Source organism: Esox lucius, chromosome 19 (genome assembly GCF_011004845.1).
Source record: "Esox lucius isolate fEsoLuc1 chromosome 19, fEsoLuc1.pri, whole genome shotgun sequence".
Lineage (NCBI taxonomy): Eukaryota > Metazoa > Chordata > Actinopteri > Esociformes > Esocidae > Esox > Esox lucius.
Window position 1 is genome coordinate 16,121,932 of NC_047587.1, and position 139,539 is coordinate 16,261,470.

Below are 139,539 nucleotides of genomic sequence, written 5' to 3' on the forward strand. Positions count from 1 at the left end.
GAAAAGTACTTGTTCCTCTGAAACTGAAATCTTTTATTCATTTGCATTACTTGTAACGCGTTACTACCCACCCCTGGTTGCATGCACTTAAAAATAAGGGAGCCTAGGATTTGCCTAGGTGTGGTGTTGCCTTTTATAAGGGGACCCATAATTGGCGGTCACATAGACTTTTCTTCAGAGACTGCACTCTCCTACATTGCTTTATACACTACCTAACCCACAACATGCTACTTGTTGTGAGTTAGGTATTCTCAAAATATGTTTGTTTTGTGGATTCAGAGTTCCACCAATGCCAACACACACACACAAGTTTGTATGGCTATCCTCCTGGGGAACAGAAAATAGAAATTGCATGCTCCCTTGCCCTAATCTTAAACCTAAACCTAACCTCAATAAAGTAACATTTATGCCTAAACTTTACCTAATTGTAATGCCTACACTTAACTCAAAACGGGACATACTCATTGGGACACACACACATACACACACAGAACAATCACAGGGGGCTCAATGCCTCACTCTGTCCAGCAAATGATTCAAAATAGTTTTCTATGCAGAAACCATTATACAGTCTTTGCTTTCAGATAGCAATTATGCAAACCTACAGCCAGATGTGTATTGACCCCAGAGGGTAACACAGGCCAAAATCAGGTGCATTTGCACTGGAGAGCTCATTTAGGCCTGACAAGTATTGACACCGTTTTTGTTTAGTCATGTTTTTACACTGGATAGGGCTGTATGTGCCAGGAAACAAAAGTACATTGTAAACACAGAAGGAAAAAGCATTTTCTGGCTCGAACACAAAATATGCAATTTATTGGTTTGGCATTTTTACATTTATATAAATTTCCAGGTGTTGGTTATAATGCAGCATTTCATATTTGAGATAAGTTAGAATCTGTATTTTAGACAATTTCACTAATGTCTGTTTTCCTTGCTACCCATTAGGAGAGCTAACAGAACCAGAAACCACGTTTTAATAATCAAGGGAATTTCTAGGTGCCACTCAGTCAAACAGGGCCAGATTTACTGTCACAGGAGGAATGCAGTATTGTCAGTGCCTAATAATAAATACGAGAATAGGAAATTTACAAATACAAAGGTCTATAACATCAGCATCAGTTTGCATTGTCCAGGTGAATGGATGGAAACTTAATGTGACATTGTTCCTTTTATTAGGACCATGAGATTCTTGAAATAGAGTAGTGACTTTATATACAAACAATGTGTTAGAATAGCTCTGACGCATCGCCACAGATTAAATTGGATATATCCTAGTATGGTAACATTTGGCCAGTGCTCTGCTACATTAACTCTCCAGTAACAGTAAACCTCCTCCATCACAAAGCCTAATCAGTTATAATCATAACATAGTAGATGTTATGAACAGCTAAAAGAGTTGTCATATCTATGGTTTATATGTTCTGCATCACATGTATACATGTCAGTGGCACATATATGCAGCTACCCTTCACCATAGATAACTTTGACATGAGCAAACTTAACTTAACTAAAATATACAATGAACTCAAGACAACTGCTTCCTGGCTGACAATGCTTCAGGCTTCCCGATGGGTTTCCCTCTCTCTTCCATTTCTCCCTTTGCCTCCATCCATCCCTCTATGTCAGGCCAGGGCCATGCGCTGCGGCCACTCCAGGTTGGCTCGGAACTTGTCCAGGAAACGTGATGCCAGCTCGTCATCCACTAGGCGCCCATCACTGGAGAGAGTGACGGTCATAAGCTGCTGTGTGCACAAGGCACCGGTCTCCTTGGTCAGATGCAGCACAGCCCTTGAGGTGCCCACTGCCAAGATACACGCCTGGGGAGGGTTGATCACTGCACTGAACCCAGTGATGCCAAACATGCCCAGGTTAGAAATACTGTTAGAGAGAAAGACAGGGAAGAAGAGGTTTTACATTTCATACTAGTGACCCTGTTATTCATTCATTCATTCATTCAAGACAACATACAGTACAATGAAAAGGTATGTCTACTTTAAATTAGACTAAAAAGAGATTTTAAAAATAGACAAAAAGGTGATTGTCTATGTTCTGATTTTCTCTAAATGTGAACAAATACCATAAACGTTTTACACTTATTTAATTAAGAAGGTTTTGCCACCCAATACCATAAGAAAAGGTGACCTCCCCATCACACTCAAAACCAGCAACTATACAATTCCTGTAGCTGTTTATCAGTCTCTTAGATTACTGTTAAATTATTCTGGACCATTCTCCCCTGCTACTTGTCCTCTCCAATAACACTTCCAGCTGCATTTGGTCTCCAATACAGGGACAGATGAGGACCGGCTCTATTAACATGAAGGACAAGCCAGCAGTGGGCAATTTGATTTGAATTGAACATCTGAAAACGTTCAATGACAAAAACCTCTATTTCTATTTAGAGTGAGTATTCTAGTGAGTATTTAGGAAAAACACTTTTCACTTAATACTCACAGCATAAAGAGATGGAATAAAAGAGAATAAATACAACACAAGATACAAGAGGAGTGAGAAAGACAGACAGAAAGAGAGAGAGAAATCTCTGTGGTGAGCAATAACCACCACAGGCAATTTGCTGTATGGTTTAATGACAGGCAGACCGGGGGATGGGGGTAGTGGATGAATACACTTTTCTCAGGAGAGAAATATTTTGCCCTCAGTTACTTAACAGTGGTGAGTGTATACTTTTTTCATTTTCAAAACCGAAACACCATTCATGTCTAAATTACCCTATTCATTCTAATGGTTAAAGCAGCCCACCCCACCCCCGCCTCCACTGGGGTAGAAGGCCACATAATGAATGGCACATAATGAATGGGCCACAATCTCAAATGCCTGTATGTGATAAGGTAGAGTAGGCATGTAATATGGGCTGGCTATGAAGCAGGGCAGTGTTATGACTACTAGTAGAACACTTATGACTGCTATATTTATCACACTGAGCAATACAGGAAATTACCAGCTCAGCACATGGTGCAGACGTCATAATAGTAAACTCAGCTGTGTTACAGATACAGCTGCTCAGCACCTTGCTGCCCCACATGGTCGTTTATAGTAAGAACCAGAGTAAAAATCCAGTTTACTTTCTAACTATCCAAGAAAAAAATATCACGTCATAGCATACACTGCAATATACAATGCATATCAACTACCTTGCTATTATGAAAGGTGTCAAGGATAGACAATACATGTAGAAGGTGTGGTGTTTACCTGAAAGAGCCTCCTTGGTACTCATGTGGAAGTAGCTTCCCATCCCGAGCCTTTTGGGCCAGTGCCTGGAGAGAGGAGATCAGCAGTAGGTGATCAATTGGAGATGTAGGTTTATTTTTGTGCTTTCGTTAGTTGGGAAAATTTGTTAAAAACTAATTCTGAAACATTCTGAAAAGAAAGGAAGATCAGGAAAACAGAGGTTTTGCGAGGTAAAACTCTTCTTTGGAAACTGCATGTGAGACACTTGGGTAACATATTTTTAATCCCCCCCCCCCCCTCCACTTTTTTCAAATTATATATAAAACCTAAAAACATACAACAACATTGCTGCAAAATACCAGGGGAGGCCAAAAATAAATAAAAGATTTGCCTGTTTGCTACACCCTATGTGTAAGACTTCAATGGATGGCAAACTAAAGGTAATTCATAAATAATTCCATTAGAGGAACCCTCCGAAGTGGCAGTGGTGCTGCTACTCCTTCCACTACTGCTGCTCCACACACATCCAGTATCTTCAAATCTTACTGGTCACCTAGTAGGACAAAACATTTTACTATTACTTACATTTATTTAAATATAATTATAAAACATTTATAGCTGGCTGCTGATGTGTGTGTTTTATGGGTTATTGACTCCTCATCCAGTGTATTTCAGGTGGAAAATTATCCCTACATTCCACACCTGCTCCATAAAAGGCTCCACAAACACAACACTTATACAAAAGCATAAAAACAAATGTGCAACACAACCTCTATGATAATTGCTTAATGTCCTATTTTATATGGAACAATATGACAGGCTGGCACAAGCTAGGACATAATGTGCAGCAGACGTTCCATAACACATCCTACAATCACATGTCATGCTCATTCAAATGGAAATATGTAGTGGACACAATGCCGAAACACTGCTTTTATCCAATGCATTATGTCAAAAGACTCAATAGAAAAGCAATCAGATATTTTTGGGTGGCATGGTATGGCCGTTTTAGATCACATGCTGTATGTAATTAGCTGCAGAGAACTCAAACCAGCCTTCTGACTCTGGGTGTCAAGACAGAAAGGAAAATGTGTTTGTGCGTGTTATACATCTGTAGCTAAGAGAACAATCATTAAATGTTTATTTTGTTGACCCTTCCTATAACTGAGGTTCTTATTTAAGTTATTGTCTACTGAGGATGTCACAACACCATCATTCTGAAATTCTATATGAAAGTAAAGGTGAAAGTATAAAATTCCACCGCAAAAAAAGTATAATGAATGTACCCATATTTTCCTGGGTCAGTCTTAAACATCTTGGGCTGCAAAATAATTAATGTGCACCGAAGACCAGCTCAAATGCACAGCTCAATATGCTTAAGTGAGCAGATTAGCCTTCAAATTTGAACAGAAAAGTTTCCCTGACAATTTAAGGGTCCATAACAGTTGACAGAGCAAGCCATTTCCCAAACTAGAGTCAAATTCAAGGAGGGAAATGGAAAGCACTCTGTAAATGCTTAATAGCGGACATCACAAAATGTCCATGTGTAACTCCGGTACTCTGAAGGAAGCGTCAATGCAATCAATGGGACTTCTTCATGAGGGATAAGCTACAGACCGAAAGGCATTCCTCCACAGAATGACAGAGACAAACATCCACTAATGTGCATGCCAAAAATCATGTGCTTACTGTGTACGCCATTGTTCATTTTAACATCAACACTACATGATCATAACTCTACATATTAGGTTGTGTATTTGTTGAATTTCTGCAAACTTTGTCATTTCACGCGATGACAAAACAAGGAATAAACTTTAAAGTGCATAAGCAACCAGGGTTGTTGAATTCATGTTAGTGGGAAGGTAGCCTTTCGTGAATGCTCAAATGCTTTGACAATCAGCTAATAACGATAATGGAGCTGGAAGGGAGCAAGAAAAAGTAGCAAGTAAGCTAGTTAACTATTATATTACTCCTTGAGTCTAACCGAGACGGTTTGTCTCAAAGCATATGCATGCACCTAGCAGTTAGCTGTGCGGATGGCATGCTTACTGTAGTTAGCCGTGGAGGCTTGAAAATAAGCACTTTGTGGGAGGCAACTCATCTGTAGGGTTAGCAAAATGTGGCCCAAAAGAGGCCCACTGTGCAATGTTAACTTTTGGGGGTCAACTGGTTTTCCTTGGGCAATTGACCCACAGGTAAAGCATCTCCACCCGCACCAATTCTCTTGACAACTAGCGCGGGTTGTTGAGGTGCTACACATGCCATGATGACTTTTTCCATCATTCTTGCAGAAGTATGACATGCTGTAACATGCAATTAGGCAGCCTTAAGAAAGTGACTGGCCAAACCAAACTCAGCTAAGGTAACCACAGACTTTAACTTGCAGTCCCATTGCTCTATCTGCCTTAGACGACGAGAAGGGATTATATAACCTTATTTTGTACAAATAATTAGGTCAGCAGCTAACTGTTGTCTTTCTCCAACAGCATGTTACTTAGCTGGCTCAACACCAAAACAGTGGCATGCTACCAGCAGTTGTCCCCCCCTACCTTGGCGTTGGCAGATATTTCTTGCACCCCCTTGTCAGCAGCATTTGTGATGATGGGGGTGATGAGGCCCTTCTCTGTCGCTACAGCAATAGAGATGCTGATGGAGTCTAGCGTCTGGGGCCCCTCCTCCGACCAGGTCACATTGACCTCTGGTAGCTCCTAAAAGGCAAATGTGAGGTCAGATTAGATCAATGATGGAAGAGGAAAAGATAGCAGATTAGATCTGGACACAGGAGTGAAACGTGTGTGACCCGCAAGAACCATAAGAGTTCTGTTCCTGTGTCAACCTCTACATCCACAGCCTTTACGAGAGAAGCCATACGTATTTCGATATACCTTGTCCTATCCCCATGACTATACAGTATAAGCGATAGGATAGAAAGACATTTATTTCATTAAGCAACTGTGTTGAAAAATAATGTAGCTCAGTGTTTTAATAATTTTTTTAAACAACCAGACCAAAGGCACTGAATGCAAGAGGATAACAACATACAGAGAAAGTGTTAGATGTGGTGTGCTGGTCCCAACAGTGTCTCACCCCACCAAGGAAAGGCATGCTGCCCACTCAGGTTCACTTTGGAGAACATACACCGGGAGAGACCGGGAATGTTCCAGACCAGGAAAAGAACATACCGGGGAGCACAGAGAGGTTCTGGAACATTTCCAAGACAGCAGGGAGGGCCAGCCCCACCCCTCCACACCTGCCACTCATGACTGATCAAGCTGACAATAAGAGCGGAAGAAAAGCTGCCCAAAGGTAAGAAGACACATTAATAAACTAATGGGCTGCGTGTGTTTCTGCCCTTCATAGGCTACAACGATGAGTCATAAAAACGCCGGAATATCCCAAGGGCAAGATATAGTAAGCCAGAAAGGCTGCCAGGGAGACTCAGTTTGTTTCTCTTTTCTGTACGTTGTTCCTGCTCGTAATAAAACGCCCTTGAGAACTGCACCCACTACCTGTCTTGGTGTTCTTGCTTTGACCTACACTACACAACTTTAAGATATTTAGTAATCTGCTACGGTCAGCAACAAACTGTAGGCAGCAACAAACTGTAACAACTGATGACATAAGGAAGTACAGGATTTTGAGATATCTAGCGATGAGCAGGAAATAATTTGAGTAGTAGATGTTAAGGATTGAGGTAAGGTAGAGGGGGCATTTAACTAAATAATTTGGTGAGTCTGCAGTCTGCAATCATGAATGTAGTGAGGGCCAGTTAAACCCCCTGATAAGTGTTGTGGTGGTCACAAAGCTCTTGGCAATGTAGTGAATTACATCTAATTTATTCAGGAACCATTTACTGGGTGAAGGATGCCTCGCTGCAGATCTGTAACTATTCTGGATTTAGTTTTTTAGTTTCACCCACTTTGTCTACCAAATTAGCGACATTCAATTTGTAAGTAAGGCCCTGATTCACTGCAGCAATTGGACAGTGGACTGTACGGCTCAGATAAAGTATGGATCGTCTGAAGCATGTGATGCCGATCTGGTTCATATCATCAGAAGTTTGTTCTCATATTTGATAGCTGAGATGATGAATTTTCATTTTTGCTTAAAAATTAAGTATGTTCCAGAACTTTTTAGGATCAGAACCATTGATGTTTGAAGACTGCAGTGGTGACATATTAGTGATAATGATACATAGTTGCTTTATCCCAAGACTTTGGCTTTGAATAAGGTGGGAGCCTGTAGAATTTGGGAAATATTTAAAGCAACTAATTGGAGGAGTACACATTTTGGTGGGTTGAGCACATCCCAGTTCAGGTTGCTTAGCAACCTGCTAAGCAAAGATATGGAACAACAAGTTAATTTAGGGCAGTCAGAGCATAGTCTTGAGCATTAGATTTCTAAAAGCAACAGCGCAAACTGTCTAGGCAGAGATTGTGATAAAATCCTATATATAATAGAGTCACCAGTCTTCCATTATAGGACTTGTCCTGAAAAAAATACAATTTTTTTTACGAAAAATCTTTTACGAAACACCTGGCCTTAAACTACAAGGAGCAAACAACAGTAGTGTTGAATTTCATTAATGAGAGCCTCTGTGTCTGTTTTTCTAAGCAAGGATTCAGAGCACTTTGGAAGCTATTGCTGTCAGCTCATTATGTGTAGGGAGATATATTGGACATTCAAAGGCAATAATCCTATATTTCAGCGATTGCATTGCAAAACTGACAGCATAGTGAATACTTACTCGGAGTGTAGCAGCAGCAGCCTTGATGATGAAATCATTGACAGACACCTTGATCTCAGCTGGAAAGAATTGAGACAGTTGTCAAACTCTCAAGATCTACAATTCTTGTTATGCTAAATATCCCAAAACATTAAGAATAACAACGGCAGATTACATGGTTGTGTTCACTTGGAGGGCGAATAATGTGCACTGTGAGGTAGAATCTGATTACAGTAATTATGTTCATTCAGGACAAAGATGGGCCTTCTAGTGGTAGTATTTGTAAAACTTTCGAGGATGCTATGTTATTTTTCTTTCTGCACAAGGCAGAAAAGACTTGGCAAGAGGAAGCTTGATGGCAGAGAAAAGGTCAAGTTCAATATGAATAAATCAACAACCCCAGCACCACCTAGAACATTATACAGCAACCCACATGCTCTCAAATACAAAGAAATTGAAAATAATTGTCCATTTTAAGTAACATCAAATTGATCAGAAATACAGTGTAGACATTGTAAAAGTTGGAAATGAATACTGTAGCCAGAAACGGCTGATTTCTAATTGAATATCTACATAAGCATACAGAGGCCCATTATCAGCAACCCTCAGTCCTATGTTCCAATGGCACATTGTGTTTGCTAATCCAAACTTATCATTTTAAAATGCTAATTGGTCACTAGAAAACCCTTTTGCATTTTCATTCTACTGAAAACTGCTAATTTACAAAGCAATAAAAAACTGTCCTTCTTTGGAATTGTTGAGTATCTGAAACATCAGCAATTGTGGGTTCCATTAAAGGCTCAAAATGGCCAGAAGCAAATAACTTTCTTCTGAAACTTGTCAGTGTACCGTTGATATGAGAAAGGAAGGCTATTCCATGCAAGCTATTACCAAGAAACTGAAAATCTCGTACAATACTGTGTATTACTCCCTTCACAGAACAGCACAAACTGTCTCTAACCACAATAGAGAGAAGAGCGGGAGGCCCTGGTGCACAACTGAGCAAGAAGACAAACACATTACTGTTTAGTTTGATGCCTCACAGGACCTCAACTGGCAGCTTCATTAAATAGAACCCGCAAAACACCAGTCTCAACATCAGTGGCGACTCCAGAATGCTAACCTTCTAGGATGAGTTGCTAGGAAAAAGCCATATCTCAGACTGGACAATAAAAAGAAAAGATTCAAATGGACAAAAGAAGCCCCCATCAAGCCAATCCAACTTGTGGGAGGTGCTTCAGTAAGCATGGGTTGAAATCTCTTCTGATACCTCAACAAATTGACAACAAGAATGCCAAAGGACTGCAAGGCTGACTCTTTGACAACAGCAAAGTTTGAAGGTCAAAATCATTATTTCAATTAAAAGTCATTCTTTCTAACCTTGTCAACTCTCCTATCCATGATTTCTAACCGTGACTATATTTCCTATTCAAACTAATTTAATGTATTTCTTCAAGGAAAACAAGGAAATTGAGCCCAAGCTTTTGTACAGTAGTGTATGACCAGTTCATATGACTCTTAGAATAACAGTTAAAAATTAAATTAATGTTTGCCCCCTTGAACTTCTTTGACATTGTGTATGGTCTATCCAGACTCTACGATTTCCTGTCCTCTGTGTATCCCCACCCCCCTTCTCTTCTCTGCATTGCTCCCTCTCTCATCTCTACATGATCTGCCCATGGTGTAGTGGGCAGGGCCTGGTATGGTGTTGATGCTGTTTAAGAGGGCCCTGTTAGCGCCAGACCGTTCTGAATGCTTTAAGCGGGATGACTAACGAGCTGACCGTGAAATCGCTGTTCTCCTGAACAATGAGAGCCAGGGAAAACAACCGGACAGAGAGAATCCCTCAACACACACACAACCCTGCTGCTAATAGGAATGGAATGGCCACTCAATGTCTATTTCCTTTGCAGCACTGACACACAGTGCTGAATAGCTTTATCAAAAGAGCAAAATAATAGGTTCATTATTTTATCCCTGGAAATGTAATGCAGAAAATGGGGTCAACATATTTTTGAAAAGGATATAAACAAAGTTGTTTTAACTGTCAGGTTTATATTTAATGAGGAGATGCTGCATTGTGTTAATCTCTTAAAAAGGGATAATGTTTTTCCTGGAACATGTAAACCAAGAAGGGAAATCTCTGGGACCTGGTGCAACACATTCAGATCGCCAGCGGGCTTTGGACCAAATAATTAAATAAACAAGCTTAGGTGGATATTCTATCTCTCCCAGTCTCTTCTTACATAGAGTACCTGCACCACCTCTACGGAAAATAGTCATTTGAAAAGTAGCATGCCCAACAAGCTCATTTGATTAGTGGAAGGATGAGATAAACAAGGAAGGCACTGAGAGCAGTACTGTCAGGAGCACCCATGCCATACATAATGCCAGACTTGCCTAATAACATTGTAATATAACAGAAACCACTCGGGCTCCCTCTTTGTCATCTCTTTCCATATCTCCCCCCAATGTCAGACTTCCAACCACCTTTCTTTAAAAAAATAATAAAATAAAATAAAAATAAAAAATAAAAAGAGATATCATCACCAATGTACAGATTCCATGCATTAATTTGAGGTTTTGTGTACGTATTGATTTATCCATTTAGAACACATTTCATACATAGTTCCAGAACTCCATAGGTATCAGGAAAGTTTGAAAGTTGTTTCTGATTAGTCAGGTGTCCCCTCACATAATGCTGTTGGTGTTGGTCAACATGACGACCCAAGAGGTGCCAACATGACACAAGAAAGACAAGCTGAGCATTGAAATCAACATTGTCCCAATCATAGCCAAAAGCATATGCTTGCAAAACACAATAACATTTGGAACATCACTAAAAATAAGGACCTTTCTGATAAGCTCAGTAATTGCAAAAACACATCAAAAACACTCTCTGGAGGGTAAGCGTAAGTGTCAGAATCCTTCACAAGCAGAACGACAGAGGATATATTGCAAGGGGCAAACCACTTGAGCGAGGCAGTTTGCAAAAAAAATTGCAGCATTCCATTGTTCGGAAAAAGGTATCCTGGATAAATATTAAACACGTACTACAGACATGGCAAGAGGAAAGTGTGGAGTAAAAAGGAACGGCCAAAGATCTACAGCAAGGGACTCTACAGCGAGTGCATGAGCGTGCCTCATGGAAACACAACTATCATTACACTTGGTGCCATTCGAATTATGTTTGTCCCGCACCCCTGGACACCTGTTGACATGCTTCATACGTTCAGTACATGTGCTACACAAAAACATCTCCCTGATACTCCTATTGTCATTATAACACATTGGATTTTACTTCATATAGAGTAGGCTTCTGTTTCTTTGGCAGGAATAAAACCATACTAATCAATCATATTGATGTCATTTTGGCAGTAAATGGGGGAAAAAGTAATAAAAAAATCTTTATCTGATTACTCTCCAAATACTCTCCCAGTATATTTCCTTTTTCTCTAACGCACCTATTGATGAGCTAGTCCAGTAGTGCGATCAGCTGCTATGATTTGCTATTACATAACACAATTGAGATGGGATTTACTATTTTTCCTCAGGCAATTACAACCTGCGCAACACCAAAGCCTACACAGCTGACCTGTGCTCCTTGTTCTATCCTTCCAGTCGAAATCCAGAGACACATAGAACTTAGTCTAGTCATGTGTTATGTATGACAAGTTACTAATTTTGTCATGAGTTATACAGGGCCTGTTGCTCATGGGGGAATTTGCCAGAATGAGAGAGACACTCTTATGGTGCCAGGGACAAAGCTTGCATCTGTATGTGACCCTACTGTGCTAAAGAATGGATAACAGGGTTGATGTACATCATTGGTTCATGTACTTGATGACAGTGGTTATAGACAGTGTGTTGCATTTCTTGAAGTACTTGATGACACTGTTAATAGACACTTAAATAACATGAAGTACATGATGCCACTGGTTATAATTCATTACTATAAACGCTGATAAAACTAAACTGGAACTACAAATGTTAGGTCCCAAACTTACTAAAAATGATTAACCCTCACAGAGAAGAAATGTTTAACTGACAAAAAGAAAGCTACCGGCCTGGTCGGGCAAGAGATTGACGAAATACACTTGCCTTGCTGTCCATTGTTAGTACTGTAATGACGTGGGTGTAACGTAACTGAAACATAGTAAGGACTGTGTGATAATTGTCATGCTATTAGGACAGTAACCTTGGGACAATTCTTGTATTCAACTTGGCATGAATGGACTAATCTAAAAGTAGCTCTGGAAATAGCCAAGAACCTCATGATAATATTATGATACTTGGGTACCAACTCGATATGCATGGTAATCCTCACGACTCTGTTTGGTTTTTGATTACATACAGTGATTTCATTGCTAACCATGTCTGCTTCAGAGAGACAAGAGAGCGCCATCAGACAACGTATTTGACCAGTCATGAATGTAAAAGTGCGGTAAGGTTTTTGCATTTTGCTCTGCTCTCACCTTTGGCCATCTCTTTACGGAGTTGAATGACAGCCCCTAGGTTACAGTCAACGGAGGCATATGCATGGGGGATGGTTGTCTTGGACTGTGTCAGTCTCTGGGCAATGACACGCCGCACATTAGAGGCCGGAATCTCTGAAAAGGTGCCCTGGGAGGGGAGAGGAGAGAAAAACAGGCATTCTTTTATTTCTGGCTGCATCAACACAGGCAGCATCATTCAGATATTCTTACCACTGATTGGCATTTCAATCAAAACATCACACTTTTCAAATCAGACTACTCAATAGAAAGATCAGCCGTTGTAAACAGTGGCTTTATGGCGCATTCCACACTTAGAGGCTATTTAGATTTAGAAGTACAATTGTTGTTAAAACACTTTCATTATAGTAACATTAAAATAATATGTAAACAATTTTCAATTCACAATAGCAACAAGAAACGTGAGACAATGAACATTTTCACTTGTATACATTTTAATATATATATAGATAGATTTTTTCTCGAATGCATGTCTCAAAATAAAACATATCTAGTGAAAAAACATTTGACTTAATCTGATCTTGTTGTGTTGCTTTTGCCATGCTCATTCAAAAGAGATCAATTGGTATGGATTTTGTGGAACCAAAAATAGGATGTGATGGTGATGGTGTGTTGTGTCATTTATTGCCACCACTCGTTGTAATGGTCTTGGAAATGCAATACTAATTAAACTGATTCACATGCAAGGCACTATAATTGGTAAATGTTGGTACACATAATAGCGATTACAGCTAAATGACCATATTTCAATACATATTTTCTCTGCACATTCTGTTGTAACCGGTTCAACAGCAATGGTACATTTATTATGAAATAGTCATAAAAAATAAGCATCCTTTTTGTCCAAGGTTTGGAGAGGAGAAATATATTCACCTATCAACCTAGAGTGTAAAATATTAAAACAAATGTAAGCAGTATTCGATTGCGGTTTGAAGCCTGACAGTGTGGATAACAATTCTCTTATCCCCACTGTCAGAAGGAGGCTGATCACTCACTGATGTGACAAAAAAGTATAAACATGCCAACTCTAAGCAGACTGACCAAAACATGGCTTTTATAGCCACATCTGTTACAAACGACTAGCCACATCTGTTACAAACGACTAGCATAATGGGGACTACATATTCTATATGGTGCAGTAAAATGTTAGAATATAGTCAAGTATCGGAAGACTTCCAATAATTTACTGATAATCTCAATGAAACTTTAGTGGTGGGAATAGGCTCATAGAGGGAGTTAAACCAGGCAAGGCAGAAAGAGAGTGAGAAAGTGTGAGTATGCGCGTATACAATGGTGCATTGGATTTTGCAGCAAAGACATCCTTTAGAAGCCCAGAGTAGACTAGACTAACCTTGAGGTGGTCCCTGTTTCTGTCATGCTCCTTACACACCTGTGAGCCATGAGGACTTAAGAACAGTCGTTCCTAACTGCTGTTAGGGTTAGCGCGGTTTGCACGCTGTGTACTCACCGGTGCTCCTGGTTTGCCAGGTATGGACTGAGGAGGATACATGGGCCTGCTGCCTGGGGGAAGTGGGGCAGCTGTTGCCATAGGCCTCTGTGCAGGGGCTGATTGAACTGGAGCCATCTTTGAATCAGGGAACTTTTTCAGGAGATTAAGGGCATCTCTGTAGAGAAAATGATGGCAGAACATTCAAGAAAAAAAAAACTACAAAAATTCCCACAAAGCAAGTACAATTTCAACAAGCCCAAACTAATAAAGGCTATGCACACAGTATGTGGGAGGGTGGATCTGAGACCTGAGATTTGAAGCAGTTTGAAAAGACTTACTGGTGAGCCAATCCTCTGACATCCTGCCAGTTCCAACATGCATACGCACAAAGTAACTCAAAACGCAAATAAAATATGCAGTGATTCTGCTCTCACACACCTGTTGGCAGTATGAGAGCACATACAAAAACACCCGTGTGTAGGTAGAAAGGCACTAGGCAGCCATTTACGGACTGAGGAAAGCATAAATAATGTACTTTCTATCTCAGCATAAACATCAAACTCAGGCCTTTCCTGAGTGACTGGACCTATTGATATAGAAGGTTCAAGACTTGGGGAGGGGGGTAATTCCCCTCACCCAACCTAAAAACTCCCACCAAAATTGGGCACGCAGCTGAAGAGTGTAAACATTAGGAAAGGATAAGCAATGTGCTTTTAAAAACTAGGTTACGTATTCTGAATCAGAATGACTTTCACTGCCACGTAAGTTCCACAACAAACTAGGAATTTGTTCTGGTCCGTTAGTGCAGTAATTTTGTATAGAAGAAATAAAAACAACTAAGAATGGTGGACTGAGCATAAAAACAGTACGCTATGAATTAATAAATTAATAAAAAATATACAAAAAAATATGTATATGTGGGGAGGGGTTCTAGATTTGTCCAGCTGAGGGTTGTGTGTGTAAGTGGAGAGTGGGCTATAGTCAGTTTGGCTCCGAGGGCATGTTCATGAGGCCTATTGCTGTAGGAAAGAATATGTTCTTGTGGCGAGAGATTTTGGTCCTGATGGACCTCAACCTTCTGCCAGAGGGGAGAGTTCTGATTAGTCCATTTCCAGGGTGAGAGGGATCAGCCCCAACCTTTGCCGCTCGCCTCCGCGTCCTGGCCGTGTGTAGGTCTAGTTGAGATGGCAGATTGCAGCACAACCACCCTCTCTGCAGAGTGCATGACGCGCTGCAGCCTGTCCTTGTCTTTGGTAGACAAGGACAGGCTGTGATGGAGGAGGTCAGGATGGACTCAATAATGGCAGTGTAGAGATGCACCATCATAGTCTTTGGCATGTTTAACTTTTTCAATTGCTGCAGGAAGTACATCCTCTGCTGTGCTTTCTTCGTGAAGTGATGTTCAGCTCCCACTTGAGCTCCCGGTGCCCAGAAAGCGAAAGGACTCAGAGTTGACTGGGGAGCCACCCAGGGCAATGGGGGGGCAGCTGGGTTTCTCCTGAAGTCCACATTCATCTCCACTGTCTTTAGGGCTTTGAGCTTGAAGTTGTTCTGACTGCACCATGACACCAGATGGTCAATCTCCCACCTGTGGGTGGACTCGCCTCCATCAGAAATAAGTCATATGAGGGTGGTGTCATCCGCAAACTTCAGTAGCTTGACAGAGTGGTGACTGGAGATTCAGCTGTTGGTGTACAGGGAGAAGAGTAGGGGGGACAGGACACAGCCTTGGGAGGAGCGGAAGCTGATTGTCAGGGTGCTTGCCCAGTCTCAAATGCTGTCTCCTGTTGGACAGGAAGGCGGAGAGACACCCGCATGTGGAGTCATGCACTCCCAGTTGGGATAGCTTGTCTTGGAGCAAAGCGGATATTATGGTGTTGAATGCGGATATGAAGTCCACAAACAGGATTATTGCATAGGTCTCTGGGGAGTCCAGAGGCTGGAGGATGAAGTGAAGAGCCATGTTGACCACATCAGCCACAGACCTGTTGGCTCTGTAGGCAAACTGCAGTGGGTCAAGTAGGGGGTGGGTGATGGTCTTGAGGTGGGACAGCACTCGTTAAGTCCTGTGATCCATGGCTTCTTAGGGACTGGGATGATGATGGAAGACTTGAAACAGGCTGCAGCCTGTCTCAGGTGAGGTTTTGAATACAGCAGAAAGCTGTTGTAGTGGCAGAGGTGGGGTGGATTGGGATGGGTGACTGTGAATGGGCCCGATGATGGGGGGGTTGGTGTTCATGGCTGGACACAACAGGAGAATGTATGCTGTCAGGACTGCCCATTTGTCTTTCAAATCTGTAGCAGAACTCATTCAGGTCGTTGGCAAGTTGCAGGTCATTCATGGAATAAAGGGATTTAGGTTTGTAGTTGGTAATCTGTTGGAGGCTCTCTAAACAGAAGCAGAGTCGTTGGTCGAGAACTGTTATTTTAGTTTCTCATTGAAAGATGACAGGTGCTTGTCTTCTTTCAATGCCTTACCAAACCTGTATTTAGCCTCTCTGTACCTGTGGCTAGTCTAGTACGCGCTACACACAAACATTTATATGCACACATACAAATCAATCCTCTCAACCTTTTCAGAAAAGAGCATAGGCTTAGAAAGAAGCTTTTCAATGGAAATTCTCCAGTCAGACAGGCAGTCCAGAAAAAAATATCTGTATATCTGTGTGAATAACGGCTGTCCACGGAAGTCCAGAATCATACCTACCTGACAAGTCAAAATTTAAAACATAATATTTATTTAAATAAAACCTCCCTCAAATGGGCCTACTACAAAATGTGAAAATCTTACATGCTATAAAAATAAGAGCAAATGGTTGTACAGAAATTATTAAAAACAAACCGGAAAATTAAAAAATATTTATTTGTGCTTAATTAAAATAAATGAACAGCAGCTGTTATAGTCCCGGGACTGCCAGGAAAGGCCTAGACATAATAGCCCATTCAATCAACATTGAACATTACAGTGATTATAGTCTTAACATACTTGAACATTGAGAAATAAATATAGCCTTTCCAAGGAAACAAAACAAATATAGGCTATTGCACAATTTATGCCAAGCACATCTTATTGCTTTCACATCTCCCCACTCTTTCTTCTGCGTCACTGAGCTACAAGCCTACCTCCCCACAAAACCATGCTGGTTACCAGACAGGCACATTTACACCCAGGGATTTTGCATTTGTCAACAACTTCCATTTTGGCAGTGATTCTCTACATTTGATTTAGTATCAAAAAATGACAAATTCCCAGGCCTACTGAATGAAGAAAAGTAACTTGATGTTTGCAAAGTTTGCATTAAACATTTTTTGCATCACTTACTGTGGTAATGAAATGCTTCCATACAAAAGATCTCTAAGGCTTTTAGTCTAAGGTAGGTCAGAAAAGGTACAGCTACATTAGCAGGTAGACAAAATCTTTGGCTCCAACTGCGCTCAGGCTTAGGTAGTGTGCAACCATAAAATGCAGATAAATGAATGGGAACTTTGGCATTAGGCTAGGTCTCATTAAAATACATTAGAATTCAGAAAATGTGTTATGAAATTTGATTTGCATTAGTGTCCCAACATTGGTGTATATAACCACATGCAATTTCAGTAGCAATTTCATTTTGGATGATAGGGTATCTGGATTGTCTTACACAACCATGTGATTACACATAGAAGAGCTTTGCAATGGAGTACTCAACCGAGACAGGCGGAAATTAAGCAGGTGTTGCGTATCCAAGCTATTGCTCCACCAAAAATATCCCGACTAAACTATGACTAGCTGACTGAGCGGGGTGAGCCCTAGTTTGAATGATGTCATTGAAGACGTTTGGCATTAACAAGAGAGGGATTTGTGGAGTCAGGTCACTCATTAACACTACCACCAAGCTGCTCACATATTTCTCATTCAAGTCAATGGGCCATTACAGCTTTATATGAAAAAAATACACATATGACCAAAAATTATTCCTTGTAAGATTACATAAATCTCCTGTCTATTTGTAATGATGCCATGTAAACTACAAACCATTTAAAGTAGAAATCTGTAATACAATTAAACAAAAACTAATTGACTCTATTAACCTAGTTATATGGGAATATAAAATCCAGCAACATCACACTAATATCTATAGGTTGGAACCAGATCAGCCAATTTTACTGTGGAATTCTTTAGTTATTGATCCTGAAAAGTAACCCGCAAAGCATTCAATTCATCCTTATGGAACGACCCCTGATCTCTGTGTAAAATATGAAAGCTTGGGAGTTGAGACTATTGCTTAGAATATGTCACCTGGAAACTAGTCTTGAAGGAGTTGCTGAAGTATCTTGCCTGTATCTTTATCTAAGGCCAAGATATGGCCAGAGAGAGCGTGAGAGAAAGATGTAACTGAAGTCATAATATTTGACAGCTGAATGTTAGGTAACGTTATCCAAACAGAGGTGATTTTGTTTTTCTACACATTATTCAAACCTTCACCAAAATCTTAACCCATGTCCAGTTCCATCTGTCAATAGATCTGTCTTCCTGACCAACAGGACACTACACAAAGATGGTTATGCACATTTCAGACACTATTGCATTATCTATTATTTGCACCACCCATTGTATGTAAATGCACATTTTGGAAATTAACAAATAAACAATTGCAGAGTGGAGTAAACGGCAGGAAAGCTGTACAGGCCATTCAATCCAGGTGAGGCACAGCTGAACCTGAATATTCGGAGACCCTGATGTGTGGCCCACTCCTCTCTGCTCACCTGTACTGCTGATGTGTGCATCTGAATTTCCATGACTGCTCCTAGCCCATCAACGAGAAAAAAGCAAGCCTGAACACTGAACAAGGAGGAGGTGGTTTAGATTCAACAGCACCACTACCACCTTTATGTTTCTATAAAGGGACGTGCATATGGATATTTTCACATTTTAACTTATAATTCCACAATTTATGTATGATTTATTCAATTGATGGCGTGACATACAGATTTTCAATTTATTCCCAATGCAATATAAAGTGTATTTTGAATGCAACAAAGAGCATGACACTTGACCCAGGTCATGAATCCATAGCCTAGATCTCAAAGTGTGTGACAATGATATCACTAACTTATAGGCTACTGTGCGTTTTGCTAACTGGCACACTGGCCGACCCATCCTCCCTCAAAACATGGCTTCAGATTTTCACACAAACCATTTAAACTCCAACAGACAAAGCAAAACCGCCTCTGAAAGCATGCAATGGGGTGAATAGAATATTTAAAAAAGCATGCACAAAAGCATGTACACAGCAGACACACACAACTCCCCTGACTGTTTCTCTGTCTTTCAGAGTGAAACCCAGACTTTACACTATCACCTGGGACACAGGGAGAGTCAAGAAAACTCCCTACTCACAAAGAAGGGATCGAAGTCTCTCAATGTAAAACACTAGAACTACCACGATGGGTCTATTATTATAAGGGCATTCTGTGTTGAGGAATAGCAAGGTGTGATATGTAATGGTGCTCTAACAGTACCAGAGACATAAGGCAATAGTTAGCATTGATAAACAAAACATTCCCATAAAAATACTATCTGTACACAGCAGTAAAGATGCATTTCAGGACTTTTGTGAATAAAACATTTTAATGTGCTGTTAAAATGAGTGTAATCAATGAGCAGAATCACTATTATAACTCAGTTAGTCATGAACCCTAAGCCCACCTTTTTGTTCTTGAGTCACTCCAATGTTGCTTTGGCCAAGCTTGTAGGATGGATGCAAGGCCATTCCACCTTTTTTTGCTCCTTAAATTCTCCCTTTAACAAGATGCCCAGACCCTGCTGATGAAAAGCATCCCCACAGCACAAAGCTGCCACCACCATACAATACTGGAAGGATGGTTTGTCTTAAGGCATGGGCTTCGAGTTGTTTTGCCAGCAATTTTCTTTTTGATCCCATCTGACCGGAATCCACTCTCATGCCTTCTAGCCAGATGTGAATTCAGATGTTATGATTTAAGTAAAGCCTTGTTTATTGCCACCCTCCCATAAACGCCAGTTCTATGCAGAGCTCTTGATATGGTTAACTGGTGCTCCATTACTCCAATCCCAGCCAATAAACTCTGTTGGTCCTTGAAAGTGACTGTTGGCTTCTATCATTCTCATTTTTACAGCCGTATTCTAAAATGAATTAACATTACATTTTCTTTCTTCCTCAAACCACATAACACCCGATGTTGACCAAAAATCTGAAGACATTTACAGATTCCGCAATTACAGCAGTCATCTTGGGTATGACACTAAAAACTGGGTACGCCTGTATTTGGGGAGTTGCTCTCATCCCACTCGGGTTAGATGGGAAACATTGCTGTACAACCATTTGTAGATCCTCAGCATGGGCTTTGGCTGGAACACTCAAGGACATTAACAGACTAGTTGCAAAACTACTCCAGCATTGTATTGGCTGTTCACGTCGGGTCATTGTCATGCTGAACGATTAGTCTTCACCCATTCGGAGGTCCTGTGCACTCTGGATCTGGAATCTTCAAGGACTCCTCTGTATTTTGCGCCATCTATCCTTCCCTCAACCCAGAACAGTCCATGCCTCTGTGAAGTACCCCAAAATCATGATGCTTCCACCTCCATGATTCACGGTAGGGATGAGATTAGCGATGTGAAAACAAATATGTATGCTGTGTAATGTTTGCTAAAGAATAAAAAAAGTATTTCTAGCAACAAGGTGCTGTATTGCTGCTCAAAATTCCATAAACTGTCAAATTATCACTTAAAACAGAGATCGCTAGCTACACACAGTTAGCTAAGCATACTTAAAATTACTGCAGTCCAAAAACTGCACACCCATAACTTCATCTGACAGACAAAATTGTGAATTTCTGCCTAAAATCACACCCAAACTAAAAAGCTTAGGAACTATTTGAAGTGAAAAAGAATGTGTTGACAAACACCAGCTTTTGTAAGTTGAGTCGCAGGGGTCCCAGTAACTTATCCAAGAGGTCTAAAATGTATGCTTGTAATGTCACAAAAAGCTCACTTCTTCAAAGAAACATACAAGAAACTAAATCTGTCAAGAGAGCTATCATAGAAATAATACTAATTAGTAGCAGTAGTGATGACCAATGTGATTTTGGCTCTAAGAACATTATCACTGCCCATATTTATGCATGTTTCTTACACAGAAGTGTAAAGTGCCACCCTGGAACATGTATATTGGCTGAAAAGCTTATTTCATTGGCCACAAAGCTGAGAAGGTTTCAAAATACATTATCTAAATGATTTAAGATAGAAAACTTACATCTGGTGGTTAGCAATTTTTTTGTGCATGAAAATTATGGCATGACTAGCGGGACTTTCATCACGACGAAACACCCAAACGGTATCAGATTCTTTTGGGGCTAGGTTCAGGCCAAACTTCGGATTAATTGGACACCCCATTTGTAGCTTTTGATCAAACACAGACTTGTGTGCAACTACTTATGTGTAACATTTCTTCTTTGGTGAAAACGAAAAGCAACATGAAAATGAAAAGATGTCTACCTGTAAATCAATCTGTTCACGACAGCACTAATGGTGGGCTTTTAATCAGTAGACTATCAACTAAAACCGTATACTAAGTTAGTCGAGTTAGGTTCTTTCTGTTCTCTGTCATAAAAGATCTGTTCTCTGATCTCTGTTCGCCACGATCTCAGAACCAGGCACTGGCCTTGGCTATATCTTACGCACTGCACGTCACACCAGAGATTACCACACTAGATATTAAATATGGCAAACTATGCATAATCTATGAAGTTGCAAACTAGCTACTTAGTAAGCTCTCTCTGTCAAGCACCACTAGTCTAGGACACATACACTAAAGTGCTTGCTTGGTTACAGGTCTGCATCACAGGAAGGATATAGTATGATAATGGGAAGGAATTCCAAACCATACATTGCATAACAATAGCATTCGAACTCTCTTAGAAGGCAGAACAGTTTAGATTAAAAAAATTCCACCTTGGGAACCACCGGTAGCACTTGACAGGTTAGCTCAGTTCTACGCTAAGTAAGACTGGTATTGGCCCAAGGCAGGCCTAAGGATCAGGAACTACCGCCCAGAATGGACCACCCTATACTATAGAGTCCCTTCCCTTAGAAATAACAAGTGTTTTTAAAAAGCTTTCAGAAGAAAATGTGCGCCCAATCAGTGGCACTGGTTCAAGCAAGCTGAAGCATGCAAGACACACATTTTGAGTATTCTTCACAGTCATAGTAAAACAGCATGACAAGAGGTGCAAGTCTTGAACTCGATCCTGGCTTTGGCCAAATGCTTTACGTTTTATATCCATGTATATTAGGAAAGTGACCAGAACCAGAACAGAGGTCTACATTTTATTCTTTGATGATATGTTCCCATCCAAAATTTTAAAAGTGAAACATCCCAAAAATCATAATGTCCAAAACACCAGAACTAACGTAGCTTGTTACCTCATACACACCTTTATTTCATGACAGACATATGGTAGCATTTATATTAACGCAACCTGTTCACAAGAGATGATATAACTAGGAAAGCGCTCTCAGTTGGATTCCTATTTTACTGGGCTTTCATCAGGTGTAATACTAGAAAGTCTTCCGTAGGAGTTGCTAGAGTGCAACTTTCCCTTGTGTGTTGTGTAGAGGGTGACTGAAAGGGAGTGAATATACTGTAATCCATCACATTGGCACAAGGTACATAACATAATGTCACATATCATAGCTAATACCAAGGGTATGCATGGAGAGGAATGAGGTTTCTTTAAATGGTAAATATATAACTAAAGGGGGCCACATAATTTCCCGGTGATTCTACCATAAGTGATTTCCAGAACTGGCAGTATTGGCTCATTATCCATTGACAATTGTACAGGAACACAGACATGCACAAACACATGTGGCTAACAAAATGTTACACTGAAACATACATAGACTTAATCACACACATCTCTGAAATAATATGGCCTGTGTTTCTATGGCCACCACAGGGCCCTGGAGGCTGAGTTGTCATGGAGACAGCTTTGTCTTAATGAGATTCCCCAGCAGGGTGTGAGGTGGGCAACGAGAACATTCCATCAGACCCTGTGTGACAGCATCTGGCCCACATAGAAGAGCATGTGGTAGAGCAGACTGAAACTCACGGTTTCACTCAGTCACATTGTCACTTACCTACTGTATGCCTTATTCTCCATCCCATTCTCTTCATAAAAGATGCATCCTGTATCTACATCTATTTGAAATCACCACTTTTTGACATCAACAAATTTCATTTAAATTAAAACTTCCATAAAAAAAATTAATCGTATAAGAACTTAAAACTTTACCCATTGGATCAGAATGTCAAAATATTAAGAGATAAAAGGTGCTCAAATTTGACCAATTTTGCAAACACCACCAGACATTTCTAGAAAAAACAACAAGACCCCTAGATACTTAAACTCCTCCACTTGAGGCAGGCACTCTCCACCAACCTGAAGTGGGCAAGTCACCCTTTTCCGACTGAGGACCATGGCCTCGGATTTGGAGGTACTGATTTTCATCCCCACCGCTTCACACTCGGCCGCAAACCGTCCCAGTGCATGCTGAAGGTCCTGGTTAGAAGGGGCCAACACGACAACATCATCTGCAAAGAGCAGAGACGAAATTGTGTGGTCCCCAAACCTGACACCCTCCGGCCCCTGGCTGCACCTAGAAATTCTGTCCATAAAAATTACGAACAGAACCGGTGACAAAGGGCAGCCCTGCCGGAGTCCAACATGCAGTAATGCAGTCGATGTATCGGTCTGTCGTGGTGAAGAAAGAGCTGAGCCGCAAGGCGAAGCTCTCGATTTACCAGTCAATCTACGTTCCTACTCTCACCTATGGTCATGAGCTTTGGGTCATGACCGAAAGGACAAGATCCCGGATACAGGCGGCCGAAATGAGCTTTCTGCGCAGGGTGGCTGGGCGATCCCTTAGAGATAGGGTGAGAAGCTCGGTCACCCGGGAGGAGCTCAGAGTAGAGCCGCTGCTCCTCCACATCGAGAGGGGTCAGCTGAGGTGGCTTGGGCATCTGTTTCGGATGCCTCCGGAACGCCTTCCTGGGAAGGTGTTCCGGTCCCGTCCCACCGGGAGGAGACCCCGGGGAAGACCTAGGACACGCTGGAGGGACTATGTCTCCCGGCTGGCCTGGGAACGCCTCAGTGTCCCCCCGGAAGAGCTAGAGGAAGTGTCTGGGGAGAGGGAAGTCTGGGCATCCCTGCTTAGACTGCTGCCCCCGCGACCCGGCCCCGGATAAGCGGAAGAAGATGGATGGATGGATGGAAATTAAAAACAGGATTGTCAAACTAGATAAAATGTGTATTTCTTTTTAACAAATATTTGTTTTCAGAAAAATGCATGTTTCCATATTTGTAAATTGTACACTGAACAACAATATAAATGGGGCACTTAGAGTTAATCCCTCGTTTCATGAGTTGAAAATGTAAGTATCTGCACGCAATTCCTGAAAGCTGAAAATGGCTACGTTCTTCCATGGACTGTACACTTACCAGACATGTCACCCATTAAGCGGCTTTCAAATGCTCTGTATGACAGTGAGTTCCAGTACAAGCTAAAGTCCTGCAAGCCATTTAGAGGGTTTAAAGCAGAAAAAAAACTCAATGCTGGAACATCTCAGCATTGTTAGACATTACATCCCTTTTCATGTAAAAACAGCCATAACGATCAAGTTTTTTCATGATCCATTCTGGCAGCGTGACTCTTGTGAAGGCAGCAAAATGGCAGAACAAATAATGGACAGAACAAAACTAAAAGTGACTTTCAGAATCTCGTAAGGGCTTCTGACTGAGGCTAGAACAGGAGGGGCTGCAGCAGCCTATGTGAAAGCTATGGACACTTTCACTTCAGTTCAGTTTCAAACATTCACCAAAGCGAGAGCAAAGCCCTAAAACATTAGTTAGCTAATCAAAGTCAGCTCCAATATCAAATATTTATAAATTCCTTTTTAAAATTATAGGCCTACCTACAGCTTTCCAAAAGTATGAACTACATTATAAGATAACTCGATGCAGAATGAATGAAGGGGAAGACAATAAAGATGGAAGAGATCATGCATTTCAAATTAACATGACAGGTTGGAGGATTAAATGACACGATCATGCTTCAATGCGGTGTAAATTACAGATAAATAATTAAATTGTCAGAGAAAATATTTTCAACAGAAGAAATATCGATGCCTATTTAATGGCAAGCAAGCAATGATCTCACTGAATTCAACGGTTTGCTACTCCACCTTGTGCCCCACGGCGCATCTTAGTTCTGCTAACGCGTCAAAGACTTGGTGAAATGAGATGTAGACAACTTGTAAATAAATCAATTAGCAAAACAAGAATATCAGTCATGCTGTCCTTGAGCTTGAGTGTTAACCCTAATTGTTCAGACTAGAGCCATTCCTAAAAGACTAGACGTAAATAAATTATGTTGGACCACCATAGTAAAAACACTTACTATCCCTGGACATTCCTTGAAAAGCACCTCTAACCCAGAACACCTAACCTGGTCATTATCATCCCTGGCCATAGTTAGATTACACCAAACAGTCCTCTGTACACATTCTCCTAGTTTATAATATGTACACCACCCCGTTACCAACCACTCACGTGTTGTGTAACGTGATTAGAAAAGGGGAATCATACAAATCCTATTAATCCCATTTCTATCTGCAGCATTTGAAACATTTCACAGTCCTGAGGTTGGGTGTGTACTACTCACTCCTTGGTTATAATGCCCCTGTGTCCAGTGGGTGTAGCAAGCTGGGGGTCCAGACCGTGTGTGTCCAAGATGTGTCTGGCTGCCGGGCTCAACCGCAACCTGGGACATACACAACACACATAAATACAAGGGCATCCATAAGGTCAGAGAAGATTAGCACAAGCTCTGTCATGAGACCTTTCTTATTGCATGTTACGTATAGTGCCTTCAATAATTGTCTCTGTCTCCTTATGAAAGATGAGCAAAAACAGGCCATGGGGAAAAAAACATTGTTGCTGTTTACTTACTTGATTTTACACTCTTCATGAGAAAAATAAAAACCTTAATTGAAGTACAATAATTCAAAGCAAATAAATCTTCATCTGAAAAAATCTTTAAAAGTTGTCAATGACTGGCAAGTATTTATCACTTTGCACACTCTTTTCCTTGCCAAGATGACAGCAAGGAGAATTCTCCTATACTGTTTGATTTGGTGGGAGGTTGCTCTAAAAAGTGAGTCCATCATTTACTAACAAGGTTCCCAGGGCCTTTGGAAGCAAAGAGCCCATATATCACATATCCACTAGAACATTTTACAGTGGGGATTAGTTTGTTTTCTCCATGACAATCTCTGTTTTTACACAAATCTACCTCTTTACGCAAATCAAAATAACATTTAGCCAAATCCAGGCCCTGATGTTTGTCTTGATTAAGATTTTTTCTGGAAAGAAATACAAATAGCATGTTGGCAGTGGAGGTGGCATCTAATTGTAGCTTTGGAAACTTAGCGACCCTAAGGTTAACCAAACATATACTATTCTTAAAGGGATAGTTTGTCCAAAATTCATATTTCTCTCGGAGATCACTTACCAAGAAATATTCCAGAAGGCACAGACATTTTTTTCAAACAATCCATTATTCAGCTGTGTCCCAGTCTATAACTAGCGTTATAAGCACTGTCCAATTTCATGAATGGAAACGGTTCTGCTATTGCAAAGTTGCACTGCAAGCGGAAAACTACTCCAAAACACTTCAAACTACGTATGTGAAGATAGGTTGCTACACCGAGCTGGCCCATTTGTCGGTGGACATCAGAATACTATTTGTAATTGTGGAAAATGCCGTGGCCATAAAAAAGGTACAATGGACATGGGAGAGGAGACTTCAGGTTTCACTCATTGCCATTTCTGTAAGGTCTGTTCACAGTTCCATCTCTCAATCACATCACCAGGACAACATATAGCCTCCAGATTCCAAGATCCTCCAGATCTCAGTAACAACAAACGAAGCACTCCTCCCAGCTCCCAATCACCGAAATACTAAGCCAGTTCAAGAGTTTGTGATAGAAGGTTTTGAGTGACGAACAGAAGGGTTAAAATTAAGAGACCACTGCAAATTGAACGCTTCTGTTCTTGATTCAAATCCTTCCTTTTCGACTTTTTTGGAAAGGAAAGAAAAAGGTGCAGTGGTCTCTTAATGCTGTAAATGCATTTTCCTTTCTCGCTCAAGCAAATAAAGTTTGACTGTCCGATGTGAATATCAAAGATGAAACAGGTAACTTGCTTTCTAGCTAGCGAATACTAACTTTTGGAACTGTAACTGTTTACTGTGATGTATACACTGATCAAACGCGTGGATTGATACAATTGTGAACAAAACGAACTGGTAAACACAGGAAGTACCAGTTTATTTGAAATGAGAATTATATTGCGGAAACTCAAACTTTACTTTGAGGAACACAACAGCGTCGTGTTCTTTGAGGTAAACAACACCACGTCTCAGTTTGCAGTGTTTTAGAGTAGTTTTCCACTTGCAATGCAGTTTTGCGATAGCGATACGTATGGTTTCCATTCATTAATTTGTACAATGCTAATAACTAATCACTGACTATTTTTAAAATGACTATGCGTCAAAAGAACCAACTAGTGGTAAGAGGACTGTCACCGCAATGATTTTGGACAACCTATCCCTTTAAACTGTGATCCATTAAAATGCCCCTTGAATCATTTTAATGGATCCTCCTGCTTTGGGTCAAAAGCAAGTATTTCATAGCACCAGTTGATTTAAACACTGAATTATTGCCCTTATAACAGAGATGCATTTTCTCAGGCGTGCAGCTATTCTCACTTCATTTGTGTGTTCTCTGACCTTGTCCTTGATGAACAAGGGAGTTTGGCATGTGTGTCACCTCATATTCAAAGACCATTGAAACATTAAGTCATAGATGATCACTTAAAGAAGAGTTCACTGAAATTATAAAATGGTACATTGATGTCCTGACCCTGTAAACTGTCTACGGAAAAAGTACGACAAACCCATACCAGGAATTATTTCATAATGCTAGCATTTTAGAATTTACAGTACAAATCCTATCAAAGTCCAGAGACTTATTTTAGCATTTTCTGCATATCCAAAAGTATAAAACTATCATACTGTATAGGTACCAAGATTACATGGCACTTGTGAAACAAATCCAATTTAAATAATGGTACCAATAAGCCTTTTTCACACATCATGTTCAAGTCATCTGGAAAATAACTTTGGTTGAGTCTTTTGGATGATTTGGGAAAGTTGCACAAAATATGCAAATATATGGATAGGCTATGTGCCATAACGTTTGAAATTTGGAATTATTTGGAAACAACCAGAAAATTAAACCAAAGAATGTAATTCAGTCACACCTTGCCCATATACTCCTGACAGGATTTAGGAGACTGATCTGACATTAATTTATTTGCGTGAACTCTTTCTTAACAAGTTCCTAATGGCTCAAATAACCCCGAAAACAAATACAAGGGAATATACTTCTATTACATTATATCTATAAGGATTTTAGGGGTGCCATTTATTGTGACATGGGTGTGAGAATTTTTTATAAATCATTGATTGTTTTTTCCTTGAACAAGTGTTCCTCAAATACATATTTCTGTAATATATAGCATGATCAAGCTGACAATCAACAAATACATCTTCTCAATAGCTTTTTTTTGATCATCTATACCAAGAGGGCCAATCATTCGACGGCAGATATACAGTGCCCTGCAAAAGTATTCATACACCTGACAAATTCTCAAAATGTACTGAATGAGAAATGGTACAACCCAAAAGGGTCTTTGACTCTAGTTACCCTCATGGTTTCTTTCTACGGAGACTTTCTTCCTTACTTTTTCACTTGCATGCACCAACCATGAGGTTCATGCCAAGGTTGCTGTCCAGCACTGACAACAGTTTGTATTTGTGTAGAGAACTATACAAGAAGAGAAGACGAGAAAGGTGATACTCACAGTCCTGTGGAGGCTGCTCTGGGGGATGGGGGTGTGGGAGCAGCAGGGGCTGCGGGAAGGGAAGGTGCTACAGGAGACTGAGGAGCCGGTGTGCCTGCAGCTGCCACTTGGGGTGGGATCTCCACAGTCTTCCAGTCCTCCCCTTCCTCCACCATGAGGGCGATAAGAGTACCCAGACGGACGGCACGACTGCCCTCTTCCATCTGTGATAGAAAATAAGACATGATCACTTTTTAGTATTTATAATGACACACCGTAGAAGCCTGAGGAGAGGTGGAAAATTATGGGGGGGCGCAAAAGCAATAGTTTATTTTTCAAAATACTTTGAAATATATAAAGTGCTTAAGGGTGAAGGGAGAATAAGAGAGAAGGCAATGATATACAGCAACAGGGATAAGATTTAGCTAGGACTTTCAAATGATGAGCACCTCTTGACACATCAATAATTGCCACAGGCCGACCTTTCAAACCGCCATGTATCTTTCCCAACCGCCTCCTCACTTCACTTAATTTCCTGTTGTCACTGTTCTGACAGAAACACACAAACAAAGCTAAGGACTTCCACCCCCCTAGACCTCTCTATTTCACTTTACCTCCACCTCCCACTAATAGCATCAAAAAGGCACAGCATGGAGCCAACCCTTTCATTGGCAGCGACAATACATCTATTTCCAAAAGGGATTCATTCACGTCACGTCTGGTCAACAGAAAGTAAGGCAAAAATATAAAACCAAAACTGTTGCATAAAGGAAGAGCTTTATCTTTTAATCATTTACATTGGATTTCATTTAGGAAATTCATTCCTGCATATTAGTGTCCCTCGCGGCGTCCTGTGGAGGGTGCTTGGGGAATATGGGGTCCTGGGTCCTTTGCTAAGGGCTGTCAGGTCCCTATACGACCGAAGCAGGAGCTTGGTTCGCATTGCCGGCAGTAAGTCAGACTTGTTCCCAGTGCATGTTGGACTCCGGCAGGGCTGCCCTTTGTCACCGGTTCTGTTCATAATTTTTATGGACAGAATTTCTAGGCGCAGCCAGGGGCCGGAGGGTGTCAGGTTTGGGGACCACACAATTTCGTCTTTGCTCTTTGCGGATGATGTTGTCGTGTTCAAACCCTTCAAACCAGGACCTTCAGCATGCGCTGGGACGGTTTGCAGCCGAGTGTGAAGCGGTGGGGATGAGAATCAGTACCTCCAAATCCGAGGCCATGGTCCTCAGTCGGAAAAGGCTGGCTTGCCCACTTCAGGTTGGTGGAGAGTGCTTGCCTCAAGTGGAGGAGTTTAAGTATCTAGGGATCTTGTTCACGAGTGAGGGAAGGATGGAACGGGAGATTGACAGACGGATCGGTGCAGCTTCTGCAGTAATGCGGTTGATGTATCGGTCTGTCGTGGTGAAGAAAGAGCTGAGCCTCAAGGCGAAGCTCTCGATTTACCGGTCAATCTACGTTCCTACTCTCACCTATGGTCATGAGCTTTGGGTCATGAAAGGACAAGATCCCGGGTACAGGCGGCCGAAAAGAGCTTTCTCCGCAGGGTGGCTGGGCGATCCCTTAGAGATAGGGTGAGAAGCTTGGTTACCCGGGAGGAGCTTGGAGTAGAGCCGCTGCTCCTCCACATCGAGAGGGGTCAGCTGAGGTGGCTTGGGCATCTGTTTCGGATGCCTCCGGAACGCCTTCCTGGGAAGGTGTTCCGGTCCCGTCCCACCGGGAGGAGACCCCGGGGAAGACCTAGGACACGCTGGAGGGACTATGTCTCCCGGCTGGCCTGGGAACGCCTCGGTGTCCCCCCGGAAGAGCTGGAGGAAGTGGAAGTGGGGAGAGGGAAGTCTGGGCATCTCTGCTTAGACTGCTGCCCCCGCGACCCGGCCCCGGATGAAGCGGAAGAAGATGAATGAATGAATGAATTCCTGCATAATATCTCAACACAAACCACATTCACCCAAATGTCCACTAGACAATAGAGGTGCTCAATGACAAAATAAAAACAACCAAAAGTGATTTAAATTAGGTTACGTCGCAGGTTTTCTTATTTGGATAAACCTATGCTGTGACTTTTAAACCTGTGTGCAGATTATAAACTGTTTACAGTAGATTCCGCAGGCACAAAGACAACAATTCTCAATTTGATTAGTAACCAGACATTCCAAAGTAGCATTGATTAGATATTAACTGGGAGCTGGCAGTGTCTTATTTAATATTGTTTATTAATGTTTGCAGTGGATCATGTAAAAATTGTATTTACATTCAGAAGTGCTATGGTGAGCTACTCATAAATAATCTGTGAGCTACTGGTAACATGCAAAAGCTTTCTGTGTACATGTTGTACCATGTAGAGATGTTAAAAGCCTGCTCTTCATAGATATCCAAAGACTTATGATACCGCTTTGATAAAGATATTTAGACTACAAACACTGAAGACTACGATTGAGAAACATATACCACTATTTACACTGACAGAGAGAAAAGTTTAAATTTTTAGGACTGCAGCCATGTTTTAACATTTTGATAATTATAACTGTTATTAGTACAAATCCAGTAAATCGGACGATTATTAGGAAGATTTTTTTAAACATAAGCTACTGAATGAACAAATAACATTTTCAATGGAATGTCTTAATATACTGCATCAATTGTCTAAGTTGCACTACCGGCAAAAAACATTTTAAACAACTGTGTTTATGATATGAGAGTGGAACCAATTCTAACTATCAGATAGAGTCCATAGAGACTATAGACATGCCTTTGTTGACTGGAAACGTGTTTGTGCCCTGGCCTAATGAGATTGTAATGAAGCAATTCATAAAGCAAGTTGAATTATCCTATACTTTACAGTTTTTATACTAATTGACACAATCAATAGAAATTCCACAATCCTCAATGTCCAATGTCTACAGACTTCACTGTCTATTCCTTAAGTTTTATGCCAAAGATAGCAAAGGTGTCAGCTTTATCTACAGAGTACAGGCATTCATCGCAAAAACAGTGTGGCCCAGCAATCAGAGCTGCCGACAGTCAAAAACGACTGCGTCACCAGATGAGCTGGTAAATGCGTCACAGCTCAGTTGCGCATTCTGTTCTATCAAGTCATAGACTTAATCATAATAAAAAACACAGCTAAAATAAACAGTGTTGCTGTCAAATATATTCATTGCGTCATCATTATCACGACTACGTAGCTATGTAGCGGACAACTTGACACACATACATCTAGGGTGACAAATTGAAGAAACCTGAATAAATGAGTGGAGGAACATAGCGAATGCAGATGCATCCAGACTGGTGCACTGAATGATACAATTAAGTAGTTAAAATCCTGTAATGGATTTTGGAATGTAGGAAAATGCTGAGCAATCCCAGTTTACCTCAATTTTGGATCAATATGCCAAGAGGAATCTACAGAGACTTATAAAGTTCATTACTGGGTCTCTTCCATGACGACAGTACCACCATACACAGGGCACAAATGGTCACTGCATGGTGCGAGGAGTGTGAAAATGATGTGAACCATATGCTATGGCCTTTGCAGTCACCAGGTCTCAGCCCAAAACTGACCCTACGGTGTCCATATTAACAGACTTTACAACTCGGTTTGAGTCTCAAATTATGGTCCATGCTGCTTATTTGGTAAGGCAATGCCCATATTGTTCAGATTTATTTTAGTATTCAAAAAGCCTTATTCACATATTAAGTGTCAAAGAAGAGTTGATGACGACAGCTAGAAGTGTTTATTCTATAAATATGAGCACACAGTCATGGAACAATGGAACATGCTTATTATGGACAAAATATGAATTTGGTCTTTGCGCAGCTGTATCAACAACTGCATCAACTTAGATATTTGTTTTAATATTGTCTTGAAATACAGAAACAATGTTTCAATGCATGCAGTGAGATTTCAAAAATGGATTACATCCACATACACAAACAAAGCAAGGACATACACTAGCAGATTGCTGCCAGGGTTGGAGTTAGAAACTCGTTTTGGCCGAGTACTTGGCACACCCCTAAACACTACTAATCCCATAATACATTGCGCAACTCAACAAGCCAAATTGTAGGTTAGTCAGAGGCAGGGACTACGTCAACTGGATGAAAGCATATCAGGTTGACTTTGCATGTGACTAGGGCATTATGGAGAAAGAAATTCCAGATATGTTCCCTCCCCACTATTAGGTGCACCATAAACACTAATTATACAATCAGGTATTTACAGATATACACAGCTCTCTCCGAAGCTGCTGGAAGCTGTCTGCCATTCATAGTCTACATACACACATTTACCTGGTGATCTAAATGGGGATAAGGAAGTTCACTGCCCTTTAAAAAAATGATTTTTGGTAATCCTAATGCTTAGCCTTACCCTAAATCCCAAACCCTTACTATCCCAAACCCTTAAATAAAACCTAACCATTACCCAAAAGCCTAACAAGAACTAGCAAAATGTCCTCAGTAAGCCTGGTAAGCAAGTTTTCTACATTTGAAGCCTTCTGGTTCTAACTAAAAGAAAAATATTTTCCGTAGGCCCCTTGCCAACGTCACTTTTCAAGGCTATGCAACCAAATACCAAACTAGGGATGTCAACGGTTAATCGATTAACCATCATTTTAAGAAATCGGTTGATAAATCCGATCAGTGAATCTCAGTAATAATACAATTTAAAATGCAGAAGTGGAGTATTTAATTGACAGGTTGAGGGATTGTTGTTTAATCATAACTGAACCATAGAGGGCCCAACATTAGAACAGAGTGCCTTCTTCTGACTGTAAATTAAGCCAGCAGTGTTTCCGCATACTAAGCCAAAAAGTTCATCAACAACGCAGTACCACGTGAAGAACAAACATTCACAACCCATGGCTGATGATCAACCCACCATCCTAAGCGTTGGCAAGGAGACGATCAATCAGTAGGTGGGCAAAATAAAAAGGAAATGCCCCCAATCAACACGGTGGACGGCAAAGGATTTAGAAAGCGGTCCTTAAACTGCGTGCCATCGAACGCTGGTGTGTCTTGGGAGCTGGCAATGTGTGCCTTGGAGTTAGTAGTCTTATTGATGTTGATTTACATAGCTAGAATCAATCATATGTGAAGGTGTGCATTGGAACAAAAAATTTTGAGAACCGCTGAGCTGGACTACCTAGCTCAAGAGCCCTCTTTTTCACTAACCTGAGCTTGTATTTGAGTTTTCTCCTGAGCTTTATCCTAGTTGTTGAGTAGCTATATCCTACTCAACAACTAGAGCTAAATGAACAAGAACCAAGAAGACAAACTATTTGGGAAGTACTCCATTTCAAACAACACCCCCCATACCATTTAGAATGAAACTAATATCTTCCTGATTTTGTATGGTGCAAATACTTTTTCACCACACTGTATGAGGTTAACAAACCCACATTACCACCACCATGACATTCCCACAATTAACGGTAATTGCTGTGTGCCGTTTTGACTTTGCTGTCCTAGAAAAAGTAAGCATGCTGCTGCTGTTCACATTACAGGGGGATTCCAGGCCCATTAGCCTGCTACAGTGTAACTATCCCAGGAGGCAGGAGGGCATCTGCTCCCAGACCATTAAACCAATGGCACTAGCTCTACTGAACCTGCCCAGCCACAGCATCGGCACCATAAATAGACCTGACAGAGCCACAGATGGTATATTTTACCAGAAGATAATACATAGCTGGGGCTTTTTTTTTTTAAACTTGATGAAACTTTCTTTTAATGATAATTACAACAAGTTGAGTATGCTCAGGTGCTAGTTAAAAATGTACATTAGGAAAGGTGTTTCCAAAGCTATTAGAGTAGGTTGGAATAACCAAATAGAAAATAATAATTTCAGCACTTGTGGCAGCAAAAAATGTAAAAAGAAATTGTTAAAAGGAGAATTCACTGTGTTTTTTACATCTCCATATGAAGTTATGACTAAATGGAGGTTTTTCAGACAATTTATGCACCACACCAGTATTTCTGAAAATGTATGCCGGAAAGTTGAACCAATGACATCATTGGTTGATTGCAGTCAGAATTTAAAAAAATATTGTCAAGATTTGTAGCAATTATTGTAGCCTTCGTGTTTCACCAATTGCTCACACGAGTGGCAGGCAGATATGGTTGTCCTCATTAAATACAGACATTGTACTTGTCTCAACAATGTTCCTAGTGACGAAGACAGACAGGGTGACTCATTTTCTCTGGTTTTGTGAAGACTATAGCCTCACGGGAGCCCTGTCCCAACCCTGAAATGCAGACAGCCCGTTTCTACCAGTGAAATGCAGAAAGGCTCATATTTCTATTGGGTTAAAAAAAAATCAAAAGTTAGATGGCACATACTGTTAAAACCATATTAACAAACACACAGCTCCGGAGAAAGTTAAAAGACCACTGCACCTTTTTATTTCCTTTCCAAAAAAGTCAAAAAGGAAGGTTTTGAGTGAGGAACAGAAGGGTTCAAATTAAGAGACCACTGCAAATTGAACGCTTCTGTTCCTCACTCAAAACTTTCCTTTTAAACCGTTTTGAAACGGAAAGAAAAGGGTCTCTTAAATGGTCTCTTAATTTTTTCTGGAGCTGTATAGGTAAATAGAGCAGCGTTGAAATTTCCATTTAAGAGACATTGTACTGATGAAAGTGTGCAGTTGGCAGGAAGAAAGCAGAAACCGATCAGTAACATTATGGTAACTCCTTTTTCAACCCACACATACAGTGGATATCAAGAGTCGACACACCATTATAGAAAATGCTGTTTTTTAGTACATAAAGGCAAATATCAAAACAGTTTTTCACCTTTAAAGAGCCTGTAAACTTGACTGAATTAAAACCAAATGTTTGCCTCTGATGATATATATACTGGAAAGATAGAAAACAGGAAAGAAAAGTCACAGTAGCACAGCTTGCATGCTTGCCACGGCACTTTACAAACGTACTCCTGGGTTTTTTGGGAAACTGAACAACGTTACATTGCTATGGATGTATACCAGACGTGACAATGGCAGTGTTGGTAAAATATATGACTGCTGAAATGTCTGGCATGATGCACAAGATAATTTGCACTGGGAGGAAAATTAAATGAGAAACATATTTTCATTGGTGTGCAATCCTTCTGCATATACCTGTGCATGTTTTGACCGTCCACATATTTTCTACAGGATTGGCGACTGGGCCATTTCCGACAATCTTAACTTTTGTAAGACAATGCTTATTTCATTTGGTGGTCTGAATAATCTGTCTTGATTTCAACCTTTACATCAATAAACCTGCATATCCAATAAGGGTGTGTATCAAGGTTTTTGATAACCAGTGGTGAGATGGATGTACGTAAAATGTCTCTCTATACCCCCACCATTCATCCACTATCAATAAATGTGAGGGTGATCTCCACAAATGTCATTCCATTCTCAGACAAATTAACATTTCATTGGTTTACATTAATAACAGTGGTTTTGGCATGTGTGTGTTTATTGATGCACCATGGTCATATTTTAAGTGAGGTCATTAGAATAGATTAAATTGAGGGGTAACGGTTCTGTATCAGCGCTGGTGCATAATATGCATCCTCTTTCTAAGAAACACCCCCCTCTACTGGCAAAGATGAAAACTGTTACACTATAAACCCAAATATGTTAGAATAGGTCAAGAACAAAAAAAATAAGGCAAACAATAAAAGTCATACGTTTGCCAAACTTATAGGTTTAGGGCCAGTTAAACCATATTTTCTTAGCATACTACTTAAATTAGTGAGAAAACAAATATTTGTAGTTGACTAAACTCAATCTCCTTTCCCATCACTAAATGGAGTGAAGTAAAAACAAGGAAAGAGTTTTGACTATCCAGATTTTAGTACTATTAACTTAAAATAGAGTAACAGACTCACAAAGCCACACCTTCAACATAATTTCCCAGCAAGCATTGCCCAGTAAGTATTGAACACTGGAGTTACCACCCATGACCATGTTAATAACAGAGATATGGTTACTGCACTCATTCAATTTAAATCCTTTGGCCTTTATGCGAGTTCCTAGACAAATGTTATAAATGTTACAATTCCTATCCCAAAAAGGTCTTATGAAGTTTGTCTGTGCATAGTACAGTGCCAGAAAGTCATGGCAGCAAATTTCTACCACACACGTCCCAGATTTCAGGTTTGAGGATGTGGAAGATTAGATTAAGTAAGTAACTCATTACTGTTTGTATAAATTTTGTGCCAAATGTGATCTCAAATTTGTGTTTCACATTTTACTAGTGCAATTGATTAATTCTATGTGTCCTAGGATATACTCATGTAAGCATGACCAAACCAACTACACAACTGGTCACATTCTGTGAGAGGATGCATCTTGATGACATACCAGTCTATCAAACGGTGGTCATGCTTGGCAGAGACAACTCTGGAAGGCAGAGATGGTCAAGTTAAAGGAAAACATTAGCTATTCCCAGAAGAGCAAAACTGATAAGAAGTTGTTTGTGCACTACTATTAGAGACCACAGCCTAATATATTTATTTTGATACTGCAACAGATGTTTTGTGTGTGCAGTAAACAATAATGTGTAATAAATGTGTTCTATTATACTTACTGAACAGTAAGTATAATAGAATGTGCTGGGTTACTGGAGGAGTACAGAGTAAGCCAGATGCATTCTGTTTAAACAAACTCTTATCTATTTCTTAGTGCCTGGAGGTATTGTTTGGGTTAGGCACAACCTGGGGAGTGGAACAGAGACAGCCTAAAGCTGCAATAATTCATTGAGAGGAAGGGAGTGCACAAGTAAGATTGAGGTTATCCAGGTAGCTTGCATAAAAGCAGGGTTGCTTAGCTACATGGTACAGAGAGGAGGTGATTTAGACTAGTCAAATAGGCCCTGAGTCAGTGGAGAAGACTCAGAGGGAGGAAACTCAGAGTTTGTTCATGTTTCCAGGATTTTGATTGGAAACACGAACAAACAAACAAACAAAAACAAGCAACCATTCAGTCAAGACTAAATTATGCTTGTTTATGTCAATTTGAATAGTTTGATCATGTGACCGTTGCTCCCATTTAAGAAGAAGGTGATTGATTAGGACATGCAATGAAAATTTGGAATTGTATTGACCACATTTGACTCAATATATGCCTCTGGGGTCAACAAGCTAGAGACGTATGGAGCCTATATGCATCCATGAAAGAATGCATATGACTTGCATCATTTACTGTCAAATATACCCCTCATTAAAACAGATGCAGTATCAAATATTGATTTGAAGTGAATGGTTAACAGCTACACACGTTTTAAACAATAGAAACAGAAAATACAATGATACAACACAAAGGAAAAGGCCTAATTGACTACAGGCCTTTAGAAAAGGGCTGGTTGAGGATTCACATCTCAAGACGTTTGACATTATATTGACACACATATACACACACACACACACACACACACATCCACTCACTTAAAGGATTATTAGGAACACCATACTAATACTGTGTTTGACCCCCTTTCGCCTTCAGAACTGCCTTAATTCTACGTGGCATTCAACAAGGTGCTGAAAGTATTCTTTAGAAATGTTGGCCCATATTGATAGGATAGCATCTTGCAGTTGATGGAGATTTGTGGGATGCACATCCAGGGCACGAAGCTCCCGTTCCACCACATCCCAAAGATGCTCTATTGGGTTGAGATCTGGTGACTGTGACGGCCATTTCAGTACAGTGAACTCATTGTCATGTTCAAGAAACCAATTTGAAATGATTCAAGACATTGTGCATTATCCTGCTGGAAGTAGCCATCAGAGGATGGGTACATGGTGGTCATAAAGGGATGGACATAGTCAGAAACAATGCTCAGGTAGGCCGTGGCATTTAAACGATGCCCAATTGGCACTAAGGGGCCTAAAGTGTGCCAAGAAAACATCCCCCACACCATTACACCACCACCACCAGCCTGCACAGTGGTAACAAGGCATGGTGGATCCATGTTCTCATTCTGTTTACGCCAAATTCTGACTCTACCATCTGAATGTCTCAACAGAAATCGAGACTCATCAGACCAGGCAACATTCTTCCAGTCTTCAACTGTCCAATTGTGGTGAGCTCGTGCAAATTGTAGCCTCTTTTTCCTCTTTTATCAGCTTGAATCAGTCGGCCCATTCTCCTCTGACCTCTAGCATCAACAAGGCATTTTCGCCCACAGGACTGCCGCATACTGGATATTTTCCCTTTTCACACCATTCTTTGTAAACCCTAGAAATGGTTGTGCGTGAAAACCCCAGTAACTGAGCAGATTGTGAAATACTCAGACCGGCCCGTCTGGCACCAACAACCATGCCATGCTCAAAATTGCTTAAATCACCTTTCTTTCCCATTCTGACATTCAGTTTGGAGTTCAGGAGATTGTCTTGACCAGGACCACACCCCTAAATGCATTGAAGCAACTGCCATGTGATTGGTTGATTAGATAATTGCATTAATGAGAAATTTAACAGGTGTTCCTAATAATCCTTTAGGTGAGTGTATACATACAGTGGGGCAAAAACGTATTTAGTCAGCCACCAATTGTGCAAGTCCTTCCACTTAAAAAGATGAGAGGGGCCTGTAATTTTCATCATAGGTACACTTCAACTATGAGAGACAAAATTAGAAAAAAAATCCAGAAGATCACATCGTAGGATATTTTATGAATTAATTGGTAAATTCCTCGGTAAAATAAGTATTTGGTCACCTACAACAAGCTAGATTTCTGGCTCTCACAGACCTGTAACAACTTCTTTAAGTGGCTCCTCTGTCCTCCACTCGTTAGCTGTATTAATGGCACCTGTTTGAAAGACACCTGTCCACAACCTCAAACAGTCATACTCCAAACTCCACTATGGCCAAGACCAAAGAGCTGTCAAAGGACACCAGAAACAAAATTGTAGAACTGCACCAGGCAGGGAAGACTGAATCTGCAATAGGTAAGCAGCTTGGTGTGAAGAAATTAACTGTGGGAGCAATTATAAGAAAATGGAAGACATACAAGACCACTGATAATCTCCCTCGATCCGGGGCTCCACGCAAGATCTCACCCCGTGGGGTCAAACTGATCACAAGAACGGTGAGCAAAAATCCCAGAACCACACGGGGGGACCTAGTGAATGACCTGCAGAGAGCTGGGACCAAAGTAACAAAGGCTACCATCAGTAACACACTACGCCGCCAGGGACCCAAATCCTGCAGTGCCAGACATGTCCCTCTGCTTAAGCCAGTACATGTCCAGGCCCGTCTGAGGTTTGCTAGAGAGCATTTGAATGGTCCAGAAGAGGACTAGGCTTTTCTGCTAAGGGACCAGGACGACTGATCCGTGTAAAGGTAAGAATGAATGGGGCCATGTATCGTGAGATTGAGTGAAAACCTCCTTCCATCAGCAAGGGAATTGAAGATGAAATGTGGCTGGGTCTTTCAGCATGACAATGATCCCAAACACACCGCCCAGGCAAAGAAGGAGTGGCTTCGTAAGAAGCATTTCAAGGTCCTGGAGTGGCCTAGTCAGTCACCAGATCTCAACCCCACAGAAAATCTTTGGAGGGAGTTGAAAGTCTGTGTTGCCCAGCGACAGCCCCAAAACATCACTGCTCTAGAGGAGGTCTGCATGGAAGAATGGGCCAAAATACCAGCAACAGTGTGTGAAAACCTTGTGAAGACTTACAGAAAACGTTTGACCTCTGTCATTGCCAACAAAGGATATATAACAAAGTATTGAGATTAACTTTTGTTATTGACCAAATACTTATTTTCCACCATAATGTACCAATAAATTCATAAAAAATCCTACAATGTGATTTTCGGGATTTCTTTCTCATTTTGTCTCTCATAGTTGAAGTGATGAAAATTACAGGCCTCTCTCATCTTTTTAAGTGAGAGAACTTGCACAATTGGTGGCTGACTAAATACTTTTTTGCCCCACTGTACACACACACACACACACACACACACACACACAACCACACACACACACACACACACACACACACACACACACAAAATAAGTTCCATAGAAACCATGTGTCATCTTGATCATGACCTCCTGTAAACAAATGGCTAATATCATCAGTCAGTTGTCCCAACCTTGTTCTTTTAACCTCTTGTTTAAGGCTTGCATAACTGAAACTTGTTTAAGGAAGTCCAAGCAATTCCGCTTCTCCAAATCGAGGTGAGTAAGATTAATTTGAAAGTGGTATGTAGGATTCTGACTGATGGAGCTGTTACCAGTCAGGATACCAGTTGATAGCTCCTTTGCGGTTCCTCTTCGTGAAAAGTCGCTACATGAACCAGCTTTGGAGTGTTGAGTAACTAAAGAATGTAGTTCTTGTGAAAGGCCTGGAATTGGCAACATTCAAAGGAGGTGTAAAAATTACTAAGACTAGGAAACAGGGATATTTGGCACGGTGAAACGTTAAAATATTATGATGTTTTTTTACATATGCAGGTTTTTACCCTCATGTGTTATTTTTGTTCTCCTCTGCCTGTCCAGGACTAGCTGACATTTTATTGGCTTTAAGTGCATCCAGCCTATAGTTTCTGCTTGGCTATTTTACTAAGCCCCCAAACACACATTCTCCATAATGCTGCCAGCATACAGAGTAGGGATGGGACGACAGACGATAGTACTAATCCCCATATAAAATACTCCATAATACTCCAAAATACTCAATAAGAAATTCCATAATCGGGATAAACGTAAATCATGATATTCCTCACAGGAGACTTGAAGAAGCTTTGCCAGTCACAAAGTTTCCCTGACTGCATTTTTTACATTTATTTAGATTTTTTTCAGTGGAGCGCAAATCTCAGCAGGTTTAACTGCAAATTGTAGAAAATATGAATAGGATATAAAGGATATAAACACCTCTTGATTTTTTTACACATTCCTGTTGAAAGTGATAAGGGAAATCAAATAAAACATAATTTGCACAGGCCAAAATAACATTGTCTATCTGCATAAGCTGCACAATACATGATGTGCACACAGGTCTTTAAATTAATGCCGTCCTGGGGACGATAAAAAAACATGTCTGAGACAGTTCAACACAGACTTTGGGATGATTGCAGGGAGAAATACAAAATCCATGTACTAGTGGTTCCATACAAACATGTTTAAACAAGGCTGATTAAATCATCATATTTAGCTTAAAAGTTCAGTAACTATGAATAACTAATTCACAAGACAAGCATTGCAATGCGTTCATTGGGAAGATGGCGGTGCATCGAGAGAATTCTCAAATGCACACTTGATGTGAGCAGTTTTTATAATGTGACAGATGGATAAATTGACTACAGATAATTGCAAAAAAATTAAGAGGGAATATGCAGTTACAGGATTGTGGCTTACTGCCTTGGGACAGTCCAATACATGTTTTGTAAACAAAATAAGAAAGAAATGCAGGTTTCACACGTTAGGGCTATGATCAGGTAACTACATATTTTGCTGGCTGATGTCATTGTTAGTTGCTATAGGATCTAAGTGTGGGTGAAGCAGATGAAGTGAAGTCTGGGGAGCACACATGCCTTTTAGTACTAGGCTATATTGTGGTGTTATGTTGTTTTACCGGGCAGCTAGTGGTGGAATAGAATATCTCAACATCATCTCCATGGAATGTTGTTTAAGTTAGAGTACAAATAATAAATTACATAAATTAATAAATAAACACATTCGGTTCATGTAATGTCAACTGTTTGTGTTCAACTAATTAAAAAGTGCTGCAAATGACCTAAACCCATGTTGGTATTTCAAAATGTAAAAAAAAAATCAAGGATTCAAATTTTGGGATGTTCCGTTTAGGATGGTTTAAATTGCACTTCGGGACAGTGAGGAAAAAATATTGTTGCGAGACACTGTGTGTGTAAGACCTGTTGCATCACCTGCAAGCTTGTATTTAAATATGATAAGTAGATTATATTGGTTTCCTGAATAGTTTATAATGCGTTATTAGGGTTCTGGGAGAACTCACCAACGAACCTAGAGAAGAAGACAGAGTTTTGACCTCATCAACGGAAACCTGGGAACTTCACCTGAATAGTGCAACCCTAGTTGCAAGGCACTGTAGCTAAGACACATTTTAGTGTAGCTAATTTTTGTGTAGCTAAGACAAATTAATCACACAAAAAAATAACTAAACTCCAAAATAACAAACTGGAGTATAGCATGCTGAGAAAATGTTCATTCTAAAGTAAAAGTCATTAGCAAGATTTCACTAACTTTCAGTTAGACTTACTAGGAACATTTGAGTAAAAACGCCTTTTAGGGTTTACAGCGTCAGAGGCCCCAGCAAGACCATACAGTCAAACTGCACATACTACTATAGATTAATTGATGCAGTGAGAAAGGACCACTCTTCCTCTGTAGCATCCCCACTAGAGAAAATTCCTGGGTCTGAGGTTGAGTGTTCTCAGATGGAATGGGCTGATGATCCAAATGTAGTCTAATGTAGCCGTACCTCCCAAACATTGTTTTCTCTGTCATTGAAAAGTAGTCTTTGTGCCTAGATCCTCAACGTCATTCAGTTTTCAATGGAATAACTGCTATCTAATTGACTAAATATGCGTCTCCCTCTTTCTGCCAGCTCTCCTAAGCCCCTACCCCTCCTGGGCCATTGCCATGGAAACTACCTCATCCCCATGGCAGCTGAGACATGGATCCAAAGGAGGGAGGGGGGAGAAAACAATAAAAGAAAATACAAAATGGAAGAGAGAGAAAATTTGCAATACAGGAATAAATCAATGACAAAAGACAGTGAGTGAGAGAAATATTAATAAATAAATAAAAATATTGTGCCTTCGGGTTAATGAAAACTGAATCCACTACATCCTATTGGAGTGTCCAGAGCAACACTTGTTTATGCACATACAGCTAAGTAATTCCAATGTGTATGTGGTAGAGTAGACCAGCGTCATATCTGCTCTTTATTTAGGATGAACTCAAAGACCCCACCTGAACCGCAGCACTAGAACATTACAGACATGCTAAACTGAGCGGAGCTATGCAGCCCGTTTTACATGGGTAACTGCCACTAAAACACTGTTGTGAATTAAGTGACATTTACTGATCGGATGACTAACTGGATGGGACCATGGCATCAGCTGTGGGACAGGCCAGTGTGTCAGTATGTGTATTACTATTCTTGTAGGGACCAGATGTCCTCACAAGTACACAGTGACTTATGTGAAATCATGACTATTGCAGACATTTTGTCAATCATCACTTTTATAAAGAGCTTGTATATGCTTGGGGTTGAAGTTAAAGTTAGCGTTAGCGTTAACTAAGCGTTTATTGTTGAAAAAAAAATAGCTAACTTAATCAGCAAAGTAAAATGTCACATGGTTTTGAATATTTTACAGATATCCATATCCATGATATATTTTACATTTAAGTTATTTAGTAGACACTAATAAAAAAACACTAATATTTAGTAGACTCTCTAAAAATGAATGGTTGAGTTGATTTCAAGCATAGGGCAATTCATCTTTCAAATATGCTGATGAAAACAGCTGTAATCTAATAAGTAATTGTAAAAGTTTAAATAATAAAAATATAGAATGGATTGATCAGGTGATTGACATCACAAAACAATATGTTTAGCTGTAATTGCCAATCCAGTATAACCTCCCCATAGAGCAAGACCAAAAGGCTACTCACTGAGAGCTGTTACTGCTAGCTGACATGTCTAATCAGGCAGGTTCTCTGTCTAGAAAACTCCTCTGACCATTATTCAAGTCATTACTGTTGAGATTGAGAGCAAGATCGGCAGCATGGGATGTGATCATTTGGCACCTGGCTAGTATTCTGATATACAGTGTATGTGTACATTTCAAACAAAAAACACAGGCTCACGTCTCATCTTGCTAACCATGCTATAGTTTCTGCCCACAAAACTACTCTACCAATCATTCAAGAGAGCAGTTGACAACCCACTGAACCACTGAGCAAAAGTACACACATTTTCCACCTCTCAACCCATAGGCCACTGCGTATCAAAGCAGTATTTTAGTATGCAAGACTGCTAAGCTGGTGCAAAGCAGGGGGACATGTAAATCAAGTGCACCATTCACTTGATTGATTGCTGAACTCGTCTATACATGTTGGAGCTACAGCCAATGTTCAACTAACGTAGCTAGGGCTAGCCTGCAGCTATACTATAGTGAACTAGGCAACTGGTCAAAGTACATAACAAAAATACTAAGGGCAATTCAATAAATCGATATCCAAAGAAACCCTTACTTCGGTACCACTCACTATTGACTAATGGTTAATTTTTTGAAATAAGCCGACTGTTTGCATCATTTCTACTGGAGTAACGTTGTTATTTATAAAGCCGGGATTTAATGCAATTTGGCACTTTTGTTGTTAGGTGGGCCAATATTTTTAGAGACTGCCCACCAGAGTTTGCATGGTAGAAAAAACACTTTCACAGTGACTGAATTGCACAGGTAAATATTTGACAAATCATTTTGTGTTTAAAATTCAGGTTTTCATAACTAGTTTCCAAAAGTAAAACCTGATAATATCTTTGCTATTGCTTCACTGATATTTTTAGGCATTCATCACTTCACGCTCCCAGTGGAACACCCTAAATACCATGTGGATAATGCTGGTGTGGTTCTGGTGTGTGTAAGCAAGCTTTTCACTGTTAGTTGACAGCTATGGCACGTGACAAAATTTGATGCGACATAGGCTTTATGTAAGACAGGTTTTCTGCCCATCTCAGGCTGAGCCAAACACACACACCCAAAACATTATCACTTACCAGTATCTTTGCCAGAACACCATCATCGTTAGACTCCATGGTAACAACAGCCTTGTCTGTCTCAATCTCACAGAGAGCATCGCCAGCCGCTACCGCCTCACCTGTAGATATCCAGCAACAGTCAGACCACTTACAGTAGAACTTAATCAAAGACTGTGGCTAGCAATTGGGTGATCATTTTTTACAAATATAAAATACGGACTGATGTTTTGAAATACAGTATGCAGTATATTTTAAGTGTATCTAATACCATGTTCAACTAGGTGTATTATAGTAGGGCTTACTCCGTTAAGTGGACGGTCCAATGGTTTGGGATGTTAGGATCTGGGTTGACTGCAATTTGTAAAACTGAGCAGTGAAAACAGCATATTTTCTATTGAGACCCGACTGATTCTTATCAGTGCACTTATTCAATACAAAGGCAATTGGTCTATCATAATCTATCACTAGAAATGTAAACCACAGAATGCCAGAAAAAATAATAAGACAAAGCTAATTTATGCACTAACTTAGAAGTATAGAAATAAGAACTGGCAATCATCCCCTGATCAAATTATCTTACAACAGTGTGATACTTCTTGTAAATGTTATAACGTGGTACGCTCCAATATACTCATGGTCCACTTTGACCATAACCATACTTTGCCCTCCATTAATATTGAGCCAATGAAGCAGTGTTTTCATCTGTCTGCTCTATATTACAAAAGTATGGATTTGAAAACCAACAATTACTATGAGCTTAACGTATAGATTCTCTGATATATTCTCATCAATAGACAAAGTTGTACATTCCCAAAACATAATACCCAATTTATCATACCATAAAAAGAATAAATTGTATGTGAAATACTGTAAGAGGTTTTCAGTTATCACCATAAGAAGTCTCCCCTGGCCTACCAGGCCGTTTGCTACAGTTAAGCTCATCAGTGCTTTCCTTCTTTTCAATGATTCTCCAAAAAGTAACTCTGGTAAAACCCAACACTTTTGGCTGTTTCAGATGATTTTTCAGCCTTATAATAGCTTCCTTGACTTCCCTTGACACTCCTTTGGTCCTCATGTGGAAAAAAAACTGTAACAGACTCCAAACACAAAGCTTGGAATGAAGACTGTGACGATATTTTCCGTGCCTTGAAACAACAAACAATCCATAAAAAAAGTGTTTTCATATCGACAAAGGGAAACCAATAAGCAAATAAATTCCTCTAAGATTCCAAATCAGTTCCGTAACTTCAGCAATTTTTTGGTTGTATAAGCCAAAACAATTGGATTTGAAATAAAAAGAATATAGATTATTTATTAACAATCTAAGCAAGCGAAGGAAAAAGTAGTTTTGGTGTATCTGTATGATATTTGAAAATATTGAAAGGTGCAGCTGTTAGAAGCAGGACAAGCCTGCTGAGCAATTGAAAGACAGTACTGTACATAAGACTGAGGACACCTAAGAAAATTAAAAGTCTATGGTTGATAATAAAAACAGGATAGGGGTTAAACCTGTTACACTCTGCATCCACTCACTCTACAATCTTCAGGTTAATACTAGCTTAATTTGTTGAACATGGATATACTACTGGATGGATATACAGTAGTATATCCACACAGCTCTTGTTAAAATAAAAAAATAATACTTGTTTTGATGTTGTCCCAATAGATAAAGTCCCATTGCACAACCCTACACTCCACTTCCTTAAAAGTACTGAAAATCAATTCCCAAATAGAGAAAAGAATGTTTCCAAATATTTGATTAAATACTGGCCATTGAGTAAAGAAAGGGCAGAAGAGGCAGAAAAGGGAAGAGTGGGCTTTTGTCACTATCGCAACAATGGAGGATTTAATAAAGCAGGTGTCAGAACACCCGGAGATCACACAACATCCAATTATAAAGAGAGTAACAAAATGAATTGGCCATACTTCTATGAATGAAGGAAGGCACATGGTTTGGCTTGTCATTTGTGTTCGCCATATGTATTTACGAGGCTGCATCAAGTGTGCTAGGCTTCTTCAGTTGCTAAGTTATGGCTCCAAGATCTGTCTCCGGGGGGGAAACTCGGAGTATAGAATTTATTTTGGGAAGTACAGAATTTTAACAAAAAGTTGTGCGCGCGGTTAAACTAGACTATATTATTTCGGATAACAACACATGCCAAAACCGATATTTCACATTCAGTTTAGTTATGTACATATTTCTTACTAAAATTATTATATTAACATTATATTATTATAATATTATATTAATATTAACATATATTAATATGTGAACTGATATGACAAAGCAGAGGTCCGCTTTGATATTTGGTTATCCTTCGTGCAAATGTTGACCAAAACATGAATGACATCACAGTGAAGAGACCCCCAGAAAAAAGCTCAACATTCCTGCCTTTTTGCAAGCCGCCTTAATTTCCGCTGGTGATCAATAAAAACCAGGTGTTTCAGCTGGCGGTTGCCACTTTCGGCGTGTAAAAAAAAAAACTGAAAACAGAGTGAGGCAACAGGATAGTAGGAGAACAGGTGCATGAAGATGTGGGAGCAAGTATTGACTTTAGAACCCTAGAGAGCCTGGAGGAGAGACAACTACATTGGATTTGTGTTGTTTTCTGTTTTTAACACCATATGACCCAAGGGGTTAGAATATTACAATTTAAACAGTCAACCCCCTGCTCTTTTATACCTCTCCACTACATGAATGGCAATACACTAAGGCTACATGGTGACAAATGCTGAACTCACTGTAAACCCATCTATGCCCCTCATCTGATAATTCTAGTTCAAACAGATACGTTTTTGTAGTGGCACATTTTGGTAACATTCGCAGAACATAGCTGAAACAAAAAAATATGCTAGGTTGGATTATGAGCATTAGCTAGTTTGCCTGCTTGTTTGTTTACAGTTATCATTAGGGGTGGGCGGATCGATCCCAAAATACTGACACTGCGTCACATTTTTAAAGATCAATTCTGGCGTCAATAGGATCAATACCAGTTTCAGTTCTTTCTAGGTTGTACCCATTTCATCAAAGAGTAGAACTGCTACTCTGTGCATAAAACGTTCCATTGTCGTGAACACATCTTAAGTGCTACTCCAGCTCCACTCCTGTTAGCACGCCCCCCTGACCACCGGCTCCAACAGCCAATCTGACACATTGCATGCATGAATGCCATGGCTGAACGAAAGAGGAGCATCGTGTGGAGCTACTTTACAGCTGTACATGAAAACATTGCGAACTACGATGCATGTAATAAGTTTGTTCACTACTGTGCCACCAATTTGTTTAAATATATGAAAATCCATGAGAAAGAACCCTGAGCTGCAACAAAAAAGATGGGAGGGAAATGCCTCAGACAGACCCCTAACACAAAGTCTTTTCAGAGAGGCAAGGAATATCCAGGTATAATTTTTTGCTCATAAGTTTGCATACCCTGGCAGAAATTGTGAAGTTTTGGCAATGATTTTGAAAATATGATTGATAAATATATATATACACATTTAAGGATAGTGATCATATGAAGCCATTTGGCTCCTTTTTAAATCATAATGATAACCAAAATCACCCAAATGGCCCAGATCAAAAGTTTACATACCCTTGAATGTTTGGCCTTGTTACAGACACACAAGGTGACACACACAGGTGAAAATGTTAAGGTGAATTTCCCACATGTGGGATTCGTGTCTGTGTATAAATAGCCAATGAGTTGGCTAGCGCTCACATGGATCCACTGAGCAGGCTAGACACTGAGCCACGGGGAGCAGAAACGGTCAAAAGACCTCTGTAACAAGGTATTAGAACTTTAAAAAGATGGAAAAGGATATAAAAAGATATCAATAGCCTTGCAAATGCCAGTCAGTACTGTTCAATCACTTATAAAGAAGCCAAGATCAAGTAGACCAAGAAAGATTTCAAGGAGCACAATACGACGATACTTGAACAAAATAAGCTGCATGGTCGAGTTGCCGGAAAAAAGCCTTACAATTTATAAATTGTAATTTATTTCCTAAAATAACTATACCTGGTGGTCAGCTGTGGCAACCTATCATCAACAACGCAAAATCGAGAAAGGATCATATAAAGTCACTTGCCAGTGTGGAATATTGACATTGTAAGCGCTTTAAAAACAATACATACCAAGCAATGTGGTTGAGTTTAAGTCATTGCGTGACAAAACTACATGTCAAATAACACATGTCAAATGCTAGCCAGAAAGCAAGAAAAAATGCTTGCTGATGGATGCAAATAATGTTTGCCAAACTACAAAGTTCTTTGAAGCTAATAGAATGCATTGACAGGTTGTTTCCAGAGTATGACCTGTTAGAAACATGATTAAACAAGAAGAAACACGAAAAACGATTTTGAGACGTTTTGGGGTCTGGAGTTGTCCTTAAATGAGCTGTGTGGTTGTTCTACATAGCTATATTAAAATAAAGGCACAAAGCATAAGTCAGTCTGGCTAATAGTCTGACATTACTTATGTCCTGAAGAGCAGGAACTACATGTTTAACCCTTTCAGATATGTACAGCAGATTATATTAAGTAGCAATTGTAAATCAAATTGAAAATGTTGTTATTCTTGGCAAATGGTAATAGACTCTTACCTTCTTTCTTCAGCCATTTGACAATGTTTCCCTCCTCCATGGTGGGAGAGAGAGCAGGCATCTCCACTTTGACTGGGGCGGCCCCTATAGGACAAAAAGGAAACAACACCAAACATACATCAGACCACAGGTCACAAACAATACAATTTCACTAAAACACAGAATATTTTTTTACAGCATGTGTCAACATTTGGACACACCTACTCATTCAAGGGTATTTCTTCATTTTTAACCAAACGGTTAAATAGATCAAAATACATTTCACATAGTAGATTTGTCAAAGTAGCTACATTTTAAGCATTCTCTCAACCAGCTTCATGATGTAGCCACCTGAAATGCTTCTCCAAAAGTCCTAAGTGTCCCCACATATGCTGATCACTTGTTTGTTGCTTTTCCTTCACTTCACGGTCCAACTCATCCCAAACAATCTCAGCTGGGTTGAGGTTGGGTGATTCTGGAGGCTAGGTCAGCACCATCACTCTCCTTGGTCAAATAGGCCTTACACAACCTGGAGGCGTGTTCTGGTTCATTTACTTGTTGAAAAACAGTCCCACAAAGCGCTAATTGCAAAAATGCATTAACAAGCACCAACTATATCTCACTACATCTGTGACTTCAAAAAAGTCCATGCTGAATAAATAGGCTATAAAAGGAGAGTTTACTTAAGAGTCAGATCTGTAGGGCTTATGCCTCAGCATCCATTCACAGAATGAGGGAGAGATCAGAAGGGCACAGGACGTAGACAGCACCATGGCAACAGAAGAAAGCAGAGCTGGTGGATCAACCGTAGGCTGCAATGATGGCTGACATATTGGCTGGGGGCTGGGCTCTGTCACCCATTGCCCCTCAGAAGGCTGACTCTTAAGTCAGCCTCTTAAGTCATGGAGACACTAGGTTCACTGTATTATTGCCAGATCCCAATCAGCACAAAGGCTTATAGAGCTAGTAATATAAATGTTATGTTGACCAAAGGTGACATAGGACGAATTACAGAGACCTGTAAGTAACAGCATTAGTCAATTTTTAATGGCCTGTAAGGCTTCAATGTAAAACTGATGAGGCGATGGCGAGGTCATGGCGGTCAGAGGACAGTTGTATTGAGTCGTTTTGCTACGTAGAAGTGTCTTTCCACTCTTCATGTTATTCGTGAGGACTGAATGGGTGCACACCAATACCCTGAAACCATAGCAAATGGAACAACCCAGTCATAAGCCTGAGTCTCAATCTAAACAGGCAGGGGAATCCAGGGCGCAACAGAGTGTGTTGTGTTCATGGGAGACATTGACTGGGCCTTCCAGCCTACCTCCATAATCCACTGATTGTTACAAAATTCTATTAAAAGCAACTAGCAGAAGGTACAATTTTAAACAAACCTCAAATTAGGACCTTTTGTTATATATTGTCTCACCTAAGATCTGCTTATAAGCCTGCTTTCCACTTGTTTCCCATTCAGGAAAAATAATTAAAATATTAATGAGACAAGAGCCAACATTAACCTAAAATGAAGTAGGTCTACTCCAATGTCATGTTGTCCAGCAAGACAAACCATCAAGGAAAAGCCTCTTTAATTTATAACATTTCTCCAATCCTCTCTTCCTTGCTTTCAAAAGGAATGGAATGGTGTACAGATAATAAGCAAATATTTAATAACAAAGACTGACTGTAATTCAAAACAAAATGTAGTTCCTCATTCAGTTTATGTATGACATGATGCTGCCCTCTGCAGGATACTAGTGTGAATAGCCAAATCATTAGTGCTGGCGACATCATGCTAGGGCAGTTAAACTGATGTGAGGGACTGTAATAAAATGAAATCCGATTTATTGTTATCCAAATAACAAAATGAATATAGCAAAATCCAGATTGCGTGCTATGGATAAATCTTTCTATTGCCATCAACTGAGTAATGTTACAACACACTTGTTTACCCACCAAGTAAAGAATAATGTAATCTTGATGACAAAACAAATAATTTGCCAATATCCTCCTGACTCAGATACCTCCACATCAATACAAAAATGGGTTAGATTTTTCTCTCCCAAATTTTGTTTTATATTTGACCACTTATGTTTTGTTGTATTATCTTTCTTTTTATTCTGTCCTATCATTCAAAAATATGAAGTGTGTACAGACTTTTATTGTGCATCTAACAAGAAAGAAATGTGCCAGCCTAGCAATTGGTCTATACCGCTGCAGCTTATTTCATGGTGAATTTTGCAATAATTATATATACATACAGAAATTGTTGGGGTAGGTCACCAGAGCTTTTCATACAAAATAACATATTGTTCAGCAACTGCTTATACATACTTTTCTTACAAAAACAACAGCAAACAGAATAAGAGAATCCTGACTCCCTTGGCACACCACCAAGACAATGACACAGACAATGCCTATATTCCTCAGTAACTTGAGGTAAAAAAAAAGGGTCTGCGCTGTTGGTGCCATCTTGCACAAGTTATGTACTCATGTACCTTTTACAATCATATTACTTCACTCATTACATGTCTAAATAATTCTAGTAAGGTGTCAATTGTGCAATGTTCCCCTTGAGGAATTGCTGTACTGAATCAGACACAGGTGTCCAAAATGAATAACAAAACAAATTCAAAGTTCCAATCTCCTGAGGTCTGTACAGTCTGGAAGACACAAAATAACATATGGTTTTCAAACAGCTCAGTAAGAGTACACTGGTCCTCTTTCTGGTCCTTATTCTTATAGAGCTCTGGAAAAAATTAAGAGACCACTGCACCTTTTTCTTTCCTTTCCAAAAAAGTTGAAAGTTATGAGTGAGGAACAGAGGTGTTCAGTTTGCAGTGGTCTCTTAAATTTAACCCTTCTGTTCCTCACACAAAACCTTCCTTTCCAACTCTCTTAATGTTTTCCAGAGCTGTATACACTGGATTTCAAAACATTCATTGAAAACACAGCTTTTGTTTTTATGTACAGGCTTAATTAAAGACAAATCATGTGAGACCTTTCTTATCTTAAATAAGATCTTATCCTAACAATACGTATGTGGAAAACAAATGGATAATTTCTCTGAAAAATACAGAAAAACTGTCCATGCCTTGGCTGGATACATGAGTCTCCCTCGGCTCTCATCTGTGCCCTGTCTGCACTGTGTTAATTTGTTGATCCTTATAATTATCTTCTCAGAGTTTGTTACTAGGCGACCTCAACTGCAATATGCTCCATCCATTCAAATCTGGGCAACTCTAATTACACACACAAAATCTTTCGACAAAGCAACACTTAGATATCATTATTTACTAATATGCCTACCAAGGACACCACTGCAGTTCTCTGCCAAGACTTAAGCAATCATTGTGGTATTGCTTGTGTCCGATACAGTAGCTCTGTTAAACATCCTTCTCTTATTATTGTCCAAGTCATTTAAGACTGGGGATGCAATGGTGTGCCTAACTTTACGGTTCTGTAGATCAGTATTTAGTTCATTTGGCAAAAGATGCAACACTAATCCAGGTGGAATACACTGATGAGCCAAAACATTATGAACACTTACAGGCGAAACAAATAACGTTGATCCTCTCCATTGACAAGGTCTGGGTAGATTAGATGCTAAGTGAACAATCCGTTCTAGTAGTCAACGTGTTGGATGCAGGAGATACAGGCAGGTGTAAAAACCTGAGCGACTTTGACAAGGCCCAAATTGTTATGGCCAGACGACTGGGTCAGAGCATCTCTGAAATCGCAAGGCTTGTGGGGTGCTCCCGGTCAGCAGTGGTGAGTACCTACCAACAGTGGCCAAAGGAGGGACAAACTAGCAACCGGCGACAGGGTGATGGACGCCCAAGGCTCATCAATGCAAGAGGTCAATGAATGCTATCCTGTCTTGTCCAAACCAACTGAAGGTTTATTGTGGCATAAGTCAATGAAAATGTTAATGATGGTTACGGCAAGAACGTGTCACAACACAGTGCATCACACCCTGCTGCGTATGAGGCTGCGTAGCCACAGACCAGTCAGAGTGCCCATGATGACCCCTGTGACCACCGTCAATAATGCCTACAATGGGCATCCGAGCATCAGAACTTGTCCTTGGAGCAGTGGAAGAAGGTCGCCTGGTCCAGTGAGTCCCGTTTCCTTTTAAATCACGTGGATGGCCATGTACATATTCTTCGTTCACATGGGGAAGTGATGGCACCAGGATGCACTGTGGGAAGACGACAAGCTGGTGGAGTGAGTGTGATGCTCTGGGCAATGTCCTGTTGGGAAACCCTGGCTCAGGGCACACATGCCATCTACCAACATTGTTGCAGACCAGGTACACCCATTCATGGCAATGGTATTCCCTGATGACAGGTGGTCACAATGTTTTGGCTTATCAGTGTATATAATGCCAGCACAATCAAACCAAGTATAGTGCAACATGTAAATATGGCTGCTGTAACAGGTAGGGGAAGAAGAGTTTTAAAGTGGCTTAAGCACCTTAGAAAACTGATATCCACTGATATGTCTGTTAATTTAACATAAAATCACTGCCTACACCAACTTCATAGATGGTGTTGGTTTAATCCAGTGTCTCCCAACCTTTTTCAGTTACTGTACCCCAAAAATGTTTTTGCACTGCTTTCAGTACCCCTGAAGTACCCCCTCATGTTAATTTCACTAGTAAGTCTATGGTGTCATGAGTGTTTTCAAGTACCCCCTGTGGAGAGGCCAAGTACCCCCAGGGGTCCTAGTACCCCTGGTTGGGAACCACTGGTTTAATCGCATTCGCAAACAAAGCACGTGCTTCATGTAAACTGACTAACCATAAACAACGATGTGTTTTTGAAAACCAATACACAGAAGTAAAATGTTTTCAAACCTGCCCATTTAGCTAAAGACATGAATGTTAGCATGCAATATTAACTAGGGACACCGTGTCTCTTTTCAAGAGTGAAGTGCAAGCCGAGACAAGCACCAGCTTTCGGGGTTGGATTGAAAGCAAGATCGGTTTGTACCACACACTATCACTGGGGGTCTGGGTCGTTTCAAACTGTGAAGACCATTTCGTGTGTCAAACTGTCAGCTAAGTGGCTATCAGCTAGAACGATTTGACAGCAAACGAAACCATGGGAGGCTGATTCGGTAAATGTGTACAGAGTAGCTAGTTTTTCTGTGAACTGATTTAACTAACAGCAGAAAGTATAAACTGTGCTGTGGAGGGCAACTAACTCAAGGTCTTTCGCACTACATTGATTAACGCACATCTTATGCCTTTCTCAGCAGTGTTTATTGCAATGTTATGGGGCACAGCGCCGTTTCTGACTTTAGGCTAACTAAAAAAAACGTCTTTGCGTTATTGCCAACGACTACTGTACAGTACATTCATTTATTTTGTTAAGAAAAGTGACTGGCCGGCATTTAGTTAAATACTAAGATGCGTTAACTAGTTCCATTACACCAAAACATTTAGATACAGTACAGTACATAGTTAAACTAGCCAAATGATTTATATTTAACAAATACAATTATTTGTTATGAATACCGTTCGCCGGCTCGTATCAGGCTACGTTAGCTAGCTAGGTAAGCAAGAACAGTTTGGCTATTACAGTGTCAGTTATGACTACAGACAGTACGCAAAGAGCGAGTGATCCATGTTCAGCAGTTCAGAAATAAAACGTACATTACTTCAGCAACACTCACATATTCAATAACATCCGTCTGAAATGTGTTTTTGACAGTGTATTAGTTCTGGTGATGTAAATTTTATGAAATCAAGAAAATAAAATGGTTAGCTAGACTAGAGCTCAGCTCAACTGTCACCTGCAAATAGCTAGCTAACTTAGTACAATGAGTTTGTCAGCGCTTACCAAATAAATACGACGATTGAAAGAAGTGTCTGACATTGTCATGAAAAGGATGTGAAGTCCAAGGTGTTTTAAGCTTTGCAAATCTCAGGCCAAATATAACTCCTTGACAACCCATCCGCAAGGAGGCCGCCATGTTTTGACGAATGTGAAAGTAGCCACAATAAGAATTAGCCGCAATTTAGAATAGCGGCAGCTTATAAACACTTGGGGATATTTATTTTATCTGTAACAAAAACTAATAATTAGATTTTTTGGGGTTTATGTATCAACTTTCAAATAAGTTTAGATTCACATAGTTAGACTACGGCCTTTGTCTCACTGCTGTTGGTATTCGTTTGCATTATAGTCCATGGGGGACTTCTATTTTGAAAGCATAACTCATTCTACGGGTCTTACGAAACCATATTGTGTCTATCTTCACATAGGTCATCTTGCGACCTCAATCGGTAGGAGGTTATGTCTTACAGCATTGATACAAGGACAAATTACTAGTCCAAATTACAAATTACAAGATAAAATGTTACTCAAAACCATTACATTGACTCGTTTATAGTATATTACGTGAGCTTGGTGCCTACAATTTTGTGCCTACATTTACTTTATTTAAATCAGGCAGGTCATTAAGACCAATTCTTATTTTCAATAACGACCTATTTACAAAAATAAATGAATATGCATAATAAAATATACTGAATGGAAAAGAAAACTGTATTTCTTTATAAACCAAATTTAACATAAAATTACTTATCAGAATTAGATAATAAAATACTATGAAAATAAAAGAAAAACATCCAACACTTTGTAAAACACATTTTTCTCTAAAAGTGATGTATCTAAAAATACTTTGAATTCATTCATTGGTACAAGATATTCAAACCTTAATTCATCTTAGAGCTTATTTCACTTCTTAATGTTTGATTAAAATATGGGCCACTGAGCTAGCAAATAATGTTTATTCATATATATTTAAACCTGGCTCAAGTTTGTATGACCTAATAGATTTTATTCTGTCTATAGCCAGCAAGACAAGACTTCATGTTCTGTTAATGTGTGTAAACAAAAACCATGAGTATATTTTTCCAAAGACTCGTGTTGTATCCATGTGTAACAAATTCAATATTTTAATAAATCCTTTTGGAAAAAAAGGCTATCCAGATTTTGGTTGGATCCTTAGAGAAGGATAGACAAAGGACATGTGCCTATATAAAGTTGTGTCCAAAATATCCACACCTTTGCACTTTTTCAAAATAATTAGATATTTCACCCAAAAATAGGTGGAAAATTATCAACCCTATAGTTTCTACATATTATCATTAACATTTCCGAATTTGTTTTACTAAAAGGTAAGTTTCACTCTTTCAGCAGGATGGTCTTCTACCATTTAATATTTCTTGTTTGAATGTACAGCCAATGTGGCCGTACAAACATATTTTCAGGTCAACTTGTAGATCTTTAGCAGTTTTATGAGGTGCTTTGTCAACCTTTTCAAACAAACTTTCAACAACATTCAAGTTTGAGTATCGTGTTGTAGCCACATCTTGATAATGCGCAACTTAAGCAACTAACTTCTTGTGGCCTCACCTCATGGTGTGGTGTAATGAACCTTATATATCTGTATCGCCTCATAGGTCTAATTTGTGTCATTGCCTTTCCCTTGAATATAGTGTTTTCAATTGTATTTATGTGTAATTGAGTGTTGTCTTGCAATCGTTATGCCTTTGTCCAGGTTATCATTGTAAATGAGAATTGGTTTTCAATCAGCTTACCTGGTTAAATTAAGGTGAAAAAAGTTATACCACAGACAAGACAATGTATAAATGGAAAACCACAAATCATAAACTACTGTTATCTAGGTAGCTGCTAAGGCTACACCTAGTAAGCTAACCCATCTATCTCTATGTAACGCACCAATACGCTAGCCTAGGACACAAATACATAAAGTGTTTGTTTACTCGGCTGCAGATATACCATGGGCCAGATATGCTTAAAAAATTTGAAGTCCAAAACCACACATTGTACATTACCTGGATTGCCAAATTAGTTAGCTGTAAAGGGTATCTAGAGTTTTAAATACATTATTTTATTTCTCCATGTAGACACTACCGTGCTCAAAACAACTATTATGTGCTTTAAAGGTGACTTATGGTCAAATTATCATCCATCTGACCTGTCTTTAGAGCTGAGAAGTCCCATCTTGCAAACTCATCATTGGTTTAGAAGACAAAATCAAAGTGGCATTAGATGCTAGCCCATGTAAACAGAGAGAGCATTGCATCCCCTCCCCCAAAATACTACTGTAAACCTGAACTTTGTTTCAGTTTTGATTGTAATTGGTGGTGATATGTCTCAGACAAAGTGAGCTCACCTTTAGACAAATTGAAATAATTTATTAAAACAGTGTTTTGTATGAGATTGGTAATTTCAGTATGGTGAACATGGTACTGGGTACTGAAAAGAACCAAATTACACTGCAGTTGAAGCAAATTACACTGCAGTTGCCATAATCCCTTTTAATGTCACCTCCTTCACAGAGTGAAACAAGATGCGTACAGTATGTGTTTTTAAGAGTCCCACATATAATTTTAGGGCTAAAAGCTATGCTAATGCTTTGAACCATTTAAAACTTTAACCACATTTATTTTAATAAAATAGAAGCCAAACAAAGCCTGCAGGACAACATAAAGGCATGGATTCAGCATACCAGACATAGTGAAAGTACAAGTGTCAGACAGTCATGTGTTTAAAATTGCTTGAGAATGCATTTGAACCTGTTTGGATGCTTTTATGTCTGCCAGTTCAGCCAAGTCGGTTGGTGCCTATGTGCCAATAATAACCTTGTTTGGCTGGCTTGCCAACTATTTTCTAAACCTCATGAAGGATTACCTAAATGTATAATCTTTTTTACGATTCTTGCAAGTTTCTTCAGTCAAAGTAGCACTAACTGCGAATTGTTCTGGACAAGAGTGTCTGCTAAATGACTGAAAGGTAAATGTAATAAACACTGTAAGTAAAGGATTTTTCAATTAGCTTGTTTTCAATAAGAATTACAAAGTTAAAATCCCTTTTCAAGCCAGCATATTGTGACATGCAGTCCTGATGTGTGTGGAGTGATATCTGTGCCACCAGGTTTTGAAATTGAATTATAATATTTTGAATTTCATGTGATTTTTTAGTTTCTGACCACTGTGCTAATATTCACAGAGTCTACAATGATAGACTGAACAATAAGGGAGGTCACAGAGACTGAAAACCCAACTTGAAGACAAGTTTATGAGACCAAAAGTAAACATCACAACAGAGGCATCGCTAGGGTCACAATACATTCAGGGCTTATCTCCCCCCCCCCCCCCGTTTTGTACAGAACATTCCCATGTACACACTATCAGCCTACACGTCTACATTGCTGCAGCCCCGTACGCCCAGGCCTAACAATGTCACTGCATGACAATATAAGATCACATTAAAGAAAAAAGAAACATATTCTACTTTGCACCTTGTTCTCTGAGAGTCGACAGGTCAGGCTACTTTGTCTGATCCTTTGCATTCACTGGCCAGTAGTCAGTTAGGGAAATCAGCCTTCTGCCCCTTTACACAACAGAGGTTATGTCAGTCTCAGGAGCATTTGCCTAACTGCTCAGTAATCTCTCTCAGATACTCATTCACACATTTCCCTATGTATCAGACTCACAGCAACATCAACAAATACAACAGTAAAATCAGACTGGATTCCAGCCGTTCACAAAGACCAGTACTACTGCTGATCAAAAAGATTAAATCATCAATATCTCCTCTTTATCTACCCGAGTTCTGATAATGCACATAATGTAGCTTATCAGGATATGATGGCTTATTCATACAGTCATGCATTATAATCACCATCTCTTGACAATTCATGGATGAGCAAGGTCAATGGAATCAATGTGTAACAGGGTGTGCTTTCAATTATGTTCATATAATGTCAGGTGCACCGCCCCAGTCAAACTCCTCATCTGCCATTGTCTCTAGATCAGGGACACTGCTCCGTGTGGTAAGAGGAGAGTTAAAATAAGTGGTACACCTATCAGAACCAGGCCCGTCTCTATTTTCTCTCAGTCGGACACAGGCACCATGTTAAATCCTTGTGCTATTGAAAGTTGTGCTGCCCCTCTCCTGGTGTGCTCTGCATGTTTGGTGATAAATCACTATGCCGTAGTATCTCTTGTATGCCATTGTCTCACTTCCTATATACACTGAACAAAATTATGAACACAAGACTTTCGTTTTTGCCCCCATTTCACAAGAGCTGAACTCAAAGATGTAAGACTTTCTCTATGTGCACAAAAGGCCTATTTCTCTCAAATATTGTTCACTAATCTGTCTAAATCTGTGTTAGTGAGCACTTCTCCTTTGCCGAGATAATCCATCCACCTCACAGGTGTGGCATATCAAGATTATTGCATAGGTGTGCCTTAGGCTGGCCACAATTAAAGGCCATCTTGATATGCCACACCGGTGAGGTGGCTGGTTTATTTCAGCAAAGGAGAAGTGCTCACTAACACAGATTTAGACAGATTTGTGAACAGTATTTGAGAGAAATAGGCCTTTTGTGTACACAGACAAATACTTAGATCTTTGAGTTCAGCTCATGATAAATGGGGGCAAAAACAAAAGTGTTGCGTTTATAATTTTGTTCAGTGTATTAACACAACCATCTGTTTCCTGTCATTCTCAGCAGAAACCATTCCTCAACATAGATACATTTGTTTCCTGTAGTTCAGTTAAGAATGATGATGACTGACAGAACTGGACAATAGCTGACAGACTAAGAGGAAATCAAGAACAGAGAAGCCTTTAATAGCTTTGATCCTCTGCTTTGTCCTATACTACTCTGAAACACACATGCTATACATTCTCACATTCCCAAGGGATTGGGGATATAAATTATTTACATCAATGACAAATTCCCAATAAGCACAGGTCAAAAGATTGCATTGCTTAATAAGTCCATGTTGTTGTACACTGTCAGTTGCTAATAACAATGTAATAGTTTAGTGACTGCAAAACAATAAAAAAAAATTGTCATCATCGAACTCTGACCATCTTGATAAATGAAAAAGTTGAATGTTGGTAAAGACTTAGGCTCGGAGCTAGCCATAGACTTCATTGGATTCTATATGAAAGAAGAAGATGTACTGTGGCTTTCAATGGACATATTGCTAAGGTCAGTAGGTAGTCCTCTGCTGAGACAGTTGCCTGACACAGCCTTGTCTAATCCTTTGTAACAGGAGAAAGGAAGTGATACATAAATGGAGATGCATGTCAAGCAAGCAAGCAATTTTATTTATATAGCACAATTCATACATCGAAGTAATTCAATGTGCTTTACAAAGAAAAATATATGAAAGTACAATAACATAAAAACACAGACTTAAGGCATTCGACTTAAGGCATTCAAATGCAAGCTTTTGGGAATGACAAGCTCAGCAATGCTTGACTCACTTTTTGACTATTGACAGGCTTTAAGTTGAAGACCAATGTTTATTATTAGATGTTTGGCAGATGAAGGCCGGAGATGGATTCCACTTCCACAGATGCTGACCTGGCTTGAACAAATATTGCAAACACATCCTGGGTCAATGCACATTGATCCAATGAACCTGCATAAATAGGCACATCAAGGTGTATGACCTACTAGTAACGGAAGCAGAAATCAGTGGATGAAGCATTATTAAGATGTGAGTGTTTTCTGTGGAGGAGACTAAGGAAACCTACTTTAGATATTCTTGATTGCTTAACAACCAGGAAATGTAGATCTATTTTTTCTGGCAAGATGTTAATAAAATCCCAAAAGGTTATAACATCATATGTTAATAACATTAATGAATACAGTGATGGTGCATCAGTGACATTCTGTAAAGAGCACTGAGGGTGTTTCTTTTTTTTTTTTTTATCCATTATGTACAGGACCCTCAGTTCACTCTTCTGTCTTTTGTGTTTCTCTATTTAATTGTCCCTTTTTTTTTACTTTTAACTCTGCTTTGTTGGAAAAGGACCTGGAGCATTTAGTAAGTATGCATTTACCTGCATGTGGCAAATTCTATTTTACATGGTTTGAAACAACTCAGTTTTAGTCCTTTTTATGCAAGTTATGATGTAGTGTAGCTGTAGTACAGTGGTGGGTGTGAAAGCCGAGAATGAACATTGATAACATTTTCAAAGATTGGCAAATTTTGTGGCATTGAACAAAGATATCAAAAGATGACACAGCAATCAATGTTATGTAAAGGAGGAGGATTTAAAAAACATTGACCGTACAGCAGTGGGCTGAAGGCATGGGCAGATATTTGCCTGAGAACACAGGACCTGAGAAAGGGGAGATTAAGTGATGCTTTCCTTATCTGAATGGACATCAGAGGCCAGTCCTCTCTCCATTGCCCCAAGGTGCCACTAGAATGCCCATGACACGCACTGGAGAACAATTAACTGCATGGCATTTTACACCATCAGCGATAAGGTCCTGACAGGCCCTATCACTGAAATAAATGGCCTTGTCTCGGCAGACATGGAAAAAATAAGAAATAAATACTTATTTTGGCCTCATCTGAAACATTCTCCGTAAGGACCTGGCTCCCTTCTTTTATAGCTAGAATTTGAACACCTAAAGTGTAGGCATTTGAAGATTACAAAGTAAAATAGTAAACCTCAAATCACGTTCATGTGCATGATCACATGACAAACATTGACATAACTACAGTTATGTTCAGACTGACACATACGGCTTGTCAAATCTTGTCGTTCTTTCAACTGATGTATGCTGCAATCATGTTAATCGATTAAAGCTCACACAAATAATTGCACAAACAGGCATTTCTGTCATATTTTAAAAACAATCCTTTATTCTTGATAGATACATAATAATAACTCATTTCATTTTACAACATTGTGTATTAAAAGGATGTATAAAAGTTGACAAGGCAATTCGAGATGATAGTGCTCCATCTTGAAGCATGCACATGACATCATTTACAGCATTTTGTATGCAGGTTCTGAGATTGCAGATAAAAGTTGGAAGAGTCATGTTCTCATTTATTGTGTTCTCCTTAAAGGGGCATTTAAACCTGGAAAACCCTTAGATGGTTTGGATCATGCTAGAGAAATCTCTAGGTCTGTGTGATTTGTTTGACTCAAAATTGTTCAGGAATGCAGGAATGAGATTTCTGTGCTGGACAACACACCGTCTTATACTAAACGGTACAAGTATGTGCCACAGTATGGATTTGCCAATACTGTATGTGCCACAGTATTAGGCTAGTGCGTGGCTTTTGTTGTTGTTATAAAGCACTACGCTATCGCAGAAATATTAGCTAGAGAACACCATAACCACAAAGAGATGTTATAATTCAGCTAATTTCAACACAGGTTGGTGTTTTCTTTACTATTTAAATGTAAACACACATGGTCCGCACACATGCTTTCTGTAAGCAAAGATGAGTGGAGATAAAGCATAGAAAAGACCACGCAGGAGAGGACATCCCTGTAAGTATTGGGCCAGTGAAGCTGTGAGCTCCAAAACTTTGGATTGTACATTTACAACTACTATGAAGTAAAGGTATTAATTCTACCATGGACAGACTATGTTAGCATTAATGGTACTGTAGATACATTATGAAACATTTTGCTTGACACAATGAGCAGCATTAGTTCTGGCACCTTGGGCATATCCCAAATTCACAAACATTTGGAAGGTGAGCAGTGAATTGGCCCATACAGTACACTTGTTTGTCATTTTGAAATGGAGAGGCTGGAGCTCATTGTTCTGCTTCCAATCTCATCTAACACATTGACCCAGAAATGAATTAAGCATTTGACCAATTACGCAAGACTGAGTTTACCAAGTTTAATTTGAAGGTATTAGTGTACATATTGGCTTCACCACTGAGAAATTGCAATGCTTTCTATTTAGTACCAAAATTACTGGAACAGTTTAATATAATTTCTAATTATGTTTAGTATTTGATTACATAAATTTTGCTGCCTAAAGTCTGTGACTCATTGACCTCGGCATACCCTAGGTATTCTGCCCGACCAGACCAGTACTTTCATTTTCTTGCCAGGCTTGTATGCTCATCTTCAGTTCTTGTTTGAGTTCTTTGTTCCTTCACACTATAAAAGCTGTATATTTCTTACTCAATATAAAAATAAATGTGATCCTGCCTTGACTTTCCTAATGAGTCTACCACTTACAGTCACAGGAAGATCATATGTTTATGTTTTATCCATTTATTGTAACAGACAGAAACAATTTGCCCAATGATCAACACTGGTACACCTATTTTAAAGTATAATTTTTCCTGAAGTAGCTTTCACATTAGCATGTATCACAAGCTAGAAATATTTAAATGTACAACGACGTCCTACCCTTTACACGCTGATGCTTGGGCCATGCATCTACATTGTATCATTGTTTTTTGCTGTACAGTAAAAAGTAGTTTTCAGTGCAAATTGTCATCACTCTCTGAAGAGGAAAAATGTAAGCTATCAAATATAGTCTTTCTTAACCATATGTAAACATAGGATACGCAAACTCCCCAAACAGTTAAGAGTTGCTGCATTCTGCTCATCTTAGTAAAACAATATTGTCAAGTACATCACACTAACACATTAAAATTATTCCAAATAACATAAATATAAATCTTCACATGGTGGTTAAAAAAGGTACAAAATATGGAGGTGTCCTCAGATACTCCTTTCACTTCTCTGACTCCCTCCATCCTCGTGCATTCCTTCCAAACTTGTAAACAAGCCTTCGTCCGTCTACACGTTCCAGTATTTCCCGTTTGTAATAATATCTGGAATGTTATGGGCAGGTAGGTTATTGGAACTGCCAAAATTCATTTCTCTCAAAAAAGGAATACAAAAATCCCTTCATTGTAAATGAATGAATCATTGTGGTCTCTACCTCATTGCTCGGCTGAGCTTCTCGTAGGTCATGCTACTATTATTCTTCTTCTTTCCCCACAGCTGAGCTACAGCCTCTGATTTGAGGAAGCGGAACACTCCTTCAGTTCGGTCCTCCCACTTGATCAGGCCTGGATTCCGCTCTGGGTTCAGCAGAATGTCCCTAATGAATTCCCATAAGTGGGTCCCTCTGGGGTCTAAGGAAAAACAGAGGCGATGAACATTAAAACTATTTAAAGCAATAGCATGGGTAAAACAATTAGCATGTATCCATCTCCTAATTGAGCATATCTAAAATTAAAATGTATGGTACAATTGTATTAGATTTTCATGTAATACTACTTACTGTGTTTTTTTACTTGGTAAGGGCGACTGTGAGATCTCTTTGTATCTGAAAGTAAATGAACAGATAGACATTTATTTGAAGCAACAAATAAAAAGGAAGGCTATCAGTGTAATTTGTACATTTTGCCATCAAAACTCTTAGAAACATATCTCATCACAATTACCATAATGCTCTATTTCATCTGGATTTTGAAAATTGTTTGTTGCAATTCCTTTGTTTTTATGTACACTGATTGGTTGAAACATACAACACACAATCCATATGATAAATGTTTCTTAAAAGGGCACTGTGTAAAATCCTGCCTCAATACAATAACATGACTTGTCTCCTCCTTCTCTTCCCTTATCAAACTAGACCAGAATAGTATTACCTAGTCCAGGGTTCAAGAATAGTTCTGTGAGTGTCGAAAGCAACTATAAGGAGATTATAAATCAGTGCAAACAGATCCGCGGACCAGCTAGAGTTTAAATCGAGAATATCTGATCAAGGCACTCTGACCAATTTTGTAGAAAACTATTATGTGAATCATTTTAGGGTACCAAAAGTATTTTTGAGTAAATTAAAGTGAAATATTCATGCTCACTGCCAGACAAGTTAACCATTTGTCAGGCTTGCTTGAGTATGAGCATACATTTGGATCTGAACACATTTCTTATCCGATTGTCTCTCATGACATATTTAAGGTTGGATTTGGAAAGGAGATTCATGGATACAGTTTTACAAATAAAATAAAAAAAGTATTGGGGAGTTCACTCTGCTCAGAGAAATGTTAATGCCTGGTCCAAATGCTCCAAGAGCTCTATGGTTCGCATGGGCACCTCTCCTTACCAGCCCTTTTTCCCTCTGGTCTCCCACTGTCCTTGTTGTCCCCTACTCAACCTTTTCTCCAAGGTTCTACAGACTTAATATATTGAGTGGCAATTGTTACTAGTGTAATTATTCACAATAATATTAAATGGTTAAATGTTACCTGATGAAATTGTCCCAAATTGTCCAGAACCCACCCATTTCAACCCATTGTCTGTAATAAAGCCACCCTATTAGATGGCTTACACAAAATGCCTAGTAAGTATTGTATGCTGCCGCAGTCTTCTGCCAAGACTTTAGCAACCACTGCAGTATGGTTTGCAATAAAAACTGTCAAACAGCCCCTTCGTCTAAGTGTAAAACAGTAGTAAACATAACGTTTTAATGATCAGGCCTGATTTCATGACCTAACAGCTGTACAATGTCCTCGAATTGATCTTATCCCCTCTTTTGAGGATGAGTGGTCACTTTTTAAATATTTCTTTCCTTAAGGCTTTGAATAAAAAGGCCCCTTTTCCAATGTATTTACTTAAAATGGTTACAGCCCCTGGTTTAGTTCAGAACAGTCTGAGCTAGTCCACTGTTGGGCTACAGACTTGATCCTGACTCTCATCTCAATTCTGCCTTTCTAAAGTTTTTGAATGCCTGGTCAATAAACTGTTAACCCGTAATCTGGAATCCCCCAGTGTTCTCTTTGTGATTCAGTCAGGCTTAAAAGCTGGGCATGGGTGCATCACAAGGTCCTAAATTACTTGTCATCTCAAGGTCCTGAAACACTTGTCTTCATTGGTCTGGCTAAAGCCTTTGCCTCTTACATCCTTATTAATAGACTCTACAACCTAGTGTTCTCAGAGGAACTATCCTTGTTCGAATATGATTTATCTGACCCCATACAATGTGTTTTAGATTTCCATGGGTGTCCCTCAAAGTTTGATTACTGGGTTTACCCTAATTATCCCACATTATCTGACACAACTGGCCCCTCACTGAACACTGTGCTGTTCACCCTTCAACATAGGTAATATGTCTTCACTGACCTCATCTACGCCTAAATACTAAAAAAAAACTAATGTATTTGTTTTAATGTACTTCTTTTTATGCTAAACATGCACTTGTCAAAATGACCAACCAGCAATATAGGAAATATAAAAAGCTGCCTTACAAGTTTGATTTCATTTACCACACTCATTACTGTGACATTTACATCCTGGTAATTTGGCACTCCCTTCACAATCAATGCCAAACTCACTGGTAACTTATTTGTAAGTCACTTTTAGGTCAATGGCAATACCTTAGCTCACTACTAACAGTAAAATCTACTACTAATATCCTGCACTCCAGGAACAACACTCTGTTCACTCCTAAAACCTATTCTTCATTTGGTCAATACTCATTTCAGTTTTCTGCTGCCAACGATTGGAATGAGTTACAAAAGACCCTTATGCTAGACATGCTGGTTTCAGTTTACACCGTAAAAACTAACAAAAAAACCCCCAGCTGATATCAGAAAACTGCACCTGCTGAATACCCAATTCCGAACTGTAAATGTGTCCCACTGTATTTGTTGTAATTGAATATGTTTAGTGTTTATTATTGTATATTTGTATTCATACATACTTTTTGTATCTTACATTATTTATGATGATGAACTGTCATGTCTTTCATTGAAATGCTTTTGGTCAGGTTGTCCTTGAAAATTAGAACTTGTTGTCAAGTCACTTGCCTGGTTAAATAATAAAATATATTCTAATTTATTTGCCTTGCACTGACTGTAATTTGGTCTTCATGTTGCCAGACACCAAAAACACACCCCAAATGCAAATGCAAAGTGTAGAGCCAAGAATAGACAATGAAAGCTCTCTTTCCATGCACTAAATGCAAAAAAAAAAGAAATACTGCCTAATAACAAACAGCTGTGAAGTCAATTTTCCTAATAGTTATGGTACCTTAAAATTAGGGGACTGTATGAAATGTGCTCTCTCTAAATTCTTCATTCAATGAAGTTATTTTTAAATTTAAACGGTTGGATTACAGAGCCAAATAAAAATGTATCATTGTTTAAATACCATATATAATGTTTTATAGATTGTCAGTTCACATTTTTGTCTGGTCTCATACCTGGACTGGAGGGAGTTGGAGAGGCCACAGGTACAAGAGATTGAAAGGAGGGATCATAGATATCTAAAGAGTATTACAAATACATTTTTAATGTCAGCAATAAAACATCTACTGTGTGTAAATTAGTTAAATGTAGATATGTTTTGTTTATTTAACCAAAATGAATACATTTTAATGTGGTACCTACCTGTAGCATATATGTTAGATTCTGGGAATGGACATGGGAAATCTACAAGGACAAGAGAGTACATTAAGGTTACATTTGTGCTTATGAGGCATTCAACCTCAAGGAAATACTTAAATCACAGACAGCTTAAATTGACATTTTTAGTTCCTTTTATAGTTTTAAAGCATCATTTAGACAGTTCTTTAGGTTAAAGTTCAATTTCTGAGATTTTCTTGGTGCCTAATAACACAGTCACTGGACACAGCAATATAAATGCTTTATACATCTCCAAAATCAGCTCATGTCTTTGAGTTCTATACAGGCATGTCAATGCAAAAACACATTGCTGTTCCAATTATTAAAATCATGAATGTGTATCAGCCATACTGTTTACTTCCTGCTTTGCCTTTATCTCTGAACTCCAAATCCATGCTCTGCTAGTCTCACATCAAAAGTAACAGAGCCTGGTTCTCAACTTGTTTTTTCTAGTGATGTTTTTTGTTAAATTTTTTTTGTTTTATTTACAACTTTTGTCTTTAGAAATTTATTTAGAGACCATTTACACATTTCGGAGTGTCCCACTGCTACAGTATGGCTTGTGTACGCAATTAGACAGTCAAATACATAAAAAAAAAATATATATATATATTTTACTAAAACAACTGTTATAATAATGCTTTAATACTAAATGTAAATCGAAAATGATGCCTACAACACTCTGGTTTAGGTGGAGCAATATTCTTTTAAGAAAAAAAAAAAAACTTTAATATGTTGCTTGAATAAGTATTACATCCTGTGCTGTGGAAGCTCCCAGTTTGCACATAAGCAAGAAGTTTCCCTAACAAGGACACATTGCATTAGTATTGACCATCCCTATGAACCATTACAGTTGCTGTCACATTTTTTGGATAATAACCTCACTTTTAGGTTATTAAAAATCAGAAGGAAAATTATGACTAAAAGCATTATTCAGAAGTTAGAGATAAAGTAATACAAATACAAATGCATATGTTAAGAAAAGGGTACAACATAATATCCTAATGTTTGAATATTTTCCGATGAGCACAGTAGGATCAACATTCAGGAAGTAAAAGCAATGTCACACATAGCAGGTAAAGCCAAGAAACTCAGCGTTCAAAGGAGAGAGGCCAACAAACACTTTCAAGTGCCTAGAGAGTTCAATGGCTGGGAGTGGAGTAATCGTGCTCCAATCGATAATATAAAGAGCTCTGCATAAAACTGGCCTTTATTGGAGGATGGAAGCAAATAAGCAATTACTCAAAAAAGACCATTGAAAATCATGAGAGTGACAGCATCATTGGAGAGCCTCAAAAAAGCAGTGAATATCCTAAATGGCTCAATGTTCTGATCTCAATCCCGTTGAGACTCTGAACTGCAATTTAAAAATTGCGGTTCAGGAGAGTCATCCAACCAACCTGAACAAATCTGCCAAGAATGGGCCAAAACACTCTGAAACTGTGCAAAGATATATACTTACCAAAAGACATAAAGGTGTCATTGCAGTGAAAGTGGCTCTACAAATCATCAATGTGTTTGGGGTTGAATAGTTATGCAAGTAGCATATTTCAGTTATTAAATAAATAAATATATATATACATACATATATATTCCAACAAAAAACCAATGACACCTTACAATTATTGAGTTTGAGTGTCAATGTTTAAAAAAAAAAACTATGCAATTTCAAGGTACAATTTGTATTTCAGAAAAAGTAATTTTGCATTTTGCCCTGTACGTCATGTCTGAATGGACTTGTAAGGGTTGGCATAATCATGTCCCAAAGCTAATTTATAAAGTGTAAATATGCTTGGCACAACAGCATTTGAAGTTGGCCTTAGTGAAAATGACCACAATACCATGGGAGTGACCTTACTAAGTGATGTAATTGTTCCTTTTGCTTTTATCAAATCCAAAATATTGCAAGACTAGTTTGATAATGTAACTAAAGACATGTACATTAGACACAGCCAATTAATATTACTACTGAGAAGCTAGCTATCTAGTAGCATTGAACACAAAATGTTATGTTCCTTCAATAACCCTGGGAGCTACTGTTGAAACATAATTTTATCTCAATTAACAAGTTTTAATGAATATGTAACTGCCTTGTTCTGCCCTTAGTCAGTGCAGTATCAAAACAACTCAGCTACACTTTAGACTAAGCTTGCTTCACCAAGGCGTATAAGCTAATGCTTACTGCGCCGGGAATTTCTTACAACTTTCTTATTGGCTAATGGAGGCCATGTTCTACGCAATGTTCCACCAGTTCCCCTTCTGAGAATGAGATTAATGATAACATTAAATACATTATTGATGACACTTAAAAGCTATGAAGTCCAAAGAGCTTTTGAGGGCTCTTACCATCTGGCTCTGATTTAATAACATCCAGTGGTGAAAAGTCCACACCAGGAAACTGACCTGTGTTGGAATGATATGGAAAAACAAGAAAAGTTAAGAGGAATGCCGTTGTACTTACTCTAAGAACATGGGTCATCTTTATTCTGGGTTAATCAAACTTACTTGATGCTGAATTCCTAATCCTCCTGTTATTCTACTCTGCAACTAACCAGCATCACATGTTGCTGAAATACTACCATTTAGCCCGATTACTTAAATAATCACAGCATATTTCAAAAATGTCTTGCCTGACAGTTTCTATTTCACTTAAAATTTGAAAATAACAGAGGATGCTAAAGTTCTGTTCGGTATGTAAACTTACTGTTCCATTTTAGTTCATTGAGGCTTTGATGGAGGATAGGGCCCACAGAGCCCGCAGCCCGGGTAAAGTCCTGGAAGGTCATGCTGCACAGCTGACGGCCATCCACATCGAAGTTCTGGAAAGGGATGCTGGCAGCATCAATCTGGTGCATATCCAGCATCTGCTGCAGCCACTCCCAAACCTGGTACTTTGACCAATACTGAGGCTGTGAGTCTTGGGACCACAGGCGACTGGTATAACTAGGCATCACTGTGGAAACTGAGGTGAATGCTGCTAGGGGTTAGATACATTTTGCAATAGCTACAACCAACATATAATTCTGTTTACACTTTAAATTAGCTGTAATGAAGAAAAATAGACTCGCTTAGCTTAGGTGTTTGAAAATAATTAAATCAAAAGACCAATTTACTGAAAAAGCCATTGAGCTATTAAACTAATCCTCACTTTCTGGAAATGTGTAGGAGCTCCATGATGTGGGTAGCTGGCTATCAATGCTGGCAGTGGAAGGGATGCTCATGATACAGGTGGAATGAAGGACCATGGTCCAGAGCTGGAGGAAAATTGTATTTATAGTCAGTGTGGAATGAAATCTTAGTCATTGGTAGACAAATCATACATGGTCCACAAACTGTGCAATCCGGAAAGGGTGTCTGAGATACAGTAGATGGACTGTTGTGAAACGAGTGCACAAAGACAAGGGTAGGCATTGTGGGGACATTCTTACTGTGTATCTTGTATATTTGCAAAGTAATGGATATGTATCTGTTTTTCATGTGTGAAACCATTCATTCTTCATCTACAACCTCTAAGGATATTTAGAGATATTTACAGTGCTGTCTTATTCAGATAATTTCTCCATTGATTAACTACAATTATCAAAGGAGAAATTTGATGCTTGTCAAAGCACCTCGTCTTTCAGGTTCATAACAATACTTGTTTATTACCCTACCACTAGAGATGCTTATATTTATTTGAGTTGTCACCGTGAAGTACTACTTGAAATAACATATTTCCCCAATTCCCACCATTATATATTTAACATGTTTCATTCATGCCGGAAATATTAGAAATGTCTCTATTAACATCATCATTTAAATAGATAAGGTTTGTTTCAGCCATTATGCAATATGCTTACAAAGTGCAAATTATGATATTAGGGCAGGCTCTTCCTGCACTAGTACACCATTTCTGTTCAAAACAATTTAGGAGCAAATTTGAACAGGTAGTTTAAATATTTTTTAAGATTATTTTGACAATTTAAAGTACAATGTGTCTTTAACTGTGCTGGGGCAGTAATTCCTGCCTTCGCCACACCCTCCTCCTCCCCTATGAAACCTCTATAAACATCCTGGTACTTTACATTACAAAACACAATGGCTTGTTGTCATGATTTGAAGAACTTATTTACTAATCATATTTGGACCACATAAGCTAACGAGAACCAAGATGACAAATCCTATTGATACAGATTTAATAATTATGTCTCTATATGCCACCACAACGGATTTAAAATGCAACAACCAAGATGCAATTGACGTGCAGACTTTCAGCTTTAATTCAAGGGGTTGAACAAAGATATTGTATGAAATGTTTAGGAATTGGACAAATTAACACAATCATAAATAAAATGTTCATTTTTAATACTTGGTCAAGAATCCTTTGCAGGTAATGACTGATTGAAGTCTGAAATACATGGACATCCCTTAATGTTGGGTTTCCTCCTTGATGCTTTGCCAGGCCATTACAGCATCTGTATTCAGTTGTTTTTTGTTTGTGGGTCTTTCTGCCTTAGGTTTTGTCTTCAGCATGTGAAAAGCATGCTCGATCAGGTTTAGATCAGGTGATTGACTTTGCCATTGCAAAATATTCCACTTGTTTGCCTTAAAAAACTCCTGGGTTGCTTTCGCAGTATGTTTTGGGTCATTGTCCATCTGTAAAGTAAAGTGCCATGCAATCAACCTTCCAATCAACCATCAATTTGGTTGAATCTGAGCAATAAACTTCAGAATTCATCTGCCTGCTTCTGTCTTCTGTCACATCATCACTAAACACTAGTTACCCAGTGCCCAGTGGAAGACATGCATGCCCATGTCATCACACTGCCTCCACCATGTTTGACCGATGACGTGGTATGTTTCACATGAGCCATTCCAAGACTTCTCCATACTTTTTTCTTCCCATCTTTCCGGCACAGGTTGATCTTAGTTTCATCTGTCCAAAGAATGCTGTTCCAGAACTGGACAGTGGGTTTTTTAAATGTTCTTTGGCAAAATCTGATTTATGAATGGTTTGCACCTTGTGGCGAAGCCTCTGTATTTGCTCTCGTGAAGTCTTCCTTTAATGGTGGACTTGGATAAGGATATGCCTACCTCCTGGAGAGTGTTCTTCACTTGGCTGGATATTGGGAATGGGTTTTTCTTTACCATGGAAAGGATCCTAAAATCACCCATCACTGTTGTCTTCAGTGGATGTCCAGGCCTTTTTGTGTTGCATAGCTGAAAAGTGCGTTCTTTTTTCTCAGATTGTACCAAACTGTTGATTTGGCAACTGCTTATGTTCCTGCTATCTCTCTGATGGCCTGTTTCAGGCTAAGGATGAGCGGTTTCACTTGCATTGAAAGCTCATTTGACCGCATGTTGTGGGTTCACAGCAATAGCTTCCAAATGTGAATGCCACATGAACCATTCCTCTAGTTTAGATGTGAATACCAACAAATCTAAGCTGAGGGCCTGCACATTAAGCCCATAGTAATTTACCTGTAACTTAAATATATTTTGGTAAACAGTCAAAAAATAAAAACGTGTGTCAGTGTCCAATTATTTCCAGATCTAACTGTATATTGCTTTTACATATAGGCCAGCTGATGTTAAAACAGCAATTGATGTGAGTCTATTTTGATTCGTGCTCTCCTCATTGTAGGAGCGCAGTACACATTGGCCGCCACACAACTCTTCTAGGTGGCTTGACATAAGAACCAGATAGTAAGCCAGCTATAGCCAGCAGCCAGGTTTTTTCCTTAATTAATGACATTGGTAGAAACAATAACAAACATCCAACTATTTTGCCTACTACATTAAACTGAACATGACAACTCTTATCATAATGAGATTGACAATCTCATCTCTCATCTCATCTTCATCCGCTTATCCGGTATCAGGTCGCGGGGTCAGCAGCTCCAGCAGGGGACCCCAAACTTCCCTTTCCCAAGCCACATTTGCCAGCACATTTGCCACATTCTGACTGGGGAATCCCGAGGCGTCCCCAGGCCAGTGTCGAAATATAATCTCTCCACCTAGTCCTGGCCATACCCCGAGGTCTCCTCCCAGCTGGACGTGCCTGGAACACCTCCCAAGGGAGACGTCCTGGGGGCATCCTTACCAGTTACTCCGAACTGCTGATCAACATTTGCAATCACTAAACTTGAAACATGATAAGTAAACCTAAAAATGTAAATCACAACTATGAACAGATGTTTACAGATTAGTTAACCTCTTACAGTAAGAAAACAGCAGGCCTGACATGAGGATGAAGTGACTGAGGAGGCAGTTAAAAATGATGAGGGGTCTAATATTTATTTTTTCCTATTTTTCTATAGGGTATTTAAAATTTAAACTGGGGGGGCAGAAGAAAAAAAACCCAGAGGGGTTTAAGCCCCCTCTTGCCCCCTTGTGGAGACAGGCCTAGAAGATAGACAAAATAACAATCACAAATCTCATCAATGCAACTTAAACAAATTAAACAAGTGTAGGTGACTTGCTGGTACTACAGCAAGTAGATAATCCCTCTGTCCAACTAATTCAAGTTATAACAAATGCAAGGTGAAGGCTGTCCGCTAGATTGAAGTCATTCAACCTAAATACTATAGTAGTTTGGCATTCTTTCATAATTCCAGTTACAGATCAGTGTTGGTCTGGAGATGAATTTTGAGTTAGTATATTAAATTAGTTTATGGCCAGTGTCAAGACATACATTAAGGAACCTTTCTTTTTACACCAAAAAACTGTGGCTTTAACTGGTTAAATAAGCATTGCTTCATGTTTTCCAATAGTGTTTTGAAATAAAATGCATATAACATAATCCTGTGAAAATAATAAATACTTACGTTGCATACATATGTTGCAAGTTGTAGTATATAAGAGTAGTTATAAAGTTCAGTTTGTATCTCAAAACAAGCCCAGGGGAGTTAGTTTTTCTATGATTGTATTTACCTTTTGAACCAAAGCATGTTTTTTTTTACATTCATTTAAATGCAAGATGCACAATTATATAAATTCTAATGTATGTTTATTCAAGTATCGTCTTTAACACTGTATTAACAGCACAGTAGCATTTTTATCTCAGGCTTGAAGATAAGCAAAGGCGAATTAAAGGCAATCAAAGTTTAACAGATAAACTAATCAAAACCATCACAATCTCGTTTAAAAGATAACTCAACTAATGCCTTGAATGCTTTTGTAAATGTATAATACTTACAGTTGATTATGCCATCTACCTATCAAAATGGATGGGTAGTTAGGGTAAAAAATAAAGCACTCTATACTTTCAATGCATTTTTACACAAACATTGGGTGTACTGCCATGCAAAGAAAATGCTGTTTGCGCTTACTTCCCACTACACCACTAGTCATTATATCAGCGACCAACTAGACTGGAGCAAAGCTGGTTGCACTGCTCAGCATGGTTTCCTACCAGAGCTGTGGAATGGGGTCCGACCAGCCCAGGGTGGGATGGTGGGTATCGCTGCTCTCTGTCTTCTCTCTGATGACTTCAGGTGAGTGAGGTAGCAAGCTGTGAAGCTTCTGAAGGTGAGTGAAGAATTGTTTTCAGTGTTAGCAGCAGTGTAGTTTCACCTCGTTAAACAAACAGAAAGTGACTTTCCACACACACCAAGGTGCTGCCCCAGCAATGGGTATTTTATGTTGCCAGCTTCCTTGTCCTTTCCTTATCCATTTCTAATTGGCTACTGGGATATATTCAGGGCAGGAATTTGCATGCAGATGACTGAGTGAATTACAACACAAACCTGACAGGCAAGCTGTTGTTGTCACTCTCTGGTCTTTCTTACTCTCTGCATTCACACATTGGCAAACACCCACACACACAAGCACTCACAAATATGTCGCCAGGTACTATAAAGTTCACGTGATTCAAAGGTGAAGATGTTTCTGTAGTCAGAATCCTTGGCTAAAGACAGACTGTTTTAACCTTCAGGAACTACTATAACAATATCCATTTTGTATTACTCACGTCTCTGTTACACTTCCGCAAATGTAGATATCCTTCTATTCATTTTCTTTAAGGTCTAACAAGGTTTTCATATGGATAGAACACTGTAGGTATATTCTTCTAACAAAATGAACTAGTGTAAACATTCAGATCATAATTTGAGACTGATTGTTACAGGAAAATAACTCTGAACACTTGTTCAGTGGTTTATAATGAATTTATTTGTTATACATATTTCATTAGGGCAAGTTATGTCTAATATTTTAAATCAGAAATCTTGTAAAATGTTGTACAATGAATTAAAAGTCACTGCAACACCTAGATGATATGGCACCTATAGTCTGTTACATGTGCTGTAGTTTCCCATTCTGTTTTGTTTCTTTTGATTAAGAAAAATAAACAGTGAAAACATTGAGTGTATCTAGTATTATGTATTCAGTACCTATACATAATACTAGATACTGAATTAAAATGGTTGGTTGGGAGTTGGTTTCAATGTAAGGAAGTCAATTTGTGTGCATAAGGGGGAGCCTTTCTTACAAACAAAGGCTCTAAAGTGCATAACTTTCTATTGCATGTGCAGAAAAAAAATTACGGTGGCAAATGTATACAGGTGTATATAGGTGCTGGTCATAAAATTAGAATATCATCAAAAAGTTGATTTATTTCAGTATTTCCATTCAAAAAGTGAAACTTGTATATTATATTCATTCATTACACACAGACTGATATATTTCAAAAGTTTATTTCTTTTAATTGTGATGATTATAACTGACAACTAATGAAAATCCCAAAATCTTTTAAAATATTAAAATATTACTTAAGACCAATACACGTTATTTATTTTTTTTGAAATGTTGACCAACTGAAAAGTATGAGCATGTACAGCACTCAATACGTAGTTGGGGCTCCTTTTGCCTGAATTACAGCAGCAATGCAGCGTGGCATGGAGTTGATCAGTCTGTGGCACTGCTCAGGTGTTATGAGAGCCCAGGTTGCTCTGATAGTGGCCTTCAGCTCTTCTGCATTGTTGGGTCTGGCATATCGCATCTTCCTCTTCACAATACCCCATAGATTTTCTGTAGGGTTAAAGTCAGGTGAGTTTGCTGGCCAATTAAGAACAGGGATACCATGGTCCTTAAACCAGGTATTGGTAGCTTTGGCACTGAGTGCAGGTGCCAAGTCCTGTTGGAAAATTAAATCTACATCTCCATAAAGTGGATCAGCAGCAGGAAGCATGAAGTGCTCTAAAACGTCTTGGTAGACGGCTGCGTTGACCTTGTTCCTCAGAAAACACAGTGGACCAACACCAGCAGATGACATGGCACGCCAAACCATCACTGACTGTGGAAACTTTACACTGGACTTCAAGCAACGTGGATTCTGTGCCTCTCCTCTCTTCCTCCAGACTCTGGGACCTTGATTTCCAAAGGAAATGCAAAATGTACTTTCATCAGAGAACATAACTCAGCAGCAGTCCAGTCCTTTTTGTCTTTAGCCCAGGCGAGACACTTCTGACGCTGTGTCTTGTTCAAGAGTGGCTTGACACAAGGAATGCGACAGCTGAAACCCATGTCTTGCATATGTCTGTGCGTGGTGGTTCTTGAAGCACTGACTCCAGCTGCAGTCCACTCTTTGTGAATCTCCCCCACATTTTTGAATGGGTTTTGTTTCACAATCTTCTCCAGGGTGCGGTTATCCCTATTTCTTGTACACTTTTTTCTACCACATATCTTCCATCCCTTCGCCTCTCTATTATGTGTTTGGACACAGAGATCTGTGAACAGCCAGCTTCTTTAGCAATGACCTTTTGTGTCTTGCCCTCCTTGTGCAAGGTGTCAATGGTCGTCTTTTGGACAGCTGTCAAGTCAGCAGTCTTCCCCATGATTGTGTTGCCTACAGAACTAGACTGAGAGACCATTTAAAGGCCTTTGCAGGTGTTTTTGGTTAATTAGCTGATTAGAGCTTTTCACAATATTAAAAATTTTCTGAGATACTGAATTTGGGGTTTTCATTAGTTGTCAGTTATAATAATCAAAATTAAAAGAAATAAACACTTGAAATATATCGGTCTGTGTGGAATGAATGTATACATTATACAAGTTAAACTTTTTGAATGGAATTACTGAAATAAATCAACCTTTTGATGATATTCTAATTTTATGACCAGCACCTGTATTGATCATAACCAATTCCTCCTGAGATAACCACCCAAAACGCTGGTTGTAGTGTTTCTGTTGTCTCAATTAATTTTTGGTAAACACTCAAATATTTACTGACACCATGTACCGCACAACTGACTGAACCAGTTGTAGCCTTGCTTAGTCAGAGGATGGTGCTATGGGGATAAACGCAATCTATGTTAGATTCTAATATACATTTTTTCATTGATTAAGGGAACGAGTCGAGTCGAATCTAATTGTGCGCCGTGGAAATGAAAGCTCCTCAGCTGCGGTAATATTTAAGGGAAGATTCCTATAGATGTCCTGATGGCCTGTTGGCTCATGCACTAGCCTTGTCTTTTACTATGAACATTTATTGTTCACTATGCTGCAGTTTTACAAACAAGGAAGTTAACCTAGGCATAACGGACATGTTTTTCATCTAGGGTCTCATGTTCATCTCAGTAAGCTAGCAAGAGTACACACAGACAACTTCCTGTAGGCTACTTCAAAATAAAAGCAATTCCTGTGACAGTCTGCAGTAAACTAAATTAATGTTAAATAAGGTGTAACTCAAGAACTGTAAATCAGCTGTAACTCAAGAACTGTAAATAATGTAAATAGTGAGTTTTAATCACACTATAATTTAACATTTCCTTTAGACAACATAAAATTCTTATTCAAGTGATTTAAACAAACATTTCACAACAGAGCCCGCCATGAGGAACCAGAGTATGTCTGGTAATCATTTTCGTGTCATACTGTTTTTTGCCGGACCGCATAATTGGAGCCGACCAAGAAGAGCGAATATCTCTTATTGACTGAGTGAGTCAGAGACTGACTGATCGACTGACTGACCAACCACCCCTGGTTAAATAGCATAATGGTTAGAGATGCCGACTTCCATGCAAAAAGTCTGTGTTTGAGCCTCATCACACTCGGTATAGCATCTTGAAAGAGATCATTTTGTCATGATTTAACATCACGCCAAGTTTAAATATTTCGCTAGACACCATTATGAATTGTTTTAAACTGACTAACGTTTCTATTTATTTTACCTCCACCTCAAACAGCATCTATGGACTGTATGGCTTTTGCCACTGGCAGGTTACCAGCCAGAAATAGGCTTACTTGTATCTACTTACTACTTAAAATAGTCATAAGAATTGAGCAATTCCTAGTGAGACTGAAGATTAACTTTAACACGGCCAAAGCTATTACATTTCATGGCACAACAATGTACGTTTTTCTTTCATTCGTAAATGACATTGATACAATAACAATCAATAAAGGTGACGATAACTAACTTTTTCATCAAGTGAAAAGATGAAAGAATCGTGCAATCCACCAAAAATAGTCGCAATACTGTATAACCGTAAACAGTTTTAGTTGAGGCTTACAGTAACGTAGCTACTGAATGTTGTAGCCAGCTAGGTTTTTGTCTATCCTGAGCCAAAAAGTATGCACGGATGTGTTACTTCGAAAATTCACAAGAAATAGTCGCACTATAGCCAGAAACAGTTTTATTGCGGCCCGCAATTAAAATTAATACATACTGTCATCTTCACTGGATTCAAACTCTGGTCTCCCACATGAGAGGCACTGTCTTTAACCACTACGCCAGAGCACCACATGTTTCACCAGTCGCTAGACACCATTCAGCATTGTGTTAAACTAACTAACGTTTCTTACTAAGTTTACCTCCACCACAAATAGTGTCTATGAACTATGGCTTTTGCCACTGGCTGTTTTACCAGCTTATCAGTCAGTAGTGCTCTAAAAGTAGGATATATATTTTTATATTTTCTTGCAGTGCTGGGTGGGCAGGGCCTGGTTTCATTACATACATCCATTGTCTTCCCTCTTGACACCAATCATGTACCTGACTTGAATGAAATGTTTCCTCACGCCGCCTGACGAGTTCTCTTGAGGGTAGTTGCAGTTGTCCTTAAAGTATTTCAGCAATGTTCCTATCAGCAGAAATAGTGATAAATGTACAAGAGGAAAAATGTCAATGTAATCCACTTGTTAAATGGTGAAAGAGCATTTATTAAAAGTTATTTCTTCTAGTAAATGTTTGTTAATGTTATTGTTTTGGCACGGTATAAGCAGTTTAAACACAAATATGCAGTTTTTGGGGGAAATCTGTTGTTGTAGTAACTTATCATGCATTGGGGGTTCGCACCCTCAAATGAAACATTTAGTAGTAATTTCTAAAGCCAGGAACTTGTAGTTGTGCTACAGTATGTGAAATGCCCATTTAAGAAACTTTGAGCTAAGCCTTTAACTCATTCAGGAAATGCACTGCCTTGCAGTTTAGCTGAGTCATTGTGCAGTGGTGTTTTTATATGTAAAAAATTGGTAGGATATATAGGATACATACCAGTAAAGCTACAAAACTCTCTCTTGCTGCTGATGTGTTTAATTAACACATCAGCAAACAGCGTGGCTCCACAAAACACTTTTAACGACAGAGCGGCTTGCTTCTACCAGGTGTTGTAGTACACATACTGGAGAGAGAGAGAGATCTTCTTATGTAATTGCTCTCCTTCTATCTCACACACATGTAAAATACCCACTGTCACATTTACAAACCTAAATTAGGAATGCAACCAAGCTCAGTACCAATGTGCCTACAGGACCATACGCAAACAGCAATGAGCTCAACACCACTGAAGGCTACAACGAAGCGAAAAGACAACTTTTTAGGGATACAGATCCATCCTATGACAACAACCTTAATAGATAAGCATGGACACACTGACACTCGTCACCATCTATATCATTCGATCCAGCACAAAAATATGACCAATGAACAGACCAGCACCACAAAGGCAGGATGATAAAATATGCTTTCACTCACCAAGGCTGAGGGCTCACTTGAAGAGAAAGGTGTCACAGCGGTTCTTCCTCTTTTCGATGACTTTGTGAATTAAGTCATGGAGCTGCTGAATCAGCTGGCTTTCGATGGACAACATGGCCAATGTGTTGAGTCGTGGCTGTCCCATGGTATTGCGAGTGAAGGCTTTTACCTTTATCAAGGTGGAAATCAATGCTCTGTTTTTGCAGAGTGTTGTACAAAACATCAACTTCTGACATAAGGAATAAAAAAAAATCCCAGCAGCTGCAGAAAGGCTCGGTCCCTGAGTTTTATTGACAGGCCGTATGCCTCACTCATGGTGGCCTCATCCCATCCTGGTTGTGTGCGTATGTCCGCCATACTGCATTGACAGTTTTACTTTTAAAGTTCCATCGTACGTCCTTAGAATGTCTCTCATTACAGCGGCACCATCATAAGTCTGAGCGATCAGCTTTTCTACCCTGCTTCAGTGGTTCCAGCACAACCTTGATGCTATTAGAGAGGCTGAATCCAATTTTATCTTTGACTTCAACAAACTCCAAAAACCTCTCTGTCACTGTATTGTCAGGCAACATGTATCGCAACACAACCACCATTTGTGATTTACAGGAGACATCAGTTGTCTCATCTGCCTGTATGGCAACAAATTGTCTCGTCCACTTGCTTGGCTATCTCCTCCCTGCACACTTCATACATACAGTCAAACAGTTCATTTTGTACAGTACTAGATGTCCTTTTGAAAATGGGCTGTGTCTGATGGGCACCAAGTCACCTTACTTCAAGTTTCTCCTCCAAATGAAGGGTTTCATACTGGTGCTCGAGTATGAAATCCGGTTTATTCATTCTCTCAAGTTAACTGGTGTTTGTGAAGCTAACAAGCTAGCTAAGAATATCTACCCTCTTCGTTCTTCTTGCCGAACTAATGTTGGAGCCAGACAGACAGACAGCCAATCAAATTACTGGCTGGCAGCCCCACTTGGCATCAAATTTGTGTAATCTACATTGATCACACAAATTTAGGAAGATGATATTTAGGAAGATGCTATATTCATAGATAATAAATTATAGGAAGTAATCTTCGAGAAATAAAAATAACATAATTGTGTAGCAGTTCTTTCTGTTGACAACAGGCTATGCCCCACCTGCCCCTAATGACCAGTTGCCCCTGTCATTGTGAGACCAGGTTTCAAATCCTTCATACAGATTATTGCAGGGGACTGCCAAGTGTGGAGCAATTGACCAGCACCATCTGGGATTTGATGGTTAGTAAGTCAAATATGGAAGTAGAAAGCCAGAGAATGCATTATCCTGGTGGGAAGGTTAAGAAGAACCAGAACATCATTAGATAAGCTTCAGAAGACATATCTTGAGAGGGCAAAATATCTGTGATTCATATAGGATGATGCAAAGCCCTAATTTCCTGAGAGGAACTGGATGAATTGCTGCCCTCTGCAGTTCTAGTGAATCTCCCCAGTGCTCAACTTGCTACATGACTCCCACTCTATAATGTTGCCTCAATGGGTCATGAATGAGTAAACCCAGTATTACCATGATGGTCCAACCAATCCTCTTGAGCAACTCAGTCTGCACGATAAAAGTGACCAGTCCTGATCTGTAGGTCAGCTCCTTATCTCCCTAATAGGATCATGGCTTCCTAACTAGCCCCCATCTTTTCCCACAGCCCCTTTGCTGCCTATTTGCAACAGTGGCAATTTGCCAGCTATTTTGGAGCAGTTTTTCATCCTCCTTGTAAAGGGTAAAGTCCCTCCAGGGTGTAATTTGGGGTCTAAGTCGTGCTTGGTGCTGACTGACTGTATACGCCTGACCACATTCTACTGCCCTAAGATTAATACGCCCGTCAGCACTGAACTGGAGTGGTGCGCTATTCATTACAACGGATAGCTTGGCCTGCTTTTCCCCACCTCAAATTCCTCTCTGCTCTCGTGTAGCTTTCAGCATTTTTGCAAAGTCGTCAGCAGAGTAGAGTATTTGGCAGCTCATTTCATGCATCTTGGCTCTGCCTTTTCCAGAACAATGGGGGTCGATAGATGATACAGAGGCCTATCGTGGGGAAAGAGAGAGAAGTGACAGACAGATCAAACTGCGATGGCTGTTTGAGTCGGCCTGATGTACTGTTTATTTTATCTTTCACATCAGTGGCCGGTTTCTCGATTTCTTTTTTCCAATAGATATCCATCTAAAAGTGTAAAACAGTTGTAGCAGGGAGAGACGGTGAACGGACAAAAGAGATTCAGGCATTCAGGGCCCTGGTCGCCATTTTAGGAAATAAACCAGCAGGGTGGGGAAGGAGGTGAAGGGAGGAATCAAATTGGAAAGACAAACACCTTTTATAGGGAGTCTCTTTTATAGGGAGGTGGGTGCTGGGAGACGCCTTTTAAAAGGTCTCTTTTAGGGTGGCCTTCCAGTGGTAGTAACTTTGGGGGCTGCCCCAGCACTCACCTCCCCATCTTTCTTGTAGCCATCTCTTATCCATGTTCCTCCTCTTTACAAATGGCCTTGGCCCTGAGTTGCTCCCTGGGAGCCCTTAAATAACCCCCAGTCTCCAGACGATGGTATCTTCTGAAAGCTTCCGGGAGCATTCAGTTGTTTCTTTTGGGGCTTTAGTACAACACATTTGTAGGGTGTGGGCGAGTTCTCCCCACAGCGTGCTGTTGTACACTCCTATGTAGGGCTAAGGGATAACACACCTCAAGGGCTATCTCTCAAGCCCTAATACCGTATTCTAGTCTATGCTCATGACCATCACTTTGACGGGAAACAAGATAGCTGTCACTCAGCCGTCCAGACGAGACAGGAAGTAAAGTAATGGTTGAGGAGCTGCTGCTCCTCTAACAGGCACGGAACACATTAAATGTAATTTGCACTTTTACAGTACTCAAATCTCCCCCTTCTCCACTATTCCCCTGTCCTACCTCCATTTGCTGCTCGTCATATTCCTGTTAGTGTCGTCTGTGAGACTTTTTCAATGGCATTTGTTCCACAGCGAATGTATTTGCATCAACAATTGCAGAGAAATGTAAGATTTTACGTTTGTACTGGACAAATGTATGTACTGGATGTTTTCATGGAAAACAAGATCACTTCTATGTGACCCCAGACTTTTCAATGGTACTGTATGTTTCTATCTGTTTCATTTTCTTTCCTTCCGTTTGTGTCCTAAAATGGTAATTCTTAACAAATACCCAGGTCAGTGTATTGAGGGTTCCTATAATTTCAAATGCCTTGTCACTGTGTCTACGGTATGAGACTAGGTTGACAGATTGTACTGACTGGTCTGGAAGAGTGCGGATCAGTCTCAAAGCCATAGGTGACACTGTTGCATCACTAACAGTAGGGGATTGCTGAAAACATGGAGCGACAAATTACAATGGATTGATAATACTACTGCATATTTCTATTTATGATATACAGTCAGGAATCTATTCATGTGTGTTAGTCCTACGAATGTGATTGTTTATCATATCTTTGGAACAATTTCTGGTTTGGCCTGAAATTGGACCGGATTGTGAAATACCCCAGGCTGTAGCCAATGTTTTGCTTCTACTACACTATCCATAACAATCAATATTCAATTCACTATATTCATTCTTGCACTATTATGCAACTGGCAGTGGTCCAAGCACGGGTATGAGGAGTTTGTATAAAATGTATTAATTTATATAATCAGATATAGTTACATGCATGACATGCTAAAGAATATTTGGGGACGTAATTTGTCCTGACAGCATCATTTGATTGCTTATGGTAGGTAGACATCCGACACATATGTGTGCACGGAAACAATAACAAAACATCCTTTCCTGGATAAACATACTATTTATAAGTACAGTGTAATGGAATGGTTTGCCTTATGGAGCTGGTTATAGGGATTATAACACTTTTGTAGCTGTCATAACCATCCATGGGAAAATGTCACAACATGTCTACATATTTGCCATGACAGCATTGACAGATTATAATAAGTTATGTCCGCTACTATTATTAAAAACAACATGGTTATGATCATGTCATAACGCATCTAGACACTATGCACACTATGCACCATGGAGTGTTATCCATAACAAACACCTTCCATTACATACTTTACTGTAATGTGTACTGTAAAACTAAGCCCAATTAAGTAAATCAAGCCCAAAGGAGACCGTGTTATAGGTTCCCACAACTATGCTTCAATTTTTTGGTGAATACATTATTTATGAGCAACTTACTGAAACAGAACAGTTTTGCTCTGTGATGTGTTGGTTAGTTTAATAGTGTTTTGAGACAATCTGCAGTAAGTAAGTGAACCAATTTTATATCCTAATAAGGTATTTTACCGCTAAAATTTGGCAAAAAGTTATCATTTGAAATAATTGAAAAGGGGTGGTGACTTTCTATGCCCACTATATGTATATATAGCATGATGTCACAATCTAAACAGACATATTCCATAAGAGCAGTGTGCACCAACTGGTTATTACACACCTGACCACAAACACAGCCCTAAGTGGGAATAGGAGTGAAATGAATGAACAATGAAGCTGAGCAATCAACACTACTATAAATAATACTACAAAATGTATTTTAGAATCTCAAAGTTAATGAATAAATATCTAAACATTTTCATTTTAAAATCAACAGGACCAAAAAAGACTTTCATTCTTAAGTCTCCTGCCAACTGCATGGTATAAAACATTTTTTTATGAGGCCCTCTTGTCGGAGTCGCCACATTTGTATTTGTTTTCCTGACAGGGAGTGGGTGATAAGCTGGCAATCCTGGTCAGAAGGGAGAGGAGCAGCTGGACGTTACATGGGTAGCGCTGTGTAGTGTGCAATGCATCTACACACACACACAATTACAAATACCATCCATCCCCTCCAGCCACACTACGCCACTCCTAAAGCCTCTGTCGCCACGGAGGATGATCATGGTGTTTGACCAGACAGTGGCAGCCCCACTCCCGTCTCAGTTTATCTGTTATCAGATCCATTCTCCCCCTGTCTCCCAGTATTACTGTCCCACACATGCTCCCTAAGGCCTACAGGCAGACAAAGAGGCTTTTAAAAGGTTCATTAGGTTTTATTTTTGTTCACATTGCAGTCAGGCTGTGAAGTCTGATAGTCTTGTCAGAGCTTGGCCCCGCCTGAGGTCCAAACATTATAAGAGTCCATAAACAGGGGAAAAGCCTGCAGATGACAGCCTGTCACAACCGGAACACTCACTGTCTGCGGACTGCAAAAACAGTCTCCTTGAAAAGGTGTATGGGGGCAACACTACGGTAAGGTTTATAATACTAAAACAGACAACGAGAACAAACTGTCTGTGGCACAACCTTAATTCTGTTGAATCGAAGTTTGTAAGAGTGTGTGTGTGCATGCATCAGGTTTTCTGGACTATTTAACCAGTAGAAATTGAATTTACTGGACATTTCACAAGGCCGATGAAATAGAAAAGGTCTATTTGTTCTTATAATAGGAGTTGTATTAAAAAGCAATAAAAATTAAAAAATTGTATTAAGCAACATTAAAGACATCTGGCCTACCCGAGGTCATAGTCGAGGAAAATATATTTTTGTTTGTGCTTCATAGCAATTTCCATCCACACATTGACAAAAAGTACATTGTTAAACTAGGTCTAATTTAGTAGTTTGCATCTTTCAAATAATAAAGTTAATACAGACACTGTACTGCACACGTTTTTATGTAATATATTTCATATAATTAAATATTGCAGGCCGTCAAGACACGGTTCGCATCCACGTTGGACAGTAAGGAGGCCTTGCTGGCTGGCGGTGGTGACCATTCCTAAATACAAGGTGCGTTGGATTAGGGTGACGAAAAAAGACAATGCGAAGATGCTGCTCGCTGCCGAGTTCCATGCTCTCCAAGCTGCTGGGGAATCACAGCAAGAACTACCGCCACCTGCACCTGTTACCAGCGGAGACTTCAACAGTGATTTTTTTGCATTTGAGACAGAGTACACACATATGGTCTTGGCGGACACAGAAATCGCTGAGTATCTCAAGTCGGGTCTCGAGATGGATGTATTGAAAAAATTCCCAATGATCAAGAAAATATTTATTGGAGTGAATACTTCAACACAGTGCGCCTGTGGAGAGGCTTTTTAGTATTGGAAACATGGTTCTTACCCCCAAGAGGAACCGACTATCCAACACACGTTTTGAAAAACTACTCTTGCATTATAATCACTACTTAGACGTAAAAGAATATAGAGAACATGCGTTGGCTGAGTCTGTTTTCAAAAGCCAATGGACCTTTAGAGTTTGTATGTTGGTGTCTGTTTTGAAAAGCCAATGGACCTTTAGAGTTTGTATGTAAAGCATTGACCTGCTTCATTAGTTGCATGCTGAAACATGATATATTGTTATAGAGCCACGTCTAATATGCCTTTGCCCAGTTTGCTGTTTTATGTTTACTTGCAATTAAACACAATAGTTTAATAAAGAGTAGTAAAGGGGATATTGCATCTTTAATGCCTTTAATATAATGATGACACATGTAAATATCTGACCACACTATCAACATTGACGATGCAGTGTTAAATAATTTTTAGAACAAACATTTTATTTCCATTGTGCAAAAAAGGTTGGGGACTGCTGGCAACGTTTCTATTGTTTTAAACAATTTACATTGGATCTACACGCAAGATACGCCATCTACTGGTTATTGTGTGTAATACACCTTCCACAAGGAATCGCAAATAGCCTACTCCAACGAGTTACTTTTCTCAGTAGGTAACTCTGTAACATAAAATGCAATTTTTTAATGGCAGTAACACTGTAAAGTAACAAGTTACTTTTAAAAGTTATGTTACCCAACACTGTTTAGAGGTCATAATATGCCTACTTGGTCCCACATCTGGGACCTGTAACAGATTCTTGTGTTTCTCTTAAGTTGCTTATTGCTGCATAAGTTGCTTAAGTCGAGCCGTCGAACTGATCGGCAGGACAAACCTGGCCTTCGTTTGAAGGTGATCATACACTGTTTACTGGGGAGCAAAGTCACCGATGTAGCCACAAATCTGGGGCTGGTGCTAGCGAAGTCTAAAACTGGCAAGAGAGTAGAGATATTGTTATTCACGTTGTCACCAACGACGTTAGGATGAAACAGTCAGTAGGTTTTGTCCAACATGTCTCAATCAATCAAATGTATTTATAAAGCCCTTTTTACAACAGCAGTTGTCACAAAGTGCTTTTACAAAAACACGCACTGCCACAATCATACCCTCGACTTAGTCTTGTTGCAAGAAATAGACATTGAGGATCTAATAATTTTCCCTTATAATCCTGGAATATTGACCACTGTTTTATTACATTTACCATTTCAACAAGAAACCCACTTGCACCCCAAACAGCTTTTAAAATAATTAATATTATTAATTTATTATTAATAAATTAATAATTTATTCTGTCATCGATGACAGAATAAACCTTAGATATGGTTGCAACACTAAAAACAAAAGCAATATGCAACAAGAAACGTGCTCCCTGTTATATAGACAGTACCAGAGCACTCAAGCAACCCTCCAGAAAGTTGGAGCAAAAGTGGTGCTCCACCAAGTTGGACGTATTTACTGTAGACTACCCTGGAACACAGTACAGTGCAATCCCGAAAAGCCCCCACATCTGCTCAATCATCTTATTTCTCCAACCAGATTGAGGATAATAATCAAAAAGTTATCTTTGATACAGTTGCAAAATAAAATAAAAAGCAATCCTCAAGAAGAGTGGGTCTCCACTTCAGCAGTAATGAATACATGAACAATAGAAAACAAATAACAGACTCCTTAAATAGGTATAGTCCTCAAAAACTAGTTGTCCTGAGAATGCACAGAACTTCCCTGACATGATATCAATGGGGATACTTGAATGTTTTGATCTTGTATCACTAAATTAGTATTGAGTTCTAAACCCACCCATTGTCAACAAAATTACTTAAGGAGATACTTTCTGTGCTAGATCTGCCGAAGTTGTACATAATTAATTGCTCCTTATCCTGCAAATGTGTGTCAAACTCACCAAAAATACCTGAATCTGGATCCTGTGAGGTGCGAGGGCAGCATGTGCGTGAAAGTAAGGCAGAAAATGAAAACAACAAAACTTACGTTTAATACTTTCTCTTCTCTCCATAGGCAACACAACAACCCGTGAGGTGTGTGTGACAAACCAGGAACTTAAAAAAAACACATAATGAGCTGCAGGTGTGTGTGTGTGTGTGTGTGTGTGTTCAGGGGGTGGGGGGGTTAGGGTTATACTTCATGATTAGATTACAATGCCCTTCACTTCGGTCACCTGAGAAATCATTAAATAAATGTCAATTAGTGGCGAATGCTGCGAATGCTAATAAAATCCTAACTACAATGAAAGAACTTGCACATATTAATCCAGTATTCACCTCTCTACACTGGCTGCCTGTTAAAGCTAGGGCTGAGTTTTATTGGTTACCTCTCCGTTACGCCCCTCCAAACGGAGTGAACTCTATGGGCGATACTTGTGTGGCGTCACATCAGTCTCAAAACTCACGCGCACACAAGATAAGAGTCGAGAAAGCAGAAACACAAGCTGCGCGTGCAGGGGAACAAACTCGCAAGAAGAAAAGATTCAGTCGAGAGAGCAGAATTTGACTTTGAGAGAGCAGAAACACAAGCTGCGTGAGCGAAAGGCCAGTGAGGGGACATTGTGAGGGGACAGATATCATGGCTTGGAATTTCTCAGCAACTTTTCAAAATTCACCTGCGCCTTCTCGAAACCCCCTGCTCTCACTTGACATGTGTTTGCACTCAGGAAACAGTACATGGTACCTCAAATATGATTGGTAGACATTGCTTAATCATGTCTTCTTTTTGTTACAATGCTGTTGATTGGCTAATTTAAAAGCCCGGGATCTATACAACATGACCAAGCTATCATTGGCCATTAGTGCAATATAGTGAGTCTTTTTAGTGATCCGGCTCACTTGGACTAGTTCATTTAAAAGAGATAGTTTATTTTGGCTCTCAAAACGGCTCCTTGTTCAGCATTTTTTTTAATTATCAAAGTTTATTGCAAATATGCCTTTTTCAAATCAACCCAAATTATCTTCTCAAATTGGCAAGTGCATGCATGTGAGTTTTGAGACTGATGTGACACCATAATACTTGACCATCTTTTAGAGTGGTTGTGGTTGATTGGTGTCCCTTTGGTTGATGCTTGGCATTGTGGGTGGATTGACTTCCTGCCTGTTGGGCCCTGTCCAGGGTCTCCCTCAGATAGGGCCACAGTGTCACTGGACCTCCCTTTCACAGCCCCAAGGTTTTACGCTACTATATGTGATAGAATTCAGGAATGGAGGCATATGTTGCATGCAACTAACTTGAAGATGTGAACTTTCATGTGACTTAATGACAAACTAGTATGCAAAGTATAAATACAAATAAAATGTCACTTGTTTAACCAGCGGATTATACAGGACTTTTCCTAATAGACATGATTGGCTGAGATTATGAATGGGCTGGACATGCTGATATACTGAGTTCTGATTGGTCTATCAAGTCACTGGCTTCTGTCATAACATGACTACTTGGTCAGCAAATGCGATCCCGAGAATTTCAAACATGGACAACTGCGAACGTATTGCTTGAGCTCTCAACCATAACTGCACTGAATTTTCCTGCCATTTTCAACAAATCTGAATAAAACTGTCCACGGATTACATTTACAAACAAAGGGCAACCATGGCATCCATGACAGAGACAATGAAAGATGCACAGATTCTTGGAGTATTGAATACCTTCAGTGTGAACTTTAGCGACAACACACAGCATCGTAAACAAAACTATTCTACATGTATACAAATGTTTGCTAATTAGCTACAGATAATTCTTTTTCAAGAAGTTGTCAAAATACTTTGCGTTGCTAGTTATCTAGCAATAGCTACTGTCATTATCGTTAACATTAGCTAGCTATGGGTACTTTTGTCGTCACAAAAGTGAGCAAGTCACTTACATTAAAAATAAGCTACCTGATAAATCGGTCATTCATCCAGGTGTGTGATTACGCCTAGCTATTATGTTTACATTACGGCAATTACGGCAATAAAATGCTTGGTTTTCCTACTCCTGACAGTGCAGTAAAAAATAAATAAAATAACAGTTAATATAATAAAAACAAAAAGATAACACAATCAATCAGTATACACTATACAAAAACACACATCAATATTAATAACTATACAACTATACAACCGTAGTGAAATATGATATAAGTGGCAGATGTGCATGATATAAAGTGACAGGTGTGCATGGACTATGGATGGAAGGGATGAGGGGTTCCCGAGTTGAGCAGCCTTACAGCCTGTGGAAAGAAGCTCTGCCCCGGATCTGTAATGATCTGTTTTCTCCTCCTCCTACACCTCTCTTTGTAGAGATCTTGCAGGGATGGCAAGTTAGACCCTGTGATGCTCTCTGCTGTTTTAATCACCCCCTGAAGTGCCTTTTTCCAATCCTGTCTATGAATGGATAACCCGTTCTGAACACTGGCCGCATCTGGGATTGAGGGCTCCACCCATGTTTCAGTGAAAAACAGTACATTACAGTTCTTAATGTCCCGCTGGAAAGCTAGCTTACTCCTGAGTTCGTCCAGCTTGCTGTCTAGTGACTGGAGGTTCATTAAGAGAATACTTGGGAGAGGAAAGCTAGCCTGCTCCTGAGTTCGTCCAGCTTGCAGTCTAGTGACTGGACGTTCATTAAGAGAACACTTGGGAGAGGAAAGCTAGCCTGCTCCTGAGTTCGTCCAGCTTGCAGTCTAGTGACTGGACGTTCATTAAGAGAACACTTGGGAGAGGAAAGCTAGCCTGCTCCTGAGTTCGTCCAGCTTGCAGTCTAGTGACTGGACGTTCATTAAGAGAATACTTGGGAGAGGAAAGCTAGCCTGCTCCTGAGTTCATCCAGCTTGCAGTCTAGTGACTGGACGTTCATTAAGAGAACACTTGGGAGAGGAAAGCTAGCCTGCTCCTGAGTTCATCCAGCTTGCAGTCTAGTGACTGGACGTTCATTAAGAGAATACTTGGGAGAGGAAAGCTAGCCTGCTCCTGAGTTCGTCCAGCTTGCAGTCTAGTGACTGGACGTTCATTAAGAGAACACTTGGGAGAGGAAAGCTAGCCTGCTCCTGAGTTCGTCCAGCTTGCAGTCTAGTGACTGGACGTTCATTAAGAGAACACTTGGGAGAGGAAAGCTAGCCTGCTCCTGAGTTCGTCCAGCTTGCAGTCTAGTGACTGGACGTTCATTAAGAGAATACTTGGGAGAGGAAAGCTAGCCTGCTCCTGAGTTCATCCAGCTTGCAGTCTAGTGACTGGACGTTCATTAAGAGAACACTTGGGAGAGGAAAGCTAGCCTGCTCCTGAGTTCATCCAGCTTGCAGTCTAGTGACTGGACGTTCATTAAGAGAATACTTGGGAGAGGAAAGCTAGCCTGCTCCTGAGTTTGTCCAGCTTGCAGTCTAGTGACTGGACGTTCATTAAGAGAATACTTGGGAGAGGAAAGCTAGCCTGCTCCTGAGTTCGTCCAGCTTGCAGTCTAGTGACTGGACGTTCATTAAGAGAATACTTGGGAGAGGAAAGCTAGCCTGCTCCTGAGTTCGTCCAGCTTGCAGTCTAGTGACTGGACGTTCATTAAGAGAACACTTGGGAGAGGAAAGCTAGCCTGCTCCTGAGTTCGTCCAGCTTGCAGTCTAGTGACTGGACGTTCATTAAGAGAACACTTGGGAGAGGATCACGGTTTCCGCAGTCAGACCAAAACTCCACCCCGCTCCCCACGCTTCCTTCCCACGCTTCCTTCCCACGCTTCCTTCGCACGCTTCCTTCCCACGCTTCCTTCCCACGCTTCCTTCCCACGCTTCCTTCCAGGTGCTTGCTCAGGTAAGCACAACAAACGGTATCCCGTGTTGATCGCTGAACTTGATGTTCTGGATGAAAAAGACGATTCCAGTGCAGTTCTGATTTCCAATAGTGATTGTCTGTTGTATGTTAATAAAGCGGTTGCGAATGTAGCAAAATTACACAATAGTAACAACAATAAAAAAAAAATCCAAAAAGTTGTTTATGAACACGGAAAACGGCAGCCATCCTTAACAGCGCCATCTTGTCAGATGGACAAGGACACTGTACTATTTATTCCTGATGTATCAAGTGCAGTTGAAAAAACTAGTTTAATTTGGTTTAATATAATGTGTTTATTAGAGACCAAGCAGACCAGTTTAGCACCAGGCCAGTGTCCCCATTTGAATACTTTAATAGCTAGGTGGGGTTAAGGCCTAAGAGGGTGTGAGCTATGTTGAGTGGGTGTAAAAACAAAGACCAGCTCTCTGGCAAGTGTGAAAATCTTTCAAGGCACTTGAAAACTTTTAAAGCAGCATAACTTTGTCAAACAGTATTTTATTATATAACACTACAAAGCTCTGAAGCTGACCTTTATAAAATGTTTATAAAAAAAAGCTGTACTCAAATTTTGCGATAGGACGTTCCTGAATTCTGTCACATATTATTGTGCTGGGGGAGTAGGCTCAGTTCTCTTTCTAAATGTAAATCCTTATCCAAAATTCCTAATCCAAGGAATGTGCTCTCTACATTTTTTTTGTCTTCTGATGTTTAAATTTAGGAGGACATGAAGTCTTGGACGACACCTCAGGAGAAACTTGAAAGACTTGTAGCTGTCCCTGTCCAAAGTCTTCCTGGTCGTATTGCAGAACAATACGATACCTAACAATTCCAGCTGCCACTCCGCTAAACATTCTTCCCCCCGGATTGTCCCTGTTCTTGTCCATCTGCTCAGGCTTCTGATATGGATTATATTTTATAGATTCTGGTCACATCCCACATGGATTTATTAATTACGTACTCTTAAAATGTTCACTTGGCACAGTCAGAAGACTGTCTCTGCCCCATTAGGGAGTTTTTCCTAGCCACTGTGCTTCAACACTGTTGCTTGCCCCTTAGGGTTTCAAACTGGGTGTAAAAAGGGCTTTATAAATATATTTGATTGATTCCTAGGTAGGTAGACATTTATTACAAATGTAATTATACATGGTATGTACAACACTTTTTGCCTTTAGTTTCACTTTCCCATAAGTTGCTTATTCCAGTGTAGGTACATATTAATTAGAAATGTAACTACATGGTTTTAGAAAGGTTTAAACATTAAAGCCCCCTACCACCCACCAACCATAAACACACATGATGACCAGCACGCGTGCATAATTGCATACATGTGCGCATGCGTTAACACGCAGTTACACAACGGTCCTGGTTTGGGGGGGTGAACATGTGATCATATGTCAACGTGAATAACAGTATCTCTGTACTCTCTATACTTGCTAGTAAAGACCTGTTGCTGCCAATTTCCAAAGTCCTCCTGGCTGTGTTGAAGATCAAGACGGTACCTGATGATTCCAGCTGCCTTTCTGATAACCAGCCCCCCCTCCACCTGGGTGTCCCTGTCCTTGTCCATCTGGTCATGCTTCTGACCTGGATTAGGTTTTATAGACACTGGACACAACCTAAAGGCATTAATTAATTGGTACAACGTGTACACTTAAAATGTTCACCTGACACAGACAGAAGAGGACTGGTCACACCTCCGAGCCTGGTTCCCCAATAGGTTTCTTCCTAAATTTTGGCCCCTCTTAGGGACTTTCTCCTAGCCACTGTGCTTCAATATTGTTGTTGCTTGCTCTTTGGAGTTTCAGGTTGGGTGTTTTGTATAAGCACTTTGTGACAACTGCTGATGTAAAAAGGGCTTTATAAATAAATGTGATTGATTGATTAATGTATGTGATGGAAGCAACACATAGATACTTGTCATCGCTCTCCAAATTCAATCTTAGATTTTCAATTGTGAAGAGAGATGTCTGTTTTATTAAATGTTATTGTTGTTCTATTGTGGTATATGTATAACCTAGATGTTTGAATTGCACTAACTATAAGTGTTTAGTGAATTGTCATCTTGGACTTGGTATACAAAGTACTGTAGATGCCAAGAAGAAGTTAGGCAAAAGGACCATGGAAGAAATAGTAATGTATAGACAGAATAAGACTGGGTTAAGGCTGCACAGGGTAACAGTTAATACACTCCATGTGAATTATTAATACTTGACAAATGACAACCATTTTGAATGGGACCTGCCAGACGACATCAATGAAATATAAACAATGTGTATGTGAGAAAATGCATTTCTTCTACCACCAGTACCAGTGATATGCTGGAAGCATTGGTTGAGGGATGGGTTTGGAGCAGATGGAGGCAATATGAGCTGAGAGAAGTGGGAGTGGGAGGAGGTAAGATTTATGGTGTAGGGGTAACCTGGAAGGAACAACAAATGCAAGAGAGAGGCTGCTGTTTTCAAATTGTTTCTATCATCATCCTCCAAAGACTGTGTGTGTGTGTGTGTGTGGGGGGGGGGCTGGGGGGTCGGGTCGGTGTGTAGGCCTATGTGTTTCTCTCTGTGTGTCTAATTTACCTGGGGAGGGAAGAAGCTGGGAATCAGATCAAAGGCAAACAACTTTATTGGCTGTCTTCATAATTCAGCAGCTATTTCAGGGGTCAGACTTTTCTCTTTGAGGTGGAGACACTCAAATGAATGTTTAATGCTCTCCTGCCTGGGAATAATGGATGGCACAGGTCTTTCTAAGCCACTCAGACAGTCCGGCCAGGATAGAAGAGAAGTAAGACTGAGGGGGAGAATATAGCAGGGATGTCTGTCTGACATGGTAGTTGGGGTAAAGGTGGTGAGTGCTTTCTGGGGGTGTGAGGGTATGTAAATGTCAGCATTTGTCTAATGTTATAGGTTACTTTATCAGGCATGTGTGTGTTTTTGGTATTACGTATTATTATTCAAGTGTTGTCTTCCCGCAGTGCATCCTGGTGCCATTACTTGCCCAGGTACGGTCAAGACTTATGTAGGGCTCCGTTGTCCGGCTGGACCACAAGTCCGTTGTTGCTGTATAACATGACAGCTCTGTTTCAACTTTTGCCTTGCATTTCTCATACAGCTCTGGGGCGGCAACTTGAGAAAAATAGTTGCCTGATGGCATTACATACCGCTTGTCAAGCGACCAGATCATGTTTTGAAACCCTCTTTGGTAACTGTAAATTGGTACCATGTCTTTGGCGACATGAAATGTTATTGAATCTTTGATTTCTCTCTGCCATTTGGAACCTCTCGTATGGTGTAATACTGCCAATGGCATCCAAAATAGATTTTAGCTTTGGAGGGCATTGAGATGCTTTGCACTCGTCATACAAAGATTTGTGGTGCTGCCTTAAATGTTCAAACAAATTGGTCGTGTTGCCTGATGTTGTGGCAACAATTGCAAGGCACTCTCGACAAAGTACCAGCTTTTGGTCAAAATCATCCTGTCTGCAGCCAAAATATTTCCTTATAATTCATCATCATCATCATTTTCCGCTTATCCGGGGCCGGGTCGCAGGGGCAGCAGTCTAAGCAGAGATGCCCAGACTTCCCTCTCCCTAGACACTTCCTCCAGCTCTTCCGGGGGGACACAGAGGCGTTCCCAGGCCTGCCGGGAAACATAGTCCCTCCAGCATGTCCTAGGTCTTCCCCGGTGTCTCCTCCTGGTGGGACGGGCACGGAACACCTTCCCAGGAAGGCGTTCTGGAGGCATCCGAAACAGATGCCCAAGCCACCTCAGCTGACCCCTCTCGATGTGGAGGAGCAGCGGCTCTACTCTGAGTTCCTCACGGGTGACCGAGCTTCTCACCCTCTCTCTAAGGGATCGCCCTGCCACCCTGCGGAGAAAGCTCATTTCGGCCGCCTGTATCCGGGATCTTGTCCTTTCCGTCATGACCCAAAGCTCATGACCATAGGTGAGAGTAGGAACATAGACTGACCGGTAAATCGAGAGCTTCGCCTAACGGCTCAGCTCTTTCTTCACCACGACAGACCGGTGAAGACCGCATTACTGCAGAAGCTGCACCGATCCGTCAATCTCCCGTTTCATCCTTCCCTCACTCGTTAACAAGACTCCTCTCTCTTTCCTTATAATTAACAATGCATTTCTTTTTGCAACCAAATTCTCAATGTTGGTCTTTTTTGCCTGTTCCTCGCTCATCATTTCGTCACGCGCAAGCAGTGCCTGCATGTCAACCACTTGCAGCAATGAACTCTGTGTTTAAAATAATAATAATTATCCAATAACCCATAAATTGGAGTAAATGACATTATATAGACAGATATAATGCTAGTTTAAATATATATATATATATATATATATATTGTAGACTGTTATATATTTACCTTACTAAATTGCACGTTCTGTGATATGACTATTGCGGATGCGTACATCGCAATGTCGATGCTGAAACTATATATCGTGCAGCTCTATCGCTTACCATCTAATCTACCCAGACCTTGACATATTCCCTTGTTAGATTATCGAAGTTATTCATTTCACCTGTGAATGGTCATAATGTTTTGGTTCATCTATGTACTGTAAACAGGGTGGATAATATCCAGTATGCTGACTGACTGAAAGCCATCTTCTCTTTCTATAGGAAGTCATTAGGGAGACCTCAAGATCGCAGTTCACCAAGCCTCGCCGTCCACTCTGACATAGCTTTATAGGATCTACAAGAAAGAATGGTAGAAACTATCCAAATCCGGGTGTGTAAAGCTAGTCAGGGCATACCTAAGAAGGCTCAAAACTGTGAATACTGTCCTAGGTGCTTTCAAGAATCGAATTAAGGGTCTTACGTACGTGTGTACATACATAGCTACAGATTTGCTTAATACCTGGAGGAAGCACGTAATTTCAGATAGATCTTAATCAACTTTGTAAGCATACATTTGGCAATGCTGTGCAGTCCATAGGTATTTGTAAAGTGACATATGGGTTGTTGTTTTGGCTTTGTACTTCAGCACATTGGATGCTTAAACAGTTATTTTTGGGATCATTGTCTAGCTGTAAGGTGCCATCAAATGAGTTTTGAGAAACTTCAGATTTTTTATACAACCTGATTTTGAGGCTTATTAGTGTTTTTGGACCTTGCAGTCCAGCACCTGTAGTTCCGCTGGTGAAGTCTTCTGTGAATGATAATGTCTGACATCTATGCCTATCGGCGGGAGAGTGTTATTGATCTGGCAGGCAGTTCTTTCTTGTTAATTTCTTCATTATGGTGAACGTTCTTTGGTCATCTATTGTAAAGGTCTTCTTTTGCATAGAAGGTAATTTATCATTGTTGAGCAGTGGATAGTTTCTTCTTCTGAATGTAGCAAAATGTTGATTTCAGAAAGCCTAATGTTTAAGATTTATACTTCGTTGGTCCTTGTGTTGTCAGACACCAGAAAATTACTTCAAATGCAAAGCTTATCATCAAGATTAGACATAGACCTGTGCATGCACTCATGATGGAACCAAGCACACAGCTGAAGTGTATGAATGTATGCTTGTTATGTTTAGATAACAACAGAGCATCTGTTTATCGGTAATCAGGAAGTCACGTTCAGTCAAAGCGTGACAGTGATCAGCCAATGGGCTTACAGTACTGTGATGTGTATTCTGTCCTGTGATGTCTATAATAAGAGGACGATTGGAAGTTTCTTTGAGATTGAGTTAGATGAGTTTGTTTGTAAGACTGAGTAAGATCAGGGTCTGTAACATCATGAGCAACAGACTATCAAATGCTGCAATAAATAATTACTCTCTCCCTCGACAACCGGGTATGCAATCATTATTTCAACCACTATATGAAATGGCTGACTTCGAACAACACCTTTCTACGTGGGTAACTGACCACAGATTTAAGCTTTTTCAATGGCCATTTCAGTCCCTGACTTAAACACGACCAAAACCTGAGCTGCGTAGTAGAGCCCATAAGCAAAGATCAAGATTTTTCCATCTCATCAATCATTAAACAGTAGAAGAGAAGCCTCAATGCTGTTATCTTAGCAGTGGGAGGGCGCAATATGTAATGCAGAGGTGCCAATAATTATGCCACATTTTCTATTGAGAAAAACACAAAGAATGTCACCTCAATAGAAGGTTAGATTTCTCTATTACTTTGATAAACAGCTGCCAACGCATTTTATTTGGGAAAATCACCAAAATGAAAAGCATGTGAGGTCCGAAGGTTGTAAGTGCGTAAACGGTGAGGCAAAAAAGGAAAACAACAAAAGGATGACAAGGCAGTATGAGTCACTTTCTCTTCAGAATATTGTCAGAATAAACAAACAGCACCACACGGTCATAGAACGTAAGGACGCAGGTGAAAACAAGGCATACATATACACAACATAATTAGTGATGGGGAGCATGTGTGTCCATGGGGTGCACTGCAGCCATCATCTCCTGTAGGCGGTTAGTACGCCAGCAAGGTGGAGCGCTGGAGACGGCGCACAATGCCACGCAGGGCAGTCATCACCAAGCAATGTATATAAAACTGTGTGTATAAAGATACAGTCTATTTTTACTGCCTGTGCCTTCATGCATGATGTGGAACATTTTAAGACATCATGGCTAGGAGGTGCTTTTGGGTGAAAAGATTATAAAACTTCGCCCTTTGCCTTACAGATACTTTTTGCCCACTTAGGCCTTATGGGTACATTGGTGGTCCTGCCCAGTGCACCAGCTTTCCCCGGACCTGGGGTGCTACAGAAAAGAAAGAGGGGAGTCTGGGGACCCAGCGGGAGGAGAAACCCAGGGGAGATCCATACAAGCACTATAAATCATATAAAGCATTTCCCCTCCAAGCACTGCAGAAAATAGAGATAATACTGTACCAAAGCATGGTGCTACAGCACAGGGAGTAATACATGAAACATCCTTTTTTTGCAGGGCACATAATCAAGAAGCACTGTTTTCTCTTCCAGCAAAGCAAATTGTCCTCTGATGTATATATGAATAATGGAATAAATGGACCACTTGTTTCCTACTATTCTTACTAATCTCTGGCAAGTAAAAATACGTTATTTGGACACATTCATTGTTTTCTTTTCAAATCATATTCTGTTTTCCTAGACATGGCAAACGTTGATATATTTGTTTATTTTTACATTTATATTTGTTCACATTATAGGTCACATTAAGAGTGGAAAACTTTCTGACATGATTTATCTTTGTCTCATTCTTTTACATCACAAAAACCTGGCATTTTCACAGGGGTGTGTAGACTTTTTATATTCGCTGTATGTGGGCACGGGGTTCAGGAGGTTAAAGGACATTAGAGAAGTGAAAACCAAAATGTGATTCCTATTAAGAAAAAGGTGCATGTGTATCTCAATATTAGTAAACAAAGACTCAAACCTACTTTTATTTAAGTCTTGGATTACTGGGATACAATCTAGCGTATACCCAAGCTTCAACACGAGCACCATTATGATATAGTAAACTAAATCTGGATAACAAGGTCACAGACCTTGGACTGGACAGCGAACAGCTTGTTTTGCTTTGCTGCACGCCTTGAGTCACTCTTGTCCAATCAGAAGTCTTCTGTGTTTCCACGTCACCTTTTGGTATCGCCTCAGCTCGCTTGGAACCTCGACGAAGCAGGTACTAAAAAAAGGTACCAGGTACTATCCCAACTTTTGGCCAGTGGAAAAGCAAAAAAGGCGAGTTGAGTCGAGACGGTACTATGCAGTGGAAAAGCACCATTATAGGACACATCATTGTATTTTATGTAGAATTTTATGACATTGTATTTTATGACCTCAATTGTTCTGAATTGCCAACAACAAACATTCAGTAAACTCTGGCTATGCAGAGCATTCAAAATAGGAAAAAATCGGAATATCTTGAAGTGTGTAAAGGTGTGCCGAGGGGCTTGATTTTGGGTCCTTTTCTGGGTTTCACTCCGCATATTAATGACACTGGAGATGCTTTAATTATTTTACCCATATGTATGGATGATTCAGTACTATATTCCACCGTGCCTTCTATAAACAAAGCTGTTGCCTATGTATAGTCTGATGTTCAAACATTATAGAAGAACCAATTAGATTTTACTGTTCAACGCAAATGACTAATTTGAACAATTCACAATTTGAAGAAGATCCCTATTATAAACATTATTATCGGTCTTTGCTTTTGTGATCAAAACATCAGATATTACAGAAAAGGGAAACATTTGAAGGACTAGTTGGACCAATTAGGAACAGCTTCACTGGCACATAAACACTTGATACCAAATGATCAGTTGATGATGCTATTTATGAATTGTGGTCTATTCAAAACTTCTCTGTGAAAATTGAGATTTTCTGAAGGGATGGAACCATGACATACCTTAACATAACATAATCTAGCCAAAGTCCTTGCTCTTTTCATTTTGACAGAAAAAACAACAACGTTTTCTGACACATTGCTGCAGTTTTTCATAGTACTCCAATACAAGGGTGAAGGTCTGTCATTGTCCCCTATGAAAACTAAATTATTTAAAAAAAATTATATATCTGCAATTCTACACACATACCTGTTTTGCTCATTTCATCACATAAGACTAGTTGATGAGGATGCAAATAGTCACTTCACAAAGACTTGATTCGAACTTATCTACTCTCTTTCACTACTTTCCTTTCCAACAAAGCATAAATTACCAAAAATATACCTTAAAAAAAAGATAAAGATCCTAGACATTACCTACCAATAACAGTTTCTGTTTATTCATGAAATAGTGGTCTCATCATGTAGAGCAGCACTTCCAGAGTTACTGGACCATTAAAGATGAGCAACATACAAAACAATGGGATTGTTGTTTATCAGATTGACCTTACAGAAATTCCAGAAATCAAATATTAATTTAGATGAAATTCTTCAAAGGAGAAAAAAAATCAAGAATTAAAAATAAATTGTTCTCAAAAACAGGCTATTGGCAAGACAGGCCAGTACCTCAACAGTGATGGACAAAGTGTTGTTGGTAAAACATCAATTGTTTGTTGCCACTGCTTCACAAAAGCAGCCTTTGCAGCTGCTATCATCTCAAATGTGTTGACAACTACACCAACATCAATAAACCAGGAGCAACACAGACAGACAACAAAACAACACAACAAGGGCTGCAACAACTAATCGATCGAATCAATACTGTGGCTAATAAAAAAGTGTCACTAAATAGCAACAAATATCATTATCTATTATTAAAAAACTAGGCAAGCCGGCAGGTACAAGAAATATTGTTGAGCAATATATAACTCTTTTAGATACCTAGTAGCCAGTAGACATGTTTTTGAGTAATTACCATTTCTTTATAACACAAGAACAGAGCATTGTAATGATATTGCAATGCCATATTGGCAATCTCATACAATCTAGTGTCATTAAATAGATTCAAGCTTTGTCAGTGGGGAACGATGCAGTAAACATGGGCCTGTAACTTGTCCTAAAACACATGGATGAACGTTGATAATCCAGGAACCAAGTGTCCTCCACTAACATTGGCACCCTTGGTAAGTATGAGCTAAACAAGCTGTGAAAAACAATTATTTGCTGTTTAACCCCTTGGACTTTCATTCAAGCAATTTTGTTCTAACACCAGGTGTTTGCCTAACATATTGCATCTTATACAGGATAGGCCAGTGTGGGACCAACCAGATCTACAAACCAAAGGTAGCTTATTACAATATTGTCTTCTGCAAATTTGGCGACACGATGATAGCAATGTTTAATTCTGGTAAATCATATTCCTACTCTATAAAAGTTTCAAATACCACTATGCTGTACAATTAGGCATAACATGAATTACATCACGACTCATTCAGATTTCTGTGTTTGACTGTTGTTTGTACAGTACATTGACGACGCTCTGAGTGGGGTAGGTGTTAAATAACATGTAACTATACATTTGTATTAATAAATTAAAAAACAATAGATTACCATGCTGATTATCAATGCTTGTATTGCTCAGACTATCCATTACATGGTTTGTCCCTGAGCAAAGCTTCAACTATCATGTCTATGGTTTCAAACACTGGTATGTTTTCCAGCCTGATATTTTTTGTAGTCTCTAACTTTTTTAGAAATTATGTTCCTTTTTTTCTGTAACGTATGTTTGAATAATCCTAAATCTGAAATGTAGCTACCTCTTATTTTATAAAAGCATAATAATTAATGGCAATTATCTCTATTTGAAGTGTGTTTTTGTAACTGTGCCCTTGAATGCTATTTCCTATCATGTATTATAAGTCAACTAATTAAATAATTAGTATTAAATAAGTTGGCCATTTTAACCCAGTAAAGTATACTTATTACTTTTTAAACAGCCCATAAATGCTATTTTAATACTGTTTTAAGTTTTGAGGACAACAATTTAGTTTAGTCCTGGAAAAAAACATCAAGTTCAATGACGATTCTCTGTGGAGTTTCTAGACCCAAATTTGGTGTAAAGTAATGAGCTTGAGATGCTTTAAATAGGAGTATTTACCGCTGCCCCCCCCCCCTACACACACACCCTCACACCTCCATCTTAAGAGTGAACCCATTAGTGACTCATCCATTCTCACTCCTCCCATCAGCAATAGAAGGTGGTGGAACTTAAGAGATGATAAAAGAGGAGGGGTGTATAGAAGAAGGTGGCAACATCTATAACATGACAGAGAGAGCAACAGGAATCATGAGAGTGGGACAGATACAGTCCATAGTCCACCAGATGGGCAATGTCTCTGCCGCAGAATTCAAGCATTGACACCGGCTGATTGCAAAATGAGACAAATACAATTTCTCACTTTCTACTCCACATTCCCCCAAAGCTGCCCAATGAAATATGAACTCGGCCGGTATGTCAGCCCCACAAATTGCATGCGCCTCTCACACAAAAGAACCAGCAAATGTGTCATTACCTCCCTTTAATCTGAACCATTTCCTAGGTGGGTGCAATGTTCTTCTGACAACCTGCTCTTACCTGAAACACAGACTACTGATCTGAAGGACCTGAAAAAGTATAGAATACAAAATGTATTAGACATGAGGCGGAGCTTGAAATGCCATGGTCACCTCAGCTTCATATGTATTCTTTAGTCCAGGGGAGGGTCATTTTATTTGTAAACCATGACATTCCAATATCTCTTAATGTTTTAGAGTGAGTTGCTTATTACCTCAGTGTGGCCAATCCTGCATGCATCCCCTGCATGCATCAACCTGCCAGGTTGATCGACATGCAAAACAACATATAGCACTTAATGTATTTTTGTATAGAATAAGGTCTATAGGAACGGTGTTGGAGATGATACATTTGCCAGTTACAGAATTAGGCCTTTTGCAGTCTAATCAGTAAGAAAATAAATATTACAGAATACTACTTCAAGTGAGGCTTCCAAATGTTCTGGTTAGGATGGACAATACTATATTTCCTTCCTGATATTATAGGATTCAATATTTCTCTCCCCATATGTCTTGGCCTTAGTTATTATTGGGTTGAAGACATGTTTTTTGTAGATCTTAAGATTCTCTGTCAGTGTGTCAGTAGACTCAAGTTTTTAGTCATTTGTGCACTATTAAAAGGATTACTGTACGCCATGTCTCGAGTTACGTAAAATGACGTAACACTGCATGAAATACAGTTCCAAATAAATTCTTCCTCAGACCTTATAGGCATGTGTACAACCTATGAAAGCTGCTCCATGCCACCCTGAAAACTCAATGCATTATAAAAAAAAAGGTATATATTGAGTTACAGTACCTCACCGCCCCCCAGGTCACCCACATTAGCCCTCATTTTTAATTTTGTCATTTTTTGATTTACAAATTAAACAGTGGTATTATTTTAGGTAAAGGAGAGGTTTGCTTGTGTTTTTCAAGTGGTCATGGATGGTCCAGTGAAAATGTATTTAGCTGAATGGAGGGCCATCCATTTTCATTTCACAGAGATCTGACTTTCTTCAGGTATAACTCATTATGAAGAATGTACACTCCCTTAACTAGAGAGTGATTTACTGTATATGATCTAGTTAATATTCATGCATTAAATAGAACATTTGCTCTCAATCAGGTACACAAATTGGCGGAAATAAAAATCTCCACTGTGAGAGATTAAACTTCTATGTTGATTTGTAGCTATACACCAATAACTAAAAATGCATAACCTTTTCCATGTACATGTAACCAAGACAAAGACCCGGACCAGCAGATTGCAGAGGTAAATGCAGTGTTCAAGTATCACAGCAGCAAATCTGGTGATACTTTGATACTCTGAGTTATTCTTAGATCAATACCCCCACCCACACACGCTTACAAATGTATTTGTAATAATAATAAAATTTAAGTTTTTAAATGTAAGTATATGTGTGAATAGTTAAGTGGCAAGTGAAAATATTTACCTCCAGATAATAGAACAATAGAAAGAGTAAAATTAATAAAAATAGAAGTCAAATCGTAGGTACTAATTGAAATAAAACTACACAACACTGATGAACATAATAACATGAAAAGATGTGCTAACAGTGAAGTGGAGAATGAAATGTGTCTGGTATTAAAAGTCAGGAAGTGAGTTCTTACTGTGTGTGTTTGGGCATACAGTCCCAGTCAGACCAGCTGAGCAGTCTAATCTTGAATAAAAGCTGTCTTCAGCTTGAGATTTTAAACACCTACATAGACCACATCTGTCCAAAGACCATGCAATATTACACTAGGTTTATTCCATTTATTTTATTTTTTACATGCTTTCTGTTTTTCAAGGGTTATATTGTTGGAATAGACAGGTAAAGAAAAGACAGTGATGGAGGGTACAGACATGACTCTCCAGCGGAGAGCCGGTAGTGTGACCACAAAGAATTTGTCTTCCTAGTGGCAGCCTTACGTGACGAATAGTGCCTGCTTTGGATTCTCTTTATAGGGTTCTGATTAAGGAATTACTAAAAATGAATGCATATGGACCTAAGTTGAAGTGTCTTCAATTCATTTACATTCCATATACTCCATGTCAAGGAAATGATTTAAATGCAGAGCTCTGCGCACAACACTGACGAAAGTTAGCCTGTATCAAAGTGTGTCTGATGGTGTCATGCCATCTTGACATAACATTTTTTGGACCTGAATAGTGGAGTTTCAAACTGCATCAGCTTCAAATGTGTCATTTTATGACAGATTGTTAGACACACTGAATCCAGGGTATTGGATAAATCCTGGCACTTAAAACTGTAATTTTACAGTCTTATTCTTGCTAAGTAATGTCATTGGCTGTTTGTGAGAAGGGGTGGAGTCTCCCCCAGAGCACAAACCAATAAAACTACAATTCTAACAGTCCTTAACAGGGTATTTTCCGAGTACCGTCCTAAACAAAATATAATCCTCAACAAGTAAACAGTCAAAGAAGACCCAAATGCATATAACTCAGTGCATGATCAATTACTGGCATTCACACTTTGTATGATAGGCATAAAATATGCAACCCCCTGGCCAATAGCCTATAAGGACAGGTTGCCGGAAAGAAAGCCTTCATTTAGAGTAACTAACAAATTACCAACCAACAATGACCCCATGCACAAAAACAAATGATAAATTGGCCATCTCAGGCTCCAGCCTTGCATGTCACTGAAAACCTGTGGTTGAAATTGAAGGGGTCAGGATAAAACAGGATTTGATTAATCTTGACTGTTTTTCTAAGAAAAAACAGCTACCTCATGTGAATTGCTAGATCATGATAACGATGATAGCTAACTAATGTCAGCAAACACAGCGAGTGTCGGGAGTAAATGGCTAAGATTAGATTAACCTTTATTGTCATTGAACAGTACAAGTTCAGTACAACAAAATGCAGTTATCTATCCAGAAGTGCAAATAGAAGAGGGCAGGATATTTACATGTATTTAGTATATGTTACAAGTGGAATGTATAGATGTGCAATGAAGGCAAATACAGTACAAATGGCAATTCTAAATATGTAAAATTACAAATTGGCAACAACATCTTGCTACAGTAGTTTTAACATCTATAAGTCCAATATACACCCGGGCATCTCATTATCACGCTTAAGTGCCACCTCAAACATCTTTACAGGGCTAGAAACAATCAATAAGATTTGACAATATGTGTTGATTCCTCTCAACTTCCAGGTCGTGTAAAGGATTAAATGACATGACAGGCTAGCAATTTAGCAGGATATACTGTAGTACAATTACAGAGACTACATTTGTGTTGAATAACATTACCAAAGCCCTGTTTTTTGACCTGTCGAATGCCTTTGATATTGTTGATTAAGCAATCTAACTGGAAAAGTTGACCCAACTTGGCATGGATAAAAACACTGGCCTCTGGTTTCAAAATTCTCTTAGCGATTGTAACTGAGAGGATTGAATCAGTATTTCTTGTAGACCTCAAAGGAGTTCTATAAGGTTTGATTTTGGGCCCTTCATTGTTTACTCTTTATATGAATGATACATGTAAAAGTGTGAGTTGTAGTTTTAATTTCTATGTTAACACAATAATATACATTTTGATAACACAATAATATACCTTTATCTCTGTTGTAAATTATTGCACACATTGTCGTTTATATACATCAGTTGGATGGGACTTATTGACCTATGGAAGAGACAGACATTGGTTGACATTTTTATAAACGTTGTCTTGCAGATAATTCATAGCTAACTTACCTAAAGATTTACTTGGAATAACTGATTTTGAATAACGAGTTCAATTTTGTAAATGGCAAAATCTCCTCCTTTCAATCATTTTAGCTAGCAATATATTTTGCTATAATGTTTGTTCAAATCAACACTAATTATAAATGCATTACATTAGCCTACTGGCTGCATAGAGAAAACATGACTACTGTAACCAAATAACCATAACCAAATCCATACAGTTAATTACAATTCCAGTTCTATCCTCTAGAAGATCCAGATGAGATATTACATCAAATAATGTCTAAACTCTAATATATTAATAGGAACCCGATTTTCATAGAAAAACATTTTAAGAGAAGTATTATTTTTGCTAAAGGCATAACTAGTACAGACGGGAAAATGTTTCCTTACAAGGATCCCGTTGAGGTATTTGGAGAGTCATGTTTGTTTAAAAAGTATAGTAAGATCATTGCAGCCTTGCCACAACAATGGAAGTAGAAATGAAAACATCAAAACAGGATTGAATTACCTGGTCTACCACCTATTAAAAACCATGAGTCGCTGAAAATGACCAGTATAAACCGTAACACGTATATTTTCCATTCAAGGGACTTTTGATGGTTCAATCCATTTCTTTCAGTTGACACTATTACAAGAATTCTTTTCACAATTAAATCATTGTGTTCTGGCACTGTCCAGTGTCAGCAGATTTCTAGAATCTAGTTCAGAATTAGTTGTTAGGTCATGGTCATTAATTAATAAAAAATCATACAATGTGATTTTATGGATTTTTGTTTTAGATTTGTTATAGACTTCTACATGCTTTGTAAGTGGGAAAACCTACAAAATCGGCAGTGTATCAAATACTTGTTCTCCCCACTGTATTTAATAAAACAACAGAAAGACAGAGATATATTGCAGGGGAACATGCAAAAAAGGTACTGTAGAAGGAAAGATGGTATTTGGAGGGATAGATTTAAAGGGGACTTGAGTTGGGTGTTGGGATCACTTTTGGGTTTAAACAAGCGGATGGGTTTGGCTTGGGCAAGAGGCTGATAGATGAGGTGTTTGTGTATATATATATATATATATATATATATGTATGTGTACATGTGTGTGTGTGTGTTTAGGTATGCAAATCTGGATGGGCGTGTAGGTATGTCATCTGGGTGTGTAAAAGCATAAGTGAGCTTATGTACTGTATGGTGCTTGCCATAGTGTTATGGTCTGGAGTACCCAGAAACTTGAATCAAATGACACAACATTGTGGAACAGGTATCCCTAATTAAACTTGGTGCTTGCTATTAACTTGCACAACATGCTTAATAATGCAGACGATACCTCCTCCAACTGTCTTATACAGGGCTGAAATGTAAAAGCACTTTGTGACAATGGCTGTTGTACAAAGGGCGTTATAAATACATTTGATTGATGGATTGATTGATTGAATGTGGCCAGTGAAGAAGGCTGGTTGGCCAAAGAAAGGTAAGATCCCACCTTTGAAAGTGGGACAACCGAAGACAGGTGCACCCGTGGAATCTGGTCTCACCATATATACGTACCTAGGTATCCACACACACAAGTACTGTGAGATGTATGAAAAATACATTGAACAAAGGAGAAAATGTGTAAAAAGCTGCTATCCCTGCATTTCTGTTGCACATGCACCTTGTATATTCAATTTGCCTCTTAGAATTGCCATTGTACATGCATTTTTACAGTTGTTACCCTTCTACCTCAAGGACCTTAGTGCTGCTATCTCTGCACCATGGTTGCTCATGCTACCCAACTACATTATTCCTTAATTTGCCTCATTTGCACATCTTATATTTACAAACTGCCATTTGTACCCAGAAATGTTTATCCCAGTCGTAACATACACTATACCTAATGCTCGTAAATGCCTCCTCTATTTGCCTTAATTGCACATTTAGTATTGCCATTTGTACTGCATTTGACTTCATTGCACATCTATACATTCCACCTGTAATATACATATACTTAATACAGTACTTGTAAATACTTGTACATTTTCTGCCCTCTTTGCACTTCTCGTTATATGCTTACTGCATTTTGTTGTATTATACTTGTTCTGTCCAATGACAATACATTTGAACGACAATAACTTTAAAAAGAATATAATGAAATACATTACTGAGGAGGAAAACAGCTCTGCAGGCATGTGATGGACAGGGGAACTCATGTACAGGCTTATTTATGCAGACGTACTTTCCCCTTGAGTCTGGCAAACCACAGACTTGCAGCCTAATATATTTGTCCTGGGTGGTTGCTCCCAGGGCATACCACTGATCACTGTACTGTGGTCATTGCTGTCCATGATGGTTTTTGGTTTGATTGTGGGTGTTGTCTGTTTGTGTGGGGGTGTAAGTGTGCATGCATAAAAAAAACGGATTTGACATGATGCTGATATGACTGGTAAACATATTATGATCAGGGTCAGAATAAAGGGGAGGATTGGAGGCTTAGCCCCCTCAGTTGAATTATTGCAAGTGTGCATGATAAGTTGTTTAAGAGCTAAAATCACACGACAGTCGGACAATGCCCATTAGGCGCACTTATATACTGCAAACATTGGTTTATGAACTTGAAATTCGTGGTGAAAAGTCTTCATCATGGGTACGTGGGTGTTGTACTATTTGTAATAAAAATATAACTTGATTAGTTAGCTTCTCTTTCGTTGCGTTGCCTATTTAGCTAGATAAATGTATGGACAGTACTCGTGCAACTAAATTAATTCACTATAAACTATTTGAAACAATGGTGTTGTCTCATATGCCCGTTGTATTGTACACAAAATTGTCTTCAATTTAATAATTTGCTTAATTATTATATTGCTTAACAAGAGTATATTGTACTGACTGGATTTGCACACGACTTATATGTTATATTTGAAATGGCCACTACTATCAAGCTGGCTGATGCATGCACACAAGCTGGCTCAAATTTACAACCAAGTAAATACTCACGAGACGCCAAGCAATTTCTTTCCTTGGTAGGTTCTTGTAATACTTGTTTTTCACATCAGCAATCTCGGTGTATTTTTCTACCCCAGTTACTAATCGCTCATCATCCATGATTCGTTTATCCTGAGTTAATGCCAGGTCAGGTGGGTGACTGGCCAAAGACATAGGTCATGGTCATAGGTCAAAACTAATTGTGGCAGGAAAACACTGAACAAATTCATAAAACCATATTATTAATAGACTGTGTGTATATATTTAAAATGTGTACAAATGTCTATGTAAATATGATTAAATATTATTTTTTAAATGCTGCTTCACGTGCCATTTTCCAATCGTTAATTAGTCTGCATTTTTCATAAATGTATACAGGGCACAGACCAAGTATTTTCTGTTATAAGCCCATTTGAACAGAGTTGCGCGCGTAGACGCGAGAAAAATAGACTTGGTTTCTATTTTTAAGCGCACTGACGCGGTGGAGGTCTTTACGCTCGCGGCTCGTCTGTTACTCTCTCGTTCAGTCCCATGCATTCTGTCTCGCGCGTGTACGCGTACGTGTCGTTTGATTTGGGCTTAAGTGATATACATAAGTTTGATTAAAAGTAATTTATTATGGCTTAAAATGCATATTTCTGAGTTTTGCCATTGGTTATGGTCGCCAGAACCTATATTATCTGACTCGCTGTTGTGCCTATTGCTTTGTATTTCAGCCCAGGAGAGTCAACCCAAATCATATGGCCAATTTTTTATGGTAAGTCTGATTTGATAGAATCTTTTGCATTAGGCTACCTCGAAGACTGAAACATTAGCCTAGCTAGTACTTAAAGGAATAGACCACCCAAAAATCATCCAAACTTTTTTATCATCGAAAATGTTCTGCTGTGTGTGTGTGTCTGACTTGCTGCCAGTTTTGCACTAGGATACTTTATTGGTGACCCCTGACTACAAAAGTGGTTGTGTGGTTTGTGCCCCATGAGCTGGTGTAATGGATTGGATTTATCATCATCTACAGACTGCAGGCATTATATTAAATGTTGTAAGACTTCAGTTCATCGAAGTACGTGCCTGTGCTGTACTGGGATCCCTTCATGCCCTGGAGTAAGTTGACCCCCCGAATGTCACTTTATAATTCACACTCTGATTATGATTATATCTACATGCTCATGGCTGATCTACTGCCAAAGAAAGATGAGACTGCTGACCTCTATTATGCACTGGGATGGCTGGTCAAAAATAAGCAAACCATCTAATAATTAAGCAAACAATGTCTGAATCCAAAAAACATACAAGATGACGTGATAATCTCAGCAATAGTCGTAATTATTCATAAGGCCTTTTCGTTGATGGTCTTGTCTGGATGCTGTCCCTTCAAGGATCTACAACTACGACTTATGTTTCACTTTGGGGCAACAGGCCTTGGTCTAACTTTATTTCAACAGAACATGTGCATACTACTAAGAATATTGAAAATATCTTGGTTTATGGTCATTATTTACCGGCTGGTTGCATTGATGCCTACATTCTTTTGCAAACAATGTGTGTGCATGATAACCACAAGGTAGGTCCTTTTAACCAACAATATTTAAATTAATAAAATAAATATAAAATACTGCCAATCCCTTTTATAAACAAGATCCCATAGACTTTTGGTTAGCCTTTGAAACCTTAAATAAAATACTACAGGACACTGGATTTTATTTTGGGCTAATCAGAACAACTTCAGCAGATATCGGGTAACAGCAAATTACCTTTTTACGTGATGTGAATTGTTGGGTTAAATCTGAACTCTCAGATACAAATCATGAATCTTGTTAGGGATGAGTGGCACCAAACCAGCTTAAATAACTGATTTTATTTCAGGCTACTGTACAGATTTTGGCTACAGCCAAACAGCAGTGGGTTAGCAAAGACAAGGGATTAACAAATGAAGACATTACTAAATCAGATTAAAAAATGTGTGACAGTTAGTTGAAAATAAAATCTCCCTTATTTAAGTACTTAGACTTTATGACAAACAAGCAGCGTAATAGAGACTATATAGCATAGTAATATGGCAACAGTGAGGGGAGTGGTGGAGGGTACATAAATGTTAGAAGATAACCACAAATAATTTTCACAAATAAAAATTTGCCCATCTGTTTTATAAGCGCACTAACAGAGAACAGACTGCACGCTGACAGCACAGCTTACTCCCTGGCAACACACAGTCTGTTGTATAATAATGCTTACTTAATAAATGCAGATGCTAATTGTTCATTAAACACAGAATTGTTAGCTAGCTACTGTACCAGCCGTTAGCTGTGTTGATATTATTGTTGCTATGCTTCCAGTCTGACAATAAATTTCATGTAAACTTCAATGTTGTCCCAATGTCCCTAGTAAATGTGAAAAGGGTATTAGTTTACTTCAAAGCTTGAATTGACAATTAACACTCTACACTGTAGTACAATTCCATTAGCATTATCATGCTTCATTAGAAATGTCTAAATCATAGCAATTAATACTTTTTTATTTCTTTAGATGGTGGACATCTAAACATCCAAATGCATAGGTCAACAAGTGGTGTGCATGCTTGTTATTAGCACAGTAACCAGCAGAGGGAAACAAAGAACCACCATTCTCATCAGCCTCATTTAAACCCTTCTCTGATGCTAATATACAGTACATACATGTAATAAAGTACATACATGTCCCATCTTCATCTTCTAACCAGCCTGTATCCTATCCACATTATCTTCCATTCACAGATTATGGTATGCTAATGTATTGGCTTACTCTGACTAAGTTAATTCAAAAACCTTACAGCAATGACAAGACATTATAACATATGGACATTTTTTCTGAAAGAGATTGCTGCAATCTCAGCCTCAATAGTGCAGTCTTACTTAGTCTCATCACTTTCTGCATTCCTTCCTTGCTCTCTTAAATTCAAATATTCGTTTAAGGGTTGGACATTGTGTCATTAGCCTCATTAAGTATATGGGTGAACCTGTGGCTTTGTTAGTATGATGACTATGGTTGGGACACCGTGTCCTGTCCTAGGCCAAGGGGTTTAAGCAGTGTCCATCCTTGTTATGAACTATTAATTCAATGATCCAGAAAATTATGATTCAGTATTTGCTTTGACTCAATGCATCCCAACCTTCTTATATATTATAATGTGAGTAGATGGAGTCACAAAATAAATTTTTCAGGCCATTCAAACTAGCATATCTGTTTAAACCCATGTGGTGTATATGCATCATCTATTTTTTGACATTTCCACTGCACATTCCACTGCCTAAATCCAGTTCCATCATAACACATGCTCTAGTGAGCTTTGTGTAGGTGCTGATTTGTATTGTATTGACGGACTACTCAGTTCTAAATGCCAACTAGCTTACGGGGAGGAGTAATGCATGTGGTCACTGAGGGAGTGTTTGTCCCGACTGCCCTTAGTAATGGGGTTGTTGCGTCTCCTGTTTTTTGCTTCCCAGGCACTGTCACTGCTCTTTACACCTAAAACCTCTTAAAGACCCTACCCGGAGTACTGTTCGGTTTCCTGGCGGGGATAAACGAGTTACAACAGGTGTCGGTGTCCATCAAATCAGTATGGTGAGATATGTGGTGCTGCTTTACGCTCAAGTCAGCCCTAAGCCTCCCCAGGACCCTCCCCATATTCCCACATGTACCTCCCACGGGATAAGAGACAAGCTAACTGGCATTAGGATTAGAACTAGCATTCTGTGTTTTGTTAGGGGATATGGCATCAAACAGACTTGATACAACAGCGAGTTTATTTAAGTATTTCTCTTTGCCGTTAGTATTGGATGGCATTATTTTGTATTTCATGGTTTCTGGATCCAAATATTATATAGAGTTAGGTCTGGAAATAATTTATTATTTTGTCTGTTTACCAAAATATATTAAAGTTACAGTTAAATAATGAATATGGGCTTAAAGTGCAGTCTCTCAGTTTTTACATCCACATTGGAGGAAGGGTTTAGGAATTACAGCTCTTTAATATGTAGCCCCCTCTTTTTCAAGGGACCAAAAGTAATTGGACAGTTGCCTTAAAAGCTGTTTCATGGACTGGTGTGGGCTATTCCTTTGTTAAGTCTTTATCAATTAAGCAGGTAAAAGGTCTGGAGTTGTTTTCAGGTGTGGCATTCACATTTGGAAGAAGTTGCTGTGAACCCACAACATGTGGTCAAAGGAGTTCTCAATGCAAGTGAAACAGGCCATGCTGCAAAAAAATTTAATAAAAACACATCAGAGAGCTAGCAGAGAGAAGAATTCATGAGCGCAAATACAGAGGGTGCACCACAAGGTGCATTCATAAGAAAGGCCAGATTAGACTTTGCCAAAAAACATCTAAAAACCAGCCCAGTTCTGGAACAGCATTCTTTGGACAGTTGAAGCTAAGATCAACCTGTGCATGAATGAAGGGAAGAAAAAGGTATGTAGAAGGCTTGGAACGGCTCATGATCTAAAGCATACCACATCATCTGTAAAACATGGTGGAGGCAGTATGATGGCAAAGGATTCTTGACAAAGTACTAAATATGTACATTTTATTTATGATTGTGTTAATTTGTTCAATTACATTTGAGCCCCAGAAATAAGGGGACTGAGTATGAAAATAGTTGCAATTCCTAAACATTTCGTACCAAATTTTTGTTCAACCCCTTGAATAAAGCTGAAAGTCTGCACTTCAATTGCATCTTGGTTGTTTCATTTTACAACCATTCTGGTGGCGTACGGAGCCATAATTATGAAAACTGTATCAATAGGATTTGTCATCTTGGTTTCTCATTAACGTATGTGGTCCAAATATGATTAGTAAATACATTCTTCAAATCATGACAACAAGCCATTGTGTTTTGTAATGTAAAGTACCAGGATGTTATTGAGGGTTCATAGGGGAGGAGGAGGGACTGGGGAAGGCAGGAATTACTGCCCCAGCACAGTTAAAGACTTCTAGAAAGATTACAAATGTTGATACATTGTACCACACATTGTACTACACATTGTACATTGTACTACATCTGTACTACTTTCAATTCCATTGTGGTGGCGTACAGAGCCAAAATGATAAAAATCGTGTCAGTGACCTAACTGTACATCCCATTGCCTATATCCTTGCTAGAAATGAAGTGTTCTACTCTAACACATTCTAATAGACAGTGCATGTTTCAGGGTACAAACTAGAGTGTACACATTATTGATGAACACTGCCATCCATCTAAAAGAGTTATTTCACATCAGAAACAGAATACATTCTTCTGATTCATAGCGTTCTATCAGCTATTTTCTGAATAGGTATCTCCACATTTTTTTCCCCTTCCTTCAGTTGCCGCCACAAGGTGGAATTCTCATTAAGTCTCATTGATGGAGAAAATACTGTTTTGCATTTCACAAGCTCGTTTGATGTTTTGCTTTCCTTCCCTTCTCTTTCTTGTTCTCTCTTCCTCTGTTTCTCACCCTGGCTCTTTCTCTGTGTCTATTTTTCAGCAGCCCAGAGAGCAATATGAAGGCTTAAAACAGCCTCTGCACTGGGCAGATAGCACAAGGCATTAAGACCCATTTCACGCTGGCACTTTGGTGGCCGAGCAGGGCAGCGGGAGAGCTGGGCGGGCTGGTCATGAGCAAAGAGAACTGAAGGCCGCTGTTGGCCCCCGAGACACTCCGTAATTGTCCCGCTCTAAAGTGCAGGTAGGTGTGCAAATTATCAAATGTGGCATGTAAGACCATTTCAGCCAGCTCTATCACTGTCATGCATTTCTAAGTTGTGAACAAATAACTGCATTTTGGACCTACTTTAGAATTGTATGATGGATTTCAGTACTGTCCAATGAATGATTTAAATATCACAGAAATTACATGTGATGTGCCCGCTTATATTATGTGGTCGTTGCTGAAGGAACTGAGAAATGTCAATTCTATGTTTATTTACATATTCAATATTTCTTCATTACTTGGTATAGCCATTTATATACAGTACCTTTCAAAAGTTTGGTGTCACTAAGAAATGCTTTTGTTTTTAAAAAAGCAGCTAATTGTTTGACCATGAAAATAACAAATTGATCAGAAATGTGATCAAATAGTCCTGTGATCCTTCCTAAGGATAGCTATCCAACCCTGACAACTTTAGGCTCATGGTTATAAACCAGAGTACGTTGTGGAAACGCTAACTCATGCCTTTTCCTGAGCTTCTCTGTATGCATCTTTAGTTCTTGCAAAATCTCACATCTCTAGAGAACTGCTATCTTTGATACAAGTAATGCAAATGTATACTGTCTTTACCTATTACCCTAATCTGTTAAATGAATTCATTAACTATGTGGAATGTATGAAACAGGGTGAATGTCTACACCTGGCCCTATTGCACTTAAAGCAGTGAAGTTTGAGAACTTCATATCCAAATTTATTTTGTAAACTCTTTGAATAATGTCATTCTTTTGGGGAAATTTTTTGTTATTCTTGATCGTTAAATTAAATGAAATTAAATGACTTTTTCCGGAGAAATTTCTTGTGATCTGTCAGGTCAGACAGGATAAAGATGTATAATTCAAGTCCCAAATCTATTTCATCTGAGTGCCTTGATCTGGGCTGAAAATACCACCTGAAATTTCTACAGTTTTCTCTTCCATTGCCAATACACGGACTGAGGTGCTTACCCAGACTAGAGACAAAGGAAAATTGACCGTCTGTTGTTTAACAGAGACCTGGCACCTCAGACATAGGTTAGAAGCAAACCAAAGGATTACAGGAGAGGGGTACAGGTGACTTCTCTCTGATTTCTCCCAGTCTGCTACATGGGTAGCCAGCAGGATGAGTGCCAGGACACAATGTTCTAGCGTATTTGGGATCCTAAGATTTCTGTGCACACCAAATGTGAATCTGTTTGTTACCCCATGTTTCCCTCATCCCAATTGGCCCCCAGGAGATCGAATTCCCGAAAACCCATCCATCCACCCTAGACAGCGATAAGCAAATTTATTTTTGTCCCTGGGACCCAAATGGCTGGCAGGAACAAAATCACTGGCAATCCTCCAGCTCAGACCAACGACTATTTGTTTTAGGCTCGTAGAGAAAAATACAACAAACCCGGGAGCATTCTAAAGGCATGTTTATAGCTGATTAATGGACACAGGTTGCAATAATAAATGCAGTTTGTTGATTATTGATTGTGAGACTACATTGTGTCTGGGGGTGATTAAGTGCGTTGCAGCTTCAAATTTCGGCTATATGCGTGTTTTTAGTGCACAGCGTATTTTCCCCACGTATGCTTAACCACACAGGTGTTTTGTAACGTTCACACCACCCCAGGTGTTCAGCGTCACCGGCATTTTAACCACTAGCCCTCTCCTGCCGTGCCACCAATCGCCCCATCACCCCTCAGCCACAGCCCCATCTGGGCCAGCTCACCAAATGCCCCATTGCCACACAGCCACAGGCCCTCCCGGGCCGGCTCACCAAACGCCCCATCACCACCCAGCCTCAGACCCTCCCGGGCCAGCTCACCAAACGCCTCTTCACTTCTCTTTGTTTGACATACCTGTGGACACTTACTGTAATTACCCTGCCTATATACACTTGCCTGTTTGTTGCCTTAATTAGGCATTATTATTAGGGGGAAAGTTCTTAAAGAGGCATTTTATCAAAGCACAACTACCCAATGTACTAATTACTAATGTTAGCAATGATATATTAGTGTAAAAAAGATCCCCACATTTTATCAACAATATTTAGAATGAGTGAAATTAGAATTTTGCAGTAGAATATACATTTATATTGATTTGTTCAACGACCAAAAGTTCCATAATTCATAGCGGACGTAGATACAGCCTCCCTAACAACATGTCGATCGGAGAGAATACAATAATAATGGTTAGAAGACGAAAAAATAAACGTTACCACAGATCTCACTGATAAACAGCAAAATCTCGTCTACTATATACCATACAAAAAACAATGACATTAACACACATTTACCAGTAAAAATGGCCATTGATCATTTCCTTTTGACAAGTAATTTTTTAAAACTCCCTAGTTTATATGTTTCTTATTTGTTTGAATACTTGTACTTTAGCATACAACATGTTTCTTTGCAGTTCAGAACTTGTTAGGGTGTTGCCATCCACAGTTACATTATCAATGAAGACAAGTGAGGACATGAAGCTGGCATTTGGCATATTATGATAGAGGGATAGGGAGTAAGTTGTGTACTTTCAAATCAAGTTAATTTCTGCATTTTAATAAACATTCAAATAATTTTAGCTTAGGAGATTTACTTTTAAATCAATAGCATAATATGTTGTGTTGTTTTGAAACAAAAATACAGTAGCAATGAAAAAATATGCCATCACTTCTTTAAAGATAAGTGTACATTCCACGACAATTGGTCAGGATATGTTGGCAACTGGCAAAAAGGTCCCGGGAAATAATATCTGGCCTGTCTGAGTTTAATCAAAGAAATAACTAGATGTCATCATGTCTATACCATTTACCAAATGCTTTTTTTATGAAAACAATTTCCCATCTAGAACCTTCAATATGATGACTCCATGTCAAATCACATTGGAAAGATGGATGAAAAACACATCTAGGAATATGAAAAAGGAATCTATTCATGGGCGCCAACATTACGCCAAGATCTGTGGCCTCTGTGCCACTCAAGAGGTCTATTGGGAGCGTTGCTGTAGCCACCAGCATTTTCAGCAACTAGCACAGCTCAGCTGTGAAATTAAAGAGGCACGTTGACCCCAGCGCTTCCACCTCGGCCCTCATTCTTTTTCTCTCCTTCATCCAGCCATCCAAATGAGGAGGAATGTTGTCCTCTTCCCTCCACTCCCCTCACAGCAGAGAATATCCTTGCTAATTTCACTGAAGTGTTCACTTGCTGTGTTAAGCACTATTTGGCACAGTGTTTCATAGTAATTGTCTTTTTGAGAGTGTCATTCTGGTCCATGCACATTTACCCATTAGGGTAATATCAAGTAAAATAAAATAAAATAGCAGATCTTTAACAATATAAGATTTATCCTTTTCTAATGGACTTTTTGTAATCTGTCCAACATTGTGTGTACTTTTCCTGTTTATCATTGGAGATTTTGACTTCAATACTGAGACTCATGTTACAGCAGGTTATTTATAGTCATTTTAAATTAAGGGCTATGTGGTAGCCACATGAGTGGGCTCTTTTAGGTGAACAGAGCAACAAGAGCCTGCTCACCAAAAGGATTCAGAATGCTCATTACTTATTTTTTTCTTGCCTTTGCTTGTCAGTGTAGAGGGCAGCCTGATGCCACACTCCATTGGTTATTTCTGAGTGGTGGGGTAAAATTCTTTAGTGCTGTTGGAAAGATAATAAACGTTGCTATGTTCCTTACCAACAACATTCTATGTTTAATACAATACTTGAATAACGGCTTGTCTTAAATCAGAGAGGCATATGGTTGAGGTGTTTTACTTAACCTCTTACTGAAGGGCTTTAAACAAATACACCATATAAAAAAAAGGAACCTCACATACTTAAAAATAGGCTTGAAACAATGACGACACATATCACGTACGTACACGTACCATGTCAGAGAGTTGAATCTTAACCATAAAAAAATACTAATATTACTGTCTATAAACATCAGTGAAATAGATTGCATGTTCCGGTGGTTAAGTCTGGGGTATGGATTCAGAAATGCTCAGTGGGTCAACATTTCCCTCTAGTGAAATCCAAACATCTTATCAACCACGTACCAAAACAATTGAGCAGGTGGCTTTAGAGACAGAAATAATAATAGTGCCCCCTAGTGGATCCGGGGGTGGGTTTCTAATAAATGTATCATTAAAAACATGAATTCAACATAAACATAAAATATTTGTTTTGTTAGGACAGTTCCCTAGCACTAGCAAGCAAAAACACCAGTGGATATCATTATCAGTCTCTCTCCACTCAGTCACAGAGACATAAATTACCAGGTGTTAGCAGGCCATACCGCACAACCTGCACAATATTCCACTAGTTGGGGTTCCTAACCTTTTAATTCTCATGGACCACCTGAGCCGCATAAACTAGCATGGATCACCACTCCACACAGGCAAGAACATTTTCCAAAGAACATTTTATTTGATTAATTAATCTAATAAGCCCCTAAGAAACCACAGGGGCTGTTACGGTAGAGCAAGGCTTGTTCGGTTTGTGCTACACTAATTTTCACAAACTCTAACGCATATATTTAATCTTACCTTCATTTCAGGGTTTATCCCTCAATTTAATGCGCTTCCTACGCCTGAGAAGGGGGACTCTAGTGTCTTTGATAATGACCGTCCGATCTTTGAACTGTCATCCCTTGCTAAAATCCGGGAGGCAGTGGTAAATAAACAGCTACTTTCCTTTTTTAATGACATTTTGAACAGATTGCAATCTGGTTTTAGACCTGGGCAAAGTACTAGTACAGCAACTACACTGGTTGTAAATTATATTGTGAAAGATTCAAAAGAGAAATGAAGCTACTTTGCTCTGTTTGTTTACCTATTGATTACATTCAGTACAGTAGATATTTTAATCTTATTGGCCGTGGTTAATAATACTTGCCTCATGGTTTCAAAATTAGTAGCTTTGGATGACCCTAAAATGACTACCCTAAATGTTTTTATTCAAGCTTTTTCTTACTACAAATATCTTGGGATTTCTTGAAATGATAATCTCTCTCTAAAACAAACATGAATGTGTTGGTGAATAAGCTCAAGAGTAAAATGTGTTAAATTGAAAGAAACAAATCAATCAATCAATCAATCAAATGTATTTATAAAGCCTTTTTTTACAACAGCAGTTGTCACAAAGTGCTTTTACAAGAAACACCCGGCCTTAAACCCCAAGGAGCAAACAACAGCGGTGTTGAATTTCAGTGGCTAGGAAAAACTCCCTAAGACGGCCGAAATTTAGGAAGAAACCTAGAGAGGACCCAGGCTCAGAGGGGTGATCAGTCTTCTTCTGGCTGTGCCAGGTGAGATATTAAGAGTCCAATTGGAATAATTAATACATTCATGTGGGCTAAATCCAGAATCTATTTACATTTAGACTAGGTCAGAAGTATGACCAGATGGACAAGGACAGGGACAGCAACGGGCCAACAAACAAGGTGCTCCGCAGGGATGGACCTCAAGTCCTCCTAATGTTTAAAACTCAAAAAATGCATTCCTCATATGAACAACGATTTATAGTGGAGAAGGAGAACTGACCCAATCCCTCAGCACAATGGTATAGCAGCGTAAGACCTTGGAACTGAGACGGGGGGATCCGGTGACACTGTGGCCCTACCCGGGGGACAACAACAAGCCAGTGACTCCTCCCCCAAAAGGCATTGGAGGGAGGGCATCCCAGTGGTGACGAGAGCCTACCTGGCAAGAAAGCAAGGGTGGACAGTATCAAGCCTTCTTGTCACCTTCACGCCCCCGGGCCAGGCTACACCTAATTATAAACCGTGCTGTAGAGATTAGTTTTTAGAAGACACTTGAAAGTTTGCACTGAATTTGTATTTCTAACCTTAATTGGCAGATCATTCCACAGTAGTGGAGCTCTATTAGAAAAGGCCCTGCCTCAGGCTGTTTGTTTAGAAATTCTAGGTACAATTAAAAGGCCTGCATCTTGCGATCGTAGGTTACGTTTAGGTATGTATGGCTGGAAATGTATCATTTCAGCAAGGTAAGTAGGAGCAAGTCCATGTATTGATTTATAGGTTAACTGTAAAACCTTAAAATAACCCTAACAGGCATCCAGTGTAAGGATGCTAGAACAGGAGTAATGTGTTAAAAGTTAGGATTCTAGTTAGGATTCTAGCAGCCTTGTGCAGCACTAATAGCATTGCAGTAATCTTGTCTTGAAGTAACGAAAGCATGGATTAGTTTTTCTGCATTTTTGATATAAAGTTTCAGATTTTTGCAATGTTTCGAAGATGAAAATAAGCTACTCTTGAGACATATTTTATATGTTTATCAAAGGAGAGGTCAGGGTCAAGGGTAACGCTGAGGTTTCTTACTGTTTTCTGGGATACGACCATGCAGCCGTCGAGGTTCACAGTGAGATCTGCTAACAGCGCTCTTTGTTTCTTGGCTCCTAAAACGAGCATTTCTATTTTTCTTGATTTTAAGAGCAAGAAATTCTCTGTCATCCACTTCCTAATATCTGAAACGCATGCTTCCAAAGTAGCTAATTTTGGGGCTTCTCCATGCTTCATTGAAATATGTAACTGTGTGTCATCAGCATAACAGTGAACATTTACATTACGATATTGGATTACATCGCCCAGAGGCAGCAAATATAGTGAGAACAATAATGGGCCCAGAACCGAACCTTGAGGAACACCAAAGCATACCTTTGACTTGTCAGAGGATATGCCAAACACACTAACAAACTGATATCTTTCAGATAAATAAGATTTAATCCAGGCTAGAACATGTCCACATAGCCCAATATGGGTTTCCAGTCTCTCTAAGAGAAAGGAGTGATCAATAGTGTCAATAGCAGCACTAAGGTCAAGAAGCAACAGGACGGATGCAGAACCTTTGTCTGAGGCCATTAGAAGGTCATTTGTTACCTTCACGAGTGCAGTCAAGGTCTACCCACTTTTGCTCCAGTTTTCTGGAGGCTTGCTTAAGTCCTCTAGTATTGTCTGCGTACCAGGGAGCAACTTTCTTGTTGCGTATTTCTTTGGTTTTTAGTGGTGCAACCGTGTCTAATGTATTTCACAGTGTTGAGTTTAGATCCTTGATTTGATCGTTTACAGATTTATTTACTCTGTCGTTAATGAGCAAACTTGTAAGAATATCAAGGAATTTATTAGTAGACTGGGAATTTATAGTACGGCTTTTGAAACTCATTGTTTGTGGAGCAAGTGGATTTCTTGTTTTAACGGAAAATGTAATTAGACAATGATCCGATAATCCAGGATTTTGGGGGGAAATACTTAGATCTACAATATCTATTTCTCGAGACAGTACTAAATCTCAGGTGTGATTGTGGCAATGTGTTGGACCTGAGACATGTTGGATAAAACCCATTGAGTCAATTATGGCTTCAAAGGCTTTTTGAAGAGGATCACTTTTCCATATGAATATTGAAATCGCCAAAGGTCGCCAAATCGACTACAAGGTTAGACACAAATTCTGGAAACTCATTGAGGAACATTGTGAATGGCCCGGGGGGGCTATAAATAGTAGCTATGTAAAACGATTTATCGGCCTGGTTAACTTTCATGAGTAAAACTTCAAAAGAAGAAAAATCAGTGATGTGTTTGAGAGTAAATTTATAGTTACTGTCATAAATATTAGCAACACCCCCTCTTTTACGGGATGTACGAGGGATATGATCACTAGTATAGCCAGGAGGAGAGACCTCAGACTAATTAATTTACTGCAACTGCCTTTGGAGCAAGGGATCTAACATTTAGGAGTCCCATTCTGAGATTTGAGGTGATATAGTAATTTTTTTCTTAATAAGGTTGTTTTTGTTAGAACTACCTTCTTTAACTTTTCTCAGCCTGGAACGAGTCACAGTGGCAATAGGTAAAGCTGTGCTAACTACTTTGGCTATGCTATCGACAGACTGTCCTATGCTAGCAGGCTGGCTAACAGCCTGCGGCCTGACCTGCACTCTATCTCATGGTGAGGCTATAGGAGTGAGACTCCTGTCAATGTTCCTAGATAAAAGAAGATCACCACTCCAGCTGGGATGGAGTCCGTCGCTCCTCAGCAGATCAGGCCTGGCCCTATTTCTGTGCACAATTTTGGCACTATTTGGAGATACTGTGGATTCCTGTCATGTTAGTATCCAATCATTTATTAGAGAATACTTTGATGCCTTTACACATTTCTCTGATCCATCCAGTGGATTTGGTATGCCCTTTTCCTTTCCATTTTGTTTCCTCTTTTTGTAATAATGTCTCATATGTTGAACGGTATTATAAAAGGGGGAAAGCAAATATCAAACTGATACCCGCACTGTAGTTGAGCAGACTAAACTCCTATTTGACCCTAAATAGACAATATAAATGTGCAGATTATCTCTACTCTGAAACAGACAGATCCTTACCGGGTACAGCCTAGGTGACCACCATTTGGCAATAGAAACCAGCAGACATGAAAAGACATGGCTACCCATACAGCAGTGTGAATGTGGTCAGTGCATAAAAGGGGAGATAGAGACAGAGATGCACTTTTTGCTTTACGGTGAGAAATATTCTTCACCAAGAAACTCCATATTTGAAAAACTGACCAAAAGTATTCAACATTTTAGATCATTACAGCCACAGAAAAAACAAAAAATTCTAATGGGCGAAGGACCAACGGTTTCTCTTGCAGCCAAATTAGTATTTTCCTGCCATAGTCTAAGGGACACTGACTACACCTGTATGCATTAGAAATATCCTTGGCTTATAATAGTTTCAGTAAGTAGATTGGAATTGGAGGTGATAGTTGTTGCAGATTGCTGAAATTATGATATTATTATTTATTGTTATCTTTCCTGATTTTTCAGTCAAATTTATTTATTTGTACTGCTATTAACAGCTATCATCTTATTATTCTTATTTCTACTATGACATTTTTGTTTTAAAATAAACAAATAAAATTTGTGAGGTAGTACAGTAACAAATACTAACAATGTATATTGTATACTTTGATACTTTGGGAATATTTAGGCAATGTTTTTCCTTCCAATAATTGCTACCTGTCCCAGCTTTTTTGGAATGTGTAGCCCTCATGAAATCCAAAATGAGCCAATATTTGGCATGACATTACAAAATGTCTCACTTTCAACATTCAATATGTTATCTATATTCTATTGTGAATTAAATATCAGTTTATGAGATTTGTAAATTATTCCATTCCTTTTTACAGTGTACCAACTTTTATAGAATCGGGTTTGTAACACATTGACAAAGACTGTCATGACCCAGGGTTTACTACCCATACTGCAGAGTTCCCAATCCAGTAACATGTGATTTCAGTCCATGGAGTCAAGTCCATGGACCTAATTCATCAATAATGTAAAAAACATCCTACATGTGTGTACACATAAAAAGTGGGATATATTAAATGATCCAAAGACCATTGTACACACTCCAGGTGGAAATTGTCATTGATAAATACTACTCATTCTCAGACTCAATAAATCATCCCTTCAAGCCCATGGGAAACATACAATGCTGAAGCACGAAATCCATCAACGCAACCAAAAATTAATTAAAAAAAATCCATAAATATTTGTTTTGCCTTGCTTTGTTGTTGCTCTCTGAAACCATGTATCTCATAAGAAAACCATGCTGAAGAAGAGAAAGTTATTAATTGACGTTTGTTAATTTAGCCATGGGAAATATGTTGTTCTTTATAACAAGTTTTCAAAAATCACCAACAGGCCTCCTGTCCTCAACAGCTTCTTCATGTAGCCTAAAGAAATGCCATCACTGTGGTTCTACAGAATGAATGAGTTTTGTGTTTCTTCTGCCGCTTTCATATCGAAACGCACCTTTATGGATATCACCTGCAAAATTACTGGAAGGCCGTTCTGTTTAAATACTACTCTTGGGATGGTGCTAGCATCTGGGTGTCATCCATTCTCGTGATCATTTCGGAAACCAATTCAGGGAAAATAAACACCTTTTGACTGAACAACAATTTATGAAACAGTTTGTTTTGCAGAAATGTATAGGCTGGCTCATTCTGGATGAGATGCCTACTGAACATTATTTCCCATTTCCTCAGTAAGTGTTATAATAATTCAACAGTTGTTTTACATTAAGCCATTCCAAACCGGGTCCAAACATGACCAACAACAAAAACAGAATTACAAATAATAAGCATTGTATTGATGATACCTTGCTACTTATCTATGTAAATGATTTTGGTGTTGTTGTATTTCAGGAGAACATTGTTTCTGTCCCTCATCAGCTAGCTTTATTCATAGGCTGCTTTCCAGCAACGACAGAAGTGCGACACAACTGTCCCGGCATCATGAGTACAGATGAATCACTGTGCCATACGAATGCATTACGAATGATAGTGTAATCCCTACGTGCAAAAGTTCATGTATGAGTAAATACAACCCTGTCTCCAAAGATGTTGGGACTGCATAAAATGTAAAATAAAAACAGAATGCAATGATGTGCAAATAATTCCAACTACATATTCAATATAAAATGGTACTAAGACAACATATCAAAATGTTAGAATTGAAACATTTAAATATTTCTTGAAAAATATATGCCACATGATACCAGCAACATGTTTCAAAAATTGGGACAGAGGTAACAAAAGACTGGAAAAGTTGTGTAATGCTAACAAACTAAACCTGGTGGAATTTCACACCACTAATTAGATCACTTGGGTATAAAAAGATAATTCCAGAGAGGATGGGAAGGGGTTCACCAATCTATGAAAGACTGCAGGCAAATAGAGCAACAATTTAAGAATAACGTATCTCAATGTAAAATTGCAAAGAGTATCGGGATCTCATAATATGTACATAATATCATTAAAAGATCCAGAGAATCAGGAGAAAGGGACAAGGCCCAAATCCAATATTGAATGGCAGTGATCTTCGGGCCTTCAGACAGCACTGCATTAAAAACAGACAGGATTATGTAGTGGAAATCACTGCATGAGTTCAGGAACACTTCTGAAAACCATTGGTCTGTAAACACAGTACGTCACTGCATCCACAAATGCACTGCCGCCTTCTCTTGGCCCAAGCTCCTTTAGGATGGACAGCGGCGAAGTGGAAAACTGTCCTATGGTCTGACGGATCAAAATGTACAATTATTTTTGGGAATCGCTTGCGGCCTTTGGACTAAAGAGGAGAGGGACCAGCCAGCTTGTTTTCAGTGCACGTTTCAAAAGCAAGCATCTGTGATGGTATGGGGGTTCAAAACAGTTAGTCCATTATTAAACGAAAAATACGACAAAGGAGACCCCGAACTGTTGAGGAGCTGAAATCCTATTTCAAGCAAGAATGGGAATACATATCACTCTCAAAACTACAGCAATTGGACTCCTCAGTACCCAAACATAAAGTATTGTAAAAAGAATTGGTGATGAAACACAGTGGTGAACATGCCCTGGTCCCAACTTTTTTGGGATAAATAGGGATAAATTATTTGCACGTCATTGCATTCTGTTTTTATTTGCATTTTATACAGCTTCCCAACATTTTTGGAAACATGGTTGTAATTTTGTCAAAGAGCTGACTGGTCAACAGGCTTATTAAATGCATTAAATAGTGTTAATTAACACGTTCATTTCGATACGCCAAGACCAAAACAGCATTCCATACTATTTTTGCTTTGCCTCTAAAAGGCCTGTAAACAGTACCACATGTTGAATTTGCCTCTGTGGACAGTTCAGCCAATGCTTCTGTATTTTCCTTTTGGCTTGTCTGCTTGGGTTACTGTATGTAGCTACTGACTGTTGTAGCCAGCTAACTTTCAGCTAATATTTGTTGGCCAGATTCATTACCCGGTCTCCAGTGTGGCAATCTGCATCTCTAACAACTACGCTATTTAACAATCAGTCAATCTGTCAGAGACATTCGCAATTCCTGCTCCGTTTACGCAGTCCAGCAAAATGTATTTATGCAAATTGCCTCAGTTTAGCATTTTAAGAGAGGCTGCACAAAAACATAATACATCTGTTACTTTTCATTATATTTATTTATTAATGTTTCTCAATGATTACTTGAATACAAAGTACGTTTACTGCTCAGGTGGCTTTAATTTCTTTTTGGCAGAGTGGCCTGAAACATTTGCACATTACTGTGTATACACATATGTATACACACACACATACACACACATTGTACATAAACACTTGACCAATTCTCTAATTTCACTGATGTAATTTAGAAAAACTGTATGGTGACATTAGTTTTGTTTTGGTATTCATAAGAATAAAAAAAAAAAACGGAGATATTGCTGCTTCCATAATTAATCAAGCCCTGTGCAGTGGAATCTCCAGGTTTACACAGATGAAAGAAATTACACAGTTGCCTTAGCATTGCCCTTTACCTGTGAACCATAAAAGTTGCTGTCACATTTAAAGTACATTCAGTGTACATTAGAATATTTTTGTGTACCATTCAAAGGCATATTACACTTATTATATTTAAAATATTAAATACTCCTACCCATATTGCTCATATTCCCCATTCTACACCTCTTAAAATAGCTGTTAGTTAACATTGTTATGTATATTTTTGCTATATTTTAGTATATTTTCTTTTGCTATATTTTTGCTTTATATATTTCTTAATTCCTATTGCGTTGATGCCGTGTACCATGTCACAAGAATTTCATTGTTCAGAATGACACTGTGTTATTTGGTGCATTTGATAAATAAAATACTTTGCCTTTCATCATGGAAAACCCACTGTTCAAGGATTATTGGTCAGCCTGTGAACCTGAAGGAAAATTAAAGAGCATTCTACAGAAGTAAATAATTAAGTAATACAAAGATTAGGTAAAGTCAACCCTATCATATCAATATTCAGGAAGAGGATGCTGCATCAGACAAATCAGGCTCTTGTATCAATAGAGGAAGCATACAGCTCTGGAAAAATTAAGACACCACTCCAAAAAGAATGTCTCTGGTTTTACTATTCATAGGTATGTGTTTGAATAAAATGAACAGTTTCATTCTTGAAAGTACTGACAACATAACTCCCAAATTCCAAATAGTATTTATTTGTAGAAAATAAGAACTGGTCAAAGTAAACAAAAAAGCATGCATTGTTTTCAGACCTCAAATAATGCAAAGAAAACAAATTCATATACATTTTTCAACAACAAAATACTAATGTTTTAACTTCAAAAATCAATATTTGGTGGAATAACCCTGATTTTTTATCACAGCTTTCATACATCTTGGCATATTCTCCACCAGTCTGTCACATTGCTTTTGGGTGACTTTATCCAACTCCTGGCACAAAAAAATCTAGTATCTCAGCTTTGTTTGATGGCTTGTGACCATCCATCTTCCTCTTAATCAAATTCCAGAGGTTTTCAATGGGGTTCGGGTCTGGAGATTGTGCTGGCCATGACAGGGTCTTGATCTGGTGGTCCTCCATCCACACCTTAATTGACCTGGCTGTGTGGCATGGAGCATTGTCCTGCTGGAAAAACCAATTCTCAGAGTTGGGGAACATTGTCAGAGCAGAAGGAAGCAGGTGTTCTTCCAGGATAACCTTGTACTTGGCTTGATTCATGCGTCCTTCACAAAGACAAATCTTCCTGATTCCAGCCTTGCTGTAGCATCCCCAGATCATCACCGATCCTCTACCAGATTTCACAGTGGGTGCGAGACACTGTGGCTTGTAGGTTACTCCAGGCCTCAGTCTAACCATTAGACGACCAGGTGTTGGGCAAAGCTGAAATATTGACTAGTCAGAGAAGATGACCTTACTCATCTTCTCTGACTAGTCTTTGCACAACTTCAGCCCTGCCCCTAGGAGCCTGTTTTGAACCGTCCTCACCTTGCACTTCACCCTAGCTGCTGTTTGCCAAAATATTTTAGGTCACTTGATGTCATCCTAAAGTTGTTGAGTGACATTCGAATGAGTTGACGGTCATCTCAGTCAGTCGTTTTCGCCCTCTGCCAGTCTGTAGCTTTTTGTTGTCCCCAATGTCTTCTGCTTGACCTTGTTCTTATGAACCGCCATCTTTGAAATTTTCAGGATGGAAGCATCTTGACGCTCACAGAATCCCTCTGCCAGTAAAGCCAGACTTGAACCCTTCTTTTCCTTACTCAAAGCTATATCCACAGCATTGGTTTTTATACCTTTCCACGTAAAATTTGATTTGGTTCAGGTAATCACCTAATCAGTAAATTGAGGTATGCCTGTGTTGGAATTTAACAGACACTGGAATGGAATAGCTGCCATACACGTAGAGATACTTCTGCTTGGCAATGTCACAGCTATTCCAATGACACTCAACCCCCCAACACCCATGTGGCGACCCTCATCTCTGCAGGCCTATGAGGTCTATAGGTCTATGCCTGGATGTTGGCCCACCATCTCAAGCTCAACCTGGACAAGACGGAGCTGCTCTTCTTCCACAGGAAAGCCTGTCCTCTCTGTGAAATAACCTTCATGCTTGACAGCTCCAGAGTTCAAAAACCTTGGAGCGGCCCAAGGTACCTCCTTGTTGTTCCCCACAAACATCAAGGCAGTGAATTGTTTCTTCTGGTTTATGCTGTACAACAATCGTAGAGTTAGACCAAACTTCACTGTCACAGATACTAACCCAGACACTTGTTATCTCACATGGTCGCTCTGGTGTTTAAACTTCCCACACTGTAGGTTTCTGTATTCTCACAAATTCACAAATACCCACAAATAGAAGTCTACTCTAATACAAACATGTCATTTTCAATTTATTTCATATTCATTTTTCCCTGAATTTTTTGCTACATCATTTTTCAGGTCAACAGCAGTTCATGCTGAAATAGCCTAGAATATACTACTGGAATGCAATTGGTCAGCTTTTTTGAGCAATCGCGGCTTGCCTGGTTTGTTTAAATGCCTCTGACTGGAGAAATCTCGAAGACATTACAATCAGCACAAAAAATGTATTTGCCAGTCATGCTGTGTACACAACATCATTGGCAGCAATCTGATGGCAAATTCCCCTACCTGTCTTAAGACAATGCTCAAAAAGAAAATCTCTGAAACCCCACACTTGCTATATTTATTTTTGTTGTCTTTCCAGCATTTGAGCACACTGTATGTTCGACTATTGTGTTTATTATACTCCAGTATACTACAGTATATTATGAACACATAAACCCTTGCCCTTAAAATATCTGGACCCAAACACAAATTTAATTCAATTGGAAAATAAACCGTAATCTTTTTAGAACATTGTTGAGTTTTTTTGTGTTCTTTTCAACAAAGTTCTTTCTTTTACAATGACACCGGGAAAGTCCTGTTGCACTGAAGTGCCTTCTGGGCTCTCCATCTCTCCCTCACTATCTCCTTTTCTCTCTGTCAGACTCTTGGCCCTCCCGCAGCTAGGGGAGGATGCGAGTTTGATAAATGAACTAATTGTTTTATGGCAGGCCTGATGCTGTCAGCGTAATCAGGGTGAATGAGGAGGCCTTGGGGAGCCCATTACCCTTCCCAATGTTGGAGAGGACAAGGCTAGGCCAGGGCTCATCCACTGCACTGCGGGGGACCCAGTCTGGGCGTTGAGAAAGACACCCCTTCTAGCATACTGCATTACGGTAGCTTCTATGAAACTCACTAGTTTCAAGAGACAGGCTGCTCAAACTACTCTTCGGTTCCAAAAGGGTTCTTTATAGTTTCAGAGTACAGGTTTCTACCAAAAAGGTTTTATATGAATGGCTCTTTTTGGAAGAAAATCGTTCATTTACATTGTTTAAATTGTTAAAGGGTTCTACCTATGTGCATGCCCATTCATGGTTTGAAAATGGTCATGCTTCAAAAAATGTTTTCCAAACTAACCAAATGTTAATTTTATTTGGACGTATTGCACCCATTACTTACATGGTTATTTCAGAACTGGTGATTGAGGTAGTATCTGAACACTGACAGGTTGTCAGTGATTAAACAATATCAGTTGTTGATATCATACAGTGGGGTGAACAAGTATTTGATACACTGCCGATGTTGCAGGTTTTCCTACTTACAAAGCATGTTGAGGTCTGTAATTTTTATCATAGGTACACTTCAACTGTGAGAGACGGAATCTAAAACAAAAATCCAGAAAATCTGATTATCTGAATATATGATTTTCAAATAATAAATTTTTATTTTAATGCATGACATAAGTATTTGATCACCTACCAACCAGTAAGAATTCCGGCTCTCACGGACCTGTTTAGTTTTTCTTTAAGAAGCCCTCCTGTTCTCCACTCATTACCAGTATTAACTGCACCTGTTTGAACTTGTTACCTGTATAAAAGACACCTGTCCACACACTCAATCAAACAGACTCCAACCTCTCCACAATGGCCAAGACCAGAGAGCTGTGTAAGGACATCAGGGATAAAATTGTAGACCTGCACAAGGCTGGGATGGGCTACAGGACAATAGGCAAGCAGCTTGGTGAGAAGGCAACAACTGTTGGGACAATTATTAGAAAATGGAAGAAGTTCAAGATGACGGTCAATCTCCCTCGGTCTGGGGCTCCATGCAAGATCTCACCTCGTGGAGCATCAATGATCATGAGGAAGGTGAGGGATCAGCCCAGAACTACACGGCAAGACCTGGTCAGCTCTCAAAGAAAACCATTAGTAACACAATACGACATCATGGATTAAAATCCTGCAGCGCAAGCAAGGTCCCCCTGCTCAAGCCAGCACATGTCCAGGCCCGTCTGAAGTTTGTCAATGACCATCTGGATGATCCAGAGGAGGAATGGGAGAATAATGTGGTCTGATGAGACAAAACTAGAGCTTTTTGGTCTAAACTCCACTCGCCTTGTTTGGAGGAAGAAGAAGGATGAGTACAACCACAAGAACACAATCCCAACCGTGAAGCATGGAGGTGGAAACATCATTCTTTGGGGATGCTTTTCTGCAAAGGGGACAGGATGACTGCACTGTATTGAGGGGAGTAAGAGCATTGAAGATGGGTCGTGGCTGGGTCTTCCAGCATGACAACGACCTGAAACACACAGCCAGGGCAACTAAGGAGTGGCTCCGTAAGAAGCATCTCAAGGTCCTGGCCAGTCTCCAGACCTGAACCCAATAGAACATCTTTGGAGGGAGCTGAAAGTCCGTATTGCCCAGCGACAGCTGCCCCAAAAACCTGAAGGATCTGGAGAAGGTCTGTATGGAGTACTGGGCCAAAATCCCTGCTGCAGTGTGCGCAAACCTGGTCAAGAACTACAGGAAACGTATGATCTCTGTAATTGCAAACAAAGGATTCTGTACCAAATATTAAGTTTTGCTTTACTGATGTATCAAATACTTATGTCATGCAATAAAATGCTAATTCATTACTTAAAAATCATACAATGTGATTTTCTGGATTTTTGTTTTAAAATCCGTCACTCACAGTTGAAGAGTCCCTATGACAAAACATTACAGACTTCTACATGCTTTGTAAGTGGGAAAACCTGCAAAATCGGCAGTGTATCAAATACTTGTTCTCCCCTCTGTAAATCTGTAGTCCAATAGGAAATAACCTTAACATTCACAGAATAATCTGACAAATCAAACTTTAGACCAGTCCACCATGTGATACTAGACCTGGTAAACTCAAAGGTACCCTACGCAGCATTTTACATATTTAAATATCCGATAATAACCTTTCAAAATCATCAGTTAATGTAAAAAAAATTCTCTGGCAGAGTGTCAGGACTGACACTATCCCCTCTGCCATGGTTGCAAGTCAAACGTAGAAGGTTGGGATGTTCATATTTCCTTGAAGGTTTGTGAGGAGAGAGCCAATGACAGGCTTTCTTTGGGTTCATGTACACTGAAACAGAAATATACAGAGGTAAAGCAAGCATCAGGCAAAGCACATAGTAAAACTAGGGTAAACCTGGATCTGGGATTTATTAGATGGTGAATGCTGAAGTTTGAAATATTGTTGAACAGTGATGCAGAGTTGGCTACCTTTCTACAGGACAAGTAAGGTAACATTAGATAGGCTACCTAATTTAGCTAGTTTGCAAGATAGTCAAGGAAAGCTATGTGTACTCTATGTATGTGTAGCTTACTGCTAGATTGATGACAGAGAAATGTTTATTTGACAGAGCAGACACTTCTCGATTCCATTTCCTGCTGGAGAAGTGTTACAACCTTGTTAATATTTGTACTTTGCAAAAACTAACATGCATTGTGGTTTGTTTGACCAAACCTAATGCATAAGTGTCCATTGCTCGGGAGAAGCAATTGCATTGCCCTTAGCTACATTTAAAAATGTGCAAATTGGTCAAAAGGTGCGTATGATTGTTTCCCCGTCAATGGTCTTATTGCGCTAGCTAGCAAGATTAATGTTTCAAGTTTGCTAGCTAGCCATCAGTGAGTCTTGGAAAAATTGCAATGTGTCAAACACGATAGATAGCTCAGATTATGTTTTGATGGGTTTAGCCATTTACTTTGTTTATTCTGTGTTCTGAAGTCATGAGAAGGGCCCATCAACTTTGACCCCATCTAAAATGCATGTCTGTGTTCATTGCCCCAGCGACGACAGTTGGAGGTGATACTGCCTTAGATCAGTCAGTACGCTTCTAGCTAGTAATGATAGTGTCAGATCTTAACGCAGTCATAGAACCGATATTCAACTCATTACTGATAGCTGACGCAAATCCCTAATAGTCCACCTTTAAGTTGAACAAACTGTGTGAAACTGGTGGAATGCCTTTGTCAATCAGTGACGCTTCACAGTGTCAACCCAGTTGAATGCCTTGCTTGGGCAAAACTACACAAAGTGAGGTTACACTCTTAATTTTAAAATTGCAGAATAGCCATTCCCCTGACAATATTTCAGGAAATTCACCTTTCAGCGGGACAATGCTGGTCAATGCAGGTCGCCGTTGCAAATGAGAATTTGTTCTCAATCGGCTTACCTGGTTAAATAAAGGTTGAATAAAAAAAAGTAAATGATCCTAAGGCAAAGGCAATTTGGAGTGGCTCAAGGAGATAACCTTTTTCTGGCACCATTTGAAATGTGTGGTGGCACATTCTTTAAAAACAAATCAACATGCTATCTGATCAAGGCACCCGCTGAGCATCACACCTGTCTGTATGTGTCTTGCTGTTTATATTATTTACTTGGTTCCGTTTTTTTGTCTGGTTTTCTTGCAATTGTACGCATCTGTCCAGGTCTGTTACAAATCCCTGTTAGGGCAGGGAAACATAACGTGCTGTTGAACCTGCATTGGATTAACAGAGAGAAAATGGATGACAGACAACCATGTACTGTGGTTAAACAAAAGGGGAGCTGTTGATTTATACTCAACACACACAATATAAAATTGGGAAAGGGGCTGAGTGGGACCTATGCAAATAAACAATAAATAAACCCCAGCTAACTAATCTAACCTAACTCTAAACCAACTAGCCTCTCCAACTCCAAGAAATACAGGGGGTAGACAAGGTAACTCCTACGGGTGATGTGTAGGCCCTTAGGGGGTGCAGATAGGCAAGATTCCCATGTGCAATCCCCTTCCACCTATGGTTGAGCAAAAATAAATAAATACCATAGATTAAACATAACTAAAAAGGTGACACTGGGAAAGTACTAATGATTACCACAAGTGAACAAAATGAGTAACAAAATAAATCAAAAATACTTTACCTTCCTGCAGATATTGTCAACTAAAAGAAACATAACTAACACACAACTTTCCACACATCTCACAAACATAGATGTTGCTAGAGGGATACAAAACAGGATCACCTGGGAATAATATAGAGGTTGACAGATGGTATTGCTCTGTGTGCTTTTTGGCAAATGGAAGTTGTGGTGAATCGATTTCTGGCAAACTTGGGCGATGTGGCAAAGCCAAGATCTGCGTAGAGCTGTAAGTCGAGTTTACCTTGCACTAAAACAATTCCTAATTTGTTTGTTACATTCATTGGCCATTAAGCGGTCTGGGTAATCAAGGAGGACTTCTACAGAAATGCAGGTAGGCCTACATTAGGCTGTGGTCCGTCTGGCGGCCAGTTATGTTTTCCTCATATTGAAATGAATTCTCAGTTTTCTAGTGTCATTCATATAAAATGTGCCTAAACTACAAATTCCTACCTCCAAATGTCTCCCAGAAACCACCGAGATGGTCTCATCATCATGCTCATCCTGCAACATAAAATGTTCTGTACTTGGATTCTTGTGGTTCACATTTCAAACTCATACATCCAAATTACCTCAAAAAATCCAAATGGTGTTGAGAAAATTCAACTTCATGGACTGACCAGTGACTACAAAGACATGGCTGAATCACATCAATAACTGGAGAAATATTCATGTGGATTCGCCTCAACATTTAAATATGAAAGGCCTACCCTTTATGTAGGAGCTCCTGTCTGAGAGGGCAGTCATATCAGATGATGTCTTCCATGATTGGCCTAACTTTATCTAAATCTAGGAACAACTCCTCTGCTTAGAAAACTGCTGGTGGTGGACCCCTTCACTCTCCCCCGGTCAGCTTTTTTACAAGTACTTTGTGGGCCACTGATACCGGGGGTGGGGCTAAAGTTTTGGCCCAAAAATTACTATCAGGAGTAGCCATCATCTTATTAAAATAACATTATCCTGACTACCTACAGTATTTACCTGTTTCTGTGATGTTATAGTTTTATCTGCTACCTTTTTGCTCCCATTACCTTAAGAATAAGAAGTGTTTTCATGAAGAGCAATTTAATTGATGAATAAAACATTCTTCCTATTAATGATGATCAATATGTGTTGCCCTATTTGATATTAAAATAATTCCAATTCACTTACTGTCATTGTCTATGTTGGGTCAAATGACATAAAACTCCAGTAGTCTGAGAAATTGAGAGGTGATTGTATGCTATAAATACGCAGTTGGGAAGCATTTAATACATTTATTTATTAGCAATTACACACCTGGAATACAGCTGCTCAATGGGAACTCCGCTTGCGGATAACTTTGCAGCTTTTACTGACCGACTGGGTCTATTTCTTCAGGACAAACTACATCTTAACAGGTATGGCTCCAGTATCCTCTCCACCAACACGTCTCTTACTCTTGCCTTATGTCAAGCCTTTAATACCTAACATCTTTGAGCGTTCAATTCTGGGATTGTACGATCCCCTATCAGACTATGTGTAGTGTTCCTCTCCCAGTTCCATTAATTAGTCCCTCAGCTGCAAATATTGAACAAGCTATAGTTAACAACCTCTGTGCAATTCCTAGATTATTGTCCAATCACATCATCATCATCATCATCATTTTCTTCCGCTTATCCGGGGCCGGGTCGCGGGGGCAGCAGTCTAAGCAGAGATGCCCAGACTTCCCTCTCCCCAGACACTTCCTCCAGCTCTTCCGGGGGGGACACCGAGGCGTTCCCAGGCCAGCCGGGAGACATAGTCCCTCCAGCGTGTTCTAGGTCTTACCCGGGGTCTCCTCCCGGTGGGACGGGACCGGAACACCTTCCCAGGAAGTCGTTCCGGAGGCATCCGAAACAGATGCCCAAGCCACGTCAGCTGACCCCTCTCGATGTGGAGGAGCAGCGGCTCTACTCCGAGCTCCTCCTGGGTGACCGAGCTGCTCACCCTATCTCTAAGGGATCGCCCAGCCACCCTGCGGAGAAAGCTCATTTCGGCCGCCTGTATCCGGGATCTTGTCCTTTCGGTCATGACCCAAAGCTCATGACCATAGGTGAGAGTAGGAACGTAGATTGACCGGTAAATATAAATATTAAACAATTATAGGCCAAAATCGAACCTCCCGTTCCTCTCAAAAATCTTAGAAAAATTTGTTTCCCAACAACTGAATGCCTTCCTAAAGACAAATAAGATTTATGAAATACTCCAGTCCGGTTTCAGATCCCATCATAGTACTGAGATTGCACTCGTGAAGGTAAGAAATTAGACAAAGGTTCTGCATCCGTCCGGTTGCTTCTTGACCTTAGTGCTGCTTTTGACACTATTGATCACTCCCTTCTCTTAGAGAGACTAGAAACCCATATTGGGCTACGTGGACATGTTCTAGCCTGGTTTAAATCTTAACTATCTGAAAGATATCAGTTTGTTAGTGTGGATGGCATATCCTCTGACAAGTGAAAGGTATGCTTTGGTGTTCCTCATGGCTCGGTTCTGGGCCCATTAATGTTCTCACTATATATGCTCCCTCTGGGCGATGTAATCCAAAATTGTAATGTAAATGTTCACTGTTATGCTGATGACACACAGTTACATATTTCAATGAAGCATGGAGAAGCCCCAAAATTAGCTACTTTGGAAGCATGCGTTTCAGATATTAGGAAGTGGATGACAGAGAATTTCTTGCTCTTAAACTCAAGGAAAACAGAAATGCTCGTTTTAGGACCCAAAAAACAAAGAGCATTGTTAGTAGATCTCACTGTGAACCTCGACAGCTGCATGGTTGTATCCCAAAAAACTGTAAAAAACCTTTTTTTTCAGGGTAAAGCGTTACCCTTTACCCTGACCTCTCCTTTGAAGAACATATAAAATATGTCTCAAGAGTTGCTTATTTTCATCTTCGAAACATTGCAAAAATCAATCAAAAACTGATGCAAAAGAATTAATCCATGCTTTCGTTACTTCAAGACTAGATTACTGCAATGCTCTTCTCTCTGGTTATCGAGGCAAATTAATAAATACACTTCAATTAGTGCTGCACACGGCTGCTAGAATCCTAACCAGAACAAAAAAATTTGAACACGCCTGTTGGGGTTATGGCTGATTTTAAGGTTTTACTCTTAACCTATAAATCAATACATGGACTTGCTCCTACTTACCTTGCTGAAATGATCCAGCCATACATACCTACACGTAACTTACGATCGCAAGATGCAGGCCTTTTAATTGTACCTAGAATTTCTAAACAAACAGCTGGCGGCAGGGCCTTTTCTCATAGAGCTCCACTACTGTGGAATGATCTGC

At 39.5% G+C, this 139,539-nt stretch overlaps 2 protein-coding genes across 6 annotated transcripts; both read right to left on the bottom strand.

The window, feature by feature from the left end:
* Positions 1 to 785: 785 nt before the first annotated feature.
* pdhx (pyruvate dehydrogenase complex component X) lies at positions 786 to 56,192 on the bottom strand. The gene is made up of 11 exons (XM_010864287.4): positions 56,042 to 56,192; positions 50,220 to 50,303; positions 45,636 to 45,736; positions 28,892 to 29,094; positions 25,629 to 25,727; positions 13,901 to 14,057; positions 12,394 to 12,541; positions 7,940 to 7,998; positions 5,742 to 5,900; positions 3,214 to 3,278; positions 786 to 1,881 (listed from the first exon to the last, which is right to left on the bottom strand). The coding sequence occupies exons 1-11, from the start codon at positions 56,172 to 56,174 to the stop codon at positions 1,626 to 1,628; spliced, it is 1,464 nt and encodes a 487-aa protein (XP_010862589.1). The 5' UTR covers positions 56,175 to 56,192; the 3' UTR covers positions 786 to 1,625.
* Positions 56,193 to 62,917: 6,725 nt separating this feature from the next.
* ehf (ets homologous factor) lies at positions 62,918 to 81,019 on the bottom strand. Of its 5 annotated transcripts, XM_010864283.5 has the most exons (11): positions 80,927 to 81,019; positions 80,426 to 80,513; positions 75,845 to 75,954; positions 71,600 to 71,705; positions 71,156 to 71,425; positions 70,798 to 70,854; positions 68,437 to 68,478; positions 68,250 to 68,312; positions 65,325 to 65,369; positions 64,980 to 65,175; positions 62,918 to 64,869 (listed from the first exon to the last, which is right to left on the bottom strand). In XM_010864283.5, exons 4-11 carry the CDS (start codon positions 71,694 to 71,696, stop codon positions 64,770 to 64,772), a joined length of 870 nt encoding a protein of 289 aa, XP_010862585.3. In that variant the 5' UTR covers positions 71,697 to 71,705; positions 75,845 to 75,954; positions 80,426 to 80,513; positions 80,927 to 81,019; the 3' UTR covers positions 62,918 to 64,769. The 5 variants fall into 5 exon arrangements, with proteins under 5 accessions (XP_010862585.3, XP_034143948.1, XP_010862587.3 ...); XM_034288057.1 differs by lacking the exon at positions 71,600 to 71,705 and having other exon boundaries at positions 71,156 to 71,413; XM_010864285.5 differs by lacking the exons at positions 80,426 to 80,513; positions 80,927 to 81,019 and adding an exon at positions 75,629 to 75,643 and having other exon boundaries at positions 75,845 to 76,046.
* Between the last annotated feature and the right edge of the window lie 58,520 nt (positions 81,020 to 139,539).

Excerpts from the sequence above, each read along its gene's own strand:
- pdhx (XM_010864287.4), bottom strand. The coding sequence starts at position 56,174 with ATGGCGGCCTCCTTGCGGATGGGTTGTCAAGGAGTTATATTTGGCCTG. Across the intron at positions 5,901-7,939 it reads CTGCTGCTGCTACACTCCGA|GAGCTACCAGAGGTCAATGT; the intron begins GTAAGTATTCAC and ends TTTGCCTTTTAG. Across the intron at positions 1,882-3,213 it reads TACCAAGGAGGCTCTTTCAG|TATTTCTAACCTGGGCATGT; the intron begins GTAAACACCACA and ends TCTCTCTAACAG.
- ehf (XM_010864283.5), bottom strand. The coding sequence starts at position 71,696 with ATGGTCCTTCATTCCACCTGTATCATGAGCATCCCTTCCACTGCCAGC. Across the intron at positions 71,426-71,599 it reads CTCCTACACATTTCCAGAAA|CATTCACCTCAGTTTCCACA; the intron begins GTGAGGATTAGT and ends AACCCCTAGCAG. Across the intron at positions 68,479-70,797 it reads TATTAAATCAGAGCCAGATG|ATTTCCCATGTCCATTCCCA; the intron begins GTAAGAGCCCTC and ends TTGTCCTTGTAG.